Genomic DNA, 144,179 nt, shown 5'->3' with positions numbered 1-144,179 from the left:
GAGCGATTTCTCGAGATCTACGAGTAAATTAAGCTTTGGTTTTTGCCTAAAGGGTTCCTATCCTAATATTTGCCACTTGATGGAGCGTAATACAATTTTTCATAATCCTGTCGATCAAAGAGATTTTCAATTAAGGGACTACATTAATTGTAAAACACGCAATGTTGTGTATGCCCTTACATGTCCTTGTCCCAAAGTGTCATGGGTGCGTCAGAGGTGACAGTCGCCCTGCAATTGGTTGCAGGAGATCTCTACGTTTGGCATTACAGACAACTTCTTAGAGGCTGACTGTCTCGACGACCCAGCGGCTAGCTCCCTCTGGCTAATTAGCTCTCTGGCCTGAGTATATAAATACCTGGTGTGTCTGAGAGGGAGGTGCCGGCGATATTCATTACTACTTGTTAGTAATTTAGCAAGAGCAGTACGTCATCCTCTCTGGAGCTTGAGGCCGTGTGCGCATTTGTCTGATTTGTCTGGAGTCGTCTAAACCTAAGCAATCCCCCCGTTTGTCTACCCTTGTTGTCTATAGAGTCTAGTGGAGATCGACTAGTGCTCATCTCCTCCCTTCCCTAGCCTTAGCCATACGCCAGGGAAAGTCAGGGCGAGGCACGCGTGCAGTGATTCATGCAGAGCCAATATAGGGACGGTAGTTGAGACAGGGTGACACTAGACCAGACTAGGAGGTCTCCACTTCCCCCCTTTCCCTAGTGTCTGGGCTCTTTTCCTCTGTGTTCTTTTCCTCTGTGTTGCACTAAGTCTTTCCCACAACTGGCGTGACATTATCGCCGGCGGATCATTATTTTCACACACACTCTGGTATTGCTCATAGCTTACGAGTTTATGGGTTGCAAAAGATTGCCAATAATATCAGGCGCCATGACCGACAGAGTGATTTGCTTAGATTAGAATCCAGATGGATTTTTGAGCTGAATTCCATGGTTCCCTCTGGTATTAATGAGGATTTACTTTTCACAGGTTTCCTTATGTCTTGAGATTTTTCTTTTCATTCCCATGGGGGATCGCCATTTATTCGCCCTCTTTTGGACCTCTGATCGACCTTTCTCCATTTTAGTTGTATATACAGTACAGACCAAAAGTTTGGACACACCTTCTCATTTCAAGATTTTTCTGTATTTTCATGACTATGAAAATTGTACATTCACACTGAAGGCATCAAAACTATGAATTAACACATGTGGAATTATATACTTAACAAAAAAGTGTGAAACAACTGAAAATATGTCTTATATTCTAGGTTCTTCAAAGTAGCCACCTTTTGCTTTGATGACTGCTTTGCACACTCTTGGCATTCTCTTGATGAGCTTCAAGAGGTAGTCAATGGAAATGGTCTTCCAACAATCTTGAAGGAGTTCCCAGAGATGCTTAGCACTTGTTGGCCCTTTTGCCTTCACTCTGCGGTCCAGCTCACCCCAAATCATCTCGATTGGGTTCAGGTCTGGTGACTGTGGAGGCCAGGTCATCTGGCGTAGCACCCCATCATTCTCCTTCTTGGTCAAATAGCCCTTACACAGCCTGGAGGTGTGTTTGGGGTCATTGTCCTGTTGAAAAATAAATGATGGTCCAACTAAACGCAAACCGGATGGAATAGCATGCCGCTGCAAGATGCTGTTGTAGCCATGCTGGTTCAGTATGCCTTCAATTTTGAATAAATCCCCAACAGTGTCACCAGCAAAGCACCCCCACACCATCACACCTCCTCCTCCATGCTTCTCGGTGGGAACCAGACATGTAGAGTCCATCCGTTCACCTTTTCTGCATCGCACAAAGACACGCTGGTTGGAACCAAAGATCTCAAATTTAGACTCATCAGACCAAAGCACAGATTTCCACTGGTCTAATGTCCATTCCTTGTGTTCTTTAGCCCAATTAAGTCTCTTCTGCTTGTTGCCTGTCCTTAGCAGTGGTTTCCTAGCAGCTATTTTACCATGAAGGCCTGCTGCACAAAGTCTCCTCTTAACAGTTGTTGAAGAGATGTGTCTGCTGCTAGAACTCTGTGTGGCATTGACCTGGTCTCTAATCTGAGCTGCTGTTAACCTGCGATTTCTGAGGCTGGTGATTCGGATAAACTTATCCTCAGAAGCAGAGGTGACTCTTGGTCTTCCTTTCCTGGGGCAGTCCTCATGTGAGCCAGTTTCTTGCAGCGCTTGATGGTTTTTGCATCTGCACTTGGGGACACTTTCAAAGTTTTACCAACTTTTTGCATTGACTGACCTTCATTTCTTAAAGTAATGATGGCCACTCATTTTTCTTTACTTAGCTGCTTTTTTCTTGCCATAATACAAATTCTAACAGTCTATTTAGTAGGACTATCAGCTGTGTATCCACCAGACTTCTGCACAACACAGCTGATGATCCGAACCCCATTTATAAGGCAAGAACTCCCACTTATTAAACCTGACAGGGCACACCTGTGAAGTGAAAACCATTTCCGGTGACTACCTCTTGAAGCTCATCAAGAGAATGCCAAGAGTGTGCAAAGCAGTCATCAAAGCAAAAGGTGGCTACTTTGAAGAACCTAGAATATAAGACATATTTTCAGTTGTTTCACACTTTTTTTGTTAAGTATATAATTTCACATGTGTTAATTCATAGTTTTGATGCCTTCAGTGTGAATGTACAATTTTCATAGTCATGAAAATACAGAAAAATCTTTAAATGAGAAGGTGTGTCCAAACTTTTGGTCTGTACTGTATATATTATTATTATTATTATATTGTCTTAATATTTTTGCATGTTTTTTGTGTGGCTGTCTGCTGTATTAGTCCATTCCTTCTGTTTATCTTCCCTATTGTCCAGTATTTATTATTCTTATTTTTTCATTATTTGCCCTTTGTCATTCTCTTTTTTGTTTTTTCTATAATTTCCCTGATCGTATTGGGCTGAATCCACTATATGGTGTTGGTAATTCTTGCCAACTTTTGTTAGTTTTGAGGGGTTTCTTATCTTTGCTCCACTGTCTCTCTGTTAGCATCTAGGCATTGATCTATATCCTTAATGCAATCTCCGGTGGGTGAAACGCATATACACCCACTTTTCTTTGTCTTGATTTCCGGCTGGTGGAACGCATCTCCGCCCACCTTGTTTCATCTAGGAACGCAGATCACTTGATTTCCGGCCCGTGAGTTTTTGCATGCGTGATTCTCCTATGCGGCTTCCTTGTATGTGCAGCAGATGCCGCACATACCTGCTGGCATTCTTCCTAATTGATGTACACTTACCTTCCCCATACAAACCTGACTGGACATACATATGACTGACCCCTGATGAAGCTAGGGAGCTAGCGACACGCGTAGGGTTTGTGCTCCTCCAGTGGACACTTGGTTTGTATATTCATTTACCTTATTATTCTCATGTGCATTGTATCATATGTATACTATTTGTGGCTCTATATTTGTTGTTGATTATCAGGGAATATATATGTAGCACCCCGAGGGCTCGGCTGCTACAGGGGTATTGCACCTCGAACCAGAGGTGTGGTATTCCACTCCCGGGTAAGGATGGAGTGTGGACTAGAACTCAGTTAGCTGCATGCACCACATACATCCCATTTCCGGGGGACAGATCAACGGTACTCCCACCAGATAGATGTGCAGGTACGACAGCGTCTGTCCCTGGCTGGAGTGGGAGGGGGGGAGGAATATCCCAGTGGTGCAGGAGCAGAGAGGGGAGGGACTCTGGGCATAGGAAGGAGCCCATTGGTGGCTAGTCACCTGGGCTCGGGTGTCAGAGGGAGTATAAAAGGTGGGCACCATCTTAGGAGTTGAGTTCAGTCAGACAGAAAAAGAGGAGAAGAGTAGTGACAGGGAGCAGCAGCCCTGTCTGGGTGCTGCTCCTGAAGGGAGCAAGAGAGAGAAAGACAAGAGGAAAGGAACAAGGAACAAGGAACAAGGAAGGAATGGAACCTGGAGAAAGGCCCAGAGACATGAAGGAAGAGGGAACCCGTACACGCTAGGAGTCAGCGGGTGAAGGGTTGGCAGATCAGGGTACCGGATCCTGAACTGGTGGAGGCCACTTATCCTCAGCCAGGAACCGGAGGTCGTGGCCACGTCTTGGCGCGACCACTCACTACACTCACCACGAAGGCACGCCACATAGGGTCAGGGAAACCGGAGATAGGTTTCGCCACCAGAAGGCCCGAGGAAGCTGGACATGGGTGGGTCCCTAGTGGGGACGGCCAGAGAAAGGAACGGAGAAAGGAGTTCAAGGTCACACTCTGGAACTGCCTGGGGGTTGGTCGAGCTCTGTACCTGGTGGACGCAGCACGGCTCGGGTCGTCATCACCTGCAGGACTGACACTGATAACATCTGTGAGTAAAGCATTGAAAACTGCAATCAGTCTCTGTGTTCCATCGCACTACCAGCACTAAAGGTACCGGGACGCCCTTTCTATCACTCCCTTCACCCGCACCAGCTGCCCTGAGGCCATACCTCTCCCGTTGGGGGTTATACCACCATTGCTGCACACATACCACCGGCCTCAGCGGACTGTTCTGCAGCGGCGGCCTTGCGACCGCAAATCAACGGGTGGCGTAGTCGACACTTAAACAACATCTACAAAGACTGCCACACACTTAGTTTGACCACCCTGGGCACGGACCGGGTCCCCGCCACTCGGAGACTACTACCCCCATCGGATCCGGCTCCAGGTATTCCCCCGCGCACACGTGCGCCGCACTACAGCACTGGCCCAGGGGGCGCGTCAACTTTGGCGTAGTCGGCAGGATCTCGTGCCCGTAACCACCGGGTACTGCGTGCCTGAAAAAGAGACTTTTTACTTACCTGTGGTGAAGTTTCCCGCCGTCCGGAGTCGTTTCCCGCCATCCGGAGCCGATTCCCGCCATCCGACACCATCTTCTGCCTTCTTCCCGCCATCCGTGGAGTTTTCCCGCCATTGGGCGCCATCTTGAGGACGCCGCGCAGGAAGAAGAGGGGTGTGGACTCCGAGAGCCCGCGAGAACTGAAGCCCCGCCTCACGTCCGGACGTTGCGTAAGGTCCTGGAAGGAGCTCAGTGACGCCGACGTCACAGGAGCGCGACGGAAGGTCCTCAACCCTGACGATCCACTGCGGAGCCGCGGCCTACGGAAGAGGATCATCGCAAGGTAGGCCACGGTCCACTAGGGGGGAGGAGGATGTCGGATACGGAGGAGAGCTTCACCGCCACAGCCGCCATACCAGATTGCAGAGCTGCTAGTGGTGCTCCAGAAGGAAGAACCGGAGTACGCGCAGGCCGCGCTGGAAGAGCTGAACAGGAGGATGATCTGGGCGCAACGAGACGTGCTCGCCGGGTGGAAGGAGGAGTTGACCCGGCGCACGCTGACCTGCCAACCGGAGGTGCAGCCACCATCCAGCACCGCGTCGATCCCGAGAGGCAGCAGAAGCGGACCGGAGGCCGGGGACGACGCCGCGGGGGAGGCCGCAACGACAAGGGGAACGCCGTTACTCCGGGCCCTGAGGCCGCGGACCTGCCCCTACCTCCCGCCGCGGGACCCGAAGCTCTGGGTGCCGCACCGCCCACCGTACCTCCACCACCAGTAGTCAACCCTCCAGCAGCAAGCTCTGCAGCGGAGCCTCGCCCTGAACCGTGCTCCCCAACACCGGGCACGATCAGAAAGTCACCGGCCTGGTTAAAAGGCCGAGTGCCCGCGGGCGCTGCACCCCAGCCGGGGCCCCCAGTCGTGCCATCATTGGGGAAAGACCTGTATGAGCAGCACACCTGCCCGTATGGGACACCATTCGTCTGGCCGCCTGAGTACACCAACCCCCGCTCCAGGAAGAGTCATCCCGTAGGAGCAAGGGCCCCAGATGAACCGCTAATCCCAGCTCCGGAGCCCGTGGACCTCTCTTCACGACGATGGAGGACGCCCAATTCGAGGGGGACCCCACTGGAGAAGACCTGATGGGGTTCACTCAGGATACCCGGGCGGGCGCCGCCCGGCGCTATGAGACCTGCCGCCAACAACTGGCAACGTTTGAGCGGGAGCGGAGAGAGAGGAAAGTGAAGGAGGAGTGGCTCCACATTAAAAACGTGGAGCAGAAGACAAGGACCCGCCAGGACCCCCCCGTACAGCTCACGGTCCCCGAGTCACCGGGACTGCTGTTAAGTTTCATATGGCATGTGGCTGGGGCATCATCTAAGACCCGAAGACCATAAGCCAGGTGTTTGTAAACAGGAGCGACGTAGAGTCCCACCTACCGGAGGGGCACAGTGGACGGGGCCTGGAGATACCGTCACCTATACCAGGCATAAGGGAGTGAAGGGGAGGTACGCCCTTCATGTCCACCGGGTCAAGGAAGAAGAGGAGCAATCGTACCAGGAGGAGGAGGAGAAAGAGGGCCCGGACGGGTCTGAACCTGAGGAAGAGAAAGGAGCATGTGGAGCACACCGTTAATCGTAAACGGTAAAAGAGGAGATGTAACTAGTTACCCGACCGGGTATAAGGACTGTTGTGGGACTGTTTCCACTAAGAGTATGGTCCCCGTTGGGACAGAAAGAGAACTGTTGCCTATTTTTGCCCTAATCCCTAACCTGACCGAGGACTGAGAGCGGTCATCCCTTCCCTCTACCTGGCCGAAGACTGAGAGCGGCCAGATCCCAAGATCCCAAGAACCCGAGAATTCAAGAATGTTTTATTTGAGAATGCCTTAATGTGAAATTTGATATGATGCCAAAGTTTTACATAGTGTTTTTGTAAAAGAGTTCCGGTGGCATTAGCCAGCTGTTGAGAAAACCTCCCATAAAGGGATGGATGAAGGTTGATGTGTTTTATGTGTACGTACACTTTAAAAATTGTTTTTACTCTATTTCAGCCCGAGGACGTGCTGTGGTTTACCAGGGGGGAATTTAGCACCCCGAGGGCTCGGCTGCTACAGGGGTATTGCACCTCGAACCAGAGGTGTGGTATTCCACTCCCGGGTAAGGATGGAGTGTGGACTAGAACTCAGTTAGCTGCATGCACCACATACATCCCATTTCCGGGGGACAGATCAACGGTACTCCCACCAGATAGATGTGCAGGTACGACAGCGTCTGTCCCTGGCTGGAGTGGGAGGGGGGGAGGAATATCCCAGTGGTGCAGGAGCAGAGAGGGGAGGGACTCTGGGCATAGGAAGGAGCCCATTGGTGGCTAGTCACCTGGGCTCGGGTGTCAGAGGGAGTATAAAAGGTGGGCACCATCTTAGGAGTTGAGTTCAGTCAGACAGAAAAAGAGGAGAAGAGTAGTGACAGGGAGCAGCAGCCCTGTCTGGGTGCTGCTCCTGAAGGGAGCAAGAGAGAGAAAGACAAGAGGAAAGGAACAAGGAACAAGGAAGGAATGGAACCTGGAGAAAGGCCCAGAGACATGAAGGAAGAGGGAACCCGAACACGCTAGGAGTCAGCGGGTGAAGGGTTGGCAGATCAGGGTACCGGATCCCGAACTGGTGGAGGCCACTTATCCTCAGCCAGGAACCGTAGGTCGTGGCCACGTCTTGGCGCGACCACTCACTACACTCACCACGAAGGCACGCCACATAGGGTCAGGGAAACCGGAGATAGGTTTCGCCACCAGAAGGCCCGAGGAAGCTGGACATGGGTGGGTCCCTAGTGGGGACGGCCAGAGAAAGGAACGGAGAAAGGAGTTCAAGGTCACACTCTGGAACTGCCTGGGGGTTGGTCGAGCCCCGTACCTGGTGGACGCAGCACGGCTCGGGTCGTCATCACCTGCAGGACTGACACTGATAACATCTGTGAGTAAAGCATTGAAAACTGCAATCAGTCTCTGTGTTCCATCGCACTACCAGCACTAAAGGTACCGGGACGCCCTTTCTATCACTCCCTTCACCCGCACCAGCTGCCCTGAGGCCATACCTCTCCCGTTGGGGGTTATACCACCATTGCTGCACACATACCACCGGCCTCAGCGGACTGTTCTGCAGCGGCGGCCTTGCGACCGCAAATCAACGGGTGGCGTAGTCGACACTTAAACAACATCTACAAAGACTGCCACACACTTAGTTTGACCACCCTGGGCACGGACCAGGTCCCCGCCACTCGGAGACTACTACCCCCATCGGATCCGGCTCCGGGTATTCCCCTGCGCACACGTGCGCCGCACTACAGCACTGGCCCAGGGGGCGCGTCATATATACATATTAATATATTCTATTCAGTCATGGGCGGTCCCAGCAGTGACTGGATGTGGCGCCGCCCATGACTGAATAGCAGGATCACACCCCTATGACTGAATAGAGCAGGTAGGACAAAGTGTATATAAAGTTATAAAATCATTATACTACCACCGATTTAAATGAGAAAAGCTTGTTAGTGATGCACATTGCATTACTAACAAAGCAATGGGGGCAGTGTACATAGCAACTAGAACGTGACAGGTTCCCTTTAACAGGCCATTTCTGTGCACTTGTATGGATTTTGCAATAACTTGTATAGTAATTTCACTGTTGTGATAAGGTGCATGTTTTTTTGATATTTCTTCAATCACATCATACCATCATATATTTTGTATTTTTCCAGCACCCAATGTGTACTTGTGTCCAGCTTTTTTCTGTTTTTACTTGTTTTTTACTTGTTTTTAAACTTATGGAGTGTTTTTTCATGATTAAATAAAGTCGTCAAACAAATCTAACATCATTGCCTTGGGTGTGCATTATTTTGCTGTGCAAGCTTTCTCTTTATTTTGTATCATTATACTCCCCCATAAATAAATATATCTCCCATGCTGCACCCCTGAATAAATAATTGCCCCATACTGTGCTTCCTGCACAAACTATCCCTCCGGCACTGCCTCTTTCCATAATATCCCCCCCCCCTCACTGCCCCTCTCTGTAATGTCCCCCCACATTGCCTGTCTCCATAATGTCCTCCACACAATTCCTCTCTGTAATATTCCCCCCTGTGAAGAATATTGGAGATATTTATATCCTATTTGGCATGGGATTCTAAAAACCCCTTCAGTGTTCAGTTTTAACAGAACAGCCAGTAGCAGCAGGGAGTGTCAAGAGTCAAAAGGCTGTGACTGACAGATCTCACACCTTGACCAGCTCAGACCAGAGCAAAAGGCTTGCTGCCATGTGGATATCATACTTTGGTGAGTCATCGATAATTTCATAAGGAGTTATGGATATACTATACATCCTAGCCGTACATCGTGTATATTTCCAAGATCCCCAGACCGCACCGAATGCCTTCCAGGGTCTCGATCCGTTCTAGCCTGACAGGGTGGGGAGATACGTAGAATAGTTAGTAGGAAACAGATAGCTAAGCTGTGTTTGGTCTTAACGCGTAGCAGGGGCCCGGCTGGATACTATGGCAGCAGAACCGCTGCCCTAGGACCGTCCAGAAAGAAGTTATGATCTTTCATAGGTTCTGGGAGATTTAGCTACAAACCTCCAGGGGAGGAGACTTAGGTTCAGCCCAGAGGGCAGGAGGAGAGTGACCCAAAAGGGGATAAAAGCTAGTGTAAGGCCATGTGGCCTTCTCTCTCTGATGCATGCGGTCCACTTCAAACAGGTGTAGGTCACGTCAAGTAACATGCTCTGAAGGACCTAGAACCCAGCTGGAAGCCGATTCCCCTGAGGATCAGCGCACACATGGTCGAGCATCACACCGGTAATTGACATGATCCATCTGCTTATATCTGTTGTACTACACCCTGTATTTGCATATCTGACCATGATATATGTGTAACCATTGTGTATATAGTGTATTGTCTAGTGTGCCGTTAAGGCACAAATATAAAGGTTAAATATATTATTTAATTTTGGGCTGCTCTTTTATCTCAATCCACACGTCCGTATCTCTGTTTAACTTTCCATATTACCGGGGCTGGTTTCTGGCCCGATACAATTACCGTTAACGGACCAAGCTTATATCGCATGAGGCACTGGTGGCAGTTCTACTGGGCTGACAAGGTTTTGTTTCACTGGTGCTAGTGAAAGGGCCCTCTCAGGGGAGTGAGCGAGTGTGGTGCCACGTCAGTGACTGTGTGGGCCACCTCCTCTCACTCCTGTGTCTTCTTGGGCAAGTGTGGACAGGGGGTGTCTATGTAAAACTGTGCCAAACTGACCTTAAGTGCCCCCAGGGGGTGTGGAACGTCACATTGGTACGAGTGGGGAGACAACATTACGTGATCCGCCTGACTTAATAGTGACGTGGTGGCGAGGTGCGGATCTTTCACATATGGTGGCAGCGGTGGGATTGTGTGTGATCTCTCAGGTGCCATCCTTCACACCCCCCACACAGCGCCTCTCCATAATATTCCCCCCCACACACACACAGCTCCTCTCTGTAATTTCCCCCCACACAAAGCTTCTCTCCATAATTTCCACCACACACACCGCTCATCTTCATAATCCCCCCCAGCTCATATTCGTAATATTCCCCCCCACACACACTGCCCCTCTGCCTCCTTCACAATTCTCTCCCTGATTGCCTCATAATGTGGCCTCATATTAACAGCAACCCCCACCTCCTAAAATAGGATGTTTAACCCCTTAAAAGCCCAAGACTTACTAATACGTACCTGAGCCGTGGGCTTTAAGAGCCAGGTACGTATTAGTACGCCCTGTTGATTTCGCCCGCATTTCGATCGCCGCCAGGTGTCAGCTGATTGTGACAGCTGACACCCGTTGCTATGAGCTGGGAGCGGTACTGCACCGCTTCCGGCACATTAACCCCCGCAATGCTGCGATCAAAGTCGATCGCAGCATTTTGGTGGCAAAGGGAGGTGATCGCAATACTCACCTCTCCTGCTGACGTCCAAAGCGGCTTCCCGGATGTTGCCAAGAGCTCATCAAGAGAATGCCAAGAGTGTGCAAAGCAGTCATCAAAGCAAAAGGTGGCTACTTTGAAGAACCTAGAATATAAGACATATTTCCAGTTGTTTCACACTTTTTTGTTAAGTATATAATTCCACATGTGTTAATTCATAGTTTTGATGCCTTCAGTGTGAATGTACAATTTTCATAGTCATGAAAATACAGAAAAATCTTTAAATGAGAAGGTGTGTCCAAACTTTGTCTGTACTGTATCTCTCTGATTTAAGGGCATAAAAATTCAAATTTTGAAAATTGCAAAATTTTCACAATTTCCATTTTTTTCACAAATAAACGCAAGTGATATCGAATAAATTGTACCACAATCATGAAGTACAATATGTCACGAAAAAACAATCTCAGAATCAGGGGGATCCATTGAAGCGTTCCAGAGTAATTACCTCATAAAGTAACAGTGGTCAGAATTGTAAAAATTGGCCTGGTCATTAACGTGCAAACCACCTTGGGGGATAAAGGGGTTAAGTTTTGGCTCCTCGTGAAGCGCTTACTTTTTCTGGCGCGTCCTTGCATCCTCTGTGCTGCGTCACCAGCAGTGTGATGAGGTCACAGCTTGGCGTGATGACCTCATCACGCTGCTGCACGTCGCAGCGAGGGATGACCAGCGCTGCTTTGCCCGAGTCCCGGCGCCGAAGGGTTCGGCTGTATTTACGTCTTTCAAGCGTGAATACAGTTAAACATAGGAAGATGAGAACCGCTGCTGGCGCACAACATCCTTCGGGGGTTGCATGCGTCCCGTATGTTGTGCAGGCCTGAGCTAAGAGATGGCCCCCACTGGAGGAGTTCTAACATATATTGATGGATTTGACAATTTGCAAGGTGGTAATACAGCACGTGTCACATACAGCCTTGGGGATTGAAAAAATTATTGTACTGCACCAAGTGATTCACTGGTTTGTTTCCTAGGTAACCTGACGTTGCGTTCTGCTATGTACCTAGTGAAAGTTATGTAAGTGGATCTGCATGTTCCAACACATTATCTGTATGACTAATACCAGGCCCAAGTCAAGGTAACCACGGCAAACCGCCAACAGCTCCACAATCCGATCTGCATTTTTAGGTCATTTTTTTTAGGTATATGGTTTAGCTTGTAATATAGTTTTAGTCATTTAGTATATATAGTAACAACATTGGGGGCAATCAGCTCTGGGGACCGCCATCTTCTGAGTCAGATGGATCACGGACACCCATCGAGCTACAGGGAATTAAAGGGTGTAAAAAGTATTTTTTTTTTTAATTTGAAATTGTTAGACTTTAATATACTGTAGATGTCCACGTTACATTGTCTAAAGTAGGGCATGTATTTATAAAATATACTGATATATATACATACATATACAGTCATGGCCAAAAGTTTTGAGAATGACACCAAAATTATATTTTCACATGATCTGCTGGCCTCTGTTTTTTATTAGTGTTTGTCTGATGTTTATTTCACATACAGAAATATAATTGCAATCATATTATGAGTACCAATAGGTTATATTGACAGTTAGAATGAGTTAATGCAGCAAGTCAATATTTGCAGTGTTGCCCCTTCTTCTTCAAGACCTCTGTAATTCTCCCTGGCATGCTCTCAATCAACTTTTGGACCAAATCCTGACTGATAGCAGTCCATTCTTGCATAATCAATGCTTGCATTTTGCCAGAATTTGTTGGTTTTTGTTTGTCCACCCGTCTCTTGATGATTGACCACAAGTTCTCAATGGGATTAAGATCTGGGGAGTTTCTAGGCCATGGACCCAAAATCTCTATGTTTTGTTCCATGAGCCATTTAGTTATCACCTTTGCTTTATGGCAAGGTGCTCCATCATGCTGGAAAAGGCATTGTTGGGCGCCAAACTGCTCTTGGACGGTTGGGAGAAGTTGCTCTTGGAGGACATTCTGGTACCATTCTTTATTCATGGCTGTGTTTTTAGGCAAGACTGTGAGTGAGCCGATTCCCTTGGCTGAGAAGCAACCCCACACATGAATGGTTTCAGGATGCTTTACAGTTGGCATGAGACAAGACTGGTGGTAGCGCTCACCTCTTCTTCTCCGAATAAGCTGTTTTCCAGATGTCCCAAACAATCGAAAAGGGGATTCATCAGAGAAAATGACTTTGCCCCAGTCCTCAGCAGTCCACTCCCTGTACCTTTTGCAGAATATCAGTCGGTCCCTGATGTTTTTTCTGGAGAGAAGTGGCTTCTTTGCTGCCCTCCTTGAAACCAGCCCTTGCTCAAAGAGTCGCCGCCTCACAGTGCATGCAGAAGCACTCACACCAGCCTGCTGCCATTCCTGAGCAAGCTCGGCACTGCTGGTAGTCCGATCCCGCAGCTGAAACAGTTTTAAGATACGGTCCTGGCGCTTGCTGGTCTTTCTTGGGCGCCCTGGAGCCTTTTTGACAACAATGGAAGCTCTCTCCTTGAAGTTCTTGATGATGCGATAGATTGTTGACTGAGGTGCAATCTTTGTAGCTGCGATACTCTTCCCTGTTAGGCCATTTTTGTGCAGTGCAATGATGGCTGCACGTGTTTCTTTAGAGATAACCATGGTTAACTGAAGAGAAACAATGATACCAAGAACCAGCCTCCTTTTAAAGTGTCCAGTGATGTCATTCTTACTTAATCATGACTGATTGATCGCCAGCCCTGTCCTCATCAACACCCACACCTGTTAATGGATCAATCACTAAAACGATGTTAGCTGCTCCTTTTAAGGCAGGACTGCAATGATGTTGAAATGTGTTTTGGGGGTTAAAGTTCATTTTCTGGGCAAATATTGACTTTGCTGTTAAGTTGATCACTCTTTGACATTCAGGAGTATATGCAAATTGCCATTACAAAAAATGAAGCAGTAAACTTTGGAAAAATTACTATTTCTCTCATTCTCAATACTTTTAGCCATGACTGTAGAAATAAACATAGAATACAGCTGTACAAGGTGAAAAACGGATAGCTCCGAAAATGAAAAACTGAGACTGCTGCCAAGAATTGCACAGAATGGACAAATCCTGTATGTGGATGCCGCCAGTCCGCGGTTACTGTACGCTGCAATATTTGGCAATCATCCACATATTTAGAGTGAAGTTGACCCATGAAAATTGCAGTGTCGGGATGAGAGTTTAACAGGCCACGACACGCCTGCTGCAGCACATCGGTAGGTAATGAAGCCGGATGACTATGTGTGCATTGTATAAGGAGCCTAGGGCACATTAATTGTGAGGATGAAAAGCACACATACATTTGTAGAAAAAAAATTGATGCAGGATTGAATAAAACAAGATTAGAAACATTAAATTGCAGATTTTTTTTTTTTTACTCATTTCCAAAACGTATCCCCCCTTCTCTTTTTTTTTTAAACACATTCCAAGCTATTAGAATATTTTAAGCTAGATCACAGAAAGACCACTGGGATAACTTTTTTTGACAATTTTTTATTCTTAATAAATTGTCTTTATGTAATTTCTACAATTCTTGCTTGTTGGATTGTGCCGAAGTTCACAATGATTACTGATGGAAATCTACTTAAGTGATAAATTACCAATAAGCAGGGGCAATGTAAGTAAATTCAGGTAAATTGCTTTTAATTCCAAGAAAATCCCAAAATATTTTACAGTACTTAACTGATGATTTTCTGTTGACATGAAAAAAAAAAAAAATTGAAATGCCTGCTGAGGGACCATCGTGACACAATGACAACCAAAGGATCCTTAAATAATCTGCCTGTCATAGAATGCAAATAACAGCCACGGGAGCCCATAAATCCAGTTCCAGCCACAAGACCTCATAAATCCAGTGCCAACGACAGGACCCCATAAATCCACTGTCAAGCACAAGATCCCATAAATCCAGCGCCAACCAAAGGAGCCCTTAAATCCAGCTCCAACCACAGGACCCCATAAATCCACTGTCAAGCACAAGATCCCATAAATCCAGCACCAGCCACAGGAGCCCTTAAATCCAGCACCAGCCACAGGAGCCCATAAATCCAGCCACAGGAGTCCATAAATCCAGCGCCAACCACAGGACCCCATAAATCCAGTCAACCACAGGACCCCATAAATCCAGCGCCAACCACAGGACCCCATAAATTCACTGTCAAGCACAAGATCCCATAAATCCAGCACCAACCACAGGACCCCTTAATTCCAGCGCCAACCACAGGACCCCATAAATCCAGCGCCAACCACAGGAGCCCATAAATCCAGTCAACCACAGGACCCCATAAATCCAGCGCCAACCACAGGACCCCATAAATCCACTGTCAAGCACAAGATCCCATAAATCCAGCACCAACCACAGGACCCCTTAATTCTAGTGCCAACCACAAGGCCCCATAAATCCAGCGCCAACCACAGGAGCCCATAAATCCAATGAAAGCTACAGGAGCCCATAAATCCAGTGCCAACCACAGGAGCCCATAAATCCAATGACAGCTACAGGAGCCCATAAACCCAGCGCCAACCACAGGAGCCCATAAATCCAGTGCCAACCACAGGAGCTCATAAATCCAGTGCCAACCACAGGAGCCCATAAATCCAATGACAGCTACAGGAGCCCATAAATCCAGTGCCAGACACAGGACTCCATAAATCCAGTACCAACCCCAAGACCCCTTAAATCAACCGCCATCCACAGGAACCCATAAATCCAGTGCCAACCACAGGAGCCCATAAATCCAGTGCCAACCACATAAGCCTCCTAAATGTTATAGTAATAATAATAAAAAAAGACAAAAACAACACTGAGGGAAGCTGTCAATTCGGTCTATTAGTGGTGGAAGCACTGTGGAGCTCCACTTCTCGCTACTCTTCTGATAGAGCCACAATTTTAAGTGCCACTTTCGGCTACAGTAATGCACTGGTTTGCCACCAATTTTTTAAAGGGGTTGTCTGACGTGAAGTATTTATGGTCTGGAGAGGAAGAAAGGAGTAAGCTGTGACCTGATTGCAGGTAAGCTGTGACCAAAATTGCGGAGAAATGAGTAAAGAAGAGGCTGAAAATGGTAAAAAAAATTCCTGTAGACTGGTGTTTATTTTTCTTTGATATAGTTAAATTAAGGATTTGGATTACTCCTGAGATATATTTGACGCGCCCCTGGGCCTACTTGGTGTAGCGTTGCGCACGCGGGGACTACCCGGAGCCGGGCCTGTTGGGGGTAGTAGTCTCGTGGCGGTGACCCGGTCCGTGCCCAGGGAGTCAAACTGTGTGGCTGAGTATTAGCAGTAGATGTTGGACGACTACGCCACCCGTTGAATGCAGCTATGGAGCTGCCGCTGCAGGGCAGACCGCTGAGGCCGGTGGAAGGGTTGTGCAGCGTGGATGGGATAACCCCCAACGGGAGGGGTATGGCCTCAGGGCAGCTGACGTGGATGATGGGGGTAGCAGGAACCACTCAGAGACGATGCGGTGTAGTTCAGGGTCTTTACTGGTGATAAAGATAGACCCTCCCGGAGTACTGGCTAGCGATCGGGGCCTGGTCAGTCTTTGAGCAGATGGGATTTCCCCTGGCCAGGCGGAGTTGTAGGCCTCCCCAACTAATTGTACTCTTCTGGCTACCTTGCTAGAGGCGGGTAAAAGTAGCCCACGTCCCTGAGTGTACCGTGTGGTGCTCACCCGTATGGCCGGTGACTCGGGGCCTTCTTGTGGCTTCCGCTCCACGATGGCGGTGCTGGTCCCACGCGTGTGACCGTGCCTTCGGGTTTCTTGGCCAGAGGACCTGAAATCCCCTGCCGGTCGGTTTCTGCTGCTGGGTAAGGATTAGTCCCCACAGCCTCGGACTCCGGGTCCGGTGGTAACTCTTCAATCAGGGCGAGCTCTTCAGCTGCCAGCCCCTGATTCCTTTTAGCACGACTTCCCCAGAGCTCCTGATCTTTCTTGTTCCTAAAGCTGCTCCACTACAGACCAGACTGTGTCTCTGTCTGTGTTCTCTGCTCTTTCTCTCTAACCCTGCCTCAGCCCCAGTTTTATATAGGGGAAGTTCTTCCCCTCCCAGGACTGGGCAGGAGGTGTGGCATGCATAGGATTCCTGACCAAGAGACCTCCCACCTGCTCTCAGACGTAATATCTCTATCACTGTGGCAACCAGACCCCTGGGGTGTCACATTCCCCCCTAGTGAAATTTAGTACTCCGGGACTAAACATATTTTTGTAACATAACAAATTACAAACAGAAACAACGCAATAAAGAAAAACATTAGGATGGTCACGGCGTGTCCGCAACCGGGTGCAGTTTTTGAGAAAACAAGGGTGTCCATTTCACCAAAACAGGGAGACGTAACCAGGTAGGGGTCTGTCCTGCCCCGAGTCCTTATCAGTCTTTAGTCCATTCCTGGGTTACGCTCCAACATATGTACAAAGGATTCCCGGTAAATCCACCAAAGACTCCTACAAACAACTAGAAACACATAATTATACACAAGCAGCAATAAACAGGTAAACATTAATAGAATAGCTTGAACATTTAGATCCTCCACCGTACGGGCAACTGGCCTCTAGTGACCCTAGTGGACCTACGGAGCTGGCTGACTGGTCCTGAGCTACAGGGTATAGGAGCTGTCAAGGGTAAACTGGGCAGCCGTCTACGGACTCTTTGGCTCACTAGGGGTATGGCAGGCTCACTATAAGCAGAGGGTTGATTCTCCTGGTCTGCTTGTGTGGGGTCTTCTGCCTCCTGGACCGGCTGTTCTTCCAGCTCTACCTGTGTCTCCGTAGGCACTTGGGATGCTGGTTGGAGGAACGTGAGGACGGGTACCACAACAGCACCATTGACTTGAGTCCAAGACCGAGGGAAGTCTCCGAGCACAGTACTAACCATATCTTCCCTTTCCTCTACGGGTCGAGGGTCTTCTTGTTCCTCTTCAGGGTTCCGTAGCTGTTCAGGACACTTCTTCAGGTGATCCCGGGATACAATGGCTGTGGTTTCCCCTCCGTCTTTACTGATTGTACAGATCTTTGGGTTGTCGTGGCTTGAGGGCAGTATGGTGTACGGGTCCTTCTCCCACTGGTCGTCCAACTTGTGGAGCCGTCTTTTTCTCTTCAAGACCTGCTCTCCGGGCACTAGGGGAACAGCGGGAGCATACTGGTTGTAAGTTTTCTCTTGTCTTTCCCTAGCTTGACAGAGGCTTCGCTCCACGCTCTCCTGTACTTTCCGGTACTGCTGCTGCCTCTCTGTGTCCCAGTCTGCTTCTGGTGAAGTGTCCTCGGGTGTCAGGACTCCCATCTCCAGATCAACAGGAAGCTTACCAGGTCTTGCCCTCATTAGGTAAGCCGGGGTACAGTTGGTGGAACCTACAGGGATGTGGTTGTATAGGTCCACCAGGTCGGGCAGCTTTTCAGGCCACAGACTACGTTCTTCCAGGGGCAATGTTTTCAGAAGATCTATCACCACCTGGTTCATTTTCTCACAAAGTCCATTAGTTTGCGGGTGATAGGGTGTTGTTCTTATCTTCCGGCAGCCATACAGGGTGCAGAACTCCTGGAAGACTTCCGCTTCAAAGGCAGGCCCCTGGTCCGTCAGCACCTGCTCCGGGTATCCGTGCGGACGGCAGAAGTGCTGCTGGAAGGCTCTAGCTGCTGTTTGAGCCGTTAAGTCCTTGACGGGGACGACAACCAAGAACCGGGAGTAGTGATCCACGATGGTTAACGCGTAGACGTAGCCACTTCTGCTTGGGGTCAGTTTTACATGATCCAAGGCTACCAGTTCCAACGGCTGTCTGGTGATGATGGACTGCAGGGGAGTCTTCTGGCTGGCACGGTCCCTCCTTCTTAGGTTGCATGGGCCACAGTCTCTGCACCACCTCTCGATGGTTCCTCTCATGCCTACCCAATGGAACCGCCCGCGCAGCAGGAACTCCAGCTTCTTCCATCCGAAGTGCCCAGCTCCGTCGTGGTATGCCTCCATCACCATAGCTGCGTCTCTTCTTGGCACCACTACTTGCCAGATTAGTTCATGCGTCCGGGAGTTAACCATTCTGCGGCACAACTTCCCCTTGTAAAGGAACAGTCGACTCTTCTTAGCCCACAGTTGCTTGGCTTCCTCCGGAGCGTCTGGGTCAAGGCGTGCATCTGGCCGAGTCAGCATCTCCTTTACCAGTCGGACGGCAGGGTCACTGTCTTGCGTCTCCGCCCAGTTGTAATGAGGTAATGGGTTGAACGTAGCGGATTGCTTACTCCTTACACGGTGGGAATACAGGATAGTCCCATGACGGTGGAACGCGGGGAGTTCAACTTCTTCCAGTTCCTCTGAATCTTCCCCTACGTCCGGTAGGTTCGGCATCCTGGACAGGGCGTCCGCGTTGGTATTGGAGCGTCCTGCCCGGTATTTGATTGTAAACTCATAGTTGGACAAGCGGGCCATCCATCTCTGCTCTAGGGCACCGAGTCTTGCAGTGTCCAGGTGTGTCAACGGGTTGTTATCCGTGTACACGGTGAACCGGGAAGCAGCGAGGTAGTGCTTAAAACGTTCGGTGACTGCCCACACCACTGCCAGGAACTCTAGCTTAAATGAGCTGTAATTCTCAGGGTTTCTTTCGGTGGGTCGCAGTTTTCGGCTGGCGTAAGCAATTACCCGTTCCTTCCCCTGCTGGATCTGGGACAGTACGGCTCCTAGCCCGATGTTACTGGCGTCGGTGTAGAGGATAAAGGGCTGGCTATAATCAGGGTACGCCAGGATTTCATCCCCCATGAGGGCCATCTTCAGCTGGCGGAAGGACTCTACTTCCAGCTTCTCCCATCTGAAGGGTGGCTTCTGGTTCTTGGCCTTCCTGGACTGGCCTATCAGGAGGTCCTGTATAGGAGCTGCCTTTTTGGTGAAACCGGGAATGAACCTTCGGTAGTAGCCTACCAACCCGAGGAACTGCCTCACTTCCTTTACGCTGGAGGGGCTTGGCCATTCCTTAATTGCGGTGATCTTATCAGGGTCGGGAGCCACTCCGTCAGCACTCACCACGTGTCCCAGGTACTGCACCTTTGGCTTCAGGAGGTGACACTTGGAGGGTTTCACCTTTAGGCCGTAACTTGCCAGAGCTTCGAACACTTCCGCCAGGTGTTTCAGGTGGTCCTCGTAGGCCTTGGAATAGACGATGACATCGTCCAGGTATAACAGGACCGTCTCAAAGTTTCGGTGTCCCAGACAGCATTCCATCAATCGCTGGAAGGTTCCTGGTGCGTTGCAGAGTCCGAACGGCATGCAGGTAAACTCGCTAAGTCCCATCGGGGTGGTGAATGCGGTCTTCTCCCGGTCCGCCTCTGCTACAGGAACCTGCCAGTACCCGCTAGTGAGATCCAAGGTGGAGAAGAAGTTAGCAGATTTTAAAGCAGCCAAAGACTCCTCTATTCTTGGTAAGGGGTACGCATCTTTGTGTGTGATACGGTTAATTTTCCGGTAATCTACACACATTCTCATGGTGTTGTCTTTCTTTTTGACCAAGACTAGTGGAGCTGCCCAGGGGCTACAGCTATCCCTGATTACCCCAGCCTCCTTCATGTCTCTAAGCATCCCCTTGGCGTGTTGGTAGTGTGCAGGGGGTACGGGTCGATACCTCTCTTTTATGGGAGGATGGTCTCCCGTGGGGATGTGGTGTTCTACCCCCTTGACTCGCCCGAAGTCTAACGGGTGTTTACTAAACACTCTCTCGTACTCTCGAACCACCCGGTAGACTCCCTGTTTCTGGTGGGAGGGAGTGGAGTCAGTACCCAAATGTAGTTGCTGACACCAATCCTCCATTATTTTCGTAGAGCCGTTACCTTCCTCCGGGTGAGATGGAGGCAAGGGTTCCACAGACTGTATAGAATTTTGGTTGATAGTATATAATTTGGCTAGCGTAGCATACCGGGGCAGGTATACTTCCCTTTTCCCGATATTTATTATACGAACGGGCACCCTCCCATGGCGTACATCAACTACCCCCCGTGCTGTCAAAATGGTGGGCCTACTGTCTGAGTAGACTGGTTCTGCCATGGCCTGGTAATCTCTACCTCTCAGACCAATAGCTGCCCGGCACCAAATCATCATTTCACTTTTCGGGGGCATGGCAATAGGGAAAGGGTCACACATTCTTACGCTACCAATCTCACCACCGGAGAGTTCCACCTGTTGCCGTCGCATCAGTGCCCGGATCTCTTTCTGGAGCACTCGCTGCTGACCGGAGCTGGCGTTCTTGGCAACCTGCTGTAAAATGAAAATCACCTCTGCAAGACAATTTTCAATCACATTAGTTCCTAGAGTTATCTTTGGGTGACTCTCGCGCTTGTCAATGTCTACAATGATCAGTCCCTGTGCTGCCAGTTCGACTCTACCGATTTTAATGGTCATTTCTTTAAATCAGATCTGTGGCACGGGCTGACCATTACTGGCGATGATACTCAAGTCGTCGTCTGGATAGCGGGTTATATCCGAGTCATTCCAGTACTGCTTGAAGAGCACGTACGGGATGGTGGTGACCTGTGACCCGGTGTCCAGTAGGGCACTCATAGGGATGCCATCCAGTACCACAGGCAAGACTGGACGTCCTCCCACATATTTGTCGCGCCAGTTCGATGGGCCTGGTGATCTTTTTCCTGGGGGTTGGCCCTCTACCCCAGGTTGTGCCAGTTTAAAGGACAGTACCTTGCCATATGTCCGGGTTGATTGCAGCGGCAGATAGGTTGTCCGTCCTCGTTGTACCGGTCGCTGGGTCTTCCTCTGGCCGGTGGGGTCCTCCTTGGTCGACGCCAGCTGGATCTTCCCTGGAGTGGATACCTGTAAAGACTGCACAGTTCGGGTTAGCGCAGCAACGCTTTTAGCTAGCTCTTGGACCTGATGGTGCAGGTCCGGAGCCGGGTCATTGTTCAAAGCCTGCGCATCAGCCCCCACAGGCCCTGCCGACAAGGGCGCCGCCTCCTGGTGGTAAGTGATAGTAGGGCGCCTGTGGGTCACAACGCCACCCGGTGCCGGTTCTCTGAGCACCCGGATGGCTCTGTCCTTGAACTGTGCAAAGTCCAGATGAGGATCCTGTAAAGCCATTGTCCGCAACTGGGTCCGGTGGGCATTGCAATATAGTCCCTCTATAAATTGTTCGGTCAACAGCCTGTCCTCGTTTCCCACGCTGTCAGGGTCGGTCTGCTTAATGGCTCTCAGGGCCTCTTGTAGGTTTAGTGCATAGTCCCTTATACTCTCATGTGCTCGCTGCTTGCACCCATAGAATCTAAGCTTAATCTCGGCTGAGGTGCGGGTATCAAAGGTGTCCCTCAGCCGGGTTAGTATCCCTGCGACAGTCCTCCTCCCAGGTGGCCAGGACTTTACCTCCCTTTGGGCTGCCCCGGTTAGTTGGGCCACCAGGATGCTCACTTTTTGCTCTTCTGTGAGGGGTTACACCTGGAAGAGGCTATCCAGCTTTTCTTTAAAGTCATTCAGGGTATGTGTCTCCCCTGAGTACTGGGGTAGCCAGGCTGCTCCCGGGATATAGGGCATGGTGAAAGGCATGACTGCAGCAGCGGTGGCGCTGGCGGGGGTTGAGGCAGTGAAGCTCTCCTCCGTATCCGACATCTTTCTCCCCCCCTAGTGGACCGTGGCCTACCTTGCGATGATCCTCTTCCGTAGGCCGCGGCTCCGCAGTGGATCGTCAGGGTTGAGGACCTTCCGTCGCGCTCCTGTGACGTCGGCGTCTGCTGGGCTCCTTCCAGGACCTTACGCAACGTCCGGACGTGAGGCGGGGCTTCAGTTCTCGCGCGCTTTCGGAGTCCACGCCCCTCTTCTTCCCGCGCGGCGTCTTCAAGATGGCGTCCAACGGCGGGAAAACTCCACGGATGGCGGGAAGAAGGCAGAAGATGGCGCCGGATGGCGGGAAAACTTCGCGGATGGCGGGAAGAAGGTAGAAGATGGCGCCGGATGGCGGGAAACCTCCACGGATGGCGGGAATCTTCACCACTTGGTAAGTTTGAAGTCTTTTTCAGGCACGCAGTACCCGGTGATTGCGGGCACGAAATCCTGCCGACTACGCCAAAAGTTGACGCGCCCCTGGGCCTACTTGGGGTAGCGTTGCGCACGCGGGGACTACCCGGAGCCGGGCCTGTTGGGGGTAGTAGTCTCGTGGCGGTGACCCGGTCCGTGCCCAGGGAGTCAAACTGTGTGGCTGAGTATTAGCAGTAGATGTTGGACGACTACGCCACCCGTTGAATGCAGCTATGGAGCTGCCGCTGCAGGGCAGACCGCTGAGGCCGGTGGAAGGGTTGTGCAGCGTGGATGGGATAACCCCCAACGGGAGGGGTATGGCCTCAGGGCAGCCGACGTGGATGATGGGGGTAGGAGGAACCACTCAGAGACGATGCGGTGTAGTTCAGGGTCTTTACTGGTGATAAAGATAGACCCTCCCGGAGTACTGGCTAGCGATCGGGGCCTGGTCAGTCTTTGAGCAGATGGGATTTCCCCTGGCCAGGCGGAGTTGTAGGCCTCCTCAACTAATTGTACTCTTCTGGCTACCTTGCTAGAGGCGGGTAAAAGTAGCCCACGTCCCTGAGTGTACCGTGTGGTGCTCACCCGTATGGCCGGTGACTCGGGGCCTTCTTGTGGCTTCCGCTCCACGATGGCGGTGCTGGTCCCACGCGTGTGATCGTGCCTTCGGGTTTCTTGGCCAGAGGACCTGAAATCCCCTGCCGGTCGGTTTCTGCTGCTGGGTAAGGATTAGTCCCCACAGCCTCGGACTCCGGGTCCGGTGGTAACTCTTCAATCAGGGCGAGCTCTTCAGCTGCCAGCCCCTGATTCCTTTTAGCATGACTTCCCCAGAGCTCCTGATCTTTCTTGTTCCTAAAGCTGCTCCACTACAGACCAGACTGTGTCTCTGTCTGTGTTCTCTGCTCTTTCTCTCTAACCCTGCCTCAGCCCCAGTTTTATATAGGGGAAGTTCTTCCCCTCCCAGGACTGGGCAGGAGGTGTGGCATGCATAGGATTCCTGACCAAGAGACCTCCCACCTGCTCTCAGACATAATATCTCTATCACTGTGGCAACCAGACCCCTGGGGTGTCACATATTTCCTTTTCTCATTTGTGGGATTAACCCCTTTAACTGTTTCTTGCCTCTTTTGATCTTGCAGTAAGCTTCACATAAGAATAACACTATGAAAATAATTTTTTCCTCAAGCTGTCAGGTCTGGGGAAGCATCCTCCATGTATGCATAATTACTTGCTTGTTGAAGATTATGAAAGATTATGTACCATTATTATTATTTCAAAACCCTCCATTATCTGCAGCTAGATAACGCCATCTCTCAGACTTACTCCCGGATTTTAGCATTATTAGAGGCTTATGCTGATTTAATCAAGGCGTTTGAGAACTGTGATCATACTAGTTTAGCTTTGCATTATCTTTACGGTGAGAGCTAGTGGAAATCGCCCGTTTAGCTGCGTCCACTTTGCTGATGAAGTTGTCATGTGACACAAAACAATATTCTTACATGAAAATTTGCAAAATATACAGAAAACGCAAAAATATAACAACATGAGCCCAATAAGATGGAGTTAATGTAACCATATTTTCGGTTACCGTTCAGTGGATAGCACACTGATCATGTAAGCCAATGTGCATGGACCACAATGGTGCATGTAAGGGCAGATAGTTACTGCACCCTTCCACGAGCTGCACAAGAAGCCATTAGTGACCCATTGTGCTGCACCCAGCTCCACAGGCATGGTGTCTCTTCCAATGGGCAAGCTGGTCTGGCTTCCTGCACAGGCCAACAGCAGGTCCAAATCTTCACCCTCCATAACACAGTTATCAGTCCCTCATACCCACATCAGCATCAGGCCCTACATCGGCCCACAATGACTCTGGTCCCTACTTCACCCAACTGGAAGGCAAGAAATCCAAAATTCTCAATGTCAACCATGGTACATGGGATAGTAAAATGGCGAGTCCAGCAACCAAGAGCACAATCGTGGACCAAACCACTGTCTCCGATGCTCATTCCTTTTATGATTGGGGGAAGAGAAGTCCCCACCACAAGTGTTTGGCAGCGGCTACTACAATTCTCCATATTTGAAACACATGCATAATTGACCAAGCAGAGCGTGAATGTATATGGGGGCTGAGGAGGGAAAAGCATAAGGCCAGCTCTATAGTGAGGCAAGCAGTCTCTAACAGAAAAAGGGGAATATATGTTCATCCATCCAGCAAGCAGGCAGGCACAGAAGGGTAAAAAGGTCTTGGCCATAACAGTTTACAATCTACAAGGAAAGTGATAAATCCACATTTGCCAACATCTTAAAACTGCCTTCACATAGTAATAGAACCCCACACTATAATAGTGCCTCCACATAGTAATAATATCCGACACTAATAGTGCCACCTCTGTGCCTCCACATAGTAATAGAACCCCACACTGTAATAATGCTGCTTTGTGCCTCCACATAATAAAAGTACCCTACAGTGTAGTAATAATGCCCACCTCTGTGCTTCCATATAGTAAAAGTATGTGTCAAGGGCGCAACTCAGCTGCCTCCAATCGTCAGGACAATTACGCAATTGACTGACGAGTGACAGATGAGGCTACAGCTATTTTCCCTACTGGGCCATTTATTGGGGAACTCACAGTGTGCGTATGGTATATACACCTGCGATTACAGCTCATGGAATATATATATATATATATATATATATACACACATACATACACACCCCAGTATTGTATCTACCAACTCCAGAATAACTAAAAGAACTATTAGCTGCCACCACCACCAATTGGTTATACAGGCCGATTGGACACCCGTTACAGGTAGCGTATGGCTTCAGGGATGCAGTTTACAGAGCAAGAGGAACAGAGCTATTAAATTTCATATATTTAGTCCGGAAAGGTAGGCAATGTTTTTAAAAATTATACAAAGATGATACAAAATGGGAACAAAACAATATGATATATACAATCAAATAATGTAAAAAGGAAAACCAAAGAAAAGTACTAAACCTGATGTCACGGAAATGGTTCGGTGCTTAGTGGAGGGAGGTACTCCTTAGGAAAATGAACAGAACCCACAGCAAGCTGTAACTTACAGGACTGACAAAACAGAAAGACCCAAATTCTGCTTTTTATTAGATCAAGGTTACGACCGCATACCTCCCTTTGGTGAGCTCATATGGGGGCTGGTTGTGGCATGTGCTAGGTCTTTTAGCAGATTATGAGATACCCAACTTACAGGATATCTTCGTCCCTGGAGTTCCAGACAGTAGATATTGTCATCATGTTTCTTATTGCAATTGTACCTTTCTATAGAGATGAAACATGGCATGGATAGCATCATCTGTCTACCAGATATTAAGTTGGAGGGGTTAGAATGGCCTTACTGTGATGTGAGTGAATGCTTTCTGTTTGTTCCTTCGCTACAGTGAAGAAAATATATCTCCCATAAATATTGGATCTATGCAAACCCCAATATTCATCACTGACTCCAATATGTCTCAGAACAGTGCTTTGATCAGAGGAAGCTCTTGCTTTGGAAGTGTACTTCTCCATCTCTGTGTAAATGAATCCCAAGCTTAGTGTTTGGCTCTTAGAGCAAATCTCCTGTTGGCATTACCTGGTCATTGCAGGAGGTCCTACTTCAATAGAGGTTGAAGTGTAAGCTCTCGCTCACTTCCCCAGTTATAATTAGTTTCTCTCCATTAGTTTCCATATGTTCAATGTGAAGTCCTACTTCAATGGAGGTTGAAATGTCAGCTCTTTCTCACTATGTTCAATGTGATGGTAATATGTCCCCTCTTCGGAGCTGTCTATATGGATTTTAAGTTTTCTCTACAACAGTATGCCACACTATAACAGTGCCCCTCTGTGCCTCCACATAGTAATAATGCCCACCTCTGTGCCTCCATATAATATTAGTATGTTACACTGTAATAGGGCCCCTCTGTGCCTCCACATGGTTGTCACTTTTGTGGCTCCAAATTATAAACTTATCCCACACAATAATCAGCCCCCATTTGTTCCCCCACACAGTTATTCTATGTCCAAAGAAAAGAACATAAGTTTAACCACTTAATGACCGAGCCAAAATTTTTAAAATCTGACATGTGTCACTTTATGCAGTAATATCTCTGGAATACTTCAACATATCCCATTGATTTTGAGAATTGTTTTTTTCGTGACACATTATACTTTGTGATAATGGTAAATTTAGGTTGATCTATTTTGTGTTTATTTTTAAAAATATCAGAAATGTGACAAATTTTAAAAAATTTGAAACTTTCAAACTTTAAATGATTATCCCTTTAATACAGCTAATCACACCACACAAAAACATTAATAAATAACATTTCCCTCATGTCTGCTTTACATCAGCACCATTTGTAAAATGTTGTTTTATTTTGTTAACATTTTAGAAAGTTTAAAAATGTAGCCATAATTTTTCTTTTTTTTTCAAGGACATTTACAATACTTATTTTTTTAGGGACCTGTTCAGTTTTGAAATGACTTTGTGGGTCCTATATATTGGAAACCCACAAAAGTGATACCATTTTAAAAACAGCGCCCCTCAAAGAAATCAAAATGGCTTTCAGGTAGTTTTTTAACCCTTCAGGTGCTTTTCAGGAATTAATGCAGTGTCATGACAGGAATGAAAAAATGTATCTTTACAACCTAAATGTTTCTAACTTCAGAACAGGCCGCTATAGCTGGAAGACTTTAAGGTCGTTATTTGGCTATGAATTGCCATGGCAAACATCAGGACCACATGATAAAGATCTCAGGGTGCCGATGAGGTTAAAGAGGGAGCCCCTACACGGTTAACCATCTAGATCTAGTAGTTAATATTGACAGCAATATTTAAGGGGTTAAACAGCCATGGTCATTGCCAACACTGATCGTAGCTGATGCAGCAAGTTGTCAGCTATAATGTACAACTGATAGCTGCTGGATTCTCACCCATCAGAGGATGCTACTCTTATATCGCAGGTCAGTTTTAAGTCGTATTGGCACCCCACTCCAACGATGAGCGGTGGTACTCCTCCTCTTCTCCTCTGCAGTATGTGGTCCGGAGCAGGCAGCACAATGAGGTAGTATCGTTGCGTTGCCTGCTGTCCTCCAGCATTAGAATCTTCAGTAAGCCGCGCCTAAAGCAGCCCTGGGGCGACCAGAATAAGTGGGGAAGCAGGGAGTTGGTGGCTCTCTGCTCCATCATAGCTGTGGCTCTCTGCTCCATCATAGCTGGTGGCTCTCTGCTCCATCATAGCTGTCAACTGTATCCTGAGGATCAACACAACCTGAGGACACGGATACAGATGAAGGTGCTCCGTGCCTGGGAGATCGGCCAACTCCTCCAGATTTCCTCTATTTCCGAGACAGTTGGGGAGTGTGGATGAACGGTACGAGTTACGGGGGCAGATTTGCCATTCTCAATGCATTTTGACTTTGGGGATAATGTACCAAATTTTAGTGCAAATTGGCACATCTAGTTTGTAACCAATTTATTGAATAAAACACTTTGTGGATCAGAAAGATGGGTGGGTAAAATGTGACGTGCACCAAAATATAGGCACAAATACATAAGTAACCAATAGGTGGTGTAAGATTAGTCAAAAAGTCTAAAAATGAAAAAAAAAATACCATATTTTTTGGATTATAAAAGGCACTATTTTTCACTCATTATTTTGGAGGAAAAAGGGTGTGTGTTTTATAACCCGAAGGTATCTTACCTGGGGGAACGGTGTCGGTGGAGCAGGGTCACAGGAGGCAGGGTCGCTGCTTCAGGAGGCCGGCGGCAGCAGGAGTGGGGCGATGCTGCAGGCCCTGGGCTCTCTTAAGATGTCGGCCAGCGTCCTCTTTTCCGTAGATGTCCCTGCGGTGGGCTTCGGAAAAATGGTCGCCGGAGGCGCACCACCATTTAATTTAACATTTTGTTTCCAATTTTGCACCCCAAAATTTGGGGTGCGTCTTATAGTCCACACAATACGGTATATCATCTAGCATGAACCTCTGCGAGAAATATGCCATCTTAACCCATTCCCTTTCATAATGCACCATCATGTCATGGAGCGGGCCATTTTCTCCATTATGGCACAGTTTTCAGGATCTGTTCGGCTATTCTATTGCCTTCCTCTCAGATTTGAGATAGGCTTATACTACCAAATTATACAGCGTTAGTGGCATTTTTTGTATACTGTAGCTACACCTACCATCCATCTTTACTCGTACTAGTGTCTTGTGTGAGGCTATATTATTACCTTCTGTATCAGGTCATGATTCCCATTATTGATAGGTGCTTGCATCACACGTGTATTTGATTGTCTTAGTAGATAACACTATCCCTGCTTTATTTCATGGAGGTCTAACAACTATTGCTGCTCATATATCTCTGTGCACCATATTATTGGCTCATGGAGGCTGCGATATAGTATGTGGATTAATGTGGCTTGCGGATGCTCGATGTACCATTTAAATGTTTTTAATGTTGTTTTCTGTGATTATCAATAAACTTTTTTGTATTGTATATTATATGAGGTGTGTACATCTATATGCAGCATCTTTTTTCTCCTTATTACATGGAGCGGGCTCAGGAGCTGGGCAGTATTATATGGCCCCTAACAGCAGTGACCAGAACGAGCGCAGATCGCTGCTGTTTAACCACTTAAATGCCACAGTTAATCACTAACAAAGGCGTGCAAGTCGTACAATCTTGCTGGTGCATCCGTTTCGGAGTCCATTGGCCCCTTTAGACGTGATCGTAGGGCGCTGATGGGATGCAATGGCGGCCGGGAGCGTGTGAAGGGCCACGATCGTGGTTCTCCTGTAAAGCTTAGCCACAGGCTCCAGAGGATAGCATCATTTTTACTCTATACTGTAATATGAGGTATCACGGTGTATCTAGTCCAAGTGATCAATCAATTGCAGGTTCAAGTCTAAAAAATAAAGTATCACGATATGTTTTAAAAAAAAAAAAAAAAAAACTTAACAATTTAAATCACGCGGCTCCATGGATGAAATGACAATTGTTAAGACTCTTGGAAAAGGAGAAAGAAAATAAGTAAATGCAAAGATGAAAATTTGCCATATCATTAAAGATGTTGTCAACTTTAGGGGCTATTTTATTTTTTTACTTAAATGCATGTATTTGAGGCTACAAATCATTTTGGCAATTGAATTTCATTAAAAAAATGGCTACTACAGGCTGATTCCTGCACATTTTACTTTGGTGTGGTCTGTGGTCAGCAATCAGCAGAGAGGAGCTCAGGAAAGGACAGATAAAAGAGTTATAAGCTCCAGTCAGAACCAGCTCACTGACAGATTTTCAGTTAACTCATTCTGCAGTCAGCCAGTACAACTGTGAGGCTAGAGAGGGCGAATGGTGCAGAATTGTTAATGAACCCAAACTGAAGCTATGAGTTTTAGCCAAAAGTACATGCATTTAAGTAAAGAAAATGCGTGATGCATCAATTCCACACTCCGCACCTGCCACCACAGTGACATGGCAGGCGCACTCTCCGCAGGACTCTGGCAGGCGCACTCTCCGCAGGACTCTGGCAGGCGCACTCTCCGCAGGACTCTGGCAGGCGCACTCTCCGCAGGACTCTGCCGGCTTTCTGTGCAGGTGTCCGCTCTCAGCGCCGCGCACACTGGAATCCTCTCCATACACAGAGAAGTTCCGGGGACGAGCGGGCGGAGCTTCGTCGACAGAGGCGGGCACTCAGCGTGACGTCACGTGTAGAGGCGGAGCGCGGCCGCAGCACTCGGGGGGCGGGGCCGCAGCAGAGCACACGGGCGACTGCTGCGTGTTGACTTCCTCAAAGTGGTCGCCGTTGCGGCTGCTGCTCCGACCGCGCTGCCGTCGTTCGCAGAAGGTCGTCTGGGAAGCGGGGGACACCGCTGTGGTCGCTGAGAAGGCGGTAAGTCCGGGAGCAGAAGTGGCAGACGGTGAAAGGTCGGGGAGAGAGAGAAGGGAAGCGGCTCTTAAACCTTTGTTAGAAGAGGGGCTGCCAGAAGTTACGGGAGGGGACGGGGGTCACAAAGAGAGGAAAGTCGCATCTGACAAAACAAATTTGTGTACAGTGTGTATGTGGCTGTCATTGTCTTCCTGTGTCCTGTGCTGAGCGGACACTTCCTCCTCCTCCTCTCACCTGAAGGAATGAGGAGCTCCCTCCACCCAGCCATGTCCCTGTGTCACCTGCAGGTGCCCTGTAATGTGACCAGAGGGGCCGGGTGATGGCCACTGAGACGTGTGGGGACGTCCTATGTGCCCACCACACTGCAGAGAACACGCAGTCCCATTCACTTCACTGGGGTGGGACTGCCAGCACCTCTACAGCCGGTGCTCTGCCAGCGTCCTTGTTGTCCACCTAGAATGCCCGCTGTGCCCATCTGCCAGCCCTGGGCGTTGGCATCACTGTAGAGTGGCTCCATATGTATGCACGTAGGTTTACGTTAGTGTGACTGCGGATGGTGCTGTCACCTGTAGCCAATGGCCAACTCCTGATAGGAGGGGGCGTAACGTCTGTTCCTTGTGCCACTCTGACACTAAAAGCCGCTTTGGTGAACCAACACAAGTGGCCGCTGTGTCCTGCTCATAGAGGGCCCACATGTGCCCACCACTTGTACGCCACAATGCCACCTAGTGGCCAGAAAACTGTGACGTGTGCACCTGTTTTCCCGTTTGCTCATTTGCTAGTTTCTGATGGTCCCACGCCAATAGTGATAGCGCACGCTCATCTATTTGGTTGAGAGACTGTATAAGTTTTCATTAATTTCCATTTTTTAGCCTGGAAAGCTGGAGCCCTCGTCCTCAGTAAGAGTTAGGGGACCCTGAGGTTAGACCCATGCACTTCTTCTCTCCTGGCTTATAAAGCGTAAATGGCATTTTATAAGGCAGTACTGTCACTTTGTGATCGGTGGAGAGATGACCTCTGGGACCCCTACCACTCATGAGGGTGGAGAGACTGCAGTAATTCAGCACTGGATGCCGCGGACCCCTCGGCCGGGCATGGAGCTTCACTTGTTGTGCTGCAGCTTCCCTGCACAGTGAGTGACAGCGCACAGCATCCCAGAAGTCCATGCCACCATGCTGAGATGGGAATGGCCCTTTAATGGGAGCTTTGTTTGTTCCGTCTAACCTTTCAGGCTAAATTTGGGAAAATTGTGCTGCTGTTTTGTAAACTGCTTGGCAAAATTAGCTCCGGATTCTCATGGATTTGCAGCATAAATCATGTTCTTCATCAAGACACACTGGTAAATTCTGCCCTGCGCAGCACATTACCACCCTGCAGACCCTCCATGATGGCCCCGCTGCTGTAGGTGATGGGACGCATTCTCTCTGCAGTAACTTTGCAATGATAGTAAAACATGAAATGGAGCACTGTGAAATCACTGGGCCGTTCACATATTGCAGAGACGCCAGCTGCCCTTTCAGGCTGCTCTCCATCTTCCCTAATAAAGTACCTCTTGATAGTGGAGAAATAATGCAGCAGGTCCTGGTGATGTCACGGTCGGCACTGCTTCATCTGCATGCGTTCTCTAATTAATACTGCGGATTGCACTGGCTCGGTTTTCTCCTTCATTCTTGTGGCATCTTCAGAGCGATGGAGTAATACGACCGCTGCAGTGCTCTGTCATTCACTGCGTGTTGTGACTTTACATTTCTGCAGCTTCCGGGCCTCTGTTTGCTTTTGTATATTACTAATACTTATCTTCATTCCTTAAGTTTTGCAGATCACCGGTACTACAGCCTCTCCTGGCAAAAAAACTTGTCTCTCTCTCTCTTTTTTTGGAGCAACATTAAAGGAGTTCTCAAACTAAATATGTTTTATTCACGGGAGTGGTGATAAAGCGATGATCACTGAGATCTTCTGACTAGTGTAACCTCCTCTGCAGATACCAAAGTCATCAATCGTCACGCATGTAAAATGTCTCCATTCACACAAGGAAGTTTGGGACCCTCCTGTGTCAGTCAGACCGCCAACGATCCTACATATACAGTACGTTCTTAGTTGGTCAGCAACTTGCTTGCATTGGGGGTCTATCTTTAAGGGGTTCTTCTCTATTGGCACTTTAGCAAAATTGTGCTTCTCTAAAGCGGCGGTCTCCAACCTGTGTGTGTCTGTTGTCAGAGCGATCTGATTCCCCCCCCCCACATTCACCGATATGGATGGTTATAATTGCGTAGGATTTCTATAAAGACTAATGTCAAGTGTTGCATTTTTTTCTCCTTGAAGCGACTTCTTGTGTTTTTTTTTCGGCTGTTTTCTGAGCGTTTAGCCGCTGTTTTTTTTTCTTTTGTAACGTTATCCCATGTTTTTTGTGAATTCTTTTTCTACTGTCATTTTCTGGTCGTTTTTTTATTTTATTATTCGATGGCATGAAAAAAAGAGACCACTAGCAATTTCTATGATGGCAAAACGCTCCAAAAGACTTCCGGCATCTTTTGAGTTTTCCCATCGACTTGTATTTTAAAGTACAGAACTTCTTATGAGCTGAAGACTCCTGAAGAATAGTCTGGTAACTTCTTTTAACCACTTGGAGTTTTTAGAAAAGACAAAAAAAAAAAAAAAAAAAAAAATGTTCAAAAGCCTGAACAAATTCAGAAAGTCATTGTTGCATAGATCTGCATGCTTTGATGCGGTTTCCACCTGAAAAAGACGCCATGTGAATGTACCCAGTGACCCCATTCACACGGTGAAGATTTTGGAACGCACAAACTACTCTTGACCAAAGATAAAGCTGGGTTGTAAGTTGCATTGCAGCCCTGCTGACAGTCATTAGATGCAATGTGTGACCATGTAACCCTGGCCTTTTCCGAAATAGTTGATGCTGTTATGACCCCGCACACCTGCCGCGACGCAGGTATCATGCACGTGTCCTGCTCATTATTTGCTGATCGTGCATGCGTCATTGCCATCGCTCACTTGGGTCTGAAACGCGCCTTATAACGTCTTTTATGTTAATAAAGTGAAATCCATAGGAGCCGATTGTACAGCAGCGCAGGCAGCAATCTCGCCTCCGCGCAGAATTGTGACTGTAAAGATGTGTAAGTGGCCGTATTGGACCAGCGGCATTACAGGATGAAGGGATTTTGTACGTTTCTCGCTAAAAGGATGTTTGCTGCTCTGCGAGTCCAGTCCAAGGTTGATTTTGTCAAAGGGGCTTACAAGGCATTAATGCTGTTAACTCCGCCGGTGCCGCTGCACACCATCGTCTGTCATTATCCCAGTGTCTCCTGTGCAGCGGGGGCTACGTCTGCAAAAAATAAAATAAATGAATTGAGTGAATTCCTGAGCCGAGGTGCTGTGTAATGTGGAATGTTATGCGGACGGCACTAGATACACAGGCGGCACATGGAGCTGGACGCAGCAACATGTGGTGAGAGGGAGGCGCAGGCATTAGTGTTTGCTTCAGTTGCTTGGGAGAGCATTTCTTTTTATTATCAAACCGCTTAACCCCCTTCCTGCCAGCAGGAATTTTAATTTGCATGGAGACGTTTGGACGGAGGAGGTTTTCAGTGGCCGCGCCGACTCGTGCCTTTTTATCATAAAGAAAAACCGTAAAGTGGAATGTGATATTGTGCGGAGGCCTGGTGATCGGTCAGACTTGTCATAGCCTATGCCATGTGGTGGTCAGCGGCATAGTCACCCACTGGCACAAGTCCTTCATAATAGGGGAAGAGGTGCAGAAAATACCTGCTAATATAAAGCAAGCATATATAGCTGCATCTGGAGCATTATGTGACAAAGTATTGCTCTTGGGGGGACACGGATTTCTCTGGAGGGGCGCTTAAGTTAAAGGTGGGTGTCCAGTAAAGATGACCTACCTTCAAATAGTCAAGTTAAAAAAGAGGGTCTTTTATAAGGCCCCCTTGTCAGGATCAACCCCAACGGTGCCTCCCATTTGTCAGGAACACCACTCACCCGCGACGTGCGCCCTGGATGCTACTGTAAAGGGGGCTCTACTTCCCACTCACTCGTCCACTCACCTATAGGCTGACAATGAGCTAAGCTCACCCCACACCCAGTCCTCTCTTCCACACCACACGTTTCACTGCCACAATGCGCCGTTTTGATAGTCCAGTAGGACGCCTGCACTGGGGCACACACGCCACCCAGCTTTCCCGAGCACCTGATAGGTACTTTTCTTGCACTGTGGCATACACAGGGTAACACAACCAGGCTGTTCTCGCCCTCTTTAGAGTTTGGGGGTATGATTAGAGCAGCAAGTAACAAACTTATTAAATTTTAGGTTTAAAATATAAAAAGTACAGTGATTAAAAAGTGAAATAATACAAAATAACTGTATAAAATAAAAGAAGTCTTTATGAATTGGATCCGTGCGAGCTTCTGACAGAGGAGAGCCCTGCAGGAAATATGGACAGATCTGCAATACTCATTGCTTCTCCTGGGGTCTGACCTGGATATTCGGTAGATGAGATGTTAGAAAGGGTCTTGCTAGACCCCTCACTCCTCCCTCTGCTGAGGTCAGAGGAGGGCGGCTGATTGGACGCGATTAAATCTGTTTTGTCCCGAATGTCTATTGTTGGTCATATTTCCTCCTAGGAACCTCCTAGAAAACCAACATGGCCGTCATTGTACCAAACACACTTCACATATTCTATACACCTCACACGTGAATATGTTACATCCATAATTCAGGGAGACGTTGCGTTCCTGTCGGCTGCCTCTGCCAAAACGTTTGCGATTTTACCTACAGATGTGAATGTTTACTCCTGATCATGTCTGTAACCATGGATTGTGTCAAACTCGGCTTTTATAGATATGGCATGAAAAATATTGCACTTCCATTGCCATGTCAGAGTCCTCTGATATGGAGCCATGCCACCTGCCTTAGGGCAGTATCCTGAACCTTGCATTGATTAGCACCTCTTTAGTAATTAGGATATACCCAGTCCAAGTTTGCCCTTCCAACTACTGTCAGCTACCTGTTAATTACCCTGTGTACACACTCCATGTCTGCTCTCCATCAGATACCCTGCTTCAATTTATTTTTTACAGCGGGTCGAGGGTTGTAGGCAGAGATCCCAGGCCCCCAGCATTTGATCTGTCTAACTATACTCCATTTATGACACCCTTACAAACATTGGATACAACTCTGCCGATCTTGCCAATTTCAATGGGATCAACCGACCATGTAATGTACAAGGAAGCCTCCTGACTCCTAACAAACAGCGAACCATTACAAAATTGCCGATTAATGCAGTTTTTTTTATATAATATGAAAAACCGTAAACTTGTACTTGGAAGCATTTGCTGTGTTTGACTATTGTTCCCTGTTATCAGCCAGCTCTGATGTCTAGCCGGGGTGTGACTGACGCTTGGATCTTTAATGGTCTGTGAACTTTAGGTTTAGGACGCAAGATGTAGCCGTCAGATCTGAATCAGGCATCCTTCGAGGGTTTGCAACCGCAGTATTACTTCCTTTTCCTGCTACCTGCTGCTGTTTGTTGTACGGAGCAGCGCTCGGCAGTGAAGGAAACGGCACATCACTATAAAAGATTTTTGGTAATTATTTGCTTCTGTAACCACATTTCTGTAGTATTTCTATTTAGAGTCTTATTCTCCGATTGATGTCTGTTCTTATAAGATGTAGCCGCTCTTCATGGAAAAGTCGCCATGGTCCTCACCATATAAAGGCCAGAAATACTGCAGATGTCTTACTGCTCTCAATTACTTCCAGACCTAGTTTTCCTTTCAACACAGAAGAAAACACTGGGGTGTGAAAGTGGCCTAACTTTAGGCTCAATTTACCCCTCTATAAAGGCTTCGTCTGACAGTGAAATAATTATTTTTCTTTTAGGCATGGATAGTTTTAGAATAAAAAAAAACTAATATATTCACCTTCCAGTGCTGCCATGGATCCATTGCAGGTCTGTGCCGGCTCCAAAAGTGGTGTCTGCTCTGTTAAAAGGTCGCAGCACCGCTGCAACCAATCGCAATCTGCAGCAGTCCTTCCGGAGTAACCTGTGCTGGATCCGCGACGGCACTGGAAGGAGAGTTTGTCTTCAGCTATGTGCCCACGATGCAGAAATGAAGCGGAAAATTTCCGCTTCATTTCTGCATGTCCTTGCCAGACAAAACGCGTGCGCATTTTTACACGCGTTTTTGACATGCGGGTTTGCCATGCTTTTTTCTAATGCATTGAGTAGGCAATTACGCATGCGTAAACGCAGAAATAATGGACATGCTGCGGATTTTTCCGCACACAAAATCCGCTGCGGAAAATTCCACAACATGAGCACAGAACATGCGGATTGTCTTGGGGACCATGGGGCACGTATTACCAAGCATTTCCGCAGCAGAAACTCCGCAGCAAAAACACTTGAAAAATTCATCGTGGGCATGCAGCCTTATGATGCGTCCTATGTATACAAACCCTTATGTCTTATCTAATTGATATGAAGGAGGTCTGGTAGTTTTGTTCAGCGACTGTCTTCACACTTGGTGCGAGGTTAAAGGATAATTTTGCTTTATACTTTTCTGTCTCTTCTATAAGGCATACACGATGTCATCAGAGATGCCCAAAGTTTGGTGATCTGGTCACTGCTAAGCCCCAGTAACTATTGGTTAATGATTCTGTTACCAGTTAAATATTGGCCAGTTGTCCAAGTTGGAGAGAGAGATTTTTCCGTTTCCAAAGTCCGGGTCCCCATTGTTTTAAATGGGGTTCGGGTTCTGTTTCAAGTTCAGGTACAGTTCTGGTACCTGACCGAAATTTGGAATAAAGTTCGGGTTGGGTACCAGAACCTGAACTTCCACGGGGTCCGCTCATCCCTAATATAAACCATTCTGACTTTTTTTTGAAGGGGTTAAGTTGCAAACTACTTGTAAAAACAAGCAACTTTACAATTTACCTCTGAAGAATGGAATGAATTTTAATATTTGTACAGCTCCTTACCCAGGTAACCGGCCACCACTGCAGTCTGTCAGAGGTGGCCAGTCTCAGTACAGAATGACTGTTAAAACCCAGTACGGGTGCTCAGTGCATCATGGTGGGGCCAAACTTTTAAATGCACCTTCCAACCTACTTTTTTTCCCCAATATCTCCACCCTCCTCTTTAATAGACAGCTCTGGCTTCATAAAGCCAGAGAATGGCGGAGATCGATGGAAAACTAGTGGCTGGGAAGGTGCACCTAAATGTTTGACCAAGACATGGGTGCACCTGTGCTGGGTCTGAACAGTCATTTTGTGCTGACAGTTTCATAAAGCCAGGAGCACGTGCTTGCAAGCAGTTTGCTATAGTGGGTAAGCGCTGGTCGGGTGCTGGATCTGGCCGGCTACAGTGGGAAAACGGCCTCCACTGGCACCATAGAAGACAGCACAGCTAGGGCCAGCACCTCGTCCGAATGGCCACTCATCAGGAGCGCAACGACCCCCGGCAAGAAGGAAACTGAGAGGCAGAGGAACACTGCTCTCCTGAAAAGCAGATATAAGAACAACTTTTGAAAGTCAGAACATTTTTTTTCTTCTCCCAGTGCATTTGTTGAACTTTTACCCATGTGCCACCAATGTGGCGTCAACTGATCTGTGGTCATTAATTTTTGTTTTTATTTATGTTACAATTTGTTTTTTTAACATGTACTTATTGGCTGATATTGCAGGGAAATCTGTAAAATGTTGACTCTGAAGTGCAGTATTACATTGTGGTCGCTCAGATAAATGGCTAACCACATGGATAGGTGCCAAAAAAGAGAGTAGTCTTTTAGGGGATCTTGACTTGGGGTGGGGGGGGTGTTTAATGGAGGACTCCCCTGTTATGGTATCAATGTGCCCTAATAACTGTACTCATGAGATAAACCTATGAGTATTTCCATGCACGTAGTGTTCGATATGGAAGACGTGGCCCTCAGCAGCTTGGCCTGGAGTTGACCATGAGCGTCACTTTTTTTTTTTTTTGCCAGATCCCTGTATTTTATAAATGTATGAGGTCTGCAGTTAAGCTGGCTTCCCACATCTTTCCTTTTATTTCTTAAATTGTTTTTTCTTTTCTTTACAGTGCCCCGCCGGACTCATTTTTTGGTCCACGTCAGCTTTTAGAATCTCCATTGTATTTATTATTCACGTAGGAAAAAAAAATCTTATCTTCTCTCAATTAAAATACGAACGGCACACGGATAATATTCATGCTACTGTTTTTTCATGGGGCTGTTGAGAGTCTGTCACCCTTCACACACTTCTGCTACCAGAAACCAGTTTATTGCCACCGTCTCATTTCTCACAACCTACGTGGTCAGATTTGGTTTTCTTCTCAGCAGAGTCTGCAATCTGATATCTTTGGTTTGCAGCCTCTCACGTCTGAGAAATCTCAGGTGTCAACCACATTGCACTTACACTTTTTAAAAAGCATCTGAAGCAGAGGATTTACTGCGGAGCAGGCGGCTTTTTCCTCATATGGCCATTACAGTCCCCTTTTATATAGAAGAATCGGAATCCAGTAAAGAGTATGGCGCCACCTGGTGTACAGAGTGTATAGCAATGTGCAAGTCCATGGAATGGGCTGAGTGCTGGAGGTCACACATGCTCAGTCACTCTCGCCACAGACTGTGCACTACAGAGCAGCCAATAGGAATGGCTTTCTGGAGGAGCAGCGCCTCAGCAGTAACATTATAGCATAGCCGAGAAGACTGGGAAAAGTAAGTAGTAACTATTCTGTCAGCTGCCAGAGGGGGAAGTAGACGGATACTGCTCCAAGTACTCTTAAAACCATTTAGAGTTAATTTAAATGAATTTCTGCCCATGTAGTGTATGGAAAGGCCTGGCCTCACAAACGCCTCTACTCTCTAGCCCTACCTATGACATCCATAATCTGTAACAAGACCTAGTGAGACAACTCCTCAAAGGAGCTGAATAATGGACTTCAAAGTGACTGTGAATGGCAGCCAATGATGATTTTTTTTTTCTTTTGACATTCTTTGCTCCCTGCCCCATATTGTGCTTTGTATTGTGGTCCTGTGATTGTGTAGGGTCTATTTTCATGCTTAGTTTTTTTTTTTTTTTTTTTTACCATGTAGGTGAATAAGTTTTTTTTATACTTTGTTTACCACCGACGGTCGGCTGCAGTTATACATTTCATATTGGTTTGCATTAAACAGTAAATCGATCGTGTTTTTTTTTTTTTTCTGTAAAGCGATCATCACTCCTATCATGTTCTCGTATCAGTCGCAACTCACAAGTTTGCTCTTCTTACAAGACCGTTCTGCAGTGAACTGATTGCTATGAATCTGTGTCAGTGGGTCCCAGTTGGGTTTCCGAGAGCCCCCAGCGGTCTAGTTTGCCCTATTTAAAGGAATACATCAAATCTAGAAATATTGAGTAAAGCAAATCTGAGACAACCTGCCCCAGTGGTTTGTCAGACTGCAGTATATATATATATATATATATATATATATATATATATATATATATATATATATATATATATATATATATATATATATATATACATATATATATATATATATATATATATATATATATATATATATATATATATATATATATATATATTATGAACACTCAAATAACACATCCTAGATCTGAATGAATGAAATATTCTCATTGAATACTTTGTTCTGTGCAAAGTTGAATGTGCTGACAACAAAATCACACAAAAATCATCAATGGAAATCAAATTTATTAACCAATGGAGGCCTGGATTTGGAGTCACCTCCAAAATTAAAGTGGAAAAACACACTACAGGCTGATCCAACTTTGATGTAATGTCCTTAAAACAAGTCAAAATGAGGCTCAGTATTGTGTGTGGCCTCCACGTGCCTGTATGACCTCCCTACAATGCCTGGGCATGCTCCTGATGAGGTTGCGGATGGTCTCCTGTGGGATCTCCTCCCAGACCTGGACTAAAGCATCCGCCAACTCCTGGACAGTCTGTGGTGCAACGTGACGTTGGTGGATGGAGTGAGACATGATATCCCAGATGTGCTCAATCGGATTCAGGTCTGGGGAACGGGCGGCCAGTCCATAGCTTCAATGCCTTCATCTTGCAGGAACTGCTGACACACTCCAGCCACATGAGGTTTGGCATTGTCCTGCATTAGGAGGAACCCAGGGTCTCACAAGGGGTCTGAGGATCTCATCTCGGTACCTAATGGCAGTCAGGCTACCTCTGGTGAGCACATGGAGGGCTGTGCGGCCCTCCAAAGAAATGCCACCTCATACCATTACTGACCCACTGCCAAACTGGTCATGCTGAAGGATGTTGCAGGCAGCAGATCGCTGTCCATGGTGTCTCCAGACTCTGTCACATCTGTCACATGTGCTCAGTGTGAACCTGATTTCATCTGTGAAGAGCACAGGGTGCCAGTGGCGACTTTGCCAATCCTGGTGTTCTGTGGCAAATGGCAAGCGTCCTGCACGGTGTTGGGCTGTGAGCACAACCCCCATCTGTGGACGTCAGGCCCTCATACCACCCTCACGGAGTTGGTTTCTAACCGTTTGTGCAAACACATGCACATTTGTGGCCTGCTGGAGGTCATTTTGCAGGGCTCTGGCAGTGCTCCTCCTGTTCCTCCTTGCACAAAGGCGGAGGTAGCGATCCTGCTGCTGGGTTGTTGCCCTCCTACGGCCCCCTCCACGTCTCCTGGTGTACTGGCCTGTCTCCGGGTAGCGCCTCCAGCCTCTGGACACTACGCTCACAGACACAGCAAACCGTCTTGCCACAGCTTGCATTGATGTGCCATCGTGGATGAGTTGCACTACCTGAGCAACTTCTGTGGGTTGTAGAGTCCGTCTCATGCTACCACGAGTGTGAAATCACAACCAACATTCAAGTGACCAACACATCAGCCAGAAAACAATGGTACTGAGATGTGGTCTGTGGTCCCCACCTGCAGAACCACTCCTTTATTGAGGGTTTCTTGATAATTGCCAATCATTTCCATCTATTGTCTATTCCATTTGCACAACAGCATGTGAAATTGAATGTCAATCAGTGTTGCTTCCTAAGTGGACAGTTTGAGTTCACAGAAGTTTGATTCACTTGGAGTTACATTGTGTTGTTTAAGAGTTCCCTTTATTTTTTTGAGCAGTGTGTGTGTGTATATATATTATCTACCTAAAACAAAAGATCTTGTAGAAATCCTGTAGGGAACGTGGAGTTGAGTCTCTTCCGTATTAGTCTGGCAGTTTGCTGAAGGGGCATGGTTTTAGCCACAGGGCATGGCTTTGTGTAGTGAGAGGTTTTTCTATAACCTGCTGACTTACAGCCAGTCCTAAAATTGTGATGATGAGGAGGGAGGAGACATGGGTGATCTCACAGGAGGTTTTACATATTGGGAGCAGTCACTGTGCATGGAGAAACAAATGGGTGTCATTCAGAAGTCCTGTGTTTTTCATGTACACGTTATATTCTATAAGCACACTCGCTTTTCCATGGCCACTAAAAGTAAAACAGAGAAATGTTTGTTTTTTTAATTTGATTTGCTTATCAAAATTGCACATTCAAGTCAATGGGTCTGAAAAAAAAAACAAAGAAAAACACAGTCTTCCAAGTTGTTTCCAGGTTTTACATATTATTGGGTAGGAGACACTTGAAAAAAATTTCTCATTATTCTGGCATTTGGCAAATATAAAAAATTACGGTAATCCTAATTGTCCTAAAACGGGAAAGGTTTATTCTGATTTCATGTCAGATATTGAGAAAAACATGCAGATGTGTCTTTATATATAGTGTATGGAAACTTCTGGTTTCAACTGTAAATCACATTGGTGAATGGTCTGGTCTTCTATGAGGCTTCTGTATGGGCACTCTATTGGCAGGGGCAGTGTGCTATCCTTCTGTATGGGCACTGTGGAGCGGGCACCTCTGGGCACTGTACTGGCAGGGGCTGTGTGCTATCCTTCTGTATGGGCACTGTGGAGCGGGCACCTCTGGGCACTGTACTGGCAGGGGCTGTGTGCTATCCTTCTGTATGGGCACTGTACTGGCAGGGGCTGTGTGCTATCCTTCTGTATGGGCACTGTACTGGCAGGGGCTGTGTGCTATCCTTCTGTATGGGCACTGTACTGGCAGGGGCTGTGTGCTATCCTTCTGTATGGGCACTGTACTGGCAGGGGCTGTGTGCTATCCTTCTGTATGGGCACTGTACTGGCAGGGGCTGTGTGCTATCCTTCTGTATGGACACTGTGGAGCGGGCACTGTACTGGCAGGGGCTGTGTGCTATCCTTCTGTATGGACACTGTGGAGCGAGCACTGTACTGGCAGCGGCTGTGTGCTATCCTGTATGGGCACTGTGGAGCGGGCACCACTGGGTGCTGGCAGTGTGCTATCCTTCTGTATGGGCACTATGGAGCGGGCACCTCTGGGTACTGGCAGGGGCAGTGTGCTATCCTTCTGTATGGGCACTGTGGAGCGGGCACCTCTGGGTACTGGCAAGGGCAGTGTGCTATCCTTCTGTATGGGCACTGTGGAGCGGGCACCTCTGGGCACTGTACTGGCAGGGGCTGTGTGCTATCCTTCTGTATGGGCACTGTGGAGCGGGCACCTCTGGGCACTACTGGCAGGGGCTGTGTGCTATCCTTCTGTATGGGCACTGGAGCGGGCACCTCTGGGCACTGTACTGGCAGGGGCTGTGTGCTTTCCTTCTGTATGGGCACTGTGGAGCGGGCACCTCTTGGTACTGGCAGTGTGCTGTCCTTCTGTATGGGCACTGTGGAGCGGGCACCTCTGGGCACTGTACTGGCAGGGGCTGTGTGCTATCCTTCTGTATGGGCACTGTGGAGCGGGCACCTCTGGGCACTGTACTGGCAGGGGCTGGGTGGTCTGGTCTGGTCTTGTGCTATCCTTCTGTATGGGCACTGTGGAGCGGGCACCTCTGGGCACTGTACTGGCACGGGCTGGGTGGTCTGGTCTTGTGCGAGTCTTCTGTATGGGCACTGTGGAGCGGGCACCTCTGGGCACTGTACTGGCAGGGTCTGGGTGCTATTTGGTCTGGTTGCAGTCAGTAGGGATATATTCTGGGTGCTCCTATATAGCGACATTCTGCTATGTAATCACAATTCTGTTCCTCCCTAGTTGCTGTGTGGGCAGAATCTGTGGCAGTACTGCTGTGTGGGCGCAATTTCACTGTTTGAACTGTATTTCCAGAGAACACATATTCATACCAGTATGTAAGAGAGAAAATCACTTTTTAGCCCTCAGTAGAATGTAAGCTCTTATGGACATTGACTCGTTGTTGGGATGTTTTCTTTTCCCTTTACTGCACTCATAGAACCTCTTTAAATCTTTATATATACAAAACTGCATAGTGTAGTGAGAAATGCGCTGACTCTGTAATGCAAAGGAAGAACATTTCTGCAACCAAAAAAATCTGCACAATTCGAATATATATATATATATATATATATATATATATATATATATATATATATATATATATATTGTACAGTACAGACCAAAATTTTTGACACACCTTCTCATTTAAAGATTTTTCTGTATTTTCATGACTATGAAAACTGTACATTCACACTGAAGGCATCAAAACTATGAATTAACACATGTGGAATTATATACTTAACAAAAAAGTGTGAAACAACTGAAAATATGTCTTATATTCTAGGTTCTTCAAAGTAGTCACCTTTTGCTTTGATGACTGCTTTGCACACTCATGGCATTCTCTTGATGAGCTTCAAGAGGTAGTCACCGGAAAAGGTCTTCACTTCACAGGTGTGCCCTGTCAGGTTTAATAAGTGGGATTTCTTGCCTTATAAATGGGGTTGGGACCATCAGTTGTGTTGTGCAGAAGTCTGGTGGATACACAGCTGATAGTCCTACTGAATAGACTGTTAGAATTTGTATTATGGCAAGAAAAAAGCAGCTAAGTAAGGAAAAATGAGTGTCCATCATTACTTTAAGAAATGAGGGTCAGTCAGTGCGAAAAATTGGGAAAACTTTGAAAGTGTCCCCAAGTGCAGTTGCAAAAACCATCAAGCGCTACAAAGAAACTGGCTCACATGAGGACCGCCCCAGGAAAGGAAGACCAAGAGTCACCTCTGCTTCTGAGGATAAGTTTATCAGAGTCACCAGCCTCAGAAATCGCAGGTTAACAGCAGCTCAGATTAGAAACCAGGTCAATGCCACACAGAGTTCTAGCAGCAGACACATCTCTTCAACAACTGTTAAGAGGAGACTTTGTTCAGCAGGCCTTCATGGTAAAATAGCTGCTAGGAAACCACTGCTAAGGACAGGCATCAAGCAGAAGAGACTTGTTTGGGCTAAAGAACACAAGGAATGGACATTAGACCAGTGGAAATCTGTGCTTTGGTCTGATGAATCCAAATTTGAGATCTTTGGTTCCAACCACTGTGTCTTTGTGCGACGCAGAAAAGGTGAACGGATGGACTCTACATGCCTGGTTCCCACCGTGAAGCATGGAGGAGGAGGAGGTGTGATGGTGTGGGGGGCTTTGCTGGTGACACTGTTGGGGATTTATTCAAAATTGAAGGCATACTGAACCAGCATGGCTACCACAGCATCTTGCAGCGGCATGCTATTCCATCCGGTTTGCGTTTAGTTGGACCATCATTTATTTTTCAACAGGACAATGACCCCAAACACACCTCCAAGCTGTGTAAGGGCTATTTGACCAAGAAGGAGAGTGATGGGGTGCTACGCCAGATGACCTGGCCTCCACAGTCACCAGACCTGAACCCAATCGAGATGGTTTGGGGTGAGCTGGACCGCAGAGTGAAGGCAAAAGGGCCAACAAGTGCTAAGCATCTCTGGGAACTCCTTCAAGATTGTTGGAAGACCTTTTCCGGTGACTACCTCTTGAAGCTCATCGAGAGAATGCCAAGAGTGTGCAAAGCAGTCATCAAAGCAAAAGGTGGCTACTTTAAAGAACCTAGAATATAAGACATATTTTCAGTTGTTTCACACTTTTTTGTTAAGTATATAATTCCACATGTTGGATTTCTTGCTGCAGTGCTGGTCATGCAATGCAAAAAATCTGCTACATCTTGCAATTTACGCAAAGTAGATATGATTTCTTGAAAACTAATTTCTACCGTGATAAGACGCTACAGATCTCCTGAGATCCCCAGAAATCAGCCGGTATTGCCAGTGCACATTACTGACATTCATGTAATTCGTGGGCTTCTGGTCTGCTAGCAAGAGTCACTGCTTGGTAGTGACCCTCTTCTCTAGCCCATAAAGGGGCTCTCAAACTTGGACCCCCCCCCCCCTGCAATTTTGCTTTAATGGGGGTCATGAACAGGGATTACCCTGCTGGGTCAAATTTCTTTAATAGTTATTGTCTTGATTTTTGCCACATTTGCAAAATAATTGAGCTGAACTAATTTGCATAATTGTATTTCCCATTTTTTTGTCTTTTGCCTGTAGAGTTTTCATCTCAAGCTCTCATAATGCACACCATTCTTCTAAAGAGGTGATCAACATCGTTGAAAATGGCTGACAAAAGCGGCAGGCCCGCACCCGGTCCGGTGTTCATTGAGGTCGACTACGACTATGAATACGAATATAAGAACAAGAAGATCATCATTAAACAAGGAGAGAGGTATATATTGATTAAAAAGTCGAATGAAGACTGGTGGCAGGTGAAGAAGGATGAAAACGCTAAACCTCTGTACGTTCCCGCTCAGTATGTGAGGGAGGTGGGCAGGAAGGCGTTGATGCCGCCCATTAAACAGGGCGTTCTGCCCAATAGTCCTCTGAAAGTCATGCAAGGGCTGCAGAGGTCGACGGAGAACATTAATAAATCTCCAGAGCTTTCGAGTTTTGGGAAAACCTCAAGTATTCGGGATGCCAATCAGAACTTTGGGCCCAGTAGTAGCCCTGGACAGACGAGAGGACTTACTCTAGATCTGGTACATAACAATGGTAAGCTGTGCACAGATTTGCATTCACCAAAGGCCACGAGCAGGAGCCCCTCAGCCATGCACTTTCCTGGCCCGGAACTTATGGATATCGAAAAGACTAGCTTCTCTAACGATCACTCGGACTCTGCCGGGGAGAACTCTGAAAAACTTCTCGCGGATTCTGAATCTGGTGATGAACTGAGCAGCAGCTCTACCGAGCAACTACAGGTAACTTTTATACTTTGTGACTGCACCATTGCCGTAGAGGGTTCCTGATTTCTGTTACATTATGTAATTGTATTATAAGGACTTGACTTCATTGTATCTTGTACAGCTCTTTTTACAAATGGGAGGGGAGCAGTTCAGGTAATGATGGAAATGATACGTCTGAATTAGCATAGACATGTGTAAGTGTGGTCGTAGTTACATGAAAACCTCAGTGCGATATGTGTTTACTGCAAATTCAGGCCTAATGATGTACCAAGATGAGAATTTCGACCATTGATTTGTAATGAGAAAACATCCTATAAAGATGCATAGTATGCGGCCATGTGTTTTCTCTAATAACCCCCCACGACAGGATGTAACCCCACCCTAATAGGGACAGGAAATACAAAGAGGTTTAAATAGCCCCTCCCACATCCTCCCTCCAGTGTTATTTCCTGTCCCTATCAGGGATGAAGAGGTCATCCCCGGTGTGCTGGGCCGGCGACAGGCGCTAGGGGAAAGCTACTAACCGGGCAGCGGAGGATCGAGCGGTCTTTACCTCTCCTCCTCAAGGCGCTGCTCCCGCCTCCTCTGGATTCGGGACCCCCTCCTGCAGTCCGCGCTCTCGGGCAAGGTCTGCAGGATCTTCTGACCGGAGGTCTCTCTGAGCTCTCCGGTCCATCTCCTCCTCCTCTCCCCCGCTGGATGCGCGGGCGATGCCGGCTCCTGGATGTGGAGCGCACGCCGCGGCGCCGGAAGTGATTTCGGACGCTGGGCGGTGGATGATGACGTCACTTCCAGCAGTTTGCATCCCACTGTGGACCGCATCAAAAAGCTATGGGGGAAAAAGAGCGGAATGCCGCGGGTGATCAGAAATCTTCACCTGGACACCGGGGGAGGAGCCCTCTAAACAGAGGGAGGCGCTGGTCCGGTCGCCCATAAAAGGAGCCCTGGACAGGAAGACCTCTACAGGTAGCACAAAACCATGTCTGTTGAAGCTTTTCGCTCTGCATCTGTAGAGCCCAGCGCCGGTCTGGTCCCAGTAAGTATGGCACTGGTAGTCCATCTCCCAGATGCAGGAAGTAGTGATTATAGCTCCCCTCCCCTTCTCCCCTCTCTTGTAGGGGGACAAGGAACCTGCATCTGGAGAAAAAGTTAAACCGTCATGCAGATGTCCCATCTGTACAAAAAAACTATCGTCCTCCCATAGAAAGCCCCTATGCAAGGACTGTACGGAGAAGATTATCAGACAGGAACAACCTTCTTTAATGGAGGAGATAAAGGGGATTGTATGTCAGGAGATCAAATCCTCCTTCGTCTCAGTCACTCTCCCTACGCCTCACCTAGTCAGGGTTCTACATCTACTCCCTCAGCAACCAAAAAGAGGAAAATTAGCCTGCCAGAGGGAGGGGAGGAAGACTCTCAAGAGGAGATATATATATCTCGGAAGATCTTCCAGAGGAAGGTGAACTAAGTCCAACCCCTGATAACTCCCAACGAGATATATTACTTTCCATCAGATAGCTTGGAGGAACTCCTCATGGCAGTAAGGAGAACTATGGAGGTCGAGGAAGAAAAATTGCCCCAAGCAGTACAGGATCAGATGTTTGGGGGGCTACGTTCCAGGAAAAAATTAGTGTTCTCTATACACCAGAGTATTAGGGACTTAGTCTTAGAGGAGTGGGAATTTCCAGAAAAGAGATTAAATACCCCTACAGAGTTAAGGGATAGATTTCCTGTGGACAATGAGACAGCAAAATGCTGGTCTGAAGTCCCAAGAGTGGATATCCAAATTGCACGAGTAGCAAAGAAAACCACACTGCCGTTTGAAGATTCCTCTCAATTAAAAGACCCCTTGGAACGCAAAATGGAGGGACTACTCAGAAAATCCTGGGAGACCTTGGCAACGCTATTAAGCACCAACGCAGTCTCTACGGGCGTAGCTCGATCAATGGCTTGTTGGCTAGATCAACTGGAGGAACACCTAGTTTCAGGCACCCCCAGAGAAGACATCCCTACCGCTTCTACAGAAAACTATGGGGTTTTTAGCAGACACCTCTGCAGAATCTGTGTGAGTGGCGGCAAGAGCATCTGGGCTATCAAACTCTGTAAGAAGAAGGGCCAAAAATGAAGTTGTGTTCCATCCCCTTTTAAGGGGAAATACATGTTCGGGAAAGCCCTAGATGATCTAGAGAAGGCCTCAGACAAGAAGGCGGCCCTCCCGGATCCTAGGAATGTGAGGAAGAGGCCTTTTCGTCCCTCACAAGAGCAGACCCCTCAATATAGGGGTAAAGGCAAAACAGGACGATGGAGCTACCCAAAAGGTAGAGGAGGCAAAAATCTTTTTCTCTCCCAAAACCAACGTCAGAACAGACCATGACGTCAGGACAGTCTGTGGCCGCATCTCTAGTTTTCTCCCTCAGTGGAAAGAAATCTGCTCAGACCCATGGGTCCTGAGGGTTGTCGAGTTCGGAGTAAAAATAAATTTCTCCTCCTATCCTCCAGAGAGGATAAGGTTAACACCGCTCTCCTCTCAGTCGTTGGGCCACCCTGATATCCTGTCTTGCAGACCTATTGTCCTCAGGGGTGATATCCCTGGTTCCTATAAGAGAGATAGGCACAGGACATTATTCCAGACTCTTCCTAATAAAAAAAACAAATGGCTCCCACCGAGTTATAATCAATCTAAGGCCACTGAATCAGTATATCCACTACCAACGATTCAAGATGAAATCTATCAGGTTGACGGTCCCTCTGATAAGATAGGACCATGTCATGGCACAATTGACCTACCTCCAGGATGCATATTGCCACATCCCCATACATCCCCTTCACAGGAGGTTCCGAAGATTCGCAGTGGCTCAGGGGGATCAAATAGTCCACTATCACTTCAATGTTCTCCCATTTGGAATTTCATCAGCCCCGGGAATATTTACAAAAGTCACGGCAGAAGTCATGGCTTATGTCAGGGGTCAGAACATTTCAATAGTACCATACCTCGACAACCTGTTATTAATTGGGCCCTCAGTACCAGTACTCCGAGAACATCTACAGTTGACCACTCAGATCCTATCGTCTCTTGGCTGGTTAGTGAACCAGAAAAAAATCAGATATGGTTCCCTCCATGGCAAAAACATTTCTAGGAGTACTATTGGATTCCCACAGCTCAATGTCATTCCTGTCCAAACAAAAACAGGTCATGATAAAAGCAAAAATCAATGTCCTAAGGAGCAGATGATCAGTATCATTAAGCGACGCCATGTCTGTCCTCGGGTCTGTGACATTCCTGTATTCAGATGGTGGCCTGGGCTCAGGCGCATACCCGAACATTACAGACCCACATCCTTACGAATTGGGATGGATCTCCACGGTCTCTGATCAGTAGAATCCCTATACCACCACGAGTAAGGACTTCTCTATTCTGGTGGCTGAACGGAAAAAATCTGAACAGAGGAGTACCATGGATCCAGAATCCGCTGGTAACCATAAAGGTGGATGCCAGCGAAAAGGGATGGGGAGCCATGGTCTCCCAAGAGCTATTCCCGGGTATATGGACCAAAGAGGTGAGCTCATCAAATTTCAGAGAACTAAAAGCTGTAGAGGAAGTCCTCAGAGCAGCAGAGCCTCTGGTCCAGAAATCTCACATTCAGATATTTTCAGACAATATCACCACGGTAGCCCACCTTCGTCATCAAGGGGGCACAAGATACGAAAGCTTAAAAGCAATCTCAGCAAGAATATTCTCCTGGGACGAACAACATCTTCTATCCTTGTCGGCTCTTCATATCAAAGGTTCAGTCAATATCCAGGCCGACTTCTTAAGCAGAACAAAGATTCATCCAGGAGAGTGGAGCCTAAACCCAGAGGTCTTCCAGATGTTAGTCGAGAGATGGGGCTATCCAGAGGTAGATCTCTTCGCCGGACACCAGAACGCGAAAGTACCTCAATATTTCTCCCTGGATCCAAACGGCCCTTGCCTGGGCGTGGACACATTCGCTTACAAATGGGAGTTTAAACTAGCACATGCGTTTCCCCCACTATCTATCCTTTCAAAAACCTTACAGAAGATAAGGACCGAAGGGATCAGAGTAATCCTAGTAGCCCCTCGCTAGCCAAAAAGAAGTTGGTTTGGAACGTTAACCAGTCTGAGTGTGGAGAGCCCTCTAACCCTTCCTCCCATCAAGGATCCCCTTATCCAGGGACAGATTCACCATCTGGATCCTGAGAGACTACACCTAACTGCCTGGCTTCTGAATTCCTGATATTAAAGACAAGAGGCCTCTCAGAGAAAGTCATCAAAACTCTCCAGAAGAGCAGGAAACCTGTAACGAACACCATTTACCATAAGATCTGGAAAACCTTCTTAAGGTGGTGTGCACCCACTCGCCCAGACCCTCATAGGGCTGATGTGGCTCAGATTCTAGACTTTTTACAAGAAGGCCTGGATAAAGGTCTCAGACCTAGTACTCTTAAGGTCCAGGTAGCGGCGTTAAGTACATACTTCGATCAAAGACTAGCGGAACATCAGTGGGTGAGAAGATTTATGACAGCAGCCACCCGCATCCACCCCTAGAGTAACAGACCTGGTTCCCCCCTGAGACCTTAACATTGTTCTGAAAGGGTTAACCATAAGACTGGACAGGCTGACCTGGAAAACTGCTTTTCTGGTGGCAATAACTACAGCCAGAAGAGTATGTGAACTACAGGCCCTTTCGATCAACGAACCCTACTTTAGAATCCTGGAAGATCGTCTGATTTTCCAACTTGACCCTTCATTTCTACCTCAGGTGGTCTCAAATTTCCACAGATCTCAGGAGATAATCCTTCCATCTTTTTTTGACAACCCAAAAGAAAAAAAAGAGATGTAATTCCACACTCTGGACGTTCGGAGAATAGTACTGCACTATCTTCAGGAAACAGAAGAAGGAAAGACAAGAACCTATTTGTCCAAACAGAGGAAAGAAAGCGGCAAAATCCACAATGGCAACTGGATTAAGAGGGCGATTACGGAGGCTTACCAGATCCAGGATCTACCTCCTCCAGCAAAGCTCAAGGCCCATTCTACAAGGGCGATATCTGTCTCCTGGGCTGAAAAAGCCAGCGCATCCATCGAACAGATATGCAGAGCTGCCACATGGTCCTCAATTCATACCTTCTCCAAACACTACAGACTAGACCTAATGTCTGTTGGAGATTTAGCCTTCGGAAGGAAGGTTCTTCAGGCTATTGTCCCTCCCTAGTATATCTTTGGTATACCTCCTGTGTGCTGTCGTGGGGGTTATTAGAGAAAATAGAATTAGACTTACCGGTAATTCGGTTTCTAATAACCCACCAGGACAGCACAGGCAATTCCCTCCCCCTCGCTTATTGTTTCTACGACCGCTTGATCAATAGAAATAAAAATGAATTTGCAGCATCTATACTCTTGTGGTCCTTTGTAATAACACTGGAGGGAGGATGTGGGAGGGGCTATTTAAACCTCTTTGTATTTCCTGTCCCTATTAGGGTGGGGTTACATCCTCCTGTGTGCTGTCGTGGTGGCTTATTAGAAACCGAATTACCGGGAAGTCTAATTCTATTTTTCTTTTGTCCAGTTGTGTAGAATCCACTAATTTAGCATATAGTAGTCGGTGATGACATTTTTGGCTGTATCACAGCACCTTAGTGCCATTTCCTTTGTTTTTGACTTTCTTACATATTTAATTAAAGAATATTACAAATATGGACGTGATCACTAGCTGTAATGCATTTAAATGGTAACTGTCTTGATGGACTAACTGAAGCCTGTCCTAGAATAATAATAGCATTCAGAAAGACAAGGATGTACAAGAGCAGTGTGAGCAGCTAATTCTTATCTCAGTACCCCTGGTATCTCCAGTATTAGATCAGATTCCAGGATGGACAGCATTGTGAGCGGCCTCTTCTTATCTCAGTACCCCTGGTATCTCCAGTATTAGATCAGAAAGACAGGATGGACAGCAGTGTGAGCAGCCTCTTCTTATCTCAGTACCCCTGGTATCTTCAGTATTAGATCAGAAAGACAGGATGGACAGCAGTGAGAACAGCCTTTTCTTACCTCAGTACCCCTGGTATCTCCAGTATTAGATCAGATTCCAGGATGGACAGCAGTGTGAGCAGCCTCTTCTTACCTCTGTACCCCTGGGATCTCCAGTATTGGATCAGAAAGACAGGATGGACAACGGTGTGAGCAGCTTCTTCTTACCTCAGTACTACTGGTATCTACTGTATTAGATCAGATAGACAGGGTGGACAGTAGTGTGAGTAGCTTCTTCTTACTCAGCACCTCTTGTAATCTCCAGTATTAGATCAGAATATTCCCTTGGAGGACATCTTGCTATACATGACATCTTGGTCCAATTAACATTTTAGAACAGGGTTCTGTCTTCACTTAGCCCAATATGAGGCCATGGCTGAGTTGGTTGATGCACGGATTGATGTTTGGGTAATACCCATAATAATAATAATAATTTTCTTTTTGGGTGTAGGAATTTCCTGTTTACTGTAGTGTCCTCAATGTAAAGGCTTCTCCATCACCAAAGTGGTGAAGATAAATGAATTGCTATAACATTATGTGCAGTGTCCCTTAAATCTTGCACCCCGTGGTTTAGCCGTGTGTTGTTCATTCTTTGCTGCATTCTTATAGATGTGATTCATATATCCGAGTGCTGTACATTATTACTGCTGCAGTTTTGCATTTTGTACTGTTATATTTCACATTTATGATGTAGTTTTATTATTTAGTTTTGCTTGTTCTTCTTTTGTGCCCTAGATACAAGCAAATTAATATCCTCTGCTCTGACTCGCATCATTGTGATGTCGCTGTGCCATTTGTCGCTAGGAGCAACCCGCCTCTTTAGGGATTTTTTTTTTAGCATTCTGTTTCTTTATCATGTAGAGGGAAAAAAAAGCTTATTTTATGGTTTCTGCTTGTTCAATAAGGTCATGTACCCATTTCACTGAAAAATTGAGACAAAATGGCCTTCAGCCCAACACAGTGGTACTATTAAAAATAAAAATAAATACACACGTGTGTGTGTGTGTGTGTGTGTGTGTGTGTGTGTGTGTGTGTGTGTGTGTGTATACAGTACAGACTAAAAGTTTGGACACACCTTCTCATTTAAAGATTTTTCTGTATTTTCATGACTATGAAAATTGTGCATTCACACTGAAGGCATCAAAACTATGAATTAACACATGTGGAATTATATACTTAACAAAAAAGTGTGAAACAACTGAAAATATGTCTTATATTCTAGGTTTCAAAGTAGCCACCTTTTGCTTTGATGACTGCTTTGCACACTCTTGGCATTCTCTTGATGAGCTTCAAGAGGTAGTCACCGGAAATGATCTTCCAACAATCTTGAAGGAGTTCCCAGAGATGCTTAGCACTTGTTGGCCCTTTTGCCTTCACTGTGCGGTCCAGCTCACCCCAAACCATCTCGATTGGGTTCAGGTCTGGTGACTGTGGAGGCCAGGTCATCTGGCGAAGCACCCCATCACTCTCCTCCTTGGTCAAATAACCCTTACACAGCCTGGAGGTGTGTTTGGGGTCATTGTCCTGTTGAAAAATAAATGATGGTCCAACTAAACGCAAACCGGATGGAATAGCATGCCGCTGCAAGATGCTGTGGTAGCCATGCTGGTTCAGTATGCCTTCAATTTTGAATAAATCCCCAACAGTGTCACCAGCAAAGCCCCCCCACACCATCACACCTCCTCCTCCATGCTTCACGGTGGGAACCAGGCATGTAGAGTCCATCCGTTCACCTTTTCTGCGTCGCGCAAAGACACGGTGGTTGGAACCAAAGATCTCAAATTTGGACTCATCAGACCAAAGCACAGATTTCCACTGGTCTAATGTCCATTCCTTGTGTTCTTTAGCCCAAACAAGTCTCTTCTGCTTGTTGCCTGTCCTTAGCAGTGGTTTCCTAGCAGCTATTTTACCATGAAGGCCTGCTGCACAAAGTCTCCTCTTAACAGTTGTTGAAGAGATGTGTCTGCTGCTAGAACTCTATGTGGCATTGACCTGGTCTCTAATCTGAGCTGCTGTTAACCTGCGATTTCTGAGGCTGGTGACTCTGATAAACTTATCCTCAGAAGCAGAGGTGACTCTTGGTCTTCCTTTCCTGGGGCGGTCCTCATGTGAGCCAGTTTCTTTGTAGCGCTTGATGGTTTTTGCAACTGCACCTGTGGACACATTCAAAGTTTTCCCAATTTTTCGCACTGACTGACCTTCATTTCTTAAAGTAATGATGGCCACTCGTTTTTCTTTACTTAGCTGCTTTTTTTCTTTCCATAATACAAATTCTAACAGTCTATTCAGTAGGACTATCAGCTGTGTATCCACCAGACTTCTGCACAACACAACTGATGGTCCCAACCCCATTTTTAAGGCAAGAAATCCCACTTATTAAACCTGACAGGGCACACCTGTGAAGTGAAAACCATTTCCGGTGACTACCTCTTGAAGCTCATCAAGAGAATGCCAAGAGTGTGCAAAGCAGTCATCAAAGCAAAAGGTGGCTACTTTGAAGAACCTAGAATATAAGACATTTTCAGTTGTTTCACACTTTTTTGTTAAGTATATAATTCCACATGTGTTAATTCATAGTTTTGATGCCTTCAGTGTGAATGTACAATTTTCAAAGTCATGAAAATATAGAAAAATCTTAAAATAAGAAGGTGGTCTGTACTGTGTGTGTGTGGCCAGTAGTTAAAGGGGTTTTCCCATCTCCAAGATCCTATCCTAATGTGTAATAATATTAGCAAATACCTTCAATTAGAAATGTAGTACAGTTTTTCTGATTTACTATGTCTCTTCCCTCATGTGCAGGCTCTTAAGTATTCATGGTTACGACCACTGATATGGTGACAGTTAGCTAGTTGCTAGTGGTCGTAACCATGGATACCCAAGGTACTGAAATGCCTGTACATGAGGAAAGAAACCTAGCTAATCAGAAACACAATACTACATTTCTAATTGGAGGTATTTGCTAATATTGTTATTATTACACCTACTGCATATTGGGATATGATCTTGGAGATGGGAATGCCCCTTTTAAGTAATCGTTTCTGTTGACTGGAATGTTAAGCCTGTGTCCTGTTATTTAAAGGGAGTCTGTCTGCACAAAAAGACTGTACAAACCAAGCCTAGACGGTCGGTTCACCCACGTTATGGCCAAAGAGCTCAGTGCAAATTCCTGCCTCCTTGTTTTCCATCTATCTCCAATCTTCTCTTCCTTGGGTGACAGCGCTGGCTTTACAAGAGTCAGAGAAGGACGAAGAGATGGAAAGGTCCGCTGAGTTGCATCGAGCGCCTGTGCTTGGTTTGATCAGTCGTTTTGTGCTGTCAGATTGTAACATACTGCATGCCACATTAATAATTGAATCGGACTTAATGCTACAGAACTTTTTTTTATTTACAAAATAAAGCAAATTTGCATTAGTTCTTTTTTGTCATTTTGTTACTACAGCTCCTATGCAGTCCCATGTGTCTCCATGGCAACAGAACTATACAGTCGAAAGAAGTAGTCAGACTTTCCTTCGTTTCCTACTTTTTGGTAACTCAGTAGATTAGCTGGAAATGAAGGATAGCTAGAAGCAGTTTATTGAATGCAGGTTTTGTTTTTTTAGTCTGTTACCATGGAGACACATTGCTCTGTATTGGAGCTGTAAACCAACCGTAGTAGATTTTTAATTGCAACCTGTTGCAAAATTGCTAAATTTTCTCAGTTTAGAAATGTGTAAATGGCCTTTAGGAAAAAAAAAATCAATGTTCTCTTTGTCATGTCGTGCCGGGAGGAGCATCTGGCCGCCCCAAACACATTAGATTGCTGGCTGATCTCATCAAATCGGTGTTATCTGCCATGTAAAGCCTAATGCCTACGGCCGGCTTACACTTTCCTCTGTAGTGCGTGGCTGCACTTTGCAGAACTTCAGATAAATGATTAATGATGTAAATGGAAATGAGACTGTTTTCTCCTTTTAGAAAGTTCAAACCATTTTATAATGTGTAAATGTTTTATGCTCCTTTTGTCAGGGATTCAGCTTTGTAAAGCGGTGTAATTATGTCAGCCAGAAATAAGAGAATAACATCGCCGCCTCAGTTCTGCGTGACTGTCGTCGGTCAGGATTTTGGCTGCTGCACTTTGTGGATTTTCCTAATCTTTGCTGTTGTATTTAAACCTAAAATAATTTCCTCCTTGAGTGCTCTAATGAAAGGTAACCGATAAGTGAGAGTCCCACTGCCCGGACCCCAGCAGTCAGCTATAATCAGCTGGATACATGTGTTTTTTTTTTTTTTTTTTTTTTTTTTTTTAACACTGAAGTCTGTGAACAACTTATCTGTTAATTATCCATCTATTGTTCTCCCATCTGTTTTTTGGTTACTGGAGGTGCAAATAAATATTTAACATATATTACTGGACATGTGAACTTTCAAGTAATCGTCTATTTGAAACTGATCCAGAAAACGAAAAACAGATCTGTTCAAATGAGAGAACAACGGATGGAGAATTAACGGATCCGTTTTCCGTAGACTTCAATGTTAAACGGATCCAGCTAAAATCAGTTTTTTAAAAACAGACAAAACAAGTTGTCTTATTACTGGACATATGAACATAGCCTAATGCAGCACTATCCTGCCACCATCTCACGGACACAATGACTTGGTTTTAGTGAACGTCACCTATGGACAGGACAACGACCCCGTTCACGCTTGTATCTGTGACTGGTTTAATTATTCTTGTTGATCTCTTCAGGAACCACCTTGTTTGCTCTTGAAGGTGTATGGCGGCACTCCCTAAAGGGACATTATTAGTCTTCAGTGTGATGGTTTCAGATCATCCCACACCTGTAGGAGTGACCATACAAAGCCTCAAATTCACAGGAAAGCTTGTAAATGCTTCACACCATGTCAGAAAGTGTCGCTTTCTAAACTGGCCGCACACATGACTGAGCGGTGAGTCAGTTTGTGAGTAGCTGCTTCTGCTCCTTACAAGATCGCCATAAACATCAGCTGTTAGAGATGTTTGCTTTTTGGACAGGGCTTCCCAACATAAGGGCCGCCGCCTCCTGCTGTGCAGGTGCCGCCGCCTCCTGCTGTGCAGGTGCCGCCGCCTCCTGCTGTGCAGGTGCCGCCGCCTCCTGCTGTGCAGGTGCCGCCGCCTCCTGCTGTGCAGGTGCCGCCGCCTCCTGCTGTGCAGGTGCCGCCGCCTCCTGCTGTGCAGGTGCCGCCGCCTCCTGCTGTGCAGGTGCCGCCGCCTCCTGCTGTGCAGGTGCCGCCGCCTCCTGCTGTGCAGGTGCCGCCGCCTCCTGCTGTGCCCGCCCAGTCACGCTGAAAATAGAGGGGAATCCTGACAGTGTGCACATCACACATTGCCACTATCCAGCAATGTGCAGTCACATAGTGACAGCAGGAATATCTCTTGAGCCTGAAAAACCTCTTTAAAATTAGAAAATCCCTTTAATAAACATTAAACAGATGAAAATATGTTCCACTTACATATGGAATATGTTCCCCTGCTGTCATGTTTGGTGAATCCTCGCTGTAAGTGTACAATTGCCCTGCAGCACCCCCACAGGAGAAGTGAAGTGTTACACCATGTCCATTCATATCAATGGACTGGACAGAGCTTCTGATCTTAACAGTTAGAACGGATCCTTTTTAGGTTTTTGGAGCCGAGACTCTCCAAATCTTCCTCCAGAACGCATAAACAAAATAATAGACTCTGCAGATCTCTGCATTGTAGGCGTCACGGATCGTGCTGCAGATTATGCTGTTCATGCCGATCCCTGAACTATCAACCTGCAACGTGTGTGAATGGAGCCTTCCAGATATCTGAGCAGGGCTGCAGTGATGGCAGTGCTCCCTGGAGAATTTTTTTGTTCTGGTGATCAGAGGAGGTCAGTCTTTATTAATGGGATCTTCTTGTGTGTTTCTATTAGGCTGACATTTCCCCATTAAATATTTTGCTTTGCCAAAAATTGTGAATTCAAAAGTTGCAAAAAGACATCGTGAGTCGTGACTGATCACACGTGGTGCTGTGTAGAAGTGATGGCGTTGTTGGGATATCGGCCCCCATGTAGTATGTGCGGGCCCCTCCACCGGAGCAGCGGCCCCCAGACTTTTTATCATTCAATTATACTCATTGTTCTTAGTGAATCAGCTGTGCAAAATGAACACTTTCATAAGGTCCTTTTCCATTCGGCTTTTCTTTTTTTTTCCCCCCACTAGAACATGAAGTTCCCCCAGAAACTCACTGCACATACCAAACCGCACACAAAAAGAAAAATAGGACAATTGTACAAACCTGCTGCATCTATTGGTTCCCTAAAAATACAAACTCTGAGCTAGATCTGGATACTGAAGAGCTGCAGTGTGTCGGCAAAAAGGGTCTGTCAGTTCAGGATCTTGCAATTATAAGCTGTCAGGCGTGTGTACATGAAGAATATCATTATTTCTGGCCATTATGACATGTATCCTGATTTTTCACAAATTCTTCCCTCAATTTTCAGTTGTCACTAAGCTGGAGGGATTTCTTCTCTTTTTCTGTATAACATCTGATTAGAAGCTGCAGCAGTACTGAGCAGCAAAGCTGTGAATCCAGCTCTGAAGTGAAATAACACACTTACTAGAAAGTGGCTACACGGGTTTGTGTCTTTTCTCTCCTCAATTGTATATGAAGCTGCAATCTGCTCACTCGGTGATAGGGTGCAATCAGATGACCGTAATAAATCGGAACGAGAACGGATCACAGTGCCCGGACTGGCTGGCAGCTCTCTCGACCCTGGTAGAAATACATGAAGCTGTCACACTCGGGTCAGGAGAGTTGCCTGCCAGTTTGAGCATTGAGCTCCGATCTCGCTCCAATTTATACGGCCGTCTGTCCGCGCTCACATGGCAGTCCATCTTGTTTTAAACTAGACGGATTTGAGTTGTTTTCATAGTGAAGGTAGGTGGATGAGAAGTGGCTCATAAGTGGAGAAAGAAGCAAATTTCTCTGATTAAGATGTATTAGAAAATTTGTTATGTTCACTTGTCCTTTTTGTTGAAACGACTGATTACTGAAGTTTATTATTTTTTTCTTGTGATGTTTCCTTCTCTAAATCTAATAGCTGGGTCTCTGAGTAAGAACTTGTGCGTACGGCCGTTTGGGGAGCTACGATTTCATAGCTTCGCTTTAACCCTCCCACAAGATACAAACCGGCCAATTTTGTGTCCCCACTTTTTTATGTGAATTTTTCTTTAATATCCTGGTAAAATAAAAGGGTGCAATCTGCAGGATTTGGAAGTAGTATCGGATATAAGGCGCACTCCTCCGACGTTGCCTTGTGCATTCTGGCTACATTTTAATGTTTCTGCTTTTTGCTGACCTTTGATCCATCTCTGACTCGCATGTATGTTAGAGAGGCGTGTGGATGCAGCCTCCATCGATGTTCTCCTGCGAGGAGCTCGTTAGTAGATCTTCACCTCCGCACCTCGTACAACAGATGGAGACGCCGAGGCTGGATCCGTCATCAGTCCCTGCAGTGCGGCTACACAGGGCATGACGAGGAGGCGACGCTGCTCTCTGTAACCTGACAGTCTTGGGGGATCATTCAAAGTGAATATATATTGGTGGTTTATTGTTTCCCCCTTCCCTGAATCTGGCAAGGATTTAGAAAAGGTCCACTGTTTTACAAGCCATTTGCTCATGGCAATAGCAGCAGATGTGTGTCATGGTAGTACAGATTTTGTGCAGGTCTACATGGATTACTTCATGTGCCATTGTTCATCCTGACCCTCCTGGTTCACGGGTATTATGGCTGTGTTATTGAGATACTTAGGCTTACATTTAGCATACTGTGCCGATTGTCACCTCTGCAAGCACCGGAGATCACATCTCTTGGGGAAACAAAGACCAGTATGGCAGGACTGAGGAAAAAAGTATATGTACCCCTAAAACTTGTGTTTATGGGGCTTATCTCTGATCAGAGTTTGATCTAAGTGTCATTTACATAATCAATTTGATTTTCTCGCGCAAGAGAATCTGCGCTGTGACCCCGGCCTATGAAGAAAAGTGGTGCTGTCAGTGGTGGAGAGAAGCAAACGTTTTTGTTTTTTTTTTCAAAATATTATACAACATTGTAAGATAATAATAAAAGACCACACTGAGGTTTTGCTCCCCTCCGGCGGTCCAGCGCTGCCTCCACTGGTGCTTTTGGGCTTTAATCGTTCAGCTGCAACTTAGCTCAGCGGCTCAGCCAACGAACCAATTGGTTGGCTTCAGCAGTTAGAAGCTGTGTAGGTATGATGTCACCACTGCAGCCGATCAACAAAGACCGGATCACTGGTTGAGATGCAGCGCTGGAGGGGGAGTAAAAGCTTATTTTATTTTATGATTCTATGGAGTAAGAAAAGTTAAAACAAGATAACCCCTTTAAAAGGAATGTCAGCAGCATTTTATTTAATGTGAGCAGTATGATGTAGGGGCAGAAACCCTGATTCCAGCTATGTGTCACTTACTGAGCTGCTTGTTGTAGTTTCAATAAAATCAGTTTTATCAGTAGGAGAATATCACTAGAGGACTATTAAACCGGCTGCCAGGTAGTCCTCCATATTCATGAGCTGTGGATAACCCTGCCCCCACCACTGATTGGCAGCTTTCTGCCTATGCACAGTGTACACAGAAAGCTGCCAATCAGGGATATACAGAGCTCAGCATTCAGAGAACTGCTAGAACTGCAGCAGAGAAAATAGGGATTTTATCCAAACTGCACCAAGCAGCCCAGTAAGTGATACATCGCTGGAATCAGAGTCTCTGCCCATACTTCATCCTTCTCTCAGATTACATGGAAAAAAACCTGCCGACAGTTTCCCTTTTAAGTGGCTAACTCCATTCAAAACTTATTGATTATCAGACATAACTGTAGCAAGCAGCCCAGTAAGTGACACATCACCAGAATCAGGGTCTCTGCCACTATAGCATGCTGCTCGCTAATAGGCTAGCAAAAAAAAACTGGTACAATCTCATCTGACCTTACAGTGCTTACTACCTAAAAGGGTCTGCAGTTTCATCTGTGGTCATGGCCTTTATTAGGGGAGCAGCAGAGCATGCTTGTCTGCCATGTTCTTGGGGTTCATGCAGAATTTTTGTTACATGGATTTTGTAGCAGATTCTGCTACAAAATGTAAATCTGAAACCCCTTCAAATACTTTTCTTCAATGGAAAGACATGCCTATAGTACACTTTCTTTTTAAATTTAAAGAAACAGTGTATTTTTTTTTAAATGGAAAAAAGCAGCTTTTCTGTTGCGGGGAAAATAAAACCTTTTTTTTTGTATTTTTTTTCTTTCAGACACCAAATAAATTGTGTGATCGTACTCTTTTACTCTTATAAAGCTGTTACACATAAGAGCCATGTTGCTGTTTCCAGACCTGCTCCCGGGACACAGAAGATGGGTACAGCTAATCTGCCCTCCATGAGGGGCCTACGGCTTAGCCGCATAGACCTCTGGGAAGAGATCTGTCAAAGTGGAACGCGGAGTTCTGCAGATTGGCAGCCGTGTAATCCGTTATCTGCCGCCCGGGTCTCTCCAGCACTTACGTGTCCTTGTGCGCTTCCCTTTTGTGGTCAGTGTGCGCTCGACACTGTGCTATCTTTCTTTGACAGCTGCCACTTTGGAGGCATTTGCTTGTGTGACTGTCACACGGACCCCGCATACACAGACGGCAGATGTGTATGGGCTCTTTGTGCCCTTTTTTTTCCTCTTCTTTAGTCCTCTTTATAACGTGGTTTAATTAGGGTCAGGGCTTTCATGGCCCCTTTTGCCAGCGGCCAGCGCTGCACATGGTCGCTCCTAATACCCAAACCGTATTCTCCCAATGTGTTTATGTAATTTGCCAGCACACAAAGCACTGACCTATTTGCAAAGGTTGTTATTAGTCTTTTATCCTCTTAAGTAGTTGACTATTGCTTCAATTGTGTAGCTGGGGGATTATAAGGCGGATGACTGTCTTATTTTGATTAATTGTGAGTGGTTAAGCCTCTCTTTTCTTGTAATACACAATTTTTGCCCTCTCTTGGCACTGACGCACCAATGTTTTCTAGCGGGCCCCCGATCTTTAGATGTTCTTTGAGCTCTGTTGTAAATATTTGCATCACTTTCTTTACTTCCTTAAAGGATTTCTGTAAACGAGGATTAAAATTGGTGTTGGGAGAAGTGCTTTAGAATTTTTTAGAAACTGTATTATTTTCAGTTCTTCCCTTTTTTTTTTTTTTTTTTTTATAGAAACTTCTGTCCATCAGTAAATGAAAACTTTTTGCTTTACATACTGAAAGCTATTTTTGAGTTGTATCCAGTCTAGTCAGTGTTACATGAGCGGATCTGTTACCAGATTTCACAATACAACCTGCACACATTAAATATATCACTTAGATCTGATGTGACAGGTATAGTTACTGTGATAATCCATGTCAGATCGACTCTAATAATTTTAAAACGTTTGCATTCCATTTCCACCCAGTTCTTTTTATTTATTTTTTATTTCGCCTGATTTACAGCTCTGCAGTGTACCTCCTCCCTGCTGCTGTTACTGAGATCTCTCACTGCTCAGTACAAGCTGCAGCTGTCAGGCTGGGTTAGGTTGAATACACTTGGACTCATGAGCTTCTGGGTTCAAATCCCACCAAGGACAACATCTGCAAGGAGTTTGTATGTTCTCCCCGTGTTTGCGTGGGTTTCCTCTGGGTTCTCCAGTTTCCTCCCACACTCCAAAGACATACTGATACGGAATGTAGATTGTGAGCCCCAATGGGGACAGTGATGATGTCTGTGAAGCGCTGTAGAATTAATGGTGGTATACGAGTAAAAACAGATCAGATTTTCAGCTTCTGAAAATAAGCTACAATGTTTTCATTCACTGACTATGTAGCAATTCCCCTGCATTTTTTAAGATGTCTTTTTCCAAAGTATACAAGTTACACCACTACAAAGATTTTATGAGAACATTACATAGATACTAATTTCCTTGGCTGAAATAAGTGAATAATCTGCAGGATTGTGAGGATTTCAGGCCCTGCTGCTCAGTGTTTTCTAGGAGGCCGTTCCCGACAGCGTCCAGTCTGCTGTGATTGACGTCCTGTATTGTGCGGATGACTACAGCATACAAGTGGGAAAACTAAAATCCTACAGTCCTGATTAAGGACTGTATATAGCACATCCACTCCTATTCATATTTATAGGTTCATCCTGGACAGTCAATGTAGCCACATAAATGTGTCCCAAGACTCTGTTCCTGTGTGTTACTAGGCATTGACTTTGCACTATACTAATTTTTCTCTTTTCTGGTCGTCTGGATCTCCTGTCTTGTGGCAATTTCTGAACTAATGTTCCATTCGTAGTGAATATTGGTCAGTTTTTGACATCAATGGAGGGTCAGTTGGATACATGGGCCTGACACCAACCCATCCGAGAGGAATTGGTAATTTTTCTTTCTCTCAATAATTAGATATGCTGGCAAAAAATTGCAAAATGTCAAACTAGAATAAAATTGCATGTCAATGTCCAACTAGAATTGCAATAAAGCAGAATAGCTAGGCCTGAATCTATTTGCACGACTGTGGTCCAACGGCAACGTCAGTATTTTGTGATCACAGAACGGGAGCTGTGCTAATAACCTCCTGGAGCCTCTTCTGATTTGTAGGCCCAGCACAACCTCATTGGAGAAGCCAGCCAGGTACTACCTGCGTCTCATGCGTTCCAGAGTTAAACATATATGGCTGGAATTGGGCAGCACTTACCAGCTGCCAGGTTCCCTTTTAGGGAAAGCTATTATCAAAAAATGACCAATTTGATTAAATGTGTTTTTTTTAATTTTTTTTTTAATATATATAGAAATCTTGCAATTTTCCTACCGGCCACTGGGGCTTTTTTAGACTCTACCTTTTTGTTTCAGGAAATCAGGTACATTAGCCACAATGGTCAGAGCCCGACACCCATCTTTTATATTGAAGTGTCTGTGTGCAAAGGCCATGATGAAGGGACAGCCGTGACAACACCATTCACAAAAGGTGACATCCGCTGTGTAAAGAGGTGTAATCCTGGCTCTGCTGATAAGGAAACTGCTGTTAAACCTTTCCTGAAAGGACAGGAGTCTAAAAATGTTCCAGTGACTATTGTGAAAATTGCAATAGTACTAATTTTATTTTTTAAATAAATATATCGTAATATGAAAAAAAAAATAGCATGCCAATTTTTTTTTTTTAAAAATACATGCAACACAAAAACCTGATTTAAAAGGAACCTGCCAGATGATTCATGCTGTCCAAACCATGGGTAGCATGAATGGTAACCTGGCTACACAATTGCAGCCATGTATATTATTCTCCGGAACAGTATGGCGTTTTAGAATAAATATACTTTTGGAGTGGACCTGGACTAGTCTGGTCCCTGGCCGGCTCTTCTCAGCGCCACTACAGGTGATTGACAGGTCTTTCCCTTGTGTGTACATTACAATAGACCTGTCAGTCACCTCACATTGGGATGTAGCCTTGCTGCCTGTGGTTGGGGCAGCATGAGTCGCCTGGCAGGTTTCCTGTAACTAGTAGGTCATTTTCTGATGATTCTGTGCCCTTAATGATCTGATGATGACACCTCATAGTTAGTCTGTGACTTGGGTTCTGGGCTATAAGCTGACTTGTTGCAATGCCTCTCCTTGCTTGGTGGTTTGATGGCAGGCTGTTTTTCACGGTGGCAGTCGCACTGTTTGCAGCTCTCAGCAGCGTGTTTAGTGAAGGCGTGATAATCTCTGTGCCAGGAAGCAGAGAGAACAATCCTAGAGCCAAGCTTTGGCAGCGGAAAGTAAGGTTTCGTAATGCAGCAAGTACTCCAGGCTGGGTTGAGTTCACTGTGTGGAGGTTGTTACAGTTTTGCAGCTAGTGTCAGTGGGCGTTCGGCACAGATTTGTGCAGCTGCCATGGTGCTTGCGAATTCTTCTCTGTGTAATGGGTTTTTATCTCCATGTAGATGATTGATGCTGAATATCCTGCAGCATACAACCACCATAGGATCGGAGTATGGTTTACCTACAGTTGGATTTCTCCAGCTACTGACTGACCTACAGTAGAGGTCCTTGTAATGGCCCCATAGTCCTCTGCACTTTGATGTACCAGGGACGCTGTCCTCCAACCAAAAGATCTTTTTCTATAATCCTATAAGCCGGCAGGGCTATAGATTTGGAAGTTTAGTTTACAGACTCCACAGAGCTGGAAGAGCCAGTTCTGAGATTTTTGGCTAGAACGGATGGTGTAATGCCAGTCACTTATACTAAGATCCCTAAACTTTCTGTTGTCAGTACTGAAAAATGTTTACGTTCTCAGCGAATGCCAACTCCTATTCCAACCTCGTGTGGAGAAGATAAAGCTACCCTGCCATTCCTGCTGACTGCTCTGTACTTGATGAATTGCCTCTATGCCTGGTGTGACTGGTCCTATAGCGGCTGGCTTCTGGGGGGGGGGCCTGGCTTCTGGGGGGAATCCTGGGGGGCCCGGCTTCTGGGGGACTCTGCCCACAAGTGTAAGTTGAGTGACTCCGATATATGCACTAGTGTGTCACATATCAATGGGCGGATTCCAGGAAAACCCATCCAATTATAAGAAGATGGTCATACACATTAGCTGAATGCCAACCATCCATGTGTCCTGGTAAGGGCAGGGCGAGGAGGAGGGTCAGGGGTGTTGCATTTAAGTTTTTTTGCATAACCGATAAAAGCGGACTGTTTTTCATCAGTGTGCTGCATCCAGATTTCGTCTATTTTTACTATCGGTGTGGCATCAGTTCTTCCTTTTTATTTATTTTTATTTTTTTTTTCTGCACACACAAAAAAACCTGGCTTCTCCTATCCATTAGACAGTAAAAAAAAAAAATGGACCGCACTCGGATGACTCGGATCCATTAGATTGTCTGGTTCTTGCTCCCCTCTGTGTATTGAGAATAGGGGGTTCATTAGGTTTGGTTGTTGGCCGAATGAACGGCCATCTAGCGTAAATGACCATGTACAGACTCCACTGCAGGTTTTGCCCCTTATGTGACGTTAGTCCCTGGCTCCCTCCTGCACAGCTTCTGGTGCTCTCTATGCCGCCACTTGGTGCTCGGTGTGACATTGGAGGCATACAGAGAGGCAATAAAGTTTAGGGTTGATTTATTAAGGTTCTGTACAACCTGGAGCCAAAATAAAGTGCTGCTTGGAAGGTACCATCACATCCATAGGGCGGCCGCTGTACACTTGCCCCCCTCGTTCTGCCGGTAGGTAGTGGTCCCAGTTATGAGACTCCCACCAGTAGACACTGCATGTTAAATTCTGGAAAACTCCTTTAATGCAGCAGTGACTTCCAATGTGAGCTGCTGACTATTGAGCTCCTGTTCCTCCGGTCATCAGTTGTCTGATAGGGTGGTATACAGTAACGCATTACTACCAGCTGTGCTCACACCAGATTTCCCGTATGCAGTGCTGCATTGAACCTGCTAGCACCATAGTCCTCTTTTTCATCACTTGCAATATAACTTTTTGTGAATGATTTCCCAGATAGTAAAATGACTTATATATGCATTTCCTCTTCCACGCAATTTTACAGCGATTCAGCAAGACAAGAAATCATTCCTGTATGCCACGAACCGAAGCCTTCAACTAGAGGTTTCTTAAGAAAGTGTAATTTTAGTAATAACCATGTATTGCATAACTGTTGTGGGGGAGGGGAGCGGAGCAGCTGGGTCAGGAGCTGAAGAGGGGAATGATAAATGCAGGGACAAGAGACTTCCTGTTTCTACATAGAGTAGAGAGCATTTGGGTAGAAGGCGGAAATGAGCAATTGTAAGTACACAGTGCTATATAATATGATGCAGTATATTAAGAGGATACAAACTTTGTTGGGAGGAGAAGTGCTGCTTTAAATGGTGATTTTGGGCTGGGGAGGGTTGTGATGCAGACAGAGCTTGGTTGATTTGTCATGCAGGAGTCTGGAAAAGTTGGGAAATTCTGTATCTATATCACTTGGCTCCAGTTTACATTGTACTGACACTTCTCACCTTGTGACAAGTCAGAGAAAAACAAAATCCACTCCATCTTTTGTTTCTTGAACTTTTAAACCTGCACCTTTGAAATGAGACCCGGATTTGCAGTAGATTAGTGGTGGATTATTGCAGCCGAGCATGGATCCCATAACATTAGCAGTCTTGTTCCCGTCATGTCTTCAGTGCTTGTGAGCTGCTGTGTCACCAGACAATTATATCCTATAAATATGCTGTAAATGTCCCGCTTACACTAATTAGAGATCGTCCCCTATAAAAATATAAGCTTTTAATAATCGCTTTGTACGTTGCAGCATTCACACTGAAAGAATGTTCTTTACGAGGTTTGTTTATTCTGCAGGTGGAGTTTATTTAGTGCATCAGATAAGGCGGAGGTGTAGTGTGACATGTGAGGAGAGATGTTGCCGGAAGTGGATGACCGGAATACTACAAAATACAGAGCTAATAATTAATGCTGCTATTCTCACATCAAAAAAGTTTTTTCCGATTTCCAAAACTCTTTAACTTTTTTTGTTTGCTGTGCACTTGTGGATATGTAAATATTTTTAATTAATTTTATTTTTTTAAATCCCATTTTAAGCCATGTTCACACCTAGGCTAAATTCTCTTGTTCTGATCCATCATTGGAGCAGAACAACAAAATTAAGAAAACTGCCAGATGTGATGTTCAGGACCCCATTAACTATAAGTGGTATGATTATTTGGGGGGCAATTGATACTCCAATGCAAATGTGAATACAGCCTTACATGCTCTTTTATAGGGAGTCAGTCAGCGGGGTTTCACACCCCAAACTATTTATATGTGCATGTAGCTCTTTCAGAGACAAGTCCAGCAATACCTTTACATGGCCAGTCAGTTCCTCCATTACTGAGAAATCAGCATTTTAATTGATATGCAAATGAGGCTGAAGAGCTATTTATAGATCTGAAGCCTCTTCCACTCCAGCTCTATTCCCCGCTGAGTGCCGACTCCAGCCTAACTCACTACTTCTTTTCCTGAAATCACACAGCAAAGAGGCTCAGTCAGCAGGAGGCGGCGGCGGCGCTGGGTGTGGAATAGAGCTGGAGTGACAGAGGCTTCAGATCTAACATACCTATTTGCATATCAATTCAAAAGCTGATTTCTCAGTAATGGAGCAATGTACGGACCATGTAAAGGTATTGCCGGACTTTCTTTGAAAGAGCTAAGTGCACATGTAAATAGTTTGGGGGTGAAATTCTGCTGACAGATTCCCTTTAAATCTGACAGCAGTAAGACCGCATGCACACAGCAGAGCCATGCACAGGTTCTGTAAGGCAGCACATGGAGCCCTACAGTTGCCTTGTACAAGACTGTACTGTCTTTGTGTGCTGCCGTTCCATGTGGAAAAAGCCTATTTGGTTGGGAAGGGACTACTGCAGTCAGTGGCCACCGATTTGGCTGCAGTAGTCACCTGACTCCAAATGTTGATGCCAAGAGATTGGGGGGCAGAAAAGTAGTGTGTAGAGGAGTACACACATTGTGGTAGTTGAGTATTGCTTTAGTGGACGACCTCAGTGGGAATGGGTACTAATTAGTGATGAGCGAGTATGTTCTGTTAACCCTTTCGGCGAGCATGCTCGGGTGTTTCCCAAGTATCTTCGGCGTGCTCGGGTGTTATGCATGTTTCAGTCGCGCTGTGCTCATGATTTGCGGCTATTTGACAGCTTTAATACATGTGAGGAATGCCTAAGAAACAGGTATCCTTCACATGTATGTAAAGCTGTCAAACAGTCGCAAATCATGCACACAGCGCGACTCAAACATAACACCCGAGCATGCTCGCCGAAAGGGTTAACAGAATATACTCGCTCATCACTAATACTAATGTCAATGACTATGCCGACCCGTATGGCCACTTGTGACCCGTTGGCAATCTGTGTGCCTCCATTTATTGCCTCCTTCCAGAAAGAAATCTGCATAATTCACCATTTAATTATTTGACCTTTTTTTTGATTGTTATTTATACAAAATCTGTTAATAAAAACCCTTTGTATACAATCTTTTATGGGCTCAAAATTGCTCCTGTGCGAAAAAAACATACTGGTATTTTTTTCATGTGCATACAAAGTCATTACTCATAGACATTTTTTTTTTTTTAAAGACCAGAAATTGTATGTAATGACTGGTCTTAATAATCAGATTGAAAATGTCTGGCTGCTCTTCCTTTGGGAATGATCAGACATTACGCTGAGCGAGTCAGAAAAGCATTCACGTGTGACCGAAGCCTCCAGTCCCATCATGTTGAATCCGGCTGTAAAACACGCACACAACTTGCCCTCAAGGAGACGTCCGACTGTTTAGGGCAAACATTTCCCCACCTCGGTGTTATGCAGAAAACTTCTGAGTATGCAGAGGATCACAGCGAGGACGAACAATCTGCTGGTTCCTGCCCTGATCTGCTAAATGCTGATCCCGAATTATGCCTGAATCCTGCGGGAGGGACGGGACATGTTTGTTATAATTAGTGGCCAAGTTCCAGGTCACTTCTGCTGCTTCCTCAGCACAAAACTAGAAGTCTCTTCTTCCTGCCACCTTGGCTGTAATAATGAGCAAGTGGATTTGCGCTCTTCGTCCCGGCAGCACGGTCCAGTTGCTTAATATTCTGAAAACATTCCTCATGTGCTGCAGCGAGGTGCAAAGTTTTCTTCCAGAGCTGCTGGTTTATCTCCCAAGTTTTCTAAAATCTAATAATTTCTGAGTTGCATTGCAGTTAGTGATCATAGTGCAAAGTGATGGCTAAAGGGAATCTCTCAGCAGGTTTTAGCTTTTTAATCTGAGAACAGGGTAATAATATAGGGGCAGATACCCTGATTCCAGAGATGTGTCACTTTCTCAGCAGCTTGCTGCAGTTTCATTACAATCAGTGTTTTATCAGCAGGAGATTATCATTAGAGGACTAGGTATTAGGTGCCCAGCAGTCCATATAATCTGTGTAACCCCGCCCCCCACCACTGATTGGCTACTTGATGTTTGCATTGACAATGGTGCTAGATATATTCTATTGACCCGGTATTTGGAGCTATCCCTCTGAAGTGTAACGCTAGCCGGTCTTGTTCCTTTCCTGATTAATATCTCTCAGGCCTGATGTTTCGTTACCAGTTACCAGTCACATCCAGCGCACGCAAAGTGAGGTGTACTGCCGCAGCTACAGAAGTGCATCGCGCATGCACAAAGTGCTGCATGGCAGCTGCTTTTGATGACATCCCCAGTATACAGGCCGGAAATCATGTCGGGAAGAGGACTGGCCAGCAAGACTTTTTATAGAAGCTTCTTCAACCCATTGACTCCTTACAGGTCATAATATATCACATGGTGATATTTTTCTTGGTTCCCTTTTAAATAGTATCGTACAGACAGTTCCTTTCCATATTTCCTACCAGGTCATATGGACAGTATTGAGGAAATCCTTTTTCTAAGACCCTCCTCTGAACCAGGCTTTACCATCGGAAATAATACTATTTTAATCACTGATTTGGGTGTTGGGATATATTCACTTGGAGGTTTTTTTTATGTGGATTTATCTGACTGAAAAATCCACATCTAAAAACAGCTTCTAAAAGACGTGGATTTTAGGGTGGTTTTATAAGAACAAAGTTTTTGACGTTTTTTTTCCTGTGTTTTTTTTTTTATGCGTTTTAAAATATTATATGATATGTAGCAATGTTTGTTTGCTTTTTTTTTTTTTGTGCATTTCCGCTGCAAAATTCCATGCCAAAAATGCATCAAAACTGGGTCAATGAATTGACAGGTGGCTCTTTCTAACATGCATTAAAAAAATGCAGAAAATGTGATGTGTGCTACAGGCGTGAATGGGATGCTTGTTGCAAGCAGATTTGAAGCATTTTTTACGAGGATTTTGGCACGGAATCTGACCCAAAAACCACATAGGAAAACTGTGTGAACATACCCTTAAGGCCCCCATAGAATTTAGACCGTCAGCCAAACCTGCTGTCAGTCAAATGTACATGGAAGGCCGAGATGAAAATCCAGTATGTCCTATTTCGCACTGCTGATCATGTTGTTCCCTGTGAAATAATCCACCAGAGCAGAGCGAGGAGTTGGGAGAGGAAGCTGCCGGTCTTCCAAGCATCAGTTCAGCTGACAGCTACAGGTGCATCTCACTAAATTACAATATCATCAAAAAGTTAATTTATTTCAGTTCTTCAATCCAAAAAGTGAAACTCGTATTATATTGAGTCATTACAGACAGAGTGATCTATTTCACGTGTTTATTTCTGTTAATGTTGATGATTATGGCTTACAGCCAATGAAAACACAAAAGTCATTATCTCAGTAAATTAGAATACTTTATAACAGCTTGAAAAATGTTTTTAAAATCCAAAATGTTGGCCTACTGAAATGTATGTTCAGTAAATGCACTCAATACTTGGTCGGGGCTCCTTTTGCATCAATAACTGCATCAATGCGGCGTGGCATGGTGGCGATCAGCCTGTGGCACTGCTGAGGTGTTATGGAAGCCCAGGTTGCTTTGATAGCAGCCTTCAGCTCGTCTGCATTGTTGGGTCTGGTGTCTCTCATCTTCCCCTTGACAATACCCCATAGATTTCTATGAGGTAAAGGTCAGGCGAGTTTGCTGGCCAATCAAGCACAGTGATACTGTTGTTTGTAAACCAGGTATTGGTACTTTTGGCAGTGTGGACAGGTGCCAAGTCCTGCTGGAGAATGACATTTCCATCTCCAAAAAGCTTGTTGGCAGAGGGAAGCATGAAGTGCTCTAAAATGTCCTGGTAGACGGCTGCGCTGACTTTGGTCTTGATAAAACACAGTGGACCTACACTGTGTGCAGAATTATTAGGAAAGTTGTATTTTAGAGGATTATTTTTATTATTGATCAACAACTATGTTCTCAATCAACCCAAAAGACTCATAAATATCCAAGCTTAATATTTTTGGAAGTTGGAGTGGGTTTTTTTTAGATTTGGCTATCTTAGGAGGATATCTGTTTGTGCAGGTAACTATTACTGTGCAGAATTATTAGGCAACTTAATAAAAACCTAATATAATCCCATCTCACTTGTTTTTATTTTCACCAGGTAAACCAATATCAGTGCACAAAATTTCAAAATAAACATTTCTGACATGCAAAAACAAAACCCAAAAAAATTAGTGATGAATATAGCCACCTTTCTTTATGATGACACTCAACAGCCTTCCATCCATAGATTCTGTCAGCTGCTTGATCTGTTTTCGATCAACATTGCGTGCATCAGCCACCACAGCCTCCCAGACACTGCTCCGAGAGGTGTACTGTTTTCCCTCCCTGTAGATCTCACATTTTATGATGGACCATAGGTTCTCTATGGGGTTCAGATCAGGTGAACAAGGGCGCCATGTCATTATTTTTTCTTCTTTTAGACCTTCACTGGCCAGCCACGCTGTGGAGTAGTTGGATGCATGTGATGGAGCATTGTCCTGCATGAAAATCATGTTTTTCTTGAACGATACCGACTTCTTCCTTGCTTGAAGAAGTTGTCTTCCAGAAACTGGCAGTAGGTCTGGGAGTTGAGCTTCACTCCATCCTCAACCCTAAAAGGTCCCACAAGTTCATCTTTGATGATACCAGCCCATACCAGTACCCCACCTCCACCTTGCTGGCGTCTGAATCGGAGTGGAGCTCTCTGCCCTTTACTGATCCAGCCTCTGGCCCATCCATCTGGCCCATCAAGAGTTACTCTCATTTCATCAGTCCATAAAACCTTTGAAAAATCAGTCTTAAGATATTTCTTGGCCCATCTTGACATTTTATCTTATGTTTCTTGTTCATAGGTGGTCGTTTTTCAGCCTTCCTTACCTTGGCCATGTCCCTGAGTATCGCACACCTTGTGCTTTTTGATACTCCAGTAACGTTGCAGCTCTGAAATATGGCAAAACTGGTGGTGAATGGCATCTTGGCAGCTTCATTCTTGATTTTCCTCAATTCAATTGCGCCTTTTTTGGCCAACACGCTTCTTGCGACCCTGTTGGCTATTTGCCATGAAACTTTTGATTGTTCGGTGATGACGCTTCAAAAGTTTGGAAATTTCAAGACTGCTGCATCCCTCTGCAAGACACCTCACAATTTTGGACTTTTCAGAGCCCGTAAAATCTCTCTTCTGACCCATTTTGCCAAAGGAAAGGAAGTTGTCTAATAATTAAGCACACCTTATATAGGGTGTTGATGTCATTAGTCAACACCCCTCCTCATTACAGAGATGCACATCACCAGATTTACTTAATTGGTAGTTGGCTCTCAAGCCTATGCAGCTTGGAGTAGGACAACATGTATAAAAAGTATCAAAGTGATCAAAATACGCATTTGCCTAATTCTGCACACAGTGTACACCAGCAGATGACATGGCTCCCCAAACCATGACTGATTGTGGAAACTTCACACTAGACCTCAAGCAGCTTGGATTGTGGCCTCTCCACTCTTCCTCCAGACTCTGGGACCTTGATTTCCAAATGAAATGCAAAATTTACTTTCATCTGAAAATAACACCTTGGAGCACTGAGCAACAGTCCAGGTCTTTCTCTCCTTGGCCCAGGTAAGACGCTTCTAGCGTTGTCTATAGGTCATGAGTGGTTGACACAAGGAATGCGAGACTTGTAGCCCATGTCCTGGATACGTCTGTGTGTGGTGGCTCTTGAAGCAATGACTCCAGCAGCAGTCCACTCCTTGTGAATCTCCCCCAAATTTTTGAATGGCCTTTTCTTAACAATCCTTTCAAGGCTGTGGTTATCTCAGTTGCTTGTGCACCTTTTTCTACCACACTTTTTTCTTCCACTCAACTTTCCATTAATTTGCTTGGATACAGCACTCTGTGAACAGCCAGCTTCTTTAGCAATGACCTTTTGTGGCTTACCCTCCTTGTGGTGTGCGTCAATGACTGCCTTCTGGACAACTGTCAAGTCAGCAGTCTTCCCTTTTTAAACTCTTAGGAAGCATTTGCAGGTGTTTTTTGTTAATTATTCTAATTTACTGAGATAATGACTTTTGTATTTTCATTGGCTGTAAGCCATAATCATCAACATTAACAGAAATAAACACTTGAAATAGATCACTCTGTGTGTAATGACTCGATATGAGTTTCACTTTTTGTATTGAAGAAATAAATTAACTTTTTGATGATATTCTAATTTAGTGAGAAGCATTTGTATTATGTATCAGGCCCCTCATACTTCATCCCCCCCCCCATAGCAGCTTCTCCTGCTCTCCTTGTAGATCTGATGGATCTCCAGTGTAAGGAATGTTTAGATAAAGCAGGTGCAGTGCCCCCTCCATAGCCCTCTTAACCAGGGTTAGGGGGTTCAGCACTCTGACCCCCCCCCAGGAAGGCACAACATCTTTTAATGATAATTGCTGTGTCTGGGAGCAGAGTCCTCGTGACTTTTGGCAGATAGTCTGTTCTTCCAGGGCCGGCAGCGAATGTGCGGAGACAGCTGTAGCGGGGAGGGTGAAGAGCACAGGACAGGCTGCGCTCTAGCTGCCAGGATCTGTTCTGTAGGCGATAGCGCAATTATGTTTCTAGTTTTTTTTTTTTTTTTTGTTTCATTTTAGTATTTTTTTTTATGTAATATTATAAGTGATATGTGACCCTCTGTGCTTTCTATGGTTATTTTTACATTGGTTTGCTTGGTAGAATATTTTAATGTGCTCCTTTTCTTAATTTTCGGTCAAGGCTCTTATCTGCAGGACAAGAATGTAATACTGGAATGCAAAGCTTGCCAATATCTGTTCTCCATTGCAGTCAGCTTTCCAAGGAATACTGACCATTGACTTTAATCTGTTCCCTTCTGGATCTGTAATAAATGTCTGAGATGTTCTCTGGGGGCACAAACGCAGGGGAAGCCGATGTGCTGCCGAGGTTACAGGCTTGGGTGAGGGCACAGAGGTGATCTGTGGATGTGAGGAAGGTCTCAGGTGTAGGTTACAGGCTTGGGTGAGGGCACAGTAGTGATCTGTGGATGTGAGGAAGGTCTCAGGTCTAGGTTACAGGCTTGGGTGAGGGCACAGAGGTGATCTGTGGATGTGAGGAAGGTCTCAGGTCTAGGTTACAGGCTTGGGTGAGGGCACAGAGGTGATCTGTGGATGTGAGGAAGGTCTCAGGTCTAGGTTACAGGCTTGGGTGAGGGCACAGAGGTGATCTGTGGATGTGAGGAAGGTCTCAGGTCTAGGTTACAGGCTTGGGTGAGGGCACAGAGGTGATCTGTGGATGTGAGGAAGGTCTCAGGTCTCGGTCTCTGGAATGTTCTTGTGTCAGATCCTTGTGACATTGTATCTCACTTGCAGAAAGGAATGTGCTCGTCTTTCCTCATTCCGCTAGATTGAATTATCTATTTTTTATTTTGTATCTGTTAGTAAATTCTTACATGACTATTCTGGAGCACTTTTCCATCTTGAAATCTGTATTTTGCAAATCATGTTGTTTCTCCAGGAAATGTAGAAATTGAAAAAGTAGTTGTTCCCATTCCCTGTCTCCACAGACTGACATTTTCAGTCAGTGCTGGCAGTGTGGTGCCACATAGATTTATCCTTTAAAGCTATGTTCACACATCATGGTTTTTTCAGTGTTTTTTTATGCATTTTTTTATGCAAATTTGCAGCTGCTTTTTACAGTACCAGAAAAGTCTGAGATTCCTGAAATCTCATGCACACATCATGGGTTTTATTTTTTGTTCAGAATTTTGTGCTTTGCATGGCTTTTTGCAGAATAGACTATGTCACTTCTTTCAGTGTTCTTTCACCCATTGGAAGTAATGGGTGTTGAAAAAAAAAACACTGAAAAATCGCACCAAAAATGCAGGTGTCAGGTTTTTCAGTATTTTTTTTTGCCAAAACCAGAATGAGATTTTTTCACTGAACTTTATGTACATGCATAAAAGACAAAAGGACAGTGAAAAAAAAACGCACCAAAAAAGCAAGAAAAACCCTGAACAATCTCTTGGCAAGAGATCAGGTTTTGCTGCAGAAAAAAAACGCTGAAAAAACCATGTGTGAACACACGGATCACTGAGCTGATTTATTGGCTGCAGCGCTGCTGATAATAGCAGACATTGGGAGCAGTGGGGGAATTTGGCACTGGACCTTGATATAAAAAAAAAAAATAATAAAAAAAAAAAAAAATTGCAGCTAGGTAAGAGGGATCTTCTAAAACTGGAAGACCCGTTTAAGGAACTGTGGACACTTTCTGAATGAATTGCCATGTGTTAATTCAATTATATTACCTAATAAGATCGTCACTCCGTTTCAGTCTGTAATCTTAATTTCTTTTCATTCCCCCTCCCCTGATAAATAGTTTACAGCCTGATCCAAGTTTCAGATAGATTTTTCTATTGTGGGAAGATTTCTCTCAGTAATATAGGCTGGACATGAGATCTATATGAATCTATGATGCTGCGGTCTGCACTAGAGCTGAGTCAACCCGAACTGTAAAGTTAGGGGGTCGAACAGGACACCTAGTGTCCGGTGCTGAACGCCCAACACGGACTTCACCTGGATGGTCCATTTTACAGTTCAAAAGGGAGAGGGATCTCCATTGATTTCAATGGGGTTCACGTACAGTTCTCTGGGCTAAAGTTGTCGGGTACCTGAACTCGAACTTCCACGGTCCGCTCAATCATCTTATAAATATTTTCTGTCCTGCTCTTACTACTCCTTCATGTGCTTTCCTCCTTTGTTTGGCCAGGTTCATACATCAGTATTTAGTCAGTATTTTACATCTGTATTTGTTCCATTCTTTGTTTTGGCTTACAATCAGAGGAAAAGTATAATAGAAACACGTCACCACTTCTGCATCACCCACTCCTGGTTTTGGTTTACAAATACTGATGTAGAATCCTGACCAAATACTCAATGTGTGAACGTGGCTTTGTTTGAATGTCAGGAGTGGAAATAAAGTTGAGCGTTTCCAAGGATGACTATCATTTCTTTGCGTGCACACACATTTATATGTTTCTCATGTGTCTTCTAGATCGTGTTGTTTTGTCATTGATGGCCAACAGAGAGTATAAAAAAAAAATTGCCTTTAGCGTTGTTGCGTTCTCTTTTGTGTTGGTGCCTATGACCAGTCCTGTCTTGGAGTATGGCATCTGGGCACTTACATGGTACGATCACCGATGACTTATGTTTTGGATAATTGTCGCTTGTTAGGAACTTCTGTATCTTGTTTTTATAGAAAATCTTTGATATTCTGGAAATATTGCTACAAACTTTTAAAATGGCAATAACACTTCAAAGTCTTAATATTCGGAGATCCGGGTGCTGAGACTCCCACCGTCACTGGAAGAAGGGTGCAAGTACTTGGCTCTGCGTTCTCCCTCAATGGCTTTTTTTTTTTTATATATAAAATTAGCAGAAGAGGTAGGAATTCTGGTGTACAGGTCATAAAAACAAATAAAAAAAAGTTACCCTCTACTCAAAAGATAAAAATGAGTACACCTCTGTTTCCTGAAGTCCTAGAAATATAAAAGGTGGTAGTCTATGATGACATTTTATTCTGTTGAAAAGCCTTTTTTTTTTTTTTTTTTTTTGAGGTATTAAAATTAATAATAATAATAATCAGTACTCTCCTTTTTGGCTGAGCTTTACTACCTGTAGAGATGATGTGCTAGCATATAGGGTCTTGTGAAAGCTGCAGCTAATCACTGGCAGGAGGGTCAGCTTCACAGCCAGCTATTGGCTTGGTCGAGATGTCGTCTCCATCAGAAGCGTAGTTTTTTTTTTTTGTTTTTTTTTTCCCCTTTCCTGAATCTTTACCAAATCCTTACTGCCTACTGTCTACCTTTTCTGGATACAGGTGCATGTGTTAATTACTGTACTCTATGATGGGCAGCGGATGATCGGTTGCTATTGGCGGCCTCTGTAATTTTTGCTTTGCATAAATTATCTCCATGATTTGTGAATGCACGATCCATGAATAATACAATTCTCTGGGATTCAGATATTGCTACCATTTGTTTCTGCTCCAAAAATGAGTTAAGTGGGTTTCCACTTCTATAATATTGGCATTAATCTATTTTAATATGGGATCTGTGGGAGCAGACACCCCGACGGTCTAGCTGTAACTCCGGACCACCGTGGCTCCTTCACACTGTGTAGTGGCCGCTGCCGGTTACTGCAGTTCAGCTCTTATTATGGTGGGTGTGCCGGGTGTTATATTCCCACCCATCTGATATTAATATCCTACATATTGTAGTAGTGGAAAAAAAACCTTATGCAATTTGAACATTTTAATAATTTTTAGTGCGGAAAAAATGGAAGCGATGGAGAAGAAGCTGCCATTTTGCTTGAGCGTAGACGTCTTCAGAGAGTGGTTATTGTCCTAGGTACCACAGCGCCCTGCGCTCCATCATACAATATGATACCAAACCAAGAAGGAGATTGTAGTGGATCTGGCACTTGTAGTCGGCAGGGGCGATGGCTAATGTGTACAGGCATAGACCTCTGCGGGGTCACCGCAGGGCGTTCTTCACCTTCTCTTCTCTGACTTCATACCTCCCGTGGTATAACAGTTCTGCATTGCTCCGATTATGGAGCCACGTAAAATACGAAATTAAGTGAGCTCCAAATATTTCAGATGAGGCGTTGTCCATCCACCCAAGGATGAACCTGCCGAAATCGCCAAGAAACGTTCAGACACAGACCAATTCTGCAGTGCAGAAGTGTTTTACTCTTCGTCTTTGCTGCAGTGACCATTTAAGCCTAGCTCTACTCAAAGCCCAGAAAGTCAGATAGTTAAAGGGGTAATTCACACTTGGAGCAGGTTTACTTTTTTTCCTCCAACGGAACCAGCATAACAATTGCTCATGGGTTTTGTCTGTTATTGCAGTTCATCCCTTTTGTCCGGTGAGTTGCTGCAATACCGGACACAACCTGTAGACCAGGGTGGTGCTGTTTCTGGGGGTGGGGGGAGAGGGTGAAGGAAAGCCTGCCATTTTTTATTTCTAATCCACAGGTAACACACTCAATCCGTTTTCCTGCTCCTTTATAGTACTCGTTTCAGCGCTGCAGAGCCACGACTTTGTTAGTCTGCTACCCCAGCTTTCCTATCAGAAGGACATCCCAAAGTTTAGTGCAAGGAGCAGCATACAGCACCATAAATCTCTGCTTCCTATAAGGGGAAGTTGAAGATTGTGCTGCCACATCTCCGGCTTTGAGTGGAGCTATCCTTTAGTCTTATCAGAACAAAATGACTGTACAAACCAAGCACAGATGCCCCAGTCCAGTGCACCTTCCCACCTACTTGTTTTCCATCTTGTCTACGGCCTCCTGTCAATCACAAAAGAAGTGTGAGGATAGTTCCATGCACCTTCCCACCTACTTGTTTTCATCGGTTTGGCCAGTGTCTGTGCTTGGTTTGAACAGTCATTTTGTGCTGACACACTCCTTTAATGCAAGGCATGTCTATCTCTATCCTCTGCTGATGTTTGCAGCCCAGCAATATGGCAGCTGTGAGGGAAATGTAATGTGACCGGGGTGCTGGTGGTGATGGGGTGTCTCTTCTCTAGTAATCGGTTTTCTCTCTGGTGTCTGTTCTCTTCAGTTCTCTGTGTCTCCTGCCACTGCAAGACCCGATTCTCCCGTGTATGCAAATCTGCAAGAGCTGAAGATTTCTCAGTCCAATCTCCCCCCTCAGCCCAGTGCAGCCCCTGTGCAAATTACAGGGGAGTGGGAAACGCACAAAGATAACACTGGACGTTTCTATTATTATAATAAGGCGACACAGGAGCGAACATGGAAGCCGCCGCGCTGCACCAAGGACACCAGTAGGGGAGAGTCCTTTTCTCAGGCAGACCACGAGGTAGGTAGTCGAAAAGCCGTGGGATCATGAGCAGACCCATGTGTCATCTACAGTAAAACGCGTCAGGGGTTTTAGCAGAATGCACGCGTTTCTGGTTCAAACCATGTTCCTGGGTTTAACGTGGGATACAGCCCTTCCTAACGCTATGGGGCAGAGGTATCAAAAGAATCTAAACAAAAAATGAAATACGCAAATTACTTCAGAGAGGAAGAGGTCTAGCACTCTGTAGCGCCACCTGTTGGAAGCAGCAATCCTACAAGTCACTATTGACCCTTTAACGAGTCTTGCAACATGACTTAGGATAAAAGTCAAATCAGAATCTCTATTTGAAGACAGTGTTCCAGGGTATTACTCCTCATCAGTGCAAAGTATGAGATCTGATTTGATTCCTGTCTGCAAACTGAGATTCTGATTTTGCTTTTATCCTAAGTCATATTGCAAGACTCATTAAAGGGTCAATAGTGACTTGTAGGATTGCTGCTTCCAACAGGTGGCGCTATAGTGTTCTACTCTTTATCCTCTTTGAAGAGGCAATTTGTATATTTAATTTCCCAGAGGAGCATTGCACGGTGAATAAGCCTCCATGCATTTCCATGCCAGGACTGGTATATTACTCTCCGCAAGGAGAAACGTTACCCCTTAACCAAAAAATTGGCATTTTTGCCCATAATAACCTATCACAGCGCAGCTTTAATTTTAGAAGAGTGGTTTAAAAAATGAAAACTGAGCTCTCATTGGTCGGTATAGGCAACAAAGACATATTCTCCATTTTAATAAATCAGGCCCAATATGTTTATATAGGTGAGTGAAAACCCTTACGTTAGTAATGCACAATTACAGCCCTTGCTCATTAGCTGTCAGGCAGATGCTCACATCAGTAGAAGCTGAGCTGCAGTACCAGAGATCCGCCACTATGTGGTATACAGAGCTGCAAACTTTTGATCGGTGGGTAGGTCAGGGCCCCCCACCAGTATGATATATAATGATGACTTGTCCATGGGATAGGTCATCAGTACATCACCTTATATCCTGGGAGATATAGCGTATTTACAGAACTTGTTCATAGGGCTACAGTAGTCCGGCATTTTTCAGTGTTCCCTTTGGCCTCCATCTGACTTGCTTACTTTGGGAACCTAGGACATTTCATCCCGTGTAGTCCTCCTAATACTCCTATACCTGTAGGTGACGTACGGCTGATTGGTTTCCGTCACAGACATCCGATAAAGGAATAGCTTTTCATGAGATCTGTTACAGATACTATTTTAGCCTATAGGTGACAGATGGGTCTCTAAGGCCTCCGTCACAGCCTCCATTTAACATACGCCAGTAACATTTCCTGCCAAAAAATGTTTTGGCCACAGCCTTACTGGTCAGCTAGTGAATCCGTGTAGAGCAAAGATGACCCACTAAATTCTCACTGAAGAGTCTTGTCAACAGTTAAAGGGGTTTTCTACTTTCAGGAAAATGGACTCCAAACGCTCTGAAATAACAAACTGAGCCGGTACTCGCCCTCGCCAGGCCCAGCGCTGGCATCCTGCTGCTTTAATAGAATTGAGTAAAAAGTTTTGAAGGGCCCTGGTCAAGCAGCCGCCGGACCAGAGCCCTGCAAACCTCCGCCTACTTGCCGGCACCCTGGCGCCTCTTCTGATTAGAAGGCCTGGCACAATGTCTTTGGCATGACACAGCCTAGTCATCATGTCGGGCGCACTAATCAGAAGAGGCTCCAGGGATGGAGGAGGTTCGCAGGGCTTTGGCTCGGCGGCCACTGACCATGGATATGTCTGCTGGACCAGGGTCCTGCAAATCTTCTGGCTCAACTTTACAACTTTTATCATAAACTCTCATTTCTTTTTAAAAAAAAAAAAAGTGGTGGCAAAGCCACATAAAGGCATAGGGTAGCATTAGTAATAGAGGCCTGCTTTCCCCCCAGAAGCGGCACTGCTGTTAGTGCCCATATCCATATTATTGTTGGCTGTTGTCCCATGCCTCTACATCTTCCACACCTATACCTATTTTATTATCGGCTGTTGTCCATGCCCCTATCCATATTATTGTTGGCTCTTATCCCACGCCTCTACAACTTCCACTTTTTCACACCTAAATCCATTTTATTATCTCCTCTTCTCCAGGCCCCTACCCATTTTATTATCTGCTGTTTTCCATACCCCTACCCATTTTATCTGCTGTTTTCCATGCTCCTACTCATTTTATTATCTCCTCTTCTCCATGCCCCTACCCATTTAATTATCTGCTGTTTTCCATGCCCCTACCCATTTTATTATCTGCTGTTTTCCATGCCCCTACCCATTTTATTATCTCCTTCTCCTTGCCCCTACCCTTTTTATTATCTCCTCTTCTCCTTGCCCCTACCCATTTTATTATCGGCTCTTCTCCTTGCCCCTACCCATTTTATTATCGGCTCTTGTGCATGCCCTTACCCATTTTATTATTGCCTGTTGTCCATGCCCCTACCCATTTTATTATTGCCTGTTGTCCATGCCCCTACCCATTTTATTATTGCCTGTTGTCCATGCCCCTACCCATTTTATTATCTCCTTCTCCTTGCCCCTACCCTTTTCATTATCTCCTCTTCTCCTTGCCCCTACCCATTTTATTATCGGCTCTTCTCCTTGCCCCTACCCATTTTATTATCGGCTCTTGTGCATGCCCTTACCCATTTTATTATTGCCTGTTGTCCATGCCCCTACCCATTTTATTATTGCCTGTTGTCCATGCCCCTACCCATTTTATTATTGGCTATTATCCATGACTCAACATCTTTCATTCCTTCTCACCACTACACATTTCATTATCTGCTGTTTTCCATACCCCTACCCATTTTATTATCGGCTCTTCTCCTTGCCCCTACCCATTTTTATTATTGTCACTTGTCCATGCCGCCACATCTTCCATTCCTACTCACCTCAACCCATTTGCTTTAATAATGCAAATTTGTCATGTACCATTCAATATTTTTTTAAAAATCCATAGTAGATGTTTCTCAAATTATTATGCCTGCATATCCCCAAACCCATTCACAGCAAAAGGGAATCATTTAAAATCTCAAGGGGTTTCTGCCCCTCTGTAAAGAGTTGTGCTGTAACCGAGTATAGTAGGAGATGTAGCCCGTCCATTTGATTCTGGTGCTTGATTAACCTGGCATGCTCCTATGTGTGACCGATTAAACATTACTGTGCCGTTCACAGCATCTGAATTTACGATCTGATCTTCTAGCTTTAAGGAAACTGCTTGTTTTCTCCTTTTAAACGCATTTTAAAGAGTAACTTGTTTTATTTTTCATTTCATAAATCAATAGCACAAATGAAAATAAGCAATTTTGTAATATATCTAATCAGAGAAATCTGCAGCTTTTACCTCCTGGACTGATCTTTCACTGTCTATTCATGAGTAAAATCCAGGAAATCTGTGTTCAGAGAAGACAGATTTTCCAATTACTTAGATGGGAGAAGACAGTTAGTGTTTTTAAAGTTCTATGGAAGAGGGAGGAGCTAGAGGCCAATGCAAGACTGTCGCCTGCAAGTTCTCCTGAACCACAGTTCTCCATAGAAGTTCATGAGCACCAGCAGTCATATCCTATCTCACGAATGGGAAAGTCTGTATTTACTGAAGACCTTTTTTACCTGGAAATTTAAAAATTTGAGTATTATCAGTCAGTTCAGGAAAAGAAAAAAGCAGATTTCTCTAAAAAGATATATTACAAAGAGAAAAAAAATAGTAGCGCGGTAGTTTTTTACTTTTTTATTTTTCTAAGATATATTACGTTTCTTATTTTCACACGTACTATTGATTTCTGAAAAAAAGTTTACACAGCGGTTACTCTTTAAAGGGAATCTGTCAGTAGGATCAGCCCTCCTGAACTGTCTATATGGGCATTTAGGTGATAGGGAGGGCAATAAAATGATACCTAGATATCTGGATCTGATGTGTTATTCCAGAGAAATACACATTTTTCTTAATATGTAAATGAGCTGTTAAGATCTATTCTATCTATTCTCCTTGGGAATCTGCTTCCAGAGATTGTTAAATGAAAGGAAGAGTTACCAGTGTGAGACATGTAGATCAGGAGAGCAGACTGTCAGTCATTACATGTCTCACACTGGTAACTCCCCCTTTTATTTACAGTAAATTCTGGAGGCAGATTCTCCAGGAGATCTATGTCCGGCCCATAGATCATAACAGAAAAACGTGGATTTCTTTGGAATAAAACATCGGATCGCGGATATCAAGGTATCATTTTATTCAGCTTCCTATGACTGTATGCCCATGTAGACGGCTTAGGAGGGTTGATCCTACTGACAGATTCCCTTGTAAGCTTTTCTCCTTTACTTGAGACCATTATTCTCTGCTGATATAATGTAGGGGCCCAGGCTCCTATTCTGACAAAGAGCTCCAAAGTCCTTGCTTCCTTTTACCCAGATACTAGAGGGGTTGTTCTTTATTTATTACCTTTATTTTAATAAATGTGGACATGATTTTGTGGCGCTTGCTTATAAGGAATTGCAGGATTTTTCTGCCCTTAGGGTAGTCTGTCTCATAGACTTCTGTTCTCAGAATGGACAGTCATGTGATCAGTTTTCTCCTATCAAAAATCACTGCAGGCGAGAGCTGTTTTTCAATTGGAGGAGGCTTTGGACAGGTCTGGTCACATGGATCTCTATCAGTAGCCACTTTGTGGACTGTAGAGCAGTGGAGCCTATGAGGAAGGAGGAGAACCTGTAATACTTGTATGTTATTAGTGTCATTAATCATGTCCCCAACACATTTGTTAAAAGTAAAGTGGCCATCCGCTTTAACATTTTTCTGTTAGGTCATGCAAAAGTTAGTCTTTAAGTGGAATAATTTAAAATACTCCTGGGTCTAGATATTGCTATTACATATGCTATAATGTTCTATATGGGCAGCACGGTGGCTCAGTGATTAGCACTGCAGCCTCGCAGCATTGGGGTCCTGGGTTCAAATCCCACCAAGGACAACATCTGCAAGGAGTTTGCATGTTCTCCCCGTGTTTGTGTGGGTTTCCTCCCGAGTTCTCTGGTTTCCTCCCACACTCCAAAGACATACTGATAGGGAATGTAGATTGTGAGCCCCAATGAGGACAGTGATGTCTGTAAAATGCTGTGGAATATGATGGCGCTATATAAGTAAAATAAAATGTGTTATAGCGCCCTCTGCTGCTCTTTGGCTTCCTTCTCTGAGCATTAACCTGATGTGTCTGGTACCCATGGTCACACATGCCCAATAGCTCAGTCCCATCTCGTAGATCCTCTTGGAGTGATTCCTGCTTTTGTTCAGGTCAGTTTATTAGGTGGACGCTACGAGAAGAAATTAATGGGATCCCATTGGCGCCAAAATAAGTTTGTAACAGCAATATCTACACGGAGTATTTTTATTAAGGCAAGACCAAAGTAATGCATGATTTTATGACATTGGTACTTAAAGGGAATGTGTCATCAGAAAATGCCCTATTGTATAAATCAGTTTTGTATATTATATAATTTTTTCATTTATTCCATATCGATATTTAATGTATTATAACGTGCAAATTGCCTCTTCAAAGAGGAAGAGGACTTGAACACTATAGCGCCACCTGTTGGAAGCCGCAAAGCAATCCTACAAGTCACTTTAACGAGCCTTGCCAAATGACTTGGGGTAAAAGCCAAATCAGAATCTCAATTTGCAGACAGTGTTTCGGGCTATTGCCCCTCGTCAGTGTAACGTATGAGAACTGATTTGGCTAGGTGAGAGGCTCTGAATTGATGTTTAAGGGGTTGTCCAGAACCTCTCACCTAGCCAAATCAGTTCTTATACTTTGCACTGATGAGGGGCAACAACCCGAAACACCGTGTCTGCAAATTGAGATTCTGACTTGGCTTTTATACGAAGTCATATTACAAGACTCGTTAAAGGGTTGATAGTGACTTGTAGGATCACTGCTTCCAACACGTGGCACTATACAGTTCAAGTCCTCTTCCTCTCTGAAGAGGCAATTTGCATATTACATTTCCCAGAGGAGCATTGCAGGGCGAATAATCCTCCTTACATTGGCATGCCAGAGCCGGTATGTCACTCTCCACAAGGAGAAATGTATTCTAACAGAATTCTTGCAATTTTCACTCCACTAAGTCTTCTATTCAACTCCCCCCTTCCTGCTCTGTACAAGATGATTTTTCAGGAGTCTCATTATCACCACATACAGGATTACAAAGATTCACAGAAGGTGATATCGCAGCTCCTCATCCTCCACAATGACCGTTGCCCAGTTTATGTGGCAAGAGTCCATCTAAAGTCCACGTGAAGAAGAGGAAGCAGGAGTCTAGTATTGGGTCTAGTGACCAATATGAAATATTTAACACCGATCACTATATAAAAAATAAAGAAAACAATTTAAAAGATGCATTTAACATGAGGTGTAAACAATAAATAATTTTTCTGATTACACATTCCCCTTTAAGTAAAAAATTACATTTTGTACAATTAGTATCTCTCCTTTTTTTGCTGAGTGATTTTTCCTCCCTTTCACTGATCATCTTTGTGCTTGAGCTTTACATTTTTCCAAATCTTTCTAGCAAATTTCCGCTGAAGAAAACTTTCACAACGCTTGTGACAACAATCAGTCAGATAGTCTGTATGGTTCTCCTCCCAAGGGATGGTCAGAAGAACTGGATCAGCATGGCCATACCTTCTTTGTCAATGACCAAACCAATGAGAAGGTACTTCTGTGATCGTTTCCATGTTTTCTTCCCCATTTCTGTCTTTGATGATCTCCTTGTAGTCTACCTGATATATTTTAGTTCAGGGAACTAACGTATATGGTTAAAGTTAGAGTTTGCGATTTGGGGGCACTGGTGGGTGATCTGTTCTGGTCCATATACCAGAGATGGGAAGAAGCAGCTGGACTTTTTTTTTTTTTTTTTGGCACCTCTAGTCTAAAACGTTGCTTTTTCACTTAGGACCGAGTCATGAAGGAACACAATGGTTGTCACCTGTATAAGTAGCTTATTTAAAAATTTTTTTTCATGTTTTTGATATTAAAATCTCATTACAGTGGATAAAGCACGTGGATGATCAAGGTCGACCGTATTACTACAGTGCTGATGGATCTCGCTCTGAGTGGGAGCTGCCAAAGGTAAGTTACTACATATTCAGTTATCCTTATCAGAAATGGTAAAAATTGCAAAGTACTTGTAAAACCAGCAACTTTGCACTTTTACTTTTTAAAAATCCTCTCCTCCAGTTTTATTGGTTACTGCGCATTGTCTAGGTTACCGGTTATCGCTGCAGTCTAACAGCGGTGGCTGAACATGCACAGCGCTTACAAGCTCTTTACTATAGAGCTTGGAAGTGTTACTCTGAAGCGGGCTGGATTCGGTCAGCTTTAGTGCCTCCCTGTTTCTTGTATGCTGCACAGGAAATACTTCTCAAGTCGGCAGCATTGGAGAGCACATAGTTGTGGTCAGCGTCGTGACTATGCTGCAGGCTTGAAGTGTTAAGCAGGAGTTCAGCGCCCCCTGACAAAGCAGAAAGCCAAAAGGTTGCAAAACCTGCAGAAGTTGTTTTTTTAAAAAAACTCCTTTAAGGACCATAAGGCTATGTTCACACCATGTTTTTTTCAGCGTTTTTTGATGCCTTTTTTATACAACTTTTCAGCCCACGTTTTGCAGTACCAGCAAAGTCTGAGATTCCAGAATTCTTAGTTCACACATCATGGTTTTTCTTTTGTTCAGGATGTTGTGCCTTGTATGTTTTTTTGCAAAATAGAGCAGGTCACTTCTTTCAGCGTTTTTTCAGCATTTTTTCAACCATTGAAAAAACACTGAAAAAACGGGTAGTGTGAACATAGCTATCAGGTTTTGCTGCGTTTAGTGAAAATAAGGAAGCACAACAGTATGTGAAACTCATTTATTTTTGTGATTTTACCGTCTTGTCTTGGTCACTGAGATGTTAGTTTGTATTAGTACAGTAAGTAAGTAGTATAAACATTGGCTGAGCTAGGTGTGAGATTGAACAATACATGTGGCCCAGGCAAGTGTGAAATTGAACAATGCCCTGAGCAACTCAATGGCAGATCCCATAGTTTGAAAGTAAATGGTGTCCTACAAACTCAATGCACTGCCAGTGTCTTAGGTAAACTATTCCTAAACAATTCACCTCCCCCCACTGTTACATGTGTAATTCTGGTTAATATGATTTCATATATGTCTTGGATTGGTGACCTGTGTTCATGCTGGTGGAAGCAAAGCTGAACTTTGGCTATGTTCACACATCATGTTTTTTTCAGTCTTTTTTGTGCCTTTTCGGTGTTTTCACTGAACTTTATGTACATGAATAACAAAAGAAAAGGACAGTGAGAAAAACTCCTTAAAAAACAAAACAAAACAGGAAAACAGCAAAAAAATTCCTGAACAACCTCCTGGCAAGAGATCAGGTTTTGCTGCAGAAAATGAACGCTTCAAAAACCATGATGTGTGAACATAGCCTAAGACTGTGCTGATAACAGCTATGTAAAATGCAAAGTTAATGGTGGTGGGGTAAATAAATAATAAAAACTCATTGCTATATGATTTGACAAATCTTTTGCTTGCCTAAAAGCTATTCAGATATCATTGTAATGGGAAGTTATCCTGTAGTTGACACAGAATGGCTCCCCATAATGTTATACACTTTTAGAAGCAAGGGTGAGCCGGGCTAAAACAGTCCCTTTTTAAAGGTATGAATACTACACTCTAAAGGTTTGCAGACTTCACTCCAGTCTTATGACTATTGGTGGCAAAACAGAAAGGTACACAATATCGCCGCCCATCTCAGGTTGCCTTATTAGGCTAGGGCTACACGATGACATGTCAGCTACTCTGAAATTGGAGTATCGCGTTGTGACGTTGCATCAAAGGATTTCCTATGATGTTGCACTGCGACCTCCTGCAACATAGAGATGCAAATGTGTTGGATTTTCTGTTGCTGGTTGCACTCGACGCCCTTGCCTTATGCTTCATTGCGAGTCATGTGACTTATCTGCTATTTGGTCTTTTTTTTAAATTTTTTTTAAAGTAAATCACACAGAACTTTTGCATCGCATCAAACATATCCTTGTAGCCCTAGCCTCAATAGGACTTTTCTATCATTTTGATAGGAAACACTGAGTCTTTGTAGCTGAGCTCATTACATCCACGTACTTCAGTATTGCCATCACTTTTCATTTATCTCCAAAGTTCAACAGTGTTATACATTTTTTTTTTTTTTTTTAGTATAATTCATTATTACCACCTCATCAGAGAGAGATCACTAAAAGCCGGAGTCTTGATAGAAAGTTTCAAGAACCCATTGTTTTAACCAAGTGGCGGCACAGCACCTATCTGCTGGAGGCCAATGATAAGGTAATGTGATGTTGTCTTTTTTTTGCCGTCGTTTACCAGGTCACCGTGACATAGTGACAGCGCCATAGTGACCGAAGCTCAGGCATCATGTTCTGCTCTTGTGCTCTGTATGCTGTATATCCGGTTATGGCGGTGGAATAAGGCACCAGCAGTCGTATATGTAATCCTATAGCTCCAACAGAAGCCAGTAATGACATTAACCGGTCCATTTTGTTTTTTACAGTTGCATATCAAGCAAAAGCGTAATTCCTCTGAGTATTACATACCTAGCCCTGGTTTTTTGACCTCATCTTATTCTTTGAAAGTTAGTATTCTGTCGCCGGTGTGTGCTTGCTTGCCAACACATGTCCACATTCCAAAAATTCTTCCGATCTGTGAATATGCTGATATGCTTGCCTGCCTGCTGTGTAATGACGGAAAGAAAAGTGGTTTAGATCCTAATAAAAAGACTATGGCCCCGATATCCTTCTCTAGGAAACTTCTTTGGCCTTCACGATGAGCCTCGACATGGCAATGCATTTTATAGAGTAATGCCCATGATCAATCTGTATGTAACGGTGGTCCGACTTTCCACCATGGGAGCCCCCTTAGTCATTTTGCAAAGCCGAAAGAGGTTTCTATGAAATGGAAAAAAAAAGTAGAAGCAGGAAAGGAACATCATTTTGGCTACCTTTTTAAAGGGAATGTATCATGTACTTAATTTTAGTTTTTAATTGGATTTCGCTTTTTAGAAGACAAAAAAAATATATTTTTTTTATTACAAAGTAGGCCGTATTGTAGGCATTACTGGCCCTCCTGCTTTCTCTGTATAGACAGTGCCCCCCAAGGTGTGTGTTTGCTTTATGGCATCTTCAATGAATGCCAGTTAACTGTCATAGACTAGTGAATAGACGTACGCAGTCTCCAAGAAGTGATGAAGACCAGAGTGTGATGGAAGATGCAGGGATCTAAGCGGTAACGTTTCCCCTTGAGGAGAGTGACAAGCCAGGCCTGGCATGTCAGAGTAAGGATACTTATACGCCATGCATGCTCTTCTAGGAAAGTAAATATGCAAATAATTTCCCAGAGGAGCATGCATGGCGTAGAAGTCCCCTTACTCTGACATGCCAGGCCTGGCTTGTCACTTTCCACAAGGAGAAACCTTACCCCTTAGATTCCAATCAGATCTCATACTTTACACTGATGAGGGGCATCACCCCAAAACATGTGTCTGCAAATTGAGATTCTGGTTTGGCTTTTTTTCGTAAGTCATGGGCAAGGGTCAATATAGACTTTTAGGATCACTACTTATGAGAGGAGATAAGAAGCTGGGCTGATCCTCCGCGCTGGTCCAGAGACACACAAGGATTAATAATGAACCAAAACTTTCTTTATTCCTTGGCCTACGCGTTTTGTGGCTACACTGCCACTTCCTCAGGGCTCACTACTTAAAATAGGTGGCGCTAGAGTTCAAGTCCTCTTCCTCTCTGAAGAGGTAATTTGCATATGGAAGATGCATTCACAGTGTTGTGTAGCATTACTATCCTGCATTGCTATGCTCATGTATAGTAGATGAGGATCCCACCAATGAGACTTGCATCTTGAGGACAGGGCCCTGACGTGCGTAGCTGACAGTGCTAGCGGTGGTCTGAATTTTCACTCCTTTGTCTCAGACCACAATTTATGTGAGAGCAGTGCTAGACCTGTTGCCTAGGCAGATGCAGGTATCATTGGTCGGTCCCGCATCTACTATGCATTTATGGTATACCCAGTAAGTATGCCATAAATTTACAAAATGCAAAATTCCCTTCAATTTTCCCCACCCTCTGCTGACTCTGCCCCGGTCTACACAGCAAAGCTGACAAGTGAACTGCGACAAAAGGTAAATGTCAGCCTATTCTGTCTGCTTTTAGTTGCCATTGTGAAAACTGATACTAATATCAAATGACTCCTCTCCATTTTTATGTCCTTTTTTTCCTGATGATACATTCCCTTTAAATTGAAGTGCTATTTATTAGGTGCATTTTGTGCCCTCTCGTTCAGATCTGACAGGTTACTGTACCCATACCCTCATTTAAAGGGATCCTGACAATCTTCTGTTAGTCTCAAAAATATGACCTCAGTACTCAGGATGTTTGCTCCGATACTTTTCTTTCTGTTTCATTTGCAATTATTTATTATAAAATTAGCTAGTAAAAGAAATGCAAATCTGAAATAACAGACCAAATCATTCCTGTGTATCTGCATACGCATGTTATTAATTCCTCTGGTAATTATGGTCTCAGATGGGCTTTTTTCTTATTTTGTTATTTACTAATATCGGGTAACATTACTAATTGTATTTATCCAATCTTGATGTATAACCGCCCCCGTCCCGTGTGTTACATATGGACCTCCTTTGCTCATTCATTATAATGTCTGTATAAGTGCATGTGCAGATACAGTATATGGTAGTCCTCTCCATCGCCCTCACAGCCCAGTCTGCTTCTCCACCCCTGGGCCAAGTACAGTGCTGGCCAAAAGTATTGGCACCCCTGCAATTCTGTCAGATAATACTCAGTTTCTTCCTGAAAATGATTGCAATCACAAATTCTTTGGTCTTATTATCTTCATTTAATTTGCTTGCAAGGAAAAAACACAAAAGAGAATGAAGCAAAAATCAAATCATTGATCATTTCACACAAAACTCCTAAAAAGGGCCGGACAAAAGTATTGGCACCCTCAGCCTAATACTTGGTTGCACAACCTTTAGCCAAAATAACTGCAAACAACCTCTTCCGGTAACCATCAATGAGTTTCTTACAATGTTCTGCTGGAATTGTAGACCATTCTTCTTTGGCAAACTGCTCCAGGTCCCTGATATTTGAAGGGTGCCTTCTCCAAACTGCCATTTTGAGATCTCTCCACAGGTGTTCTATGGGATTCAGGTCTGGACTCATTGCTGGCCACCTTAGAAGTCTCCATTGCTTTCTCTCAAACCATTTTATAGTGCTTTTGGAAGTGTGTTTTGGGTCATTGTCCTGCTGGAAGACCCATGACCTCTGAGGGAGACCCAGCTTTCTCACACTGGGCCCTACATTATGCTGCAAAATTTGTTGGTAGTCTTCAGACTTTATAATGCCATGCACACGGTCAAGCAGTCCAGTGCGTGCCAGAGGCAGCAAAGCAACCCCAAAACATCAGGGAACCTCCGCCATGTTTGACTGTAGGGACCGTGTTCTTTTCTTTGAATGCCTCTTTTTTTTCCTGTACACTCTATGTTGATGCTTTTTGCCAAAAAGCTCTACTTTTGTCTCATCTGACCAGAGAACATTCTTCCAAAACGTTTTAGGCTTTCTCAGGTAAGTTTTGGCAAACTCCAGCCTGGCTTTTTTAGGTCTCTGGGTAAGAAGTGGGGTTTTCCTGGGTATCCTACCATACAGTCCCTTTTCATTCAGACGTCGACAGATAGTACGGGTTGACACTGTTGTACCCTCGGACTGCAGGGCAGCTTGAACTTGTTTGGATGTTAGTCGAGGTTCTTTATCCACCATCCGCACAATCTTGCGTTGAAATCTCTCGTCAATTTTTCTTTTCCGTCCACATCTAGGGAGGTTAGCCACAGTGCCATGGGCTTTAAACTTCTTGATGACACTGCGCACGGAAGACACAGGAACATTCAGGTCTTTGGAGATGGACTTGTAGCCTTGAGATTGCGCATGCTTCCTCACAATTTGGTTTCTCAAGTCCTCAGACAGTTCTTTGGTCTTCTTTCTTTTCTCCATGCTCAATGTGGTACACACAAGGACACAGGACAGAGGTTGAGTCAACTTTAATCCATGTTAACTGGCTGCAAGTGTGATTTAGTTATTGCCAACACCTGTTAGGTGCCACAGGTAAGTTACAGGTGCTGTTAATTACACGAATTAGAGAAGCATCACATGATTTTTCAAAGAGTGCCAATACTTTTGTCCACCCCCTTTTTTAGGTTTGGTGTGGAATTAGATCCAATTTGGCTTTAGGACAATCCTTTTTGTGTTTTTTTCATTGAAGACAAATTAAATGAAGATAATAATACCAAGCAATTTGTGATTGCAATCATTTTCAGGAAGAAACTGAGTATTATCTGACAGAATTGCAGGGGTGCCAATACTTTTGGCCAGCACTGTAAGTAGATTGCCATTCAGTTTGTCAAGGCACGACCGTGGTCAAATTGAATGAATAGTGGTGTCTGAGCCGATCACACCGTTCATCTTGTAGCTCGGCTGCAACCCGTTCTTTACTGATCCAAACGCTTTTGGCAGTACCCGATGTAACTGCGACTGAAGATCGTGGCACATTTGATCCATACACTGCAATATTCGACCAATACTTTGAGAACCTATAGAAAGGCATGCTTACTATATAATGCTTCCTGTGGATCTGCAGTTGAAAAATGGGCACATAAAGGGTTATTTCCATAGATGAATATTGTCAGAAAAATTAAGTACTTTTGCAATTTACCGCTTGTTAAAATTTTCATCTGTTCTTGAGATATTAACACTTTTGTTTTCATCTCGTTGACTAGGAGACCGACCACCGCTGCTGTCTAGCTTATTACGCATTTCGAGATCAGAAGAGGACAGCGTGCTCCAGCGATCCTAATCAACTTCAATGCAATGCGTACAAGCCCCTTAGAAAAGAGCTTGTAAACACTGCACACATTTTGCTGTCTAGCTGTGGTGGTCGTTTTCCAAGGCAACCAGCTGTAAACAAAAGGAAAAAGTGTTAATATCTCAAGAACGGCTAACAATTTTAGTAAGCAGTAAATTGCAAAACTGCTTGCATTTACAAGCACTATCCTGCAATACCCATATATGAAGATGGGGAAAACCCTTTCAATTGGTTATCCCACAAACAGCATTTATCATCAATCTATAGGATTAATGATAAATGTATGATTGGTGGGGGTCTGACCACGGATACCCTCATAGTTCCTATAAATATGGGTCCTGTAACTACTGCTCCGTTCACTCCTTTTGGATGCAGTAAGTCTTCTCCTTCTTGACCATTAGTACCATGAACAATGAATGGAGCTTTGTTCATACTTCCACACTTCTGACCCATCCACACAGGGACAGTGGAAATCCCAGCAGTCTGACCCCCACTAATCATATTTACCACTAAGCCTGTGATTAGTTGATAAATGCCATCCAGGCAACCACTTTTTGATAGTATTTTGGCCTCCCGTGGGGTCCTGGAGCCTTAGATACATTTGGCATTAAAGCTAGGAGTTCTTCCTGAGTTTTACACCAGATGTATGAATCATGTAAGTGGCAATGCTTTCTCCAGATCACTGTTAAAGGGAATCTGTCAGCAGGTTTTTGCTATGTAATCTGATGTAGGGGCAGAGACCCTGATTCCAGACATGTGTCACTTACTAGGATGTGAGTTGCTGTTTCAATAAAATCCATTCTTTTAATAGCAGGAGGTCATCGCTACAGGACTAGGAGTCACGTGCCTCCTGGTCCAATCATTCCCCCACCAATGAATAGCAGCTTTCTGCCTATGCACAGTGTACAAAGAAAGCTGTCAATCAGTGGTGTGGGCGGGGTTATACAGGTATCTGGATTCTTGGCTCTTCTAGATCTGAAGCAGGGAAAACTGATTTGTATCAAAATGACAACAAGCAGCTCAGTAAGTGACACATTGCTGGAATCCGTCTCTACCCTTACATTATGATACTCTAAGATTACATAGCAAAAACCTGCTGACAGATTCCATTTAAAGGCCAAGTTCACCATTGCAACAAAATTTGATATAGAAAGTGAAGCAAATAGGAAATTTTTAATGAATACTTTCCATGATTTCTTTCTATAGCTGCTACATAGACCCATGTCTTCATTGATAACAGACAAACCCTTTCTTGCCATAGCAATCAATCGGAATTCAGCTTTATTTTTCTAAACGGCTCGGGCAAAATTAAAGTTGCACTGATTGTTTGCTATGGATAAAAAAGATCATGTTTCCTTTTGAATAAATTTTATAAACCTGCCCCTGTATCGTCTGATTGTGATCCTTCTGTCATCTACTTGTCTGGCCATTTCAAAAGTAGCAGGGGGCATTGGGAAAAAAAAGTATTGACTGTAGGATCTGACTACACAAGATTTGTTGTCTGTTACCTTGGTGATGCATAGATCTGCGTAGGAGCTGTAGAAAATAAAATATTTTTTTTTTTCCATTTTAAACACATTTGGACTACGAAAAGAATATGTTTAGGCATATGTAGCCTTTAAATTAAGCTAGGTGCCTAAAGATTTCCACATACACTGGCCTCATATATCAAAATTTGACTTTGCCACTAAAAAATGACCTATATTCCCAGCAGCAATCAGAGTTTACAGAACTGGCGCTCTGATGGTTTCTATGAGTCAATGCTGCCATTTCTGTAGTAGATCTGGTATCAGTTAGTTGGTCTTGGTATTGTAGTGTCTATGGGATCACAAAACCCATGATCTTCAAACTTTTCTTAGTCTCTTAATTTGGGCTTTTTTAAAAGCACTTCATTGGGCCACAAATTTATTTTAGTATGTTTTATAAGTCTATTAAAAGTTCCCAGATGCCAATGAAGTAATTTTAAGCCTCTGTCGGGTGTTATTTATCCAGATTTACTTTTTGATGCAGTGTTTTTTTTTTTTTTCCCTTTGGTCTTTTTTTCTTTCTAAAATGAATGTGAAAACCCCATCATTTCTCACTCCCAGGCAAGCATTGTGATCAGAATAAAAATGTAAAACATGTCTTCATTTTATAGGAACCGACCACTCCATCAAAGCAAAATTTTCCTGATATTGAGACATCACCGTCTTCTCCAAAACACCAGTCCACGGTCAGTTGTTCTTCTCTAATTCTTGGTAATGTCCCTGTAGCTTCAAGGGGATTGTGGGGATTTCTCAGACGTGGTGGAAGGGAAGAATGTTTGCTTGTTACGTTATCAGCAGTTTCTGCAGTCTGATTCCACCTTCTGTTTCCTTTGCATCAGTTTTGATAAACCCCTCAGTGTGTCTTACAATAATTTCTGATGCAAACTGTGACTATGCTGGATGTATATGTATATTTTTACGGTAATGTGTAGAAGGAAGCCAAATCTATCACTACACAGCTTTTCTTGTAGCATATGCAGAACGTGCGCTTTTGATTAATCAATGTGAGCATAATTTTTATATGCCCGGTCTTTGCCAATCTTTTTTGTTTTACAAGAACATTTCTTGTGATAAATAGCATGAAAGTCGCATATACATTAAAGGGAATCTGACAGCAGCATGATGTAGGGACTGAGCACCCGATTCCAGCGATGTATCACTTAGTTTACTGGGTGCAGCAGTCGTGATGCAATCACCGTTTTCTCTGCAGCAGAGCTCTAATGCTGAGCTCTGTATAACCCCGCGCACACCACTGATTGGCAGTTTTCTGCCAATCAGTCGTGGGGGTGTGGTTAGACTATGAGGCACGAAACACCTAGTCCTGTAGTGATAATCTCATGCTGATAAAACACTGATTGTATTGAAACAGCAAAACACAGCCGAGTAAGTGACACATCGCTGAAATCAGGGTCTCAGCCCCTACATCTCAGCATACATAGGAAAAACCTGCTGACAGATTTCATTTTAAAGATAGATCTATATTATATATAGATTTCTAGCTTTAATTTTGGTCTAGTCTGGGCTTTGGTTGAGAACCATGTTAGTTAGTCCGTATGTATATAAAGCTACTTGCACACTTTATGAACCTTATTTCTTGACTCTGTTTGAAGCCCTGAAAAACAGCAAGGCTGGAACTTCCTATTGAGCCATTGAGTACAGCGAAGCAAACATTTGTCCAAAGTCTGCAACTTTGTACTCTATTTAACTTTTTTCTGGCGATGTCTGTTTTTTAAGCCATACATGATGAGCGGTAGACAGGATAGGAGGCTCAAACATGGTGTGAAACAAATGTTACACACAGATCACATTAGGTGGTGTTCAGCTATATCTTATTTGTTAAAAAAAAATCTCCTTGACCTAAATAATACCTTTGGACACATTGGATAAGAATGCTGTGCTATAGTTAGCAACCTAATAAAAAAAGTTTTGTTTCAATATATTTTGCATATCCATTAGTGTAGTCTCTATTACCCATTTATAGTTTCTATAAAATGCATAAGCTTTTTGATTTTTCCTATACAACCCAAACCTTGGACTGTGTTCACACTAGCATAATCGCTTCTGTATTTGGTATTTTTCCATATCATTAAAAAGAAAAAAAAAAAATTCCGAACTCTTGTAATTTTCATACTGCGCATAATAGACCAATACATCCTGATTAGTGATGAGCGAGCACGCTCGCCACTGCTCGGTACTCGCCCGAGCATCTCAGTACTCGAGATGCTCGGAGCTCGCCGAGTACTTGCGCGATGCTCGGATCCCCGTCCTGCATGTTTGGCGTTATTTAGAGCACCAATCATGCAGGGATTGTCTGCCATTCACTGTAATGTCACAGCCATGGTGGTTGTGGCATTACAGTGATTGCCCAAATCGATGGGGACAGTGCTCACAGTGAAACGTGAAAAGCCGGCAATTCATCAGCGGCATACACCGGTACCCGACAGTTTAGAACAGAAAGAATAGAGCTTCACACACAGATTAGATAGATAGAAACATGTCAGTCACATATATAATAAGTACAGTGACAGTGTTGGTTACTGGACTTGTCATTTAGTGTTAAAATAAAGGATTTATTAAAAAAAAAAAAATTGGCGTGGGGTTCCTTCCCTGTAATTTTGGTCTCTAGCGGAGGTTAAGCAGACGGCTGGGGCAGATGTTTGAAGCCTGGGAAGGGGGTAATACCCACGGAGCTTCCCAGGCTACTAATATCAGCCCCCAGCTGAATACCTAGCCTTTACTAGCTATTAAAATGGGGGACCCCCCAAAAAATTACATGGGGTCCCCCCTAGTTTAATAGCTAGCAAAGGCTAGGCAGACAGCTGGGGGCTGATATTAATAGCACAGGAAGGGCGCCATGAATATTGGCCCCCTCCCAGGCTAGAAACACCAGCCGTCAGCCGCCCCAGAAATGGCGCATCCATAGGATGCACCAATTCTGGCACTTAGCCTCGCTCTTCCTACTGCCCCCCACGGCAGTGGGGTAATAGGGTTGGGGTTGATGTCAGCTTATAATGCCAGCTGACATCAAGCCCAGGTTAGTAATGGAGAGGCGTCTATAAGACACCCCCATTACTAACCCCATAGTCAAAGTAAAAAAAAAAAAACACAAACACCCAGAATAAAGTTCTTTAATTGAAATAAACACACAATTCTTTAATGTTCTAAATTAAACCATACTTACCATCACGCCCATTCCCGCTGAAGTCAACGATCTCCTGCAATAAAAATATAATAAACCAACCTCATCCTTACCTTTCCATGGTTCCCAGGACGGCTCCAGCTCTGCTACATTCACATGACAGGCTGGATTGCAGCCAAAAGCTGCCATCCAGCTTGCCATGCCGCAGACACTGAGAAGCGCAGGCATGCTTGCGCTCCTCAGTGTCTGGCTGTGACGGCATCCAGATGACCCAAATTCATGTCCAATGAACTCAGCTCACCTCATGCACGTCACTGACAGCATGGGAAAATTTTCCTGCGCTTGCGGTGAGCGTGAGAGAATTCTCCTGCGCTCACTGCAAGCGCAGGAGAATTTTCCCACGCTGTCAGTGACGTGCATGAGGTGAGCTGAGTTCATTGGACATGAACTCTGCTTATCTGGATGCCGTCACAGCCAGACACTGAGGAGCGCAAGCATGCCTGCGCTTCTCAGTGTCTGCGGCATGGCAAGCTGGATGGCAGCTTTCGGCTGCGATCCAGCCTGTCGTGTGAATGTAGCAGAGCTGGGAACCATGGAAAGGTAAGTATGAGGTTGGTTTATTTTATTTTTATTGCAGGAGATCTTTGACTTCAGCTGGAATGGGCGTGATGGTAAGTATGGTTTAATTTAGAACATTAAAGAATTGTGTGTTTATTTCAATTAAAGGACTTTATTCTGGGTGTTTGTGTTTTTTTTTTTAACTTTGACTATGGGGTTAGTAATGGGGGTGTCTTATAGACGCCTCTCCATTACTAACCTGGGCTTGATGTCAGCTGGATCCTATGGATGCGCCATTTCTGGGGCGGCTGACGGCTGGTGTTTCTAGCCTGGGAGGGGGCCAATATTCATGGCACCCTTCCTGGGCTATTAACATCAGCCCCCAGCTGTCTGCCTAGCCTTTGCTAGCTATTAAAATAGGGGAGACCCCACGTCGTTTTTTTGGGGGGTCCCCCATTTTAATAGCTAGTAAAGGCTAGGTATTCAGCTGGGGGCTGATATTAGTAGCCTGGGAAGCTCCGTGGGTATTACCCTCTTCCCAGGCTTCAAACATCTGCCCCAGCTGTTTGCTTAACCTCCGCTAGAGACTAAAATTACGGGGAACCCCACGCCAAATTTTTTTTTTTTTAATAAATCCTTTATTTTAACACTAAATGACAAGTACAGTAATCAACACTGTCACTGTACTTATTATATATGTGTCTAACATGTTTCTATCTATCTAATCTATGTGTGATGCTCTATTCTTTCTGTTCTAAATTGTTGGGTACCGGTGTATGCCGCTGATGAATTGCCGGCCGGCTTTTTTAAAGAGACGGGTGCATGAAAATCGGAGGGCACTAGTGTCTTCCAAGTGCCCTGCTATGTTTTTCATGCACCCTCCTATATACCCTGCCTGCCTGATGTTTAATTGAGCACCGTTCCCATCGATTTGGGCAATTTTTGACCTTCTGCAGACCGCTGGGGGGGGGGACCACCAGAAAAAGAAAAATGCTCGAGTTTCCCATAGACTTACATTGGGCTCGTTGCTCGGGTCGAGCACCCGAGTATTCCAATGTGCTCGACCCGAGCTTCGAGCACCCGAGCATTTTAGTGCTCGCTCATCACTAATCCTGATCTAAATCTGTTCTGGAGAGGTCACTTCTCAGCAGTCATCTCCATACATAAGTTCAGTAGATCACACGGATACATCATTCATAATAGGCGAGGGTCACAGCTCACCACCTCCCACTCCCTTCACAATGAACTCTAAACAGGTGTCAGATCCTGTCTTTCCCTGTCTATGGTCCATGTGACTACTGTAAAGTATACATGCTGCTCAAACAGAATAATCACCCACCCCTCCCCAAAAATAAAAATAATGTGCAGAAAATGGAATAAAAAAAATCTCCAACCAGAAATTTTCGACCGCATGGACCAGGGCTCATCCCACTGAACGCCTTTACTTCTTCCCCGTGGGCAGAATAGTAAACTGCCGGAGCTGCTGATACAATAGGTAATCAGCAGACATTCAACAAATCGACATACAAGTCAATGTACAGGCTCACATGAACAATGGCTCATGTCCCTTGACCCCCTGAACAATACGTCTGGCATAATTAAGAATAAATGCGTTGTCGGCACACAGGTTATTTAAAAAAAAAAAAGTTAACAGATTTGCCACACCTGTTGCAAGTGTGAACAGGAACTTACACATAGTTTTGAAATAAGTATTTTTCTTACCTTTGCTTTGTTTTCCACCTTACCAACTGGCAGCAGAATAGAGACTAATTTTTATTTATTTTATACTGCAGGATCAAGAAAAGTATGGCGTGCTAAATGTAACCAAAATCACGGAAAATGGGAAAAAAATTAGGTTAGTACGATCAATGATGCATTAACACCTCGTCATGTTGTTGTATCCATGAGGAAGAGTTCTGCATGTTTAATGGGACTTATACTATTCTAGTATACGTATACTGTTATATTCTAGCCAAATATGGTTTTCTGCACCCGATTTTCCTGGGAATTAAGCTCCACATTGGAGCATTTTGCACCTCTGCCGCGTTGCTCAGCCGTCATGTATAATGCTGAATCCGTTACAATCACTGGCATGACATTAAATCCTCTCTTGGTGTTTCAGAAAGAACTGGACGTCATCGTGGGCCGTGCTACAGGGGTCATCTATATTGTTTCAGAGCACCGGAGCCAGCTGGGTGAGCTGCATTACATCCTCATGTCATCTGCTGATGATTGTAGTAAACTCTAGAACTGCACAATTTTATCATTTCGAGGCCCCCAGTGTCCCGGCCGCCTGCTTTTAATTACACAGGAGTGTCTGCCAAATTCTAACTTTAATTCTATTTCCCTTTTATAAACTAATTGGCCTCTTTTAATTTGAGAACTTGTTTAGGAAATGCTTTAAGGTTTGATTTATTGGATTTTTTTTAACCATTTGATTGTTTGGGGAATTGTTGGGATCTGTTATAAAATTGCTTGCCAGCCTACGGCAGCTGCAAAATGTCAGTTTAGAGTAGTACTAATTATGTGTTTAATAGGATTATTTAAAAACCTTAAAAAAAATGAATAACTACAGTTAAATGTTATTGATTTATATAAAAATATTTTAAATTACATTTAAAATGTGGGGAGTGTTGCAAAAAAGAAAGTTCATTGAAAACTCATCTGACGCTTTCTTATTTTTTTTTTTCCTTCAGTTCTGAATACCCACTAAGTCTCTATATGCACTATTAATAATAATAATCTTTATCTTTATATAGCGCCAACATATTCCGCAGCGCTTTACATACATTATTGAGTGTTTTTGTGTAGGTTAATAGGATTATTTGTTAGGCAAGGCTCCAGGCAAAAAAAAAAAATATTAAAAAGTTAGGACACCTTTGGACTGTCGACAGGACTACCTGATTTTGGAGAGATCAAACGACCAACTAGTTTATGGAGTTCACCAGACTCTCCCACGACATCTGATTGGGCATGTTGAATTTCAGCATGTCCAATCCTTCGTCCATACAGTGGGAATTATCAACCATAATTTCGCATTGTCGTAAAGATTAAAAAAGCAAAAAAAAAATTATTTCTTTCAACTTTTCCTCTGCATAGGAAAGAAAAGTGGACTATGCTTTCCTATACGGTGGGGAAAAAAAGGGACTACCAGTGTATGCATGAAACCCTACCGAGCCTATGGATAGTAGTGTGTAGAAAAAAAAGATCTGAACAGTGCCTCATATATAATATCAAGAGTGCGCTTACACTAGACCGGGGGCTGACGTACAATAAGACCATACAATGTTCACATATGGTCAACATTATTGGTAGTAATAATAATAATGGTACCCTTGATTTACAATAAAAAAAGCCAGTATCCTCAGAAATAAGTACCGTATTTTTCGGACTATAAGACACACCGGACCATAAGACGCATCTAGGTTTTAGAGGAGGAAAACAAAAAAATAAAAATTTAAGCAAAAAATGTGGGGCACTTATAAGGGGGAGGGGGTCTTCTGCTGACACTGGTATAGGGGTAATGTCCCCCAATTCTGACAATATCCCCCATCCTGGTATATATGCCGCCCCCTTCCTTTTATATGTGGTCCCCATCCCCATCCTGGTATGCCTGGCATCCCTCCATCCTGGTATGCATGGCACCCCTCATTCTTATCCTGGTATGCATGGGACCCCTCATCCCTGTCATGATATGCATGGCACCCCTCATCCCTGTCTTGGTATGCATGGCACCCCTCATCCCTGTCCTGGTATGCATGGCACCCCTAATCCCTGTCCTGGTATGCATGGCACCCCTAATCCCTGTCCTGGTATGCATGGCACCCCTAATCCCTGTCCTGGTATGCATGGTACCCCTAATCCCTGTCCTGGTATGCATGGCACCCCTAATCCCTGTCCTGGTATGCATGGTCCCCCTGCACATTAAAAAAAATAAATAAACACTCCTACTCACCTCTCCTCTCTCTCCTCCAGCGCTGCGTCCGGTCTGCCTGCACTGATCTCTCCATGTGAGCTGCGCATGACGTCACTGCCATGCGCGGCTCACAAGGAGAGATCAGCTGCCGGAAGTCACTGCTCCCCACGCCGGGTCTGTGTGCGCGGGGAGCCGTGAGTTCACTCTCCTAAATAGCCGGCACACAGTGGAGACGCACTGCGGCTCCTGCTGCTGCCGGGCTATCTCCTGTGCCCGCTCATTAAAGGGCATGAATATTCACCCCCTCCCCACGCCCATTGGCATGGAGAGAGATTGAATATTCATGCCCTTTAACAGGGGGCACAGGAGATAGCCCGGCAGTAGCCGCAGCGCGGATACACTGTATACCGCTATTAAGGAGCATGAATATTCAGTGCTCCCCACGCCCCATGGGTGTGGGGAGCAGTGAATATTCATTTTCTTTAGCAGCGGGGACAGTGTAGGCTGCAGTAGGCGGCTGCTGCCTCCTGTTCCCCACTCCTCCACCGATACCGCTCCCCCCACACCACACATAAATACACCCCCCCAACATTCGGACTATAAGACTCACCCCCCATTTTCCTCCAAAATTTTGGAGGAAAAAAGTGCGTCTTATGGTCCGAAAAATACGGTACCATTCTCTCATTAATTTTTCTCTTTCTATCATGTCTCAGAGGGTTCTTGACTGTTCCATAAGTATAAACCTCTTATGGCACAGCATGGCCTTGGAGATGGTCTTCTACCATTTTTAGACTGCTTGTGCTTGGTGATAATAACATTTCTGACCTGGTTAGACAGCTCTCTTGTCATTGTCCTAGTGATCAAGGAATAGAGAATAAAGTTGGCATTTTTAATCAAACAAGTCATGTGAGGGATGAGCAGTCTTAGTTTCTAATTAATTGCGGGTTAGTCTGATTTTGTCCCTTTTACCAAGTGTTTATTTTTGTCTCTTTTGCTTTTCTGTATTAAACATATAAGTTTACATAAGTCTCAGCAGTTTCACAAAACACTTTATTTTGGGAGATATTTTAAACGGTGTACATAATAGTCACGGGTGCCAATAATGTTTACCACAACCGCTCCCCCCTGTGCATTATGATGATTATTTCTTGCCCCCTTTTGTAAACTGTCACATGAGGTCTGATTGTGATTCTAAAGTTGTAAATGTTCACGTGCTCTGTATGTCTTCTAACATGTGCCTCTTGTTATTCTGGGACACTGCCTCTCTTCCCTTTCCTCAACAAGTCCTTCTGCACCCGTTGTTCAGTCTCTGTGCTCCTCCTGTCTCTTCTCTCTGCCTGGAAAAACTCTTTCCTCCATCGTCAGCATTTTGTCAACTATGTAAATGTCTTTCCTGTATCTTCCATCATTGCATGTGCTTGCTGTTTGCACGATGAGCATTCAACTATATTTCTCGCTATGGAAAACAATTCACCAATAATGTACAAAAAAAAGTTATAAAGTAAAGATCCAGTCACTTTATAGACACTAATAATGTTTCAAAATTACAAAACTTTTGTATAAGAAAAAATGAAAGAAAGCACTTAGGCAGTGGAGTACATCGAGATCACAGGGCCCCATAGCTTAAGTAAGTGCAGAAAAAAAAAATGTATCCATAATGAAGCCCCTTAGTGTTCACACATGGAGTATGGTATCCCCCCCCCCCCCCCTGCACACGCACACAAACACACAGTTTCACCTCACACATACAGTGTAGTATGATACCCCCACTGCCCTCCACACAGAATGAGGGACCCCACTCAGTATGGGAACCTCAAGCCAGAATGGAACCCCATCACAGCCCCCTACTCATTATGATGGTCCTTACAAGCCCCTGCTCACAATGATGGCCCCTGCTCACAATAATGGCCCCTGCTCACAATAATGGCCCCTGCTCACAATAATGGCCCCTGCTCACAATAATGACCCCTGCTCACAATAATGGCCCCTGCTCACAATAATGGCCCCCGCTCACAATAATGGCCCCTGCTCACAATATAGGCCCCCACTCAGTATAATGGCCTCCACAGCCCACCCACACCGAATGAGGGCCCCTCTGGACTGAATCAGGGCCCCCACTCAGTATGGGACCCACCACATCCCCCTACTCTTTATGATGGTCCTCAAAACCCCCCACTCAGTATAATGGTCCCCATTTGGTATGATGGCCCCCAGAATTACTGACCAGAAAAAAGCACTACTCACTTCGCCCTATTCCCTTGGTGAGCTGCTCTGGTCTGTGCAGTGTGAGTGCTGAGGCTCCACTCTGCAGGCGCGATATAGTGATGTCATCGAGCCTGCAGTGCGAGTGCTGAGGCTCCACTCTGCAGGCGCGATATAGTGATGTCATCGAGCCTGCAGTGCGAGTGCTGAGGCTCCACTCTGCAGGCGCGATATAGTGATGTCATCGAGCCTGCAGTGCGAGTGCTGAGGCTCCACTCTGCAGGCGCGATATAGTGATGTCATCGAGCCTGCAGTGCGAGTGCTGAGGCTCCACTCTGCAGGCGCGATATAGTGATGTCATCGAGCCTGCAGTGCGAGTGCTGAGGCTCCACTCTGCAGGCGCGATGTAGTGATGTCATCGAGCCTGCAGTGCGAGTGCTGAGGCTCCACTCTGTAGGCGCGATGTAGTGATGTCATCGAGCCTTTACATTTCATTTTCTTTGGTTTATTTTCCACTATTTCTCCCATGTTCTCACTTTTCTTTGTTCTTGTGTATATGACGTTTTGTAAGAGATCTGTGGCCAAAGGTGGAATGACAGCTGGAATGTGACATTTGTTCGTTACACCTACAGTCCTGCTAGATGGCATTTCATGGTATGGTCATTATCGCCCCCATCCCATACACAAGAGGGATCTGCAGGATCTGAAATATGTTGGTTCCTTTCATTGCATACCAGCCAAACATGCCACCAAATCCAGGGACTCGTCGCTACTGGCCTAACGTGACGTTTCTTGTGTTTAGAAGTTTGGCGGGAACCAATCAAAACCAGAGTTCACGGTGGATCTAAAAGGAGCCTCTGTGGAATGGGCCACGAAAGAGAAATCCAGCAAGAAGAACGTTATAGAGGTAAAACCTTGTCCTGTTCTTCATCTAAGGCTAAACTCATGGGAGAGGTAGTATACCCAAAATAGGCGAAACAATTCACATTCCTTCCCTCTGCAATAAGGTAAATTGTTAGCATCTGGATGCTGCACTTCTCTGTTGTCCTGCTAGTCTGCACGGCACAGTAATGGCTGCCAGCTGTTAGTGAGTATGGACTAGAAAAACATTGCTCAAGATCACTGCTGCCAGCTAACGCTTCATGATCACAGCTCACATGCTTGTCAGGGTATCCCAGCATTTGTATATGTCCATTATAGATCAATCCAGGGGATTTTCTGCACCTGAATCCGATCACTATTCCCTGATATGTCTATTTACAAGGCGGTGCAATCCATTAATAATGTGCAGGATTAGAGGAGATGTCCTATCCCGTTCAGATCTGTATAACAGACACGCTAGATCCTGTGTTATCTACTGTGTATAGAGGATTTGCCTAATATTGTAACCCTATATGTGATGATAATGAATACAACCCATACTCTAGCTTAAATTCTCACCCAGAGTATAGAAGAGAACCATTGTAATTAAAAGCAATAAATCTTTATTAGAACATAAATTTAAAAATATGTAGCAAAATCACAGGGTGCCTAGTGTAAGAGACGCCACTGTATCCCAAGTAGCAACAATTACTGCTGATTGAAAAAGCAATATAAAGGATAAGGGGAAAATAAAGTAGACTGTCTAGTAACCCCCCTCTTAAATCACATTAATTATATTGATTCATATCAAAATATGAACGGAAAATTCCAAATAGCAGAATATTGGAAAGGGATAAAAATCAAACACTAATAACCTGCCCCCAATCAGTGCCAAAAGGTAATGACTATATCATATCAAAAGGACTATGTAGTCAATGAATGAATAAGATGGTTATCTCAGCCAATTACCGAGTACAAGAACCTTTATAGAAAAGTCAGATAAGCTAAAGGCACACAGAAAGGGATAAACCATTTGTTGGTAGAAATTAGTAATGTTGGCATGTTCAGGGGTATATGGTAGTAGTTCAGATTTAAGAATATAAAATTAATTCTTGGAATACCTGTGTGAATGATGAAACAGAGAGGTCAGGAAGGATACGTGTGGCATCCCCACAACCCGACGCACGTGTCGCCATTAGCTTTTTCCAAGGGTGAGATGTGGTGATAATGAGTCTGCTGAAAAGTTTCCTGTGCAGAACGGAAAGTGTGAGTTCAGTATTAGGCTTTTTGCCCCAAATCAAAGAAATAACCTGGAGCACATGTTGGTGTAAGTGCAATGTGTAGATGCACATTCACACTGTGGCCATTTAACAGACAAAATAAGGATAAAGGCTAAAGACCAAATGAGCAAATAACCTGCAGTAAGTAAAAAAAAAAAAAAATAGTAATAGTACATGTACATACCATAGGGTACATTGCTGATGCTATTTTGATAAAGAGTTAAAGCCATCCCACCACGACAAGGTGTACCCAATCATGATGGACCCTCACTGGTGCCAAATTTGTAAGATTTCTGTTTTTTTTTTTTTTTGTTATAAAATTATGTATAACAGCATCAAAAAGTTGTAAAAAAATACTTTTATCATTAAAATTTGACACATTCCTTTTAAATAGTCTGTCAACTTATTTAACCCCCAAAACTGCTCAGATCACTAGATGCTATTAGAGCAGGTGTAAACATATGGTAGCACAAAAAAGAATAAAAATGTTATCTGCCAATGTTACCTTTTGTGTTTGGTCAGTAATCTCTCCGCCTGGTACGTCATCAAAACCAACCCCCATCGAATAGAGAGGTGCCGGCTTGCTACTAAACAGTGCAGTCAATCAAGGCCACATATTAGTATCATCCTCTTACTTTCTTTTTTTTTTTTTTTTTTTTTTTCATTTCTTACAGCTAAAAACTCCCTCAGGAACAGACCTACTGATACAAACTGAAAATGACAATATGATCAAGGAATGGTACTCCGCACTGTGCAGCACTATCGGCATCCCGGTACGGTCCTGTGATATTCATATGTGGTCATTTTATTGAGGACGATGATAACCTAGAATAGGTACAAGTGTAGCAAGATCTCAGCTGTGACAAGCATTAGCCTGATTGGGTAGAAACAAGAATGTTCCCATTCACTGACAGCAAGCAGAGATCTCAGAAATGCCAAAGAATTATATTAGTAAGTTGTCACTAGGTTCCTAATCACCATATCTGTATTTCAACACTAGTAGGAGCTGCATGTACATTTTTGCGTGCTTCACACCTGAATTTCTTGCACATTCTGTGTCTGCACTTAGATCGAATGCTCACTCTATTGTTTAATAGCAAACAGAAGAACTGTGATCGCAGCTCTGTAGGATGTAAAAGCTGCCCTTACACCTTAAATGGCTAACGACTGAACAATTGCTATCTCCCCCGCATGCTTTCCCCATGCACATGCACTCTCTGTTCATCCGAGCATGCATGCATTTTCAATGGGAAGAAGGGAGTAAGCTGCTTCCTGGCATTTCTGAAGTAGTCTTATATCCTGCGGGAACAAAAAGATCAGATATTGAATTTCAACATGAGTTGAGAAACTACCATAGACATTGTGTGGCTGGCCAGTCAAACTTGTGTGGCCAACATTAATATAATGCTTATAAGGGCCTTAACTTTGAATCAGTACATGGTAATAAGTGATTCAATTTATTTATAAAATGTAACCATGTTTGTGTAAGTGACATGTAGATAGGCTCGGACTAGCCCACCGGAGAGCAGGAGAAACCTCCGGTGGGCCGCCCCTGTGAAGGCATGCTATAGAGTAGTGAATTACACTTGATTCACAATTGCAGAAAAAGGTATAATTCATTAAACAAGCTAGCTAAATTATTATTACATAGAAGCAAAAGTAAATGTGTGCCCTAGGGTCAGGTTATTTTTGCATGTAACTGAACAGTGAGCCCCAATAATCAATGTTACTGGTGGGCCTTTGCCAATCCTGTCTGACACAGATGCGGAGATGATTATATTCAGCATAAATTGGTAAGGAGACGATGGGTGAATCTGCCCATAAAGTATTGGTGATTACATATATTTTCTGCTGTATAGTAGAACACACTTGATTGAACGTCTTAAAGGCATTACCCACTCTAATATATTTTTAAATGGTCAGAAGGGCATTAATGAAAAAAAATAATTCACGCCATCAATTCCCTGCTCTTCTGCTCTGGAACGTCAAAGGTCCTATACCGATCTCTGGGTTCTGGATATTCTTGACGCTTGAAGTGACCACACAGTCCATTGGTCCTAGTTAGTGGCCGCAGATGGCCACATGTCCCTGATGAGGGGGGACAAGATATTATGGGTGTGGGAACAACATGAGGTTGGGGAGAAGAGAATACTTTTTTTTTTTATTAATTTATTTTCAATTAATGCCATTCTGACCATTCAGTAAAAAAAAAAGTCTACATGCAAAAAAAAACTTTCATTAAAGGGATTATCTTTCTTTTTCAGATTATGGAGTCTGAGGAACCCAGTGAGGACGTTGTGCCTGACTCTCCAGTAGAGAAACACGGGAAGGATAAGCACGAGAAGGAGAAAGATCACGATTCTAAAAAGAATCGATGTAGGTGTGATCAGAGCAGCCAAAGTCTCTATAGTAGTGGATGTGGTCTTTCCGCACACAGGGGGACATAAGGAAAAATCAAGCACTTGCCTATAGCAACCAATCACACCGCCGCTTTCATTCCATAAATATATACAATTCAGTTAGGTCGCTATGACTTTATTCATTTTTTATTGCATGAATAAAAATTAAATCTTCCGTATATTTGTATTTTTAGCCATAAAACAAACGTCTGTTGATAATTCGGAGCAAAAGAAGACCAAAACAAAATTAAAGAAGTTTCTTACAAGACGTCCAACGATGCAAGCCGTACGTGAGAAGGGCTACATTAAAGGTGATTTCCTTGGAAATACAGGATTTCAGCTGAAATCAGAGCAAGTTGGTGCCATAAAATAGTAAATTCACCTTAGAAATCGAAAGAGAAAAAGTTCCCTTTAAAATTTTCAGTTTGAGCTCTGTGTCTGTGGGTTCACATATTGCAATCAAAGTGTTTCTTTTCCACTATTTTCCAAGTTTACAGGAAGAAAACGCCACAATATGAATGCAACTTGTGAATATAATGCCTAACTATCCTCCAAGCATTAGTAACAAGAAGTCCATAGTGTCATCTCATTTTCGGCTTCATCAGGGGTGTATATTAGGAGTGTTTGACTTATTTTTCCGACAGAAGCTACCAAGTACACACGTGGTCAGAATTGTTGGTACCCCTCGTTTAATGAAAGAAAAACCCACAATGGTCACAGAAATAACTTGAATCTGACAAAAGTAATAATAATAAAAATCTATGAAAATGAACAAATGAAAGTCAGACATTGCTTTTCTGCTTCCACAGAATTAAAAAAAAAAATTAAACTCATGAAATAGGCCTGGACAGAAATGATGGTTCTTCTTAACTTAATATTTTGTTGAACAACCTTTTGAGGCAATCGCTGCAATCAAATGATTCCTGTAACTGTCAATGAGACTTCTGCACTTCTCGACCGGTACTTTGGCCCACTCCTCATGAGCAAACTGCTCCAGTTGTCTCGTGTTTGAAGGCTGCCTTTTCCAGATGGCATGTTTCAGCTCTTTCCAAAGATGCTGAATAGGATTTAGGTCAGGGCTCGTGGAAGGCCACTTCAGAATAGTCCAATGTTTTCCTCTTAGCCATTCTTGGGTGTTTTTAGCTGTGTGTTTTGGGTCATTATCTTGTTGCAAGACCTATGACCTGCGACTGAGACCAAGCTTTCTGACACTGGGCAGCACATTTCTCTCTAGAATCCCTTGATAGTCTTGAGATTTCATTGTACCCTGCACAGATTCAAGACACCCTGTGCCAGATGCAGCAAAGCAGCCCCAGAACATAACCGAGCCTCCTCCATGTTTCACAGTAGGGACAGTGTTCTTTTCTTGATATGCTTCATTTTTCCGTTTGTGAACATAGAGCTGATGTGCCTTGCCAAAAACTGCCATTTTTGTCTCATCTGTCCATAGGACATTCTCCCAGAAGCTTTGTGACTTGTCAACATGTAGTTTGGCAAATTCCAGTCTGGCTTTATGATTTTTTTTTCAACAATGGTGTTCTCCTTGGTCGTCTCCCATGAAATCCACTTTGGATCAAACAACGATGGATGGTGCGATCTGATACTGATGTTCCTTAAGCTTGAAGTTCACCTTTAATCTCTTTAGAAGTTTTCCTGGGCTCTTTTGTTACCATTCGTATTATCTGTCTCTTTGATTTGTCATCAATTTTCCTCCTGTGGCCACGTCCAGGGAAGTTGGCTACAGTATCATGGATCTTAAATTTCTGAATTATATGTGCAACTGTAGTCACAGGCACATCAAGCTGCTTGGAGATGGTCTTATAACATTTACCTTTAACATGCTTGACTATAATTTTGTTTCTAATCCCCTGATACAACTCTTTCCTTTGCTTCCTCTGGTCCATGTGGAGTGTGGTACACACCATGTCACCAAACAGCACAGTGAGTATCTGTAGCCCTATATACAGGCCCACTGACTGATTACAAGATTGTAGACACCTGTGATGCTAATTAGTGGACACAACTTGATTCAACATGTCACTTTTGTCACATTATTTTCAGGGGTCCCATCATTTCTGTCCAGGCCTATTTCATGAGTTTAATTTTTTTTAAAATTCTGTGGAAGCAGGGTTGAAAAGCAATGTCTGACTTTCATTTGTTCATTTTCATTGATTTTTTAATTTATTATTACTTTTGTCAGATTCAAGTTATTTCTGTGACCATTGTGGGTTTTCCCCTCCCCCATGACATCACACCTTGAGAGAGGATCCGCCCCACCAAGGACAGGAAACCGTCTGAAATAAAAGGGCAGCACCTCTCCCTCGCTTCAGTTGGTTTCCCGTCCTTGATGGGGAACCTGTCTTGAAGAAAGAAGACTTACCTGGGGCTGTCCCGGTGTGGAAGAGCGGGCACTGGCCTGTGCACCGGGTTCAGTATCCCAGAAGCGCCGTCCGCAGCTTTCTCCTGGGGTCTCTGCGCCGAGCGGGGCGCACGCGGTGAGGCAGGCTCTGTCCTCCCAGAGACCGCGGCGCCGTCCTCCCCCTGCAGTGTGGAACGCTTCCGGGTGTGACGCGCCTGACGTCACGGCGCAGGGCACGCTGGGAGCGGCGCACTGGGTGACGTCAGGAGGCGGCGCCGATCCAAGATGGCGGCGCCCATCGGAGCGTCCCAGGCCGTTTTTTTTCAACGGAGCTCCGGCCTGAGGAAGGGGGAGGGCCCACAGACCGGAGGAGGCTGGATGGCCCTATATTTAAGGGGGGGGAGCTATCCTGGAAGCGTGGTGCGCTTCTGAGACATGGCTGATCCAGATAGCCAGGAGCAGCAGCTTACCCCCCACCTCAGCAACAGAAAAAGCAGAGGGATGCATCGTATACAGACAGCCGCTCGAGTAATCGTAGTGGCAGCCGCAGGAGTAAAGCTTCGTGTGCCTCGGGACCATCCAGAATGGAATCATCGGTTCCGCAACAGCCTCCGAATCCTTTACCCGTTTGTGACCTCCGGGGGTGAGTGAGCTTCATGAATGTCACTGGTTAGTAACGGGAAGTCTCTTATGTGCTTCCTTTTTTTAGGAGCCTAAGAAGAGTAGTGCCAAGCAAAAGCATAGAATATGTGCCCTTTGACAAGCTTCTCTCTCAGTAGAGTGGCAGAAACCACTTTGCCATGGCTGTGTGACCAAAACCATAGCTGAGAATTCCCGGGATTTTGCTGCAAATTTAAAGTCCATAGTACATGCAGAAGTTCAGGGGTCCCTGAAAGGGTTCCTTAGAGGGAAGAAAAGACCCCGTAGAGAGGTTTCCTCCGTCTCTGATTCCTCCCAGTCCGAGTAGCAGTGGGATTCATCGTCCTCTTCCTCATCGGGGGGCGGTAGGCCCTACTTCCCCATTGAGAATACAGACAGACTGGTTAGGGCAGTAAGATCAACCATGGGTCTGGAGGAAGAGAGAGCATCTAAATCCCGGGAGGACATCATGTTTGCGGGCTTGGGAGAGAAGAAGAGACGCTCATTTCCGGTTAACAGTAAAATTCAGGGCCTCATTGACCGGGAGTGGAGGAGACCTGAGAGATCAGGGGCTTTACCCTCCTTCTCCAAAAGAAGGTATCCCTTCGAAGAGAAGGATGCGGAACCTTGGGATAAGATCCCCAAGGTGGACTGTGGCAAGGTCATCGAAAAGATCTTCCCTGCCCTTGGAGGACTCTGGCGTCCTAAAGGATGCACTGGATAAAAGAGCTGACTCCTTCCTGCGCCACACGTGGGAGGCGGCGGCAGGCGGCCTAAAACCAGCGGTGGCTAGCACCTGTGTGGCGAGGTCCTTGATGGTGTGGCTCCAACAGCTGGAAGACCAGCTTAAAGATAAAAAGGTCTCCAGACAGGCAATACTTGCAGAGCTACCTCTAATACAAACAGCATCGGCCTTCTTGGCCGACTCTTCAGCTGACTCGGTCAGACTGTCAGCTAGGGCAGCGGGACTATCCAACGCAGCCAGGCGGGCCTACCTTCGAAACAGAAACTGTGCTCCCTCCCGTGTGACGGTAGACTCCTGTTTGGCCAAAAGTTAGAAGACCTGTTAGAAAAATCAGGTGATAAAAGCAAAGGGTTCCCGGGATTTTCGGGGGAACCAAGAAGATTTAGTTTTCGGAGGAGAAATTTAACCGGGGTCGTCCTCCGGGAGACAAAAAGAGATGGGAAGCCAAGTCCAAAAAAGAATCTGGCTACATGTTTGGAGGACCATCCTCGAGTTCGAAGAGATCCTCCCAATGACGCCAGGCTGGAAGTGTGTGGAAGGCTTTCCCACTTTTTTCCAGCTTGGGACACGATAACAACAAACCCCTGGATTCTGAAAATTATCAGTGGGGGCCTGAAGATCCGGTTCAGCCAGACCCCCTGGCGGACCTTTGTGGTTACCCCCCTACGAAAGGTCCAGGAAGAACAATTAGCCCTGGAAACAGAAGCGTTCGAGTTAGTAGGAAAGTAGGTCCTTCTCGAAGTACCAGCAACACAGAGAGGGAGGGGGTTCTATTCCCCACTATTCATGATAAAAAAAACAAACGGGTCCTTAAGGACCATCATCAACCTCAGGAGTCTGAACCAAGTAGTAGAAAACCAGACTTTCAAGATAGAGCCAGGAAGCTCGGCAGTGAAGCTCTTACATCGCAACTGCTTTATGGCTGTAATAGACTTGAAGGACGTATATTATCACGTCCCAATCCATCCGGAGTATCAGAAGTATCTGAGAGTAGCCCTGTTTATTCAGGGGAAGCTGAGGCATTTTCAGTTTGCTGCCCTACCCTTTGGCCTCTCCATTGCCCCGAGAATATTTACGAAACTAATAGCAGAAGTGACAGCCTTCCTACGGATCAAGAATGTAGTGATCGTGCCATATTTAGACGACTTCTTGATAATAGGGAAAACAGAAGCCCACTGCTCCAGTCAGCTCCTAGTGGTCACGGAAGTGTTGCATCAGCTGGGGTGGTTAGTAAATTTCCAAAAATCAAGACTAACCCCCTCCAGGACTCAGACCTTTCTGGGTCTAATCCTAGACTCTCGTCGCCAAACCTGCTTCCTCCCAGAGGACAAAATCTGCAGGTTGATTGCATTAGTCTCGAAGGCCATTCAAGCTCCGGAGATGTCTCTGAGAGAGGCAATGTCCCTCCTGGGTTCTATGACTTCCTGTCTCCCAGCAGTTATGTGGGCCCAGGGGCATATGAGGCGGCTTCAGTGGGAGGTCCTGTCAGCACAGAGGTCCTGCAATGGGCATTTAGAAGGCAGGCTCTCTCCCCACAAGTAGTAGATTCCTTTTCGTGGTGGACAGTCAGGGGAAATCTGACCGCAGGCGTTGAATGGTCCAGACCAGTAGATCGGGTAATTACGACCGACGCAAGCAGTTCCGGATGGGGGGGTCATCTGGCAGAACTCTTAATACAGGGTCACTGGGCTTACCACGAGAGGGGAGCATCCTCAAACTTAAAGGAGCTTTGGGCAGTAGAAAGATCCCTCAGGGACTTCCTCCCTCACATCCAAAATCACCATGTCCAGGTCAGGTCCGACAACCGGACAGCAGTAGCCTATGTGAATCACCAGGGAGGGACAAGGTCACGCCCTCTGATGGTGGTGGCAGACAGGATCCTTGGTCTAGCAGAGCGAAACCTCCTATCCCTCAGCGCCCTTCACATAAAGGGGGTAGAAAACGTGAAAGCAGATTTTCTAAGCTGCCATACCCTAAGACAGGGGGAGTGGGGGTTGAACCCGGAGGTCTTCCATCAGATTGTCCAGTTATGGGGGCAGCCAGACATAGACCTGTTCGCCACAAGGGCAAACAGAAAGGTGCAGAGATTTTGCTCCCTAAATCCGGCAGAAAATCCCCATGCCGTAGATGCCCTCCAGATTCCTTGGGGGTTCAGGAAGGCCTATGCCTTTCCGCCATTAGTGATGATTCCAGTAGTGGTGAGGAAGATCCGGGAGGAAGGCGCCAGGGTGATTTTGATAGCCCCTTTTTGGCCCAAGAGGCCTTGGTTCTCTCTGCTTCGACTAATGTCGGTGTCAGATCCCTGGATTCTACCAGAGAGGCCGGATCTTCTCATGCAGGGACCAGTATTCCATGCCCAGGCCAGGGGGTTCCATCTTTCGGCATGGAATTTGAGAGGTCGCTATTGAGTAGCAAGGGGTTTTCACCAGGCTTAGTTTCTACTTTATTGGGGGGGGTAGAAAACCAATTACAACCAAGATTTATAGCAGAGTTTGGGGTAAATTCCTAGAGTATATAGATATCCCGCTATCGAGCAAACCTCCGATCAGGGGGATCCTGGAATTTCTGCAAAAGGGGTGGGACCTGGGTCTAGCTACAGGGACCCTTAAGGTTCAAGTTTCAGCTTTGGGAGCACTCTACAATTGTAATCTGGCTGGGAATAGGTGGATCTCGAGGTTTATCAAGTCCTGTGCCAGAGCAGGACCGGTTAGGTCCATGGGTGTTCCTCCTTGGGACCTGAATTTAGTCTTGAACGCTCTTACTAGTGAACCATTCGAACCCCTACACAAGGTTTCTCCAAAAATTCTCACCCTTAAGACCATCCTCCTAGTGGCCTTAACGTCAGCCCGTAGGGTGGGTGATCTGCAGGCCCTCTCGGTTAATCCTCCTTACACACAAATCTTTGAGGATAGGGTCACCTTGCGGCCAGATCCAGCGTACCTTCCCAAGGTGGTATCTAGATGTCACCGTAGTCAGGAGATTGTGCTACCCTCGTTCTGCAGCAATCCCAAGAACCCAGGGGAAGTCAGGTTCCATAGCCTAGATGTTAGGAGGTCCCTGCTACAGTACATTCACATGACTAGTCTGTGGAGGAAAGACGGTTCTCTGTTCCTGGCCTTTCAAGGGTGTAGGAAAGGTCACGGGGTGTCCAAGGGTACCATCTCTAGGTGGCTCAGGGAGGCCATTTGCTTAGCCTATACGTCCACAGGGGTTCCAGCCCCGGACAATGTGAGGGCTCATTCCACCAGAGCCCGTTGCAACCTCCTGGGCAGAGAGAGCAGACGTCTCGATCGAGCAGATATGTAGGGCTGCTACTTGGTCTACACCATCCACCTTCTTTAAGCACTATCGGTTGGATCTGTCCTCTTCTGATCTCACCTTTGGGAGAAGGGTACTTCAGGCGGTGGTCCCTCCCTAGGGTGCTCATAAATTCTCCAAAATTCTCTCAAGGTGTGCTGTCATGGGGGAGGGGAAAACACCAAGGTTACTTACCGGTAGCCGGTTTTTCCTGAGCCCATGACAGCACTCGTAGTTTCCCCCCCTTATTTTTTCTATGTTTCTCACACCCTGGTGTGCACTGTTTGGGGTGGTGTGTATATGTTTATTGTGGTGTTGGTTATGTGCCTAACCTGTTTAGGGAGGTCCTCTCAATGCTCTGTAAACAACTGAAGCGAAGGAGAGGTGCCGCCCTTTTATTTCAGACGGTTTCCTGTCCTTGGTGGGGCGGATCCTCTCTCAAGGTGTGCTGTCATGGGCTCAGGAAAAACCGGCTACCGGTAAGTAACCTTGGTGTTTTTCTTTCATTAAACAAGGGGTACCAACAATTTTGACCACGTGTGTGTATATACTGCTATAAGAGCATAGGAATTCATGGCAGATAGGGGCCATCTTTTCCTGAGAAATGTAGGTTGAAATAATTGCGAGAACCACTAGGGGTGGTGCACCATTGTAGGTGACTGCTCTGGTTTCCACAGAAGTACAAATATCTAGCGTTTCGCCCATAGGTCGCAATGACTGTATCTAAATAAGGACACGGCTATGTCTACCAGACTAATTTGCCCCATCAAATTTGGGGATTGCAGTGTACAGAGGAGGCTTTCTACACATGACATTAAATATTCAAATTGTCTCATCTTAGAGGAAGAGGACAAGAACTCTATGCCACCTATTGGAAGTAACAATCCTAAAAGTCAATATCGACTCTTTAGTGAGCCTTGCCTCATGACTTAGGATAAAAGCCAAACCAGAATCTCAATTTGCAGACACGTGTTTCTGGGTGTTGCCCCTCCTCAGTGCAAAGTATGTGATCTGATTTGGCTAGGTGAATTATAATTTGTGATCCTTTTCTCTGTTGACACAGTCTAGATTAGATGTGGACAGGTGTTTCGCCAGTTACGTCTCAGATCTACTGTAGTTTACCGCCGGCTGAATGCTTATTAAGTTAGTCAGTCAAGTGGTCAGCTTTCTGTGCTGCTTATGTTTGCAGATCCTGTATTCGGCTCCAGCCTGGCCAGTCTTTGTCAAAGAGAAAACACTACAGTGCCAACATTTGTAAAGATGTGCATCGACCATATCGAAGAGCAAGGTATGTAGCATGTGTACATCAATGAAGTGCATAGGACTAGGCTGCAGCGCCTGGCACAGCCACCACAAAATGCCTGAGGGGTGCAGCGATTGATGAGCACCGTGCCCATTTATTGACGAAACCTACCATGATCAGATATTGAAGACCTGTCCAAAAGGATGTCGGGCTTCTCCATGGTGATGAATCTACACCTTTACCACTTGGACATGATGAGTGAAGGTTTTCAGCCTCCAAAATATTTCATTGATAGTCAACAACTACAAATATTAAAGGTTTAGTGTCGCGCTTCAGGAGTGTCGCGCTTCAGGAGTGTCGCGCTTCAGGAGTGTCGCGCTTCTCTGCTTGCTAGGTGGGGGGGAGCAATTCCTTCCTGGAATGATTGTTCGTGTCGGCAGCATCTTTGTGCCCAGGGCCACTGAAACTGTCTGGATCCAGCGACCAGGCCAACTGCAAGGCAGCACTTGTGAGCTCTTTAGCAAAGAACTTGTAAGCGCATGCTCCTTGCCTAGGTAAGTTGCAAAGTTGCTTGTTTTCACAAACACTTTTGCAATTTTAACCATTTATGATATTGAGAACACCCCTATAAAACTACTGTTACTTTACATATTAGCTCTGACGGCTTATTCCATGTACTGACAATATCCGCCAACAAGAATCCGGCTGATGTCTCTCCATTGATTGGATTTTACGTTGGCTTTCATACACATGTGGAGTTTGCGGGAGACCTGGATTTGCATGTCAGGGACACAAATAACTGTATTGTGATGAAGATAGTGATCACGGAGTGACACCATTATTTCACTTCTTCTTTTAGGACTGGACGTTGACGGCTTGTACAGAGTCAGCGGAAACCTCGCGGTGATACAGAAGCTCAGATTTGCGGTGACACACGGTGAGTTCTGTTTTCCACACACGTCCACTTATTCATCATTCTCGTCTGATTGGAAATTTGGTCATTGTAGTGCTTTATTTCCTGCTTTATCTATTGCGGAGCGGCCTGTAGATTGTGATCCTAAGTGGATTATCGAGAGGTGACTTTAAGATCCTTCCTGCAGGTCATCTCACATCTGTAGTAGTCAATATAATATGGTGGCCGTAAGTGCACCCCGACACAAGGAGAAAAAAGACACTGCATATAGATGCGCACACCTCATGTAATATACAATACAAAAAGATTTATTGAAATCACAGAAAACAACATTAAAAATATTTAAATGGTACATCGAGCATCCGCAAGCCACATTTATCCACATAATATATTGCAGCCTCCATGAGCCAATAATATGGTAAGTGGAGATCCCAGCTATGGAGATCCCAGCTATGGAGATCCCAGCTATGGAGATCCCAGCTATGGAGATCCCAGCTATGGAGATCCCAGCTATGGAGATCCCAGCTATGGAGATCCCAGCTATGGAGATCCCAGCTATGGAGATCCCAGCTATGGAGATCCCAGCTATGGAGATCCCAGCTATGGAGATCCCAGCTATGGAGATCCCAGCTATGGATATGAACAGCAATGGATATGAACAGCAATGGTTATTGTACCACCATGGAATAAAGCAGGAATAGTGTTATCTACTAAGACAATCAAATACACGTGTAATGCAAGCACCTATCAATAATGGGAATTATGACCTGATACAGAAAGTAATAATATAGCCTCACACAAGACAATAGTGGGAGTAAAGATGGATGGTAGGGGTAGACGGGTAGCCACAGCATACAAAAAATGCCACTAATTATGTAATATAAGCCTATATCAAATCTGAGAGGAAGGCAATAGAATAGGCGAACAGATCATGAAAACTGTGCCATAATAGCAGAACACGGGCTCAAAGATAATAGCCCAAAAATAGCCAAGAAATAATGGGGATATACCTTCTGGCATCTGCTAACCGGATAACGGAGAGTCCAGGTGGGTGGAAATGGGACGAGAGAGGATGCAGGGAGAACCCCATGCGTTTCGCCGTGTAGCTCACGACTTCATCAGGGGAATGAGCTCCCTGGTGATTCAGTAAACTTATATATGTGCTCAAAATTAGTCTCATACCGGTGGGATGGTGTGCGGTCAGGGTCCGGAAGTGGTCATAATGAGGAGTGCTTGTTGTGAAAATCCAATAAGACGCCTGCGCACTGCATAGATACCCGCCATTCATCTACATGTGGTTGGTGCAATTGCACCTGCATGCATGTCACTGAGCCATACAGCGAGGAAGTGAAATGTTCACAAGGTGGGTGTCACCATCGCCTGTGTGCAAGGACCAAGCCCTAATTGAACAGGTGGAAGCAAACAAACAAAAAAAGCTCCCTCGTGTGGTCATATTAGGGAGGCGCACCAAAAAGAAAAAAAAAAAGAAAGAAATTGTATCAGTAGAAGGAGGCAGTAATCGGTTGTCATGATGCCCATATATCGCGTAGAGTGGCTGGCGACGTGATTACAGACAATTAGTACAAGGTGAACAATGGCCACTTGATGTCTAGCGATGTGATTATAGACACATGTGACCATTGTCCTGTTGGTCGATGATCAAAAAAGCCTGGCGGTCATGGTGTCTGGCGCCACCAGTAGCCATGCATAGATGAGGTTAATTAAGTGCCTAAAGATATTATATTAGGCATGTCTGGTTATGGCCCTATTGAAAGGCGAAATCTATCATGGTGTAATCCCATGGATTGTAATGGCCATAGAGCGAGGTCTAGCGACTTTAATTTACACCTCTATAGCAATAGTATATTATAGGCGAATAACTACCAGCGGGAGACAAAAAAACAAAACCCTAAAATATATTTTCAAGATCAATGTATGGGGGACACCATGACAGCATCATGGGTGGACAACCGATATAAGGTGAAGGATTGTCAAGGTATCCTATTTGTGCCAAACCTGCTTGATGGTAGCACCCTTTGTCATTTGACATCTACTGGTGGTGCTCTCTTACTCTTTGTAATATAATAAGTGCACCCTAAGTCCATCCATGATGCCAAGCATTAAATGGTGTCGTTGTTTGCAGTCCCTCCTATTAGTCTATGACAACAGTTACTGTACATATACGACCACCTCCACCGTAGAAGATTCGGACCCCTCTGCATCTCCAGTTGCTGTGTGTATAGATGCAGTTGGCTGCACAGAAACTGTAGGTTTTAGGACCCTTTGGGCTCATAACTAAGGAGCTTTCATGGGATTAGAAATAGTGCCACACATATCAGCAGGTTATGTGCAGTATTGCAACTCTGTCCCATTCACCTTTGTCGTGCTGAGCTGAAAAACCAGACACAACCCGTGCACAGGTGTGGTGGCGCTGTTGTTGGGAATAAAGCATCCATGGTTTCCTCATTCCTTTATTGTTTTCCAGGCGGTTTGGTCTAACTTGGAATCAGCATTGTGTTCTCAGTATATTTGAATGATTTTTTGAAACTTCTGCCTTTTTTTATTATTATTATTATTATTATTATTATTATTATAAAGTTTTATGCTATTTTCCTACTATTATGATGCAGCCGGGTAGCCCAGCAACAACACAATAGTAAAAAATGAAATCCTTGTCCCAAACGCCAGAAGCTTTGTTTTTTCTGTCACTTCTCTTCTTTTACTATTTTGATTTCTTTGTTTTGTGATCTGGATACTTCCAGAGACTTGTTTATTCTTTGACTGAAAACTAGATCATTAGTTTTCCATGTCCACAAAATCAAAAGTTGGGACTGTGATCCTACTACACCTCTGCTGCTCGGTGGGCACTGGGGACATGCGGATTTAGGGTTATTGGTATCTATGAAGAGCAGACACTTGGCAAACATGCCACATCTCATTAGTATACGTACATGGGGAATAACAATCCCGATGTGGAGGCAATGTACAAGTGTGCACAGTTACCAGGAATACAGACGCAGCATTGTGCCCTTCATAATACTCTACGTTTTATTGCAGATGAGAAACTGGACCTGAACGACAGCAAATGGGAAGACATTCATGTGATCACCGGGGCACTGAAGATGTTCTTCAGAGAGCTGCCCGAGCCGCTCTTCACCTACAGCCATTTCAACGACTTTGTGAATGCAATCAGTAAGTAAAAATCTGATATTCATCAGGAGTGCACTTATTCATTCACCATTTCTAATCCTTTCACTGTCAAGTTTAAAGTTCCTACATCACTGTAGTAAAAAAGGGGCTAAATAAGGTAAAAGATTGCAGAATGTTTCGTAATAAGCCTTCATCTGGGGGTGACTAAGGCCTATGATGAAACCCACCATTCCAGCAGGATTTGACAGGTATATGATGGGTATGTAATAATAATTTATCACTAATTTCTTTTGCCTTTGTTTTCACATCCTATTACCAATACACTGCTGGTCCATGACTTTGCTGTATGTTATACACAGTATTCACTACATTATAAATATATAATTTTTACCTGCTGTAAATGATGAAGTTGGTAGATTAGTGCAATTATACACAGTGTATTATATGTATATTTCATAATCCTTAATACTATGCTGTACCCTCATAAACCTGTTTGTACTGTGATTTATATTTATCCTGCTGTAATATGTCACTATCCCGTCCTACGCTCAGGTGGCGAGCATTTTATTGGTATATGGTCCCCTGTCCTGGTCCCCCCCCCCCATCCTGGTATATGCGCTCCCCATCCTGGTATATGTTCCCATTTCCTGGTCCCCCCATCCTGCTCCCCCCATCCTGGTATATATGCTCCCCCCCCCCCCCCCATCCTGGTATATATGCCCCTCCCCCCTATCCTGGTATATATTCCCCCCCCATCCTGGTGTGTGGGCTCCCCCCCCCCTCCCAATCCTGGTGTGTGTGTGTGTGCTTCCTCTTCCTCCCCCCCCATCCTGGTGTGTGCTCCAGACCCCCCCCCCCCATCCTGGTTTGTGCTTCAGACCCCCCCCATATCCTGGTGTGTGCTTCAGCCCCCCCCCCCATCCTGGTGTGTGCTTCAGCCCCCCCCCCCATCCTGGTGTGTGCTTCAGCCCCCCCCCCCCATCCTGGTGTGTGCTTCAGCCCCCCCCCCATCCTGGTGTGTGCTTCAGCCCCCCCCCCATCCTGGTGTGTGCTTCAGCCCCCCCCCCATCCTGGTGTGTGCTTCAGCCCCCCCCCCATCCTGGTGTGTGTGCTCCCCCCCCCCCCTCCCAATCCTGGTGTGTGTGCTCCCCCCCCCCCCCCCCTCCCAATCCTGGTGTGTGTGCTCCCCCCCCCCCCCCCCCTCCCAATCCTGGTGTGTGATCTCTCCCTCCCAATCCTGGTGTGTGGGCTCCCCCCCCCCTCCCAATCCTGGTGTGTGTGTGTGTGTGTGTGTGTGTGTGTGTGCTTCCTCTTCCTCCCCCCCCATCCTGGTGTGTGCTCCAGACCCCCCCCCCCCCCCATCCTGGTTTGTGCTCCAGACCCCCCCCCCCCATCCTGGTTTGTGCTTCAGACCCCCCCCATATCCTGGTGTGTGCTTCAGCCCCCCCCCCCCCCATCCTGGTGTGTGCTTCAGCCCCCCCCCATCCTGGTGTGTGCTTCAGGCCCCCCCATCCTGGTGTGTGCTTCAGGCCCCCCCATCCTGGTGTGTGCTTCAGGCCCCCCCATCCTGGTGTGTGCTTCAGGCCCCCCCATCCTGGTGTGTGCTTCAGGCCCCCCCATCCTGGTATATACGCTTTCACCCCCCCCATCCTGGTATATATGCTCCCCCCCCCCCATCCTGGTATATATGCTCCCACCATCCTCGTATGTCGCTCCCCCCCCCCCATCCTGGTATATATGCTCCCACCATCCTCGTATGTCCCCCCCCCCTCCCAATCCTGGTGTGTGTGTGCCCCCCCTCCCAATCCTGGTGTGTGTGTGCCCCCCCCTCCCAATCCTGGTGTGTGTGTGTGTGCTCCCCCCCCCATTCCCAATCCTGGTGTGTGTGTGCTCCCCCCCATTCCCAATCCTGGTGTGTGTGTGCTCCCCCTCCCAATCCTGGTGTGTGTGTGCTCCCCCATTCCCAATCCTGGTGTGTGTGTGCTCCCCCATTCCCAATCCTGGTGTGTGTGTGCTCCCCCATTCCCAATCCTGGTGTGTGTGTGCTCCCCCTCCCAATCCTGGTGTGTGTGTGCTCCCCCTCCCAGTCCTGGTGTGTGTGTGCTCCCCCTCCCAGTCCTGGTGTGTGTGTGTTCCCAGTCCTGGTGTGTGTGTGCTCCCCCTCCCAGTCCTGGTGTGTGTGTGCTCCCCCTCCCAGTCCTGGTGTGTGTGTGCTCCCCCTCCCAGTCCTGGTGTGTGTGTGCTCCCCCTCCCAATCCTGGTGTGTGTGTGCTCACCCCCCCCCCCAATCCTGGTGTGTGTGTGCTCACCCCCCCCCCCCCCAATCCTGGTGTGTGTGTGCTTTCCCCCCCCCTCCCAATCCTGGTGTGTGTGTGCTCACCCCCCCCCCCCAATCCTGGTGTGTGTGTGCTTTCCCCCCCCCCCCTCCCAATCCTGGTGTGTGTGTGCTCACCCCCCCCCCCCAATCCTGGTGTGTGTGTGCTCACCCCCCCCCCCCCCCAATCCTGGTGTGCGTGCTCCCCCCCCCCCCCTCCCAATCCTGGTGTGTGTGCTCCCCCCCCCCCCCCCTCCCAATCCTGGTGTGTGTGTGCCCCCCCATCCTGGTGTGTGTGTGCTCCCCCTCCCAATCCTGGTGTGTGTGTGCTCCCCCCCCCTCCCCCTCCCAATCCTGGTGTGTGTGCTCCCCCCCCCCCCCCCCCCCCCCCAATCCTGGTGTGTGCTCCCGCCCCCCCCCCTTCCTCCCCTGGTGGCCACACTCCTCCCATGGCCTCAGGCTCGAACAGAGGCGCCACACTCCTACCGACAGGTATGTGCTTATGGTGCCGGACATCACACTGTGTTCAGTGCCTACGCATGCCGCGATCTCCAGCGCCACACTCCATTCCTGTCTGGGATGTGGATGTGTTGTTCTGTCTACAGCCAGATGTGTGACATATATAATACAGCCATTTCTGCAGCCCTGGTCTAATGATTATGGTTGATCCTACACCTATATTACACTATTTCATAATTTTCCTTTCAGACTAGGGGCTCATTCACACGTCCGATGTTCTTGAACGAGTGCTACCTGTGGTTTTCGCTGATGGCACTTGTACCTGTGATAGTCTATGGGACCATTCACATGTCCATGTTTTTTCGCTGACTGGGCCGTTCCTGGAAAATTGCGACGACATGTCTGATTTTGACACTTGGCCTAAAGTCTCATCAAAATAATCAGTACATTGTCTTGTACATGAGAAAAACTGACGTCTGAATGAGGCCTAAGAAGTAAAAAAAAAAAAATTGCACCTATATTAAATTGATATTTTTTTTTGCTGCAGTTCCTAATAGTGGCCACTAGAGGGCACTGAAGTACAGCGTACCACCAGTCTCTATGGACAGCGGTGTTAGTGTGCATAATGAATTGTAAGTGACTTTTTTTCTCCTTCTCTTTTCAGAACAAGAGCCCAAGCTCCGTGTTCAGGCAGTCAGAGATTTAATTAAACAGTTGCCAAAGCCGAACCAAGACACAATGCAGGCGCTCTTCAAGCATCTCAAGCAGTGAGTGGGGAGCATTGAGTACACGATAGATTTGTCATTGGGATTGTCTGACTTTTTTTTTGTCTTGTAAGTGGCATTTTAGCTGAGCTCAGTTGTTTTCTTGCGCGGGAATCTGAAATCCAAGCATTGCCGCACAGAAAAAGCTTATAATTCAGAGAGGCTGTCGCTGCCTGCTCTCTGCAGGATTGTGCATGTGAACAAGTCAGAAACTTACAGGCGTTCCTAAAGAAAATGGCAGCGATCTATGGGTATAATTGTCTTTACAGCGGATATCTCTGAAGTCTGTATTTGTACATGAAAACGCCACCAGCAACCTAATAATCGGGTGTGATTCCAGGGTCCTACTTCTTATCCCATACAGGAAGATTCAATATACACATCTTTATGTTTTAGGTATTTTAAATTAAGAGTTTAAGGGATTGTCCTCCTTGGTCAGCCCTTACCCAGACTTTAGTGCTGGCACCCCCAAATCAGACACCTGGGGATCTGCTGCGTGAGGCGCCCACTAAAATCAATGGCTGTAGTATTCGAGCTGCTGCTGACGATAAGTGGGTGGTCCTTGTATTGAGACCCCCAGCGATCACTAAAAATACTGCTCTTGCATTCATGCAGTCAGTGTTGTGCAGGCTCCATAGAAAGTCTGTGTGTCTGTACGCCGCATGTGAAAGTGCTGAGCATTGCTGCTTGCAGAATTAAGGACCTCAGAGCAGTGTTTCCAGTGATTGGTTCTCAGGACCCCGACCTCCACCGATCACCAATACGTTTATGAAAAACATAAAACAAAAGGTTTTATTTATTTTTTATTGTTACATTTAACATAACCTGAGGCTAATCAATTAAAACACCGCGCTGATGCTCTGAATTCTGCAAGTGCAGAGAGCGGTATGGGGACCCTTAGCCTTTGTATTGAGCCTGTACCTAGCTCTGTCGATGCACGTATACGAAGTTGAGCTCTTGTGATTGCAGAATTAAAGGGAATCTGCCACTGGGTTTTTATGTAATCTGAGAGCAGCAGCATGATGTAGGGTCAGAGAGCCTGATCCCAGCCATGTGTCACTTACTGAACTGCTTAGTCCAGTTTTGAAAGTGCTAGAATGATGTTTGTTCACCTGCGCTGCCGTCAGTAGATAAGAAAGAACGGTAGTCCGAAAGCTAGTTGCCGAGGTTTATTGGTCAACGCATTTCAAAGTTTCAAACTTCTTCATCAGGACAAAACCACAGTTGCTGTGGTTTATGGGTCAACTTGTTTTGACGTTTCATACTTCTTTATCAGGACAAAGTCTTACGGTAAAATGGTTTTGTCCTGATGAAGTTTGAAACTTCAAAACGCGTTGACCAATAAACCTCATCAACTTGCTTTCGGACTACCGTTCTTTCTGATCTACTGACGGCAGCGCAGGTAAGCCCACATCATTCCAGCACCTTTGATTTCTCTCTCGTGGGTCTGCAGCAGCCTAAACTTCTTTCAGCGGTTGTGTGCACACAACCCGACCACGTGAGCACGCTAATGCGTTTTCTCTGCGCACTATTTACCCAGATAAGACCCTAGTGCTCTTTGTCCCTTCCAGATTTATTCTTAGTCCAGTTTTGATACATTTTCTCTGCTGTAAATGTAGCAGTGCTATGAATGCTGAGCCCACAACTCTGATTGTCAGTTTACTGACAATGTAATCAGTGGTACAGTAGCCGGACTGCCTGGCACAAGATGCCTAGTGCTGCGATGATAATCTCCTGCTGATAAGACACTGATTGTATTGAAACTACTGCAAGCTTCTGAGCAAGTGACATCCCTGTAATCGGGCTCACTGCCCCTACATCATGCTGCTGTCAGATTAAATAGCAAAAACCTGGTGACAGATTCCCTTTAACTGTATTAACAGTAAATAAAGTTTCATTTTTATTTTTTTTTGCATCTTCTATCCAGCGCTGATGATCATTTAAAATTGCAAATCTCTTTATTTGGCTTGAGCCTTGTATGAAAAAAAAACAAAAACAAACTTCTAAGTGGCCTCCAAGCACTGCTTACTCCTTAGTCCACTGTTCAGGCTTTTCTGTACTCCTTTACTGTGCATTGGGAGTACGAGCTCTGGCAGTGGCGTGCAAGCAATGTAGGAGAGTGCTCGGTATTCAGTGCCGTTATCCTCCTCTGATTGCTCTCTGTATTCTGTATAATGACTCCTACATCGTACAGAGTTCAGAAAAGCCAGACAAGTGGATAAAAAAAAAATCCTCTCCTCTGACCAGTTGCGCCCCCATGTGGATTTCTTCAGTTGTGCATTTCACAGCCTGGCACTGTTCTTGCACTGTTCTCCTGGTGAAGATCCAACTGTGCTCCCTGGAGGAAACTATGCAAATGAACTCTCATCTAAAAGGAAGAATGCGGTTTTAGTGCCCCCTATAGGTAGTAGCCTGTAAACCAATGTCAGTCATTAAAGAGCCTTGAGATATGGGCCCTACCTGGGACGCCCACCCACCCACCATCTTGCTCCCCATCAGGGCCAGGATACTAGTTGGGTCATAGGACTAATTCTTATGTTTTTTTGTGTTTTCTCAGCGTTGTAGAAACTGGAGAAAAGAACAGAATGACCTTTCAAAGTTTAGCAATCGTCTTTGGTCCAACGTTACTGAAACCGGAACAAGAGACTGGTAATATCGCCATCCACACGGTCTACCAGAACCAGATCGTAGAGCTAATTCTGCTGGAATACAACGCCATATTCGGCCGCTGACGTCACTTTTCTCAATGGGAGCAACCACTCTGACATCTCATCCTGAAGGACAAGGATATTATATTATTATTTACTGATATTTTATTGCGGACCAAACAGTTTTGTGCTGATGTTTGCACTTGTACGAAGATGATGAGACCCCCTCTAGGTTTGGACGTTCAGATTTGCGCCACTTCCTCTTGGCATTGACCATATCCATTCTCTTTATATCATTTTTTTTTTGCATTCAGTTGCTTTTTTTTCCTTAACAGAACTGCAAGTCTAACACAGACACTGGATCGACTGGAAAATAAAACTACTAATCTCACACCGTAGATACGAACCTTTGATCGCTGTTGCTTGCGCTGAAGTGTTTGCAGCTAATAAGTGGCGGTGAATCATTTGTAGTGAAATTGCATCTCGTACGTGTCTCTTGATGCCGACAATGACTTATGTGCCGGCATGCCGGTCAGTAGAAGCCGCCGCTCCATCTACCATCTCGCAGTTTTGCATCGGAGTTTGGTATTACAGCTAACATTTTGGCTTCTGTCATTTATGGCCTTGAAGAACTGCACAGTACTAATATTGTCCTATTTCAGTCTCTGAATTCTGGATCCTCGTATTCTGTTGAACTGACCTGATTGTGTGTAATAGTTGGGTATTCTATTACATTACAGTGTATTAAAGAGCACTTGCCCCTAAATTTATATATATATGAAATCTAGTCCTTGAGTTGTTCGGTTTTGACTTTTTGTAGTTATATCTGTCTTTGGTCCCCATTCACATTAGACTAAAGTCAACAGGAGCGGACAGCCATCTGATGTGTATGAACAGCCTCCCGACTATTCACTGACAGATTATTTTGGGGGACAAAAGGATCGAGGGTGTTTCATTACAGTGCCAGATCATTTTTTTCCTCTGGGAGATGAGCTGTGACCACAGGAGGTGTCTACTATGATGCACCCCTCCCCATTGAAGCTATGTATGTGGGACAATCACGAGTAATGGCTGTCAGCTAAACAAGCTTTCAGCCAACCCCTATCTGTATGGGTATCTTTAGTGTAAAGACACAGTAGAGGAAAATTGACCAAACCTTCCGATTTCGGTGGTCGCAGACGACCCTCTGATGTGTATGATGATGAAAAATCTCAGAGGAAAGAAAGACTGGGCCATTGGCATTTTAACACCCCATCCTTTTATTTTCAGGGGACATAAGTCATGGCCAGAAGTGTTTTAGCAGCTTCTTTCTTTCCTCTCCATGTTGGAAGCACTTGAATGCACTCTGCAGCTGTTATGGCGGAGTTGGCGGAGATAACAGTCTGCTGAACAAACGTCTGGAAGCTCTCGTTTATGGCTGACTTCTAGGAGTTGTCCACTAGTCAGACAACCCCTTCTGAATCCCCATGTTTGCCCCCAGTAAAATAACACCTATACTCGTCTCCGGTGCCAACGCCGTTTCAGCTTTCTTGGGGATAGCATGACATTGTCACACGAACTCTGATAGAGCCAGTGCTGACACCGCTGGAACAGCGCCAACCCTGGAGAAGAGTATGGGTGTTAAATTACTGGGGGCAGACAGAGAGATTCAGAAGAGCTTGTCTGAGTAGTGGATAACCAATTTAAGAAAGAAGAGTAGAAACCGGCTCACCACGCCTGATGCACATTTTACTCCTGTACTCGTTACCTAGTCCTATGAAAGAAAAAGATTTGTTCAGCGCTTGGATTAATGATTTCTGGCTTTTTTTTTTTTTTTTGCACTTATTAAAATGTACCCAGATATAAGTTGGGAGCTAAAATAACATCACTTATGCATTTCTAATTCATACACTTTGCTATGACTGAATACGTGTCACATTCGAAACTCTTAATCAGTGTCCTTTTATCTGTCAACCTGTGTTGGTTTATGGATTTTTCATATGTGCCAATAAACCTAAAAATCCCTTTTAAGCTAAGTCTTGGACCTACCATTACAGCTCCATGTTGTCCTAGACTCCTCACTGGCGTATACGTCTGGTTATGAAGATATCGAAGGCAGGACCAGATTCCTGGGCTTCCCCAAGTCCCATTTTTTGGCACAAAGCCTACAAATCTGACGAGATAAATGAACCTGTAATAAAGACTGGATTTTAGGAAACATATCGACCACCTTTGGGGGGAGGTGGAATAGAATTAGCGCTTCCAGAACCAGATGAATTTTAGAGGTCAATTCATGGACTGCAATGTATATTGTTATAATTTTAGTGGGAAATGCTCTGCAATCTGCCAGCTTCGGTTTCATCCTGTGGCCAGTGATTGTTCTGGGGTATTATCACATTACACTGATGTATATAGGGGCCTGGGCTGTAGAAGCTTTGGCTCATTGTATATAATAATGGCCGCTGTATAGTCTCACCTTTTGCTTTTCCTTCACAATTTCTAACGCAATACAGACAGCTTTGCTCCTCCTACTCCTCGACCAGTCCCCCGCCTCCCTCCTCGATCAATCTTCCGCCTTCCTCCTCGATCAATCCTCCGCCTTCCTCCTCGATCAATCCTCCGCCTTCCTCCTCGATCAATCCTCTGCCTCCCTCCTCGATCAATCCTCCGCCTCCCTCCTCGATCAATCCTCCGCCTCCTTCCTCGATCAATCCTCCGCCTCCTTCCTCGATCAATCCTCCGCCTCCCTCCTCGATCAATCCTCCGCCTTCCCCCTCGATCAATCCTCCGCCTTCCCTCTCGATCAATCCTCCGCCTCCCCCCTCGATCAATCCTCCGCCTCCCCCCCTCGATCAATCCTCCGCCTCCCCCCCTCGATCAATCCTCCGCCTCCCCCCCTCGATCAATCCTCCGCCTCCCCCCCTCGATCAATCCTCCGCCTCCCCCCCTCGATCAATCCTCCGCCTCCCCCCCTCGATCAATCCTCCGCCTCCCCCCCTCGATCAATCCTCCGCCTCCCCCCCTCGATCAATCCTCCGCCTCCCCCCCTCGATCAATCCTCCGCCTCCCCCCCTCGATCAATCCTCCGCCTCCCCCCCTCGATCAATCCTCCGCCTCCCCCCCTCGATCAATCCTCCGCCTCCCCCCCTCGATCAATCCTCCGCCTCCCCCCCTCGATCAATCCTCCGCCTCCCCCCCTCGATCAATCCTCCGCCTCCCCCCCTCGATCAATCCTCCGCCTCCCCCCTCGATCAATCCTCCGCCTCCCCCCTCGATCAATCCTCCGCCTCCCCCCTCGATCAATCCTCCGCCTCCCCCCCTCGATCAATCCTCCGCCTCCCCCCTCGATCAATCCTCCGCCTCCCCCCTCGATCAATCCTCCGCCTCCCCCCTCGATCAATCCTCCGCCTCCCCCCTCGATCAATCCTCCGCCTCCCCCCTCGATCAATCCTCCGCCTCCCCCCTCGATCAATCCTCCGCCTCCCCCCTCGATCAATCCTCCGCCTCCCCCCTCGATCAATCCTCCGCCTCCCAGGACTAACTATATGCACTTTTAGATGGGAATGGTTTTATTTGCTGGTAGACCTTTTATGCGTAGGTACTGGAAATATTTAAAAGGCTCAAGCCGACGGGTTATTTAATATGTACAGTATATTTTAGAGAAAAAAAGAAAAACTGATATCGCGGAAGAAATTTCTGTATTTCATTGTGCCTGTTTGGTAAGAAAATAAAAAGGTGCCCGTTTATGAATTGGTGTGAACTTTTAAAGAACAAATCATTGACCTGTGAAGTTGAAGTATTTCTATTACATTTAACAATGTAAACCAATTTGTAAAATAAAAGTGAAATTGGAAGATTTTGTTACTGGGAATATGGCGTGAATTCAATTTTATTAGAGATATATTATAAAGTTTTATTTTATTGATCAGTGTTTTGGTTATCTTAAAAACGTAGATTGTGTTTTCATGTGTCACAAGTCCCAACAGTTGCAAAATGCTTGTTAGTCGGGGGGAGATTGGATCATTCATGTTGACGTTAATTGATGGCAATAATGATCTACATATACAGAACAATTATATTAATGGGTGTTCTGCATGTGTAGATCTCTGGTCGGCCGTCCAAACATGACACTAAACAACCGCGTATCTGCTTATACATAGACAAGCGTAAATGAGCCTTTAGTATAAAAAATATATATATATACAAAGAGTAGCTGTAAATTAAAAAAATAAAAAATGATCATTGTGGACTAATGCTGAGACCTCCACCCATTGTTAAATTTTAGGTGCTGAATAGTGTTGAGCGATACCTTCCGATATCGGGAAATATCGGATCGGATTGGATCGGACCGATACCCAAAAATATCTGATATCGCCGATTCCGATACCGGAAACCAATGCAAGTCAATGGGACACAAATATCGGAATGAAAATAAACCCTTTCTTTCCTTGTAGGTTAATTCTACATGAAGGAAAACAACTAAGAATAATGTAGAATGTATTACATGAAAAGCCGGCAATTCATCAGCGGCATACACCGGTACCCGACAATTTAGAACAAAGAATAGAGCATCACACATAGATTAGATAGATAGAAACATGTCAGTCACATATATAATAAGTAAATAAGTACAGTGACAGTGTTGCTTACTCTACTTGTCATTTAGTGTTTATTAAAAAAAATGTTTTCATACACCGTCTCTTTAAAAAAGCCGGCCGGCAATTCAGCATCTGTACCCAACAATTTACAACAGAAAGAATAGAGCATCACACATAGATTAGATACATGCCTGCGCTTCTCAGTGTCTGCGGGATGACAGGCTGGATGGCAGCGTTCTGCTGCGGTCCAGCCTGTCATCTCGATGTAGCAGAGCTGAAGCTGTCGTGGGAACCATGGAAAGGTAAGGATGAGGTTGCTTTATTATTTTTCTTTTATTGCAGGAGATCGTTGGCTTCAGCTGGAATGGGCGTGATGGTAAGCATGGTTTAATTTAGAACAATAAAGAATTGTGTGTTTACTTTAAGTAAAGGACTTTATTCTGGGTGTTTGTGTTTTTTTTAACTTTGACTATGGGGTTAGTAATGGGGGTGTCTTATAGACGCCTCTCCATTACTAACCTGGGCTTGATGTCAGCTGGCATTATAAGCTGACATCAACCCCAGCCCTATTACCCCACTGCCACCGCTACAGGGCAGTGGGAAGAGCGAGGCTAAGTGCCAGAATTGGCGCATCCTACGGATGCGCCATTTCTGGGGCGGCTGACGGCTGGTGTTTCTAGCCTGGGAGGGGGCCAATATTCATGGCACCCTTCCTGGGCTATTAATATCAGCCCCCAGCTGTCTGCCTAGCCTTTGCTAGCTATTAAAATAGGGGGGGACCCCACGTCATTTTTTTTTTTTTTGGGGGGGGGGGGGGGGGTCCCCCATTTTAATAGCTGGTAAAGGCTAGGTATTCAGCTGGGGGCTGATATTAGTAGCCTGGGAAGCTCCGTGGGTATTACCCCCTTCCCAGGCTTCAAACATCTGCCCCAGCCGTCTGCTTAACCTCCGCTAGAGACTAAAATTACGGGGAACCCTACGCCATTTTTTTTTTTTTATTTTTTTTTTTAATCCTTTATTTTAACACTAAATGACAAGTACAGTAATCAACACTTTCACTGTACTTCTTATATATGTGACTGACATGTTTCTATCTATCTAATCTATGTGTGAAGCTCTATTCTTTCTGTTGTAAATTGTCCGGTACAGATGCTGAATTGCCGGCCGGCTTTTTTAAAGAGACGGTGCATGAAAACACTAATGTTTTTTTAAATAAATCCTTTAACACTAAATGACAAGTACAGTAAGCTGAGCGCTGCCACCCAGCTTGTCATCCTTCAGAGACACTGCAGAGTGCTGGCATTATGGGAACTTCCGATTCCGGTATTCGATATTCCAAAAGTATCGGAACTCAGTATCGGAACTCCGATACCGCGAATATCGGTCGATACCCGATATTTCAGTATCTGAATGAGCATGCTGCGCCCCCCTCCTCTCCCAATTGAGCCATTTCACCAAAACCTTGTAAGAAATGTCAGCTGCATCCCCCTCCTCTCCCTACCTCTTTTCATCTATTTACTGTTTTCTGCTTGATAAAATGTTCAGAAACCTTCTCAGCTCTCAAAACATTAAATAGCTGCTATAAATAAGAAAAGGTGATGACAGAATGCTGGTGTGAGAGAGTTCACTTTCCCCAAGTGAGAGATCACCATCTATTCACATATATTTATTAATTGGAATCTGTCATTCGTTATTTGCTCTGTAATCTGAAAGCAGCATGATGCAGGGGCAGAAACCCTGATTCCAGCGACCGGTTTCTCCAGTTTTGATAAAGTAGTTTTGTAATCTGCTGCAGATGTAGTACTCTCAGTGCTGAGCTCCGTGTAAACCCGCCCACAACACTGATTGGCTGCTTTCTATCTTCACTATGCGTAGGCAGAAAGCTGCCAATCAGTGGTGTGGGTGTGGTTGGACTACCTGCCTGCAGGTCTACTAGTCCTCTAGTGATAATCTGCTGATAAACAGTGATTTCTACAGCAAGCAGCCCAGTAAGTAACACATTGCTGGCATCATGGTCACTGCTACCTAATCTGAGATCAGCATGATGTATGGGGCAAACACATGGTGACCGTTTCCCTTTAAAAAAATAGACCTCTTTAGAATACTTTAAAGGTAAGTTAGCAAAAAATGACCAATTGTTTGTCAGTTTTTTTGGTGTACATGCATTTAAAAAAAGGCTTTTTATTTACAAAATTAGTAATCTTGCATTTTTACAGTGGCCACTGGGGTGTTTTTTTTAGACTTGTACTTCCTGTCTTTTCAGGAAGAGTTTACAGCAGTTTCTTTATCATCAAAGGCAGGATAACAATGCCAGGTAATACCTCTGTACACAACTGCTAACACAGGATCCAATTATCACAATAGGCAATGTCACAGCTGACCTGCTCCCCCTCACTTCACAATGCCCAATGTACACTATCATTAGACACTTCAATATGAAAGATTGTGTTGGGGGCTGAGCACTGTGGCTAATGTGCATGTGAGTTTCCTGAAACAATAGAGTCTAATAAAATCCCCAGTGGCCAGTGTGAAAATTGCAAGATTTCTAATTTTTTCTCATATAGATAACTAAAACAAATAACGTTTAACAGAAAAACCTGATTTTAAGCAATAGATCATTTTCTTTAAAGGGATTTCCCATTTTAGAAAATTATGGCATGATCTCTAGAAAATACAAAATATAATTATTTTTGGGGTCATTTGTTGGACCCCCCCCCCCCACACAAACACACACACTAATCTTTACAATAAAGGGGCTGCAGCATTGGTTTGTTTTCCCTTCACGGCAGCTCTCCCGGCCTTGCAGAGAACTTTGCCACATCTGTCATAAATCTGACATTCTGGTGAATACGCCATTGCTTTTTACATGGGAATAACCCTTCTGTTTGGAGCCGTTTACATATATTTGCATGTTTCTGTATTCTACGTCTTTGCCGCATTGATTTGCGCCATTTCTTCTCTGGTTGTGTCCAATGCTAGATTCAGTAATTGCATTTAGTGCACAGTTTGATGCATTTCTATTATTTAGCAGAGTCGTTCTGGTGTAGTGAAATGAGACGGGTCAGGAAGGTTAACGGCTGCTCATGTGAAGCCTCCATTGTGCCGGCGTGATGTCGTTCCTCCGCGATGCCTGTAGGGCTGTGATGTCATCAGCAGTCACAATGACCAGCATACACTACACGGCTCATAGGTCAGTGGTAACAATGGAGCCCAGTTCTTATTTCGTGATGGCTCCATGACTATGGTCTTGGCGTTGAGTATTTCCCAGATCACACAGGAAGAGAGGGAGGCAGCGCTTGCCGCCTGGCCTTGCCGGTTTTGACAAAGGACATACTGTAAGTCATTCTTTTGAAATGTCTGGGAATGACAATGTGACACATAAATCTCAGCCTGGAACTCAGCGGCACCAGTGCCCATAAAATGCACAAAATATGGCTTAGTATTGTTTATGGTGGTAATAATGTCAGAAAGTGAGATTAAAAAATACTGCACACCACCTGCTGCACCAATACACCCAGGTACGTCTGTCACTATCCTTATTCCAGCAGTAGAATTTTTTTTTTATTTTTTTACTTAAAGAGGAAAAAAATGTATTTATTTTTTATCTTTGGATTGATGCAGATAGAAAAATATAGCCATTTGAATGTATACCCCCTAGGGCACCCCTCCAGCTCTATAGGTTCCTGACTGTTCCCTATGGGCTCCTGCACAAAGCAGTCATCCCTATTCAGTGTTATGGAGCCAAAGGACCCCCATTTGCTGCCATATATCGCCCCTGTATGGCACCTTATTCTGCCCTACACGCAATTCTTCTACACAGTATAGTACACCACACCACAATACAGTACACCACAATGCACCCTCTTCTATTAATCCAAGAGGAAAAAAAAAATTGCTCCATAGATGTCTACAGGTGCTGTATTACTATGCAAAGTATGCACAAGACCCTAGACGGTTTTCATTTTTTTTTTATTGTAAGGCTAGATGGTGATATTGGGGTGAATTTGAGTTTCTTAAAAGGGGTTGTCTAGGTTTTTCACGAAAATCAGTAGTCACTCTGTGACTGTAGACTTGTGAATCCTGTGACGGGCCTCCACTCCAGGGTTGCTGAGCGGAGATGGAAAAGGTCTCACTCCAACAAGCACTTCATTGCATTCAAACAGTCCCCACTCACTGCAGCAAAACAAACCAACTTCTCATCTCTCATATCCTCCCGGTCCTACAACCCCAGACAGCTGTTCAGTACTTTTAATTCTCTCCTCCATCCCCCAGCGCCTCCTCCCTCTCATCTCAGCTGAAGATTTTGACTCATTCTTCAAGCAGAAGATTGACACCATCAGACAAAGCTTTTGCCTAAAGTTCCCTCAGCCCCTCCTCATATCTACTCAACCCTCCTCCAAAACCAACTTCTCCACCATTAGAGAAGATCAAGTTTCCTCTTTACTCTCCAAATCACACCTCACCACCTGTGAACTTGACCCAATCCCATCCCACCTCATCCCTAACCTTACCACAGTTTTCATCCCAACCCTAACCCACCTCTTCAACCTGTCACTAACAACCGGTGTCTTCTCATGTTTCAAACATGCCGCAATCACACCCATCCTCAAAAAACCCTCCCTCGACCCATCCGCTCTGACTAGCTATCACCCCATATCACTTCTCCCCCTATGCCTCAAAACTAATGGAACAACACACCTCCACCTTGAACTGTCCTCCCACCTCGCCTCCTGCTCCCTCTTTGACCGCTTACAATCTGGCTTCCGACTGCATCACTCTACTGAAACTGCCCTGACAAAAGTCACCAACGACCTACTAACCGCCAAATCCAAACGACACTACTCCGTCCTCCTCCTTCTGGACCTGTCATCTGCCTTTGACACAGTGGACCATTCCCTCTTACTACAGACTCTCATCTCTTGGCATCACGGACTTGGCCCTATCTTGGATCTCCTCATCTTTAACAGACAGGACATTCAGTGTCTCCCACTCACACACCACCTCCTCATCTCACCCCCTATCTGTCGGTGTCCCACAAGGTTCAGTTCTAGGACCGCTGCTCTTCTCCATCTACACCTTAGGCCTGTGACAGCTCATAGAGTCTCACGGCTTTCAGTATCACCTCTATGCTGATGACCCACTGATCTACTTCTCTGGACCCGATATCACCTCCTTACTAATTAGAATCCCACAATGTCTGTCCGCTATTTCATCCTTCTTCTCTGCTAGATTTTTAAAACTTAACATGGATAAAATTGAATTCATCATCTTTCCCCCACCTCACTCAACCCCACCCCATCTGACGTATGCATCAAAGTTAATGGCTGCTCACTCTCCCCAGTCCTGCAAGCTGCCTCGGGGTAACCCTGGACTCTGATCTCTCCTTCAAACCTCATATCCAAGCCCTTTCCACTTCCTGCAGACTCCAAATCAACAATATCTCCCGAATCCGCTCATTCCTCACCAAAGACTCTGCAAAAATACTAGTGCACGCCCTCATCATCTCCCGCCTCGACTACTGCATACCTACTTGCAACCTCCAATCCTCACAAGATCTCCTTCTCTACTCCCCTCTTACCTCCTCTTCCCACAACTGCATGCAAGATTTCTCCCGTGCATCCCCCCTACTCTGAAACTATCTACCCCAACCTATCAGACTCTCGCCTACTGTGGAAACCTTCAAAAGGAACCTGAAGACCCATCTCTTCCAACAAGCCTACAACCTGCAGTAACCCTCGCTTCACCATACCGTTGCATGACCAGCTCTACCCTCACCTACTGTATCCTCACCCATCCCTTGTAGATTGTGAGCCCTCGCGGGCAGGGTCCTCTCTCCTCCTGTACCAGTCGGTGACTTGTATTGCTCAAGATTATTGTAATTGTTTTTGCTATGTATACACCTTTTCACATGTAAAGCGCCATGAAATAAATGGTGCTATAATAATAAATAATAATAATAATCCTCATAGCGTGCGCTGTGAGAATTCCCTGGTGCCGGTCGCGAGACCAAGTGGTCATGTGACCGCAAGTATGTGATTTGCATACTTCCAGCCACATTCCGACTAGACGTGAGTGGCCTTGTTCAATACAAGTGAATTGAATAAGGCCAGAGACGTCTAGTCTGATTGTGGCTGAAAGCATACATATCGCACACTTGCAGTCACATGACTGCTAGGTCTCTCCGCTGGCACCGAAGAATCTTTGCAGTGCACTTCTTCTGAGGATTCACAAGTCTGCAGTCACATAGAGTGACTGCAGACTTTTGTGAAAAACCTGGCCCACCCCTTTAAGGTAAAGGAACTTGGTTATAAAAATCCTTTTAAAAGTCCACTAAAGTGACAATAATGACTAGCATTTACGATGTTCTTATCCTCCTCCATTGTGTACATTTTATCTCATAAATCAAAAATTTAGAAAAAGAAAGTAAAATCTTCATGTGTGTCCCTGGAGGCAACGACTTAAAGGGAAAAACTGTTGCTCGATTTATGGTGTCTGTACCGCAGGCAACGTGAATCAGAGCCTGGTTGCTTGATTGCAGCAGAGTATGTTTCTCTCTGAAATGCTCTGATATAGTTTAAAGATCCTTCTCCTCGCATCGCTCCAGATGATTGATGGGTCTATCCTGATGTACACACATGCGAGAGACCTGACAATCAATTAGAGGGGGAAATAAGCCGGCCATGGCCAGTGCTGGACTAGTCTCGTCTCTGCCTGTGCTCCCCGGCCACATCTTTATAATAAGTTTTCTTTGAAACACTCGGAGAAAAACATACCTGGTGCCCGCAGTTTGGGCAGCATGAATCAAGTGACAGGTTCCCTTTAAGGCCACGGCCCCACTATCAGTATTTGGTCAGTATTCGGTCAGTAGTTTTTCTCAGGAGTGGGAGCCAAAACCAGGTGAGGAGAAAAGGTCTAATAGAAACAAGTCACCAATTCTGCATTTATCACCCACTCCTGGTTTTGGCTCCCACTCCTGAGAAAAAATACTGACCGAATACTGATAGTGGGACCGTGGCCTAAGGGTCTTTCCTCTGCGGTGTTAGTGGGTGTAAAACAATGTTTAGTAAAAGGGGTAGGTTTTTGCCGGCGGTCTATGACCAGAAATTAGAGTAGGCTGCCACTAGCATGGATAAGACACATTGGGCACTACTAACATTATATACTATTACAGCAAATCTGTGTGTGTGGAAAACCAGAAAAAGCGCCCCCTAATGTAGACATGTCATCCAGTAAATGCTGTCATGCCGCCTTAGTCATTCTTATCATCAGAAGCTTTGAAAACACAGTAATGTATTTTATAAGCACTTAAAATCCCATATACAGGGAAGGATAAACTGCGAGATAATAAACCTTCCGCTGCATCCACCTCCCATAGATAAGAACAAAAAGAAGCGCCAGATAGTGTCTGTATAATGCTGCCTCACTCAGCCGGATTCAGACAATATAAGATCAAAAATCAGAGACAGATCGAGATGAAAAAGAAGAATGTATATATGTATATATGTGTACATACATATGTGTCACCCTGGCCTGGATGCCACAAGTGTAATTAAAGCTGTGTCTGAGAGCAAGGGGGAGGTTCTCTAGTCATGGGAACATTAGCATGCAATGCCTCCTGTCTCAGGCCAGTAGGGGGAGCAGGCTGCCCCTATAAAAGCTGGTGCTGGGGGCAGGGTTGGGGAGAACTTGATGGCCTGTCTCAGCACTGAGACTTGTCCCAGAGCAGAGCAGGGACAGACAGTTGCACTGCACCTAAGAGGAAGTGTGGCAGGAGGAGAGCCACAAGCCAGAGACAAGAGGCGAAGAGAGCCTGTCTTGGCAGATCACGGACTTAATTTACCAGACTTTGGTGTCTGAGGCTGGGAGGATTCTACATCCTCCAGCAGAGAACCAGTCCGCAAGGGACTGTATATTCCTTGGCCTAAGAAGCCTGGAGGCCCTGCCACAACAGAAGGGACCAGTAAAGCCATACAAGGCTGGGAGCAGAAAGGAACCCACGTCGCAGGCCATACAGGCGAGAATACACGGAAAGCTCGTAAACGTGGGCTGTTACCCTATAACGAGGAGATAGCCAGAAGGAGTGCAGAAAGTACGGTAGGCCTACACCCTCACCCTGACCAGGGCCAATTTCCCCGTTGCTCTCAGACATCCAGGTCCCCTCCTAGCTGGGACTGTTTGTGGGTCAATTTACCTGTTCTAGTAAAGACCCTGGACTGCAACCTGTTGTCTGCGTGCTCCTTGCTCCTCCAGCACTATCAGCACTGGGACTCTCACTACCATCACTCCCAACATCCATTATACTGCCCTGGGGCTGCACTCTTCCCGTGGGGAGTCACACTACCTTAGCTGCACACCTCATCAGCCCCAGCGGTCTGCATGCAGCGGCGGTTCCTAATAACCGCAATCCACGGGTGGCGTAGTCGGACATAATCATCAGCACATAACGGACTACCACTGGCCTGACCACCCTGAGCCACGGAACCGGGTGCCACTACTACCCCCATCGTTCCCTATTGCCCGGATCCGAGTACCCCATGGCCCAGGGGGTGAGTCACATACATATAATAATAATTTCTAGTGCTTTACATTTTTGAGAGGACTTGTACAGACAATAAAAGACATTACAGAATAACACATAACTCAGACACCAAGAGGAGTGAGGACCCCGCTGCTCGCCAGCTACAATCTATGGGGAAATAGGGGAGACGCGAAAGGTGGATGGTAACAATTGTTTATATTGTACGGTCCCGCCATCAATATAATAAATAGGGTGTTCACATAAAGTTGTATGAACCGGTCACCAGCCAGTATGTGTATAAGTACAGACACAGAGGGATATTAAGTGTATGGAGGGTGTGAACAGATGATACGAGGGTCATGATTTTGAAGAAAATATTGTATGTGTTAAACGGGGGTAGTAAAATAAGTGAGATAGGGTGATTGCCCAGTCTAAAGAAATGCGTTTTTAGGCCACACTTAAAACTGTGGGTATTGGGAATTAATCGAATTGTCCTGGGTAGTGCATTCGAGAATTGGCGCAGCACTCGAAAAGTCTTGGAGACTGGAATGAGAGGTTTGGATTATTAAATCATTAGTAGATCAGAGGGCAGGGGTAGGTTGGTAGACTGAGATGAGGGAGGAGATGTAGGGTGAGGGTGATAAGTTTATATTGAACTCTGTTGTAGATGGGTAACCAGTGCAATGACTGGCACAGAGTAGAGGCGTCGGTGTAGCGGTTGGCGAGGAATATGATCCTGGCTTGGAGGACAGATTGGAGAAGGGAGGGTTTAGTAAGGAGGGAGACTGATCGGTAGAGCGTTACAGTAATCCAGACAAGGATGAATAAGAGCGACCGTAAGAGTTTTTGCAGAGTCAAAGTTAAGAAAATGTCGCATTCTAGAAATGTTTTTGAGGTGTAGGTGACACGAGCTGGCGAGTGATTAGATATGAGGAGTGAATGAAAGATCTGAAACAAATATAACCCCAAGACAGCGGGCATGATGCTGGGGAGTAATGGTGGAGCCACACATAGGAATGGCAATATCGGGCACAGGTAGGTTAGTGGAGGGAGGAAACACAAGGAGTTCAGTTTTTGACATTCAGTTATAGATAGAGGGAGGACATAATATTAGAGACACCGGACAGACAATCCCTGATGTTTTGTAATAATTCAGGGGAGAAGTCCAGAGAAGAGGTGTATAATTGGGTGTCATCAGCGTAGAGATGGTACTGAAATCCGAATCTGCTGATGGTTTGTCCAATAGGGGCGGTGTATGGAGAGAAGAGGAGGAGGCCTAGGACTGATCTTTGAGGAACCCTGACAGTAAGGGGAAGAGAAGTGGAAGAGGAGCCGGCAAAAGATACAGAGAAGGAGCGGTCAGAGAGATAGGAGGAGAACCAGCAGAGAACAGTATCATTGAGGCCCATAGAGCAAAGCATAGTGAGGAGGAGCTGGTGATCCAAAGTGTCAAATGCTGCAGAGAGATCCAGGAGAATAAGCAGGGAGTAGTGACCATTATGTGAAGCCCAGCTGTGCTTGGTATCACAAATCCTAGAAGGGTGTATTGAAGGATTCCTCCACAAGAGGCCCCCATGACCATTCACACATCTCCACCTTCCACCTCAGACCACCAGAGGGAGCCCGTTAGGGAGATATAAAAGGGAAGGTGGAGCCAGGCAGCAGTTAGTCTAGACTGGAACTGACAGAGAGCAAACCTGTTGAGAGAGTTCCTGCAGTGTAAAAGCCTGAGAGAGGTCAGCCTGCAGTGGAGCTTATCCAGATCAAGACTCCGTGTAGCTCAGAGAGGTGAGCTTTAGGTGTGCCGGCACCATAAGATCGGTGAAACGCGGCACGCTGCCGTTAGTATGAGTAGCCTATTGAGGGTCCGAGTAGGCCGAAGGCGAAGGAGTAGAGAGTTAGTTCATAGGGGGCAGAGGAGCTTAACTAGCTCACCCCG

The 144,179-nt window shown here is 45.2% G+C and overlaps 1 protein-coding gene across 9 annotated transcripts; it reads left to right on the top strand.

Moving 5' to 3' along the window:
• The first annotated feature begins 30,532 nt into the window (after positions 1 to 30,532).
• On the top strand, positions 30,533 to 129,911 carry ARHGAP12 (Rho GTPase activating protein 12). Of its 9 annotated transcripts, none has more exons than XM_073677618.1 (19): positions 30,533 to 30,671; positions 46,136 to 46,839; positions 80,473 to 80,730; positions 87,318 to 87,461; positions 87,797 to 87,877; positions 89,994 to 90,122; positions 90,346 to 90,426; positions 96,871 to 96,945; positions 101,750 to 101,811; positions 102,079 to 102,151; positions 106,880 to 106,981; positions 108,890 to 108,988; positions 110,480 to 110,591; positions 110,809 to 110,925; positions 118,844 to 118,942; positions 119,757 to 119,834; positions 122,868 to 123,002; positions 126,398 to 126,500; positions 129,055 to 129,911. In XM_073677618.1, exons 2-19 carry the CDS (start codon positions 46,201 to 46,203, stop codon positions 129,227 to 129,229), a joined length of 2,562 nt encoding a protein of 853 aa, XP_073533719.1. In that variant the 5' UTR covers positions 30,533 to 30,671; positions 46,136 to 46,200; the 3' UTR covers positions 129,230 to 129,911. The 9 variants fall into 9 exon arrangements, with proteins under 9 accessions (XP_073533719.1, XP_073533718.1, XP_073533724.1 ...); XM_073677617.1 differs by having other exon boundaries at positions 106,877 to 106,981; XM_073677623.1 differs by lacking the exon at positions 80,473 to 80,730 and having other exon boundaries at positions 106,877 to 106,981.
• The last annotated feature ends 14,268 nt before the right edge of the window (positions 129,912 to 144,179 follow it).

Source organism: Phyllobates terribilis, unplaced genomic scaffold (genome assembly GCF_046119375.1).
Source record: "Phyllobates terribilis strain yellow unplaced genomic scaffold, ASM4611937v1 Scaffold_4__5_contigs__length_816908805, whole genome shotgun sequence".
Lineage (NCBI taxonomy): Eukaryota > Metazoa > Chordata > Amphibia > Anura > Dendrobatidae > Phyllobates > Phyllobates terribilis.
Note: the sequence above shows the minus strand (reverse complement) of the source record. Positions and strands in the feature narration are given on the sequence as shown.

What these genes read in the sequence shown, in the direction of transcription:
- ARHGAP12 (XM_073677617.1), top strand. Translation starts at nt 46,201, where the DNA reads ATGGCTGACAAAAGCGGCAGGCCCGCACCCGGTCCGGTGTTCATTGAG. An exon ending in GCTCTACCGAGCAACTACAG is followed by an intron (nt 46,840 to 80,472) that starts GTAACTTTTATA and finishes TGTTCTCTTCAG; the next exon opens with TTCTCTGTGTCTCCTGCCAC. An exon ending in CGACTTTGTGAATGCAATCA is followed by an intron (nt 123,003 to 126,397) that starts GTAAGTAAAAAT and finishes TTCTCTTTTCAG; the next exon opens with AACAAGAGCCCAAGCTCCGT.